This window comes from Schistocerca nitens, chromosome 2 (genome assembly GCF_023898315.1).
Source record: "Schistocerca nitens isolate TAMUIC-IGC-003100 chromosome 2, iqSchNite1.1, whole genome shotgun sequence".
NCBI lineage: Eukaryota > Metazoa > Arthropoda > Insecta > Orthoptera > Acrididae > Schistocerca > Schistocerca nitens.
The window spans coordinates 584,731,217-584,875,395 of record NC_064615.1 but is presented as its reverse complement, the minus strand read 5'-3'; positions in this window follow the sequence as shown (position 1 = coordinate 584,875,395).

The window sequence follows — 144,179 nt, the reverse complement described above, 5'->3', positions numbered from 1 at the left end:
CTGTGCAAGCTTCTTCATCTCCCAGTACCTACTGCAACCTACATCCTTCAGAATCTGCCTAGTGTATTCATCTCTTGGTCTCCCTCTACGATTTTTACCCTCCACGCTGCCCTCCAACGCAAAATTTGTGATACCCTGATGCCTCAGAACATGTCCTACCAACCGGTCCCTTCTTCTTGTCACGTTGTGCCACAAACTACTCTTCTCCCCAATTCTATTCAAAAACTCCTCATTAGTTATGTGATCTACCCACCTAATCTTCAGCATTATTCTGTAGCACCACATTTCGAAAGTTTCTATTCTCTTCTTGTCCAAACTATTTATCGTCCATTGTTTCACTTCCATACATGGCTACACTCCATACAAATACTTTCAGAAACGACTTCCTGACACTTAAATCTATACTCGATGTTAACAAATTTCTCTTCTTCAGAAACGCTTTCCTTGCCATTGCCAGTCTACATTTTATATCCTCTCTACTTCGGCCATCATCAGTTATTTTGCTCCCCAAATAGCAAAACTCCTTTACTACTTTAAGTGTCTCATTTCCTAATCTAATTCCCTCGACCATCATCAGTTATTTTGCTCCCCAAATAGCAAAACTCCTTTACTACTTTAAGTGTCTCATTTCCTAATCTAATTCCCTCAGCATCACCCGACTTAATTTGACTACATTCCATTATCCTCGTTTTGCTTTTGTTGACGTTCATCTTATATCCTCCTTTCAAGACACTGTCCATTCCGTTCAACTGCTCTTGCAAGTCCTTTGCTGTCTCTGACAGAATTACAATGTCATCGGCGAACCTCAACGTTTTTATTTCTTCTCCATGGACTTCAGTACCTACTCCAAATTTTTCTTTTGTTTCCTTTACTGCTTGCTCAATATACAGATTGAATAACATCGGGGACAGGCTACAACCTTGTCTCACTCCCTTCCCAACCGCTGCTTCCCTTTCATGCCCCTCGACTCTTATAACTGCCATCTGGTTTCTGTACAAATTGTAAATAGCCTATCGCTCCCTGTATTTTATCCCTGCCACCTTTAGAATTTGAAAGAGAGTATTCCAGTCAACATTGTCAAAAGCTTTCTCTAAGTCTAAAAACGCTAGAAATGTAGGTTTGCCTTTCCTTAATCTATTTTCTATGATAAGTCGTAGGGTCAGTATTGCCTCACGTGTTCCAACGCAATCCAAACTGATCTTCGCCGAGGTCGGCTTCTACCAGTTTTTCCATTCGTCTGTAAAGAATTCGCGTTAGTATTTTGCAGCTGTGACTTATTAAACTAATAGTTCGGTAATTTTCACATCTGTCAACACCTGCTTTCTTTGGGATTGGAATTATTATATTCTTCTTGAAGTCTAAGGGTTTTTTACCTGTCTCATACATCTTGCTCACCAGATGGTAGAGTTTTGTCTGGACTGGCTCTCCCAAGGCCGTCAGTAGTTCCAATGGAATGTTGTCTACTCTCGGGGCCTTGTTTCGACTTAGGTCTTTCAGCGCTCTGTCAAACTCTTCACGCAGTATCGCATCTCCCATTTCATCTTCATCTACATCTTCTTCCATTTCCATAATATTGTCCTCAAGAACATCTCCCTTGTATAGACCCTCTATATCCTTTTTCCACCTTTCTGCTTTACCTCCTTTCCTTAGAACTGGGTTTCCATCTGAGCTCTTGATATTCATACAAGTGGCTCTCTTTTCTCCAAAGGTGTCTTTAATTTTCCTGTAGGCAGTATCTATCTTAGCCCTAGTAAGATAAGCGTCTACATCCTTACATTTGTCCTATAGCCATCCCTGCTTAGCCATTTTGCACTTCCTGTCGATCTTCTCGCCTGCTTCATTTACTGCGTTTTTATATTTTCTCCGTTCATCAATTAAATTCAATATTTCTTCTGTTACCCAAGGATTTCTACTAGCCCTCATCTTTTTACCTACTTGATGTCCTGATGCCTTCACTATTTCATCCCTCAAAGCTAAACATTCTTCTTCTACTGTATTTCTTTCCCCCATTCCTGTCCATTGTTCCCTTATGCTCTCCCTGAAACTCTGTACAACCTCTGGTTTAGTAAGATTATCCCGGTCCCATCTCCTTAAATGACCACGTTTTTGCAGTTTCTTCAGTTTTAATCTACAGTTCATAACCAATAGATTGTGGTCAGAGTCCACATCTGGTCCTGGAAATGTCTTACAATTTAAAACCTGGTTCCTAAATCTCTGTCTTACCATTATATAATCTATCTGATTCCTTCTCGTATCTCCAGGATTCTTGCATGTATACAACCTTCTTTTTATGGTTCTTGAACCAATTGTTAGCTATGATAAAGTTATGCTCTGTGCAAAATTCTACCAGACGGCTTCCTCTTTCATTTCTCTCCCTCAATCCGTATTCACCCACTATGTTTCCTTCTCTCCTTTTTCCTACTCTTGAATTCCAGTCACCCATGACTATTAAATTTTCGTCTCCCTTCACTACCTGAATAATTTCTTTTATCTCATCATACATTTCATCAATTTTTTCGTCATCTGCAGAGCTAGTTGGCATATAAACTTGTACTACTGTAGTAGGCATGGGCTTCATGTCTATCTTGGCCACAATAATGCGTTCACTATGCTATTGGTAGTAGCTTACCCGCACTCCTATTTTTTATTCATTATTAAACCTACTCCTGCGTTACCTATATTTGATTTTGTATTTATAACCCTGTATTCACCTGACCAAAAGTCTTGTTCCTCCACCCACCGAACTTCACCAATTCCCACTATATCTAACTTTAACCTATCCATTTCCCTTTTTAAATTTTCTAACCTACCTGCTCGATTAAGGGATCTGACATTCCACGGTCCGATCCGTAGAACGCCAGTTTTCTTTATGCTGATAACAACGTCCTCTTGAGTAGTCCCCGCCCGGAGATCTGAATGTGGGACTATTTTACCTCCGGAATATTTTACCCATGAGGACGCCATCATCATGTAACCATACAGTAAAGCTGCATGCCCTCGGGAAAAATTACGGCTGTAGTTTCCCCTTGCTTTCAGCCGTTCCCAGTACCAGCACAGCAAGGCCGTTTTGGTTATTGTTGCAAGGCCAGATCAGTCAATCATACAGACTGTTGCCCCTGCAACTACTGAAAAGGCTGCTGCCCCTCTTCAGGAACCACGCGTTTGTCTGGCCTCTCAACAGATATCCCTCCGTTGTGGTTGCACCTACGGTACGGCCATCTGTATCGGTGAGGCACGCAAGCCTCCCCACCAACGGCAAGGTCCATGGTTCATGGGGGTAGGGTGAGATGGTAGTGAGGCAAATTGTTACCATTTGGGAATATTCTTATATACGACCTAATAGAGTTTCACATACGATCAACCGTTGCAATTCGGATCCCGTTCAGCGATACCACATTTTCTTTTAGCCGTACATCAGCATTAGGAAGATACTGGCCTTAGTAGATTTCAATTAACAGCTCACTGTTTTGGAATGAAAGTCTTTAAAGATATGAGTGTTTATTGCGACAGAAAAAAACTTCGAGTTGAAACACAAATCCGCTAGGAAAATTTACACTCCTCGTGCACAAGTAATGCTGACCTACGGAGAATGTTTTGCTATCTTGCGACTAACTCACAGCGTACAAAGAGGACCTGGATTATTGACTTAGAATGATGTCAAAGCACCAATATCCGCTCACATCTAACTGGGTTCAATTGGCTCTGAGCACTATGGGACTTAACATCTGAGGTCATCAGTCCCCTAGAACTTGGAACTACTTAAACCATGCCCGAGGCAGGATTCGAACCTGCGACCGAAGCGCCTAGAACCGCTCGGCCACACCGGCATCTAACTAGACTTTATTCAGCTGTTTTTTTCTGAGTATGCTGAAATAAGTTTTTATTTGCGGCACAACTGTACTTTTATTTGTGGTCTTTCCCAGAAACGGTCGTTGGAATAAGCTTCCTGTTTGGAGTTCATACGTACGGTAACTCTTGTATGTTTTACAACGCAGGGTGACATCCCTGTTCTGTTCACATCCTTGCATCCCAGTTAATATCCGTAACAATCTGTAAGAAACCTCATTTCAGCATAGGGATGCGAGCACCGAAGTGCCAAAACATTATAGGAAAATTAAATGCCACCTGGTCTTGCAGCGGCCACATGACGCCGTAATGAAGGTTTGTAAGCGAAGATTAGACAAAAGCGGAATGCTTCTAGCGACGATACGGGTCCTAAATAGAGCGTCCACTGACTAATGTGTTGTGTAATACTTCGCACACAATGGTAAGGAGAGGTGAGTGCAGTAGCTGTCGTCATAGGGAAGCTAGACACGACAAGAAATGACTAACGAACACGTAAATATAGTAAACAGAAGTTTTACTTAACTTGTAGCTTCCTCTACGCGTTTTGAAGAAACTTTACGTAACTGCAAATAGCAAATAAGTCCAGCTATTGCAAGAAGGAAATTAAAAAGCGTCATGCAGTGTGAGGCTCTCACTAGTAATGCATGAGGTAACTGTCGAAGGCTGACTAAGGCTGAAGACTGTGGGAGACTGTGACTGAGAGGGCCGAGCAGCTGCCGCCGGCCATCCTGTATCGCGGTGGCAGAGGGCGCTCATAGTCGAAGTCGTTGAACGCGTGGCTCGGCGGGCGCGTATCACTAGATCCATCGGGTTCCACGCGACCGCTATCGGGGTCTTTCGGAAACACGCTTTTCTGTTTCCACCAGTGAGACGCCTGTGGGAGTGGTGTCGATGTATGGTAACACAGAATGAAACTTTAACAAGGGGCTGGGAACGGACATCTTGGAAACGGTGAAACCAATCGACTGTTTACTTGCTGCTGTCGTGAGCCTCTACGGAAAGAGGTTGAAGGATGGTGAAACGACGAGTATACGATAACGCGTTGGACGTCCACGCCTCATGAGAGAACGTGGAATTCTGAGGGTTTTCCTGCTCTGTAAACCAGGACAGGCGGCCAACCGTGGCAGACGTGGAGACAGAGCAGAGTGCTGTCGCATGCAGATAACACTGCTCAGCGCAGTACATCGTGCTCCGCAGCAGATTCCCCTTGTATACTCGACGACATCGTCAGTTTCGATTGCCGATGCAGTGGGCACGGGATCATAGAGACTGGATCGTGCGTTAATGGAACCTGTCTCCTGGTCGGATGAACAACATCTCCTTTTACACGTGCATGGGGGCTTAATTAAAATGTAATGCAAATAATTTTAATTTCAGCTTTAGTAGCTGTCTGTTCGATTACGAAGTCTCGTAAACAGTTGGCCCTGACTAGTATTATTACGCAATCTGACTGCGTAGAACAATAACAAAGAATGAAATGGAAATTTTCATTAACACAATTAATTAATTAAGTCCCCAGCAACTATAAAAACCTACGAAACCAAAGCACATGTGTAACTGTTCTGTGTGTGGAAGTATGACTAAACGTACGCATCTGGCACGGTTCTTCTTCAATAACACAAGAAATTTTAACTATCATTTATACTGAATTAATTAAAGAAAATAAAAATACCATAATTACTCAAGAAAACCAGAATTACACTCTAATACAAGAACACAAGCCAGATGCTTTGTTGACTGAACCTGTAATGACGCATTATTTAAAACATGGAAATAATGAAAAATAAATCAAGTTTCGTTACCTTCATATATTGACCAAAATCAGTCTAATCATTACAATATATCTCCACACCGACTCGCTATTACCACATCTCAACAAGAACTTTTCAGTATCACATCTCAGCAAGCACTCCCTACTAGCACATCTGAACACGAACTGACTACTACGAGTCCTCGACAAGCACTGCCACTACGACATCTCAATAATCACTGCCAGTGGAGGCGGCGGAACAATGCTCTCTAGCGATCTCTGGCGCTGTGGCTCAGTGTAGCCACCTTTCATATGCCCTTCCTCCACGGGCTAGAATTTGATGGTATTTTTGCCAGCATTGGTGGTGAAAATACCACCAAATTCGTCAAAAAAATACAGACAAAAATAAAAGATAATATTAATACGTAAATATCATATAACTTGATAAAATTTTGGCTTTGCACTGACCTTTCAATAACCTATTATATAGAATACAGTAAGCAATACAAACTCTTTCATACATGTGACTTTACATAATAGTTTACACAAGTATTATGTCGTTAAACAATTCAATCAATAGCGTCAGCAATGACGAATATGTGCAGGTAAGAGTCTCATAACTTTTCACAACCAGTAATACACAAAAAATCAGTTTATACAAATATTCACATAAACGCTTTCCATAGCTCAAGAATAAGCAGTTGACAGTTCCAGCAGTAGCACCCAGCAATGGTCAACAGGTGCAAAAACCAACAAGTAACATTTTTTCAATAGAAACAGTCCATCAGTGGCACCCAGTAATGTTGAATAGGTGCAGACACCAACAAGTAACACCATTTCAGTATAAGCAGTTCCATTAGTGGCACCAGCAATGTTGAGCAGGTGCACACAGCAACAGGTGACATCTTTTCAGTAGAAGCAGTCCATCAGTGGCACCCAGCAATGTTGAGCAGGTGCAGACACCAACAAGTAACACCATTTCAGTATAAGCAGTTCCATTAGTGGCACCAGCAATGTTGAGCAGATGCACACAGCAACAGGTGACATCTTTTCAGTAGAAGCAGTCCATCAGTGGCACCCAGCAATGTTGAGCAGGTGCAGACACCAAAAAGTAACACCATTTCAGTATAAGCAGTTCCATTAGTGGCACCAGCAATGTTGAGCAGATGCACACAGCAACAGGTGACATCTTTTCAGTAGAAGCAGTCCATCAGTGGCACCCAGCAATGTTGAGCAGGTGCAGACACCAACAAGTAACACCATTTCAGTAGAAGCAGTCCATCAGTGGCATCCAGCAATGTTGAGCAGGTGCAGACACCAACAAGTAACACCATTTCAGTAGAAGCAGTCCATCAGTGGCACCCAGTAATGTTGACCAGGTGCAGACAGCAAGAAGCAACATCATTTCAGTAGAAGCAGTCCATCAGTGGTACCCAGCAATGTTGAGCAGGTACACACAGCAACAAGTCACATTTCTCAGCAGAAGCAGTTCCATAAAATTCAGTATCACTGATCACACTGTTCATCAGAGTTTATAAGCAGAAATTAAACATGTCCTAGTGGCACCAATCATGTAGAAAAGGTACAAGTAACAGTCCATAATTTTTACAATCACTGATCACACAGTTCATCAGCAGAAATTAAACATGACTAAATGTCACACATCATGTTGAAAAGTGCAGCACCATCACTAATCAGACAGTTCAGGCATGAACAATAGTTTGAATACACATACAATGCTTTTACACTAAACATACAAATCATAACAACACACAAATGATATCAGATAATTGTCCTATTAACTATTACAATACACAAATACCAGTAAACCTATAACATTTATGGGTGTCAGTGCAAGCCACTACCAACAAATAAAATAATATTTAGGAGATAGGTGGGTAGGATTAGGAAAGGAAAACACACAAAACACACTCACTCATCTTTCATCCACATTAAGTACTACTGTGTAATTGAATAGTGTTAACTGTGTAAATGTAACTCTGTCCAAGATTTGATGTTCATCATGTGTACCAAGTAGTAGTGGCAGCAATGTATAACAGTCAATAATAGTTAAGTCAACGTCATAGTCATCATGTCAAGACCAATGTTTGCCAAGCCAGATTAAAATGTACGGTTGCTGAACAACTGTCAGTGAGCCAAGATATGCACATGCTTCCTCTCTCAAAAAAAAGTATATACTGCTTTGTGATTTGACAAAGTGTGTGTGTAGACAATCTTCCTTCTACTTGAGTGTTCTAGTCTGCCATCTTCATCCTCCTTGTTCCATATGGACCAACAAAAAAAATATGCTCCTCACTTACTTTACCTCTTATCCACCAAAACTCCAATAATCATCAGCATAATCTCAATACTTCACTAATACCTCTTCAATACGTCAATACATATAAACCTTAGCACCAATATCATTTTACCTCCATAACAACTCTTTCCTCTAGTCAGTCTCCTCGAACAAGTACAGACAAAATTCTAGTGCAAACTTCAATTCATCATCTCATACAATCCGAAGACACAATGTCAACACACAACCTCTCGTGTAATCCATCTGATCCAAATCTGCTACTCATTATAAATTATAAGATACATTTTGGTTCCTTGTCCATAATTAAATAAAAGAAATGCATACATGAGCTCTAACAGACTTAGTTCGAATAACTCTCAGTAATTAAGTACGATTACGGAGTGTGAATGATCATAATATTACACAGTGTGTACACCACTTCAAGAATCATAGCAGAAGCAAACATGTGGAGTATTTTTTGTGTCAAGTGTGACTTGCTATTTCAATTGCTCACGAAAAATGCAGTGTAATACTGTCAATGGTCTAAACCTAGTTTTGGTATGTCATGTCGTTAGCTTCCTTCCTATTAGCATAAATTTATACAGCTTCCATAAAACCTCAGCTCATGTGACTTCTATGACTTTCTTGTACTAATGTCGTTCGTCGAATTATGGCAGTTCATTTTCTTATCTTAAAAATATAAGGCACTGAGCATAAGCAAAACATGCAATAGCGAGTAAATATACCAGCAGAGAAATGAATGTCAACAAGTGGATGCAGCACAATTCCTACAACGAGGCTCTGCCAAGCGAACAATCTATAATTAATACCACAGTGTAACCTAAACTCTATATTTGTACACAGTATATCAGCATTTCTATATACTAAATTGAAGAGTAGTTATGACAACAAAACAGAAATGTGTAAATATACAATCCATACGCACAGCAGCAAACATATATCTTACGTAATAAACAAGTCATTAGCATCATATCAGCATAAGCAAATAAATGTTTATATGTAATCTTAATAAGTAAACATGAAGGCGCAAGCAGAGAAATCACAAAGTGTAACCTACATACATAACCATATCAGCACAATTAATCAGGTGACAATTACAATTTAAATAAATAAGCACAGCAGGCACATAATTAAAAAGTATGACATCAGTGAAAAAGCAGTGCAGCCAAGCAATGCATAATATATACAAATAACAAGCCTGTTCATTAATCAATCATCGTCAAAATCAGTTAATGTGCGTAAGCACGTCGTTTCACAAGTAAATTCATAGAACATGAAATTTAGCACAAAGTATGAATCACGTAAACGCAAGCAGCAAATTACGTCTAAAGTACGTACCTAAATGGAAATATGTTACCTGAAAAATAAACTCAATTAATCGTTACCTTTTTAGTTTATTACTTTCTTCTTCAAAATTACATTCTTCCTGAAATTTTCTCCATAGCAAGTCGTCTTAACGTCGGACACGCACAGAATTTACCTGAAAGTCTTAAATATTTTACACAACCATATCGTGAAAAATACTGAACGTTAAAAACATAATTTATAAACTCACCATAGCTTTATACTGAATTTAATCCGAGAAATTAAACTGTGTATTTGTTTACGGCTGTCAGTGCATTCGCACTGAGCGCTCGATCAGCTGTAGGCGCGTGACGTAGGAAGTAATTGTTTGCGGTCAACGACTGCCTTGTGCGGCGCGCAGACTGACTGTTGCTTTGAGTGTGTGCCGCCGCCAAAACACAGCGCGGTATCCTTGTACTCTCCGTGTGTTTACATGTAGCTGTTAGTTTCTCTAAAGAATGTCATTCCACAAAAATTTTAACGTTTGATATATGATGTATTCCTTTAGAGCGCCGAGATTTAAGAGTTTCTACTTCGACAGTGTTATCATGTATAATTTTGCGAATCCTATATGGACCGTTATAAAGCAGAAAAAATTTGCGACACAAGCCTTTTCCTTTATGAGACAAACCATGAGACTTAATTAACACCTTTTGACCAACTGACAAAATTTTTAAACGACCAGGACGTTTAGCTGATTTTTCTCTTCTTGCAGCCGCAGACGCAATATTTCGTAGAGCCAGGTTGATAACTTCAGAATGCTGCAGTTTCCGTGAAGGCGAAAAAGGAACGATTTCAGAAATGCGATTTGTTGGTACTTTATTTTTTAATATCAATAGAGGCGGTAAAGAGGTTGAATCATTAGGGAGTTCATTCAGAATGTTTTGAAAAATATGAAGATACTGATCCCAAGTTCTGTGATTCTGATGACAATAAAGACGGCACAATTTATTGATTTCCTTCATCCATCTCTCTGAAGCGTTAGATTGAGGGTGAAAAAGTGAAATGAAGATTGGTTTAATTTTACGACGCCGTAGAGTACGAAGCCAAATTTTAGAGCGAAACTGTGATCCATTATCTGATATAACCTTATCAACATGACCAACTTCTTTAAGAAAATGTTTGATGAAAGCATTAGATACTGAACGGGCTGTTGCTTTGCGTAAAGGTGTAAAACACACATATTTTGATGTCAATTCCACTGCTACGAAAATGTACGCAAAACCATTAGTAGAACGAACCACTGGACCGAACAAATCAACTGCAGCCATCTCCTTTAATTTCGCTGGAATGATAGGAAACAACGGTGCTCTGTGAGAAATTGTTGGCGGCTTAGCCTTTTGACATAATTTGCATTTGGCAAGAACAGATCGAATACGTTTTTCCATATTACTGAAGTAGCAATTTTCTCGTAATTTATGAAAGCATTTTCTGGGACCAAAGTATGCATAACTGAAATGTGTGTACCAAATCAATTTATTGACCCACTCATCAGGAATACAAACTAACCAAACAGAGTTGTCGACCGATTTTCGTTTGAAAAGAATATCCAAATCAACTGCAGCCATCTCCTTTAATTTCGCTGGAATGATAGGAAACAACGGTGCTCTGTGAGAAATTGTTGGCGGCTTAGCCTTTTGACATAATTTGCATTTGGCAAGAACAGATCGAATACGTTTTTCCATATTACTGAAGTAGCAATTTTCTCGTAATTTATGAAAGCATTTTCTGGGACCAAAGTATGCATAACTGAAATGTGTGTACCAAATCAATTTATTGACCCACTCATCAGGAATACACACTAACCAAACAGAGTTGTCGACCGATTTTCCTTTGAAAAGAATATCATTGCGAACTAAATAATACTGTGTGATCGCTACGCTTTCCTTTCTCCTCCACTTCTCCTTAATGTCCTTCCAGATTGGATCCTTATTTAGCTCCTTAGCGATGTCCTGGAGCGAAGATGAAATAAAGTTCTCAAACGCAACACCTTGAATGTACATCAAACAATAATGGTTTTCTTTGCAGTCCTCTTCAGCACTTTGTTTCAAACCCATAGGTGCACGTGATAAAGCATCAGCAACAATATTTGAAGATCCCTGTATGTAAACAATACTAAAATCAAATTCCTGTAGATACAGCGCCCATCGTGACAATCTGCCATGAGTTAATTTTGTCGACATAAGAAATTCCAAAGCTCGATGATCAGTGTAAACCTTAGTATGTCTACCAAACAAAAATGTGCGAAATTTTGTGAAAGCCCAAACAACAGCCAAAGCTTCAAGTTCCGTAATCGAATAATTCTTTTCGGATTTAGAGAGAACACGACTTCCAAATGCAATAGTCTTCTGTACTACAACGCCGTTTTCTCCTATCTCTTGAAATAAATGTGCACCTAGGCCTTTGTATGATGAGTCCGTCGCCAAACAAAAATCTTTAGATAAATCCGGATGTGAAAGAAGTGGAGCAGCAACTAAAGCGTCACGAAGTTGTTCAAATTCTGATTGAGCTTCCTCATCCCAACACCAATTAGAATTCTTTCCAGATAGTTCACATAAACGAGGTGTGGCCAAATTGTCCAATCTAACAAAGCGTCTAAGAAAATTACAGACACCAAGGAAACTACGAACATCACGTTTTGTGGTAGGAACAGCATAATTACGAATAGCGTCTAGTTTTTCTGGATCAGGAAGAATACCTTCTGTAGAAATAATGTGACCGAGAAATTTCACCTGAGAACGACCAAATTCAGATTTTTTCAAGTTCACTGTAATGCCAACTCGTGCAAAAATACTTAATAATGAATCCAAAATTTTGTTATGCTCACTCCAAGAACGTTTAGCAAAAAGAATGTCGTCAACATATGAAGTAATATTGTCACGAAGATAAACAGGTAAAATTTCATTTAAGCTACGAATGAATGCTGCTGAAGATACAGTAAGTCCAAACGGTAATTTCCGAAGTCACTTTTGGGTAAAACAGTCAAATCCGGTTATTCTTTACCTACTGTCTAGATAGATTGATAGTAGAAGAATTGTTTTTTATAGATGCAAAGAATAGTGAAAGAGTAGGCAGCGGTGCAGAAAACTAAAAGGGAAATAGCACCACTACAGCTCGGGGCCCTGTGAGCGCTACGGCACATATTCACTTAGTGTAGTGAATCCCCTGAGGACTTTAATAGCTGCACATAAAATTCAGTTTGTGACTTAGTGGAAAATTTGGCGGAAGTGCGTACGTAAATTGATCTAACCATGAACATGGATGTATGTCATTCTTAGAATTGCGGAGGATCTTAAATTTCCGAACAGTCAAAAAGTGTTTATAGTCAAAGTTTTCGCCTCGTGGCGACAAAGACCTACCGCGTGTGTCCCAGTCCCAATGTCGATTATTGTAAAGTTCGCGCACCTGGCGCTCTCTTGTTGCATCCCGTAAATGAAACAAATTATTTCCATCGAACCCCTCTGGTATCTGTGATTCCAAATTTCTTTTGCTGTCTTTTCTTACAATTTCGCCTTCGATTTGTTTGACTTGCATTCGTAATGCCTCAAATTCCTTTTTAACGCGTTCATTAAATTTTGCCGGATTTTCAACATGCTTATTTATGTTCTGGTACTCTTCAGTTTCTGCAAATGGTAATGGAGCTGTATCATCCGAATCTCTGTCCCCATGTAAACTAAGATTTGTCAATTTATCTGAAATCTCCTCAACTCTTTCCGATAAGTCACCTATTTTTTCTTTCTGTTTATTTACGTCTTCCGTAAGTGTCGCGACTCGGGTTTCAGTGTTGACACATTTGGTAGTTAGCTGTTCATATTGTTGTGTTAGATTATTTATTCTGTCATTTGGTACGGATTCCTCGATTCTCTCAAATATTTCTTTCTTATCGTGTGCACGTTGTAAATTTAACTCTGAAAATTTTTGTACTATCACGCGATCTCTTTCTTCCTGTTCTCTATCCTGTTCCCTTTGTCTAATCTCTACTGCAATTAATCTATTATTGTGAGAATTCAAAATCGGTTGTACTTCTTCTCTGATTTCTTTCTTTAACTCATCTTTCATATTTTTGAAACATGTCCCTATTCGTGAGTCTAACCGTGTTTCCATTGTTTCCAACTCTGTTTCTAAACGTGTTGCCACTGTTTTTAATTCAGATCCTAACCGAGTTTCCATTGTTCCCATCCGTGTTTCTATTTGTGAGTTTAACCGTGTTGCCAAAGTTCCCATCTCTGTTTTTAATTCAGATCGTAACTGTGATCCCAAATTTAATATTGCACTCATCAACTGCTCCGTATGATCTGGTTCGAAATTCTTTTCGCCCCTAACATTTCTCGCAAAACCAGTTTCCTTCGTCATAGCTGTAAAGCTATCTATGTTCGATACTATTACATAATCTTCTGTCGTTAATCTCTTATTCTGTGAATTTTCTGATTGAGAAAAATTTTGAAATGGTTCCGGACTATTTTCCCGACTTATTACATTGTTTTCCACTTCATTATCCATCATACTGTTTTCCTCTGTTGGCGAGTTCGCCATGTTAACAATTTCGTCATTCTCACTATCCATCATTTTTGCCTTTTTCATTGATCGCGTGATCATTTACAAAATATACAAAACTCGTCACTATAAAAAAATTACACACAATGACACTTTATCATCAACAATATCATTCACACGAGATGTTTCCCTCAAACACGATCATCGAACAATTGAAATAATTGCACTAATTGTCAAACCCGTAGACAAGACAACAGAAATGAAATTTTGCAAAAAAAAAAAAAAATACCATTAGAAGAATGACAATTACCAAATCTACACATGCAATATAGACTACAATTACTAAACTACAAATTACTACAACAATCCTACTGTCTACTATTTCTACAATCAGAAGATTCCAAGGGACGATCCGAAGCAGCGGTCGCCACGTGCATGGGGGCGTAATTAAAATGTAATGGAAATAATTTTAATTTCTGCTTTACTAGCTGTCTGTTCGATTACGAAGTCTCGTAAACGGTTGGCCCTGACTAGTATTATTACGCAATCTGACTGCTTAGAACAATAACAAAGAATGAAATGGAAATTTTCATTAACACAATTAATTAAGTCCCCAGCAACTATAAAAACCTACGAAACCAAAGCACAAGTGTAACTGTTCTGTGTGTGGAAGTATGACTCAACGTACGCATCTGGCACGGTTCTTCTTCAATAACACAAGAAATTTTAACTATCATTTATACTGAATTAATTAAAGAAAATAAAAATACCATAATTACTCAAGAAAACCAGAATTACACTCTAATACAAGAACACAAGCCAGATGCTTTGTTGACTGAACCTGTAATGACGCATTATTTAAAACATGGAAATAATGAAAAATAAATCAAGTTTCGTTACCTTCATATATTGACCAAAATCAGTCTAATCATTACAATATATCTCCACACCGACTCGCTATTACCACATCTCAACAAGAACTTTTCAGTATCACATCTCAGCAAGCACTCCCTACTAGCACATCTGAACACGAACTGACTACTACGAGTCCTCGACAAGCACTGCCACTACGACATCTCAATAATCACTGCCAGTGGAGGCGGCGGAACAATGCTCTCTAGCGATCTCTGGCGCTGTGGCTCAGTGTAGCCACCTTTCACACGATGTAATTATCACGTCCAGATACACCGTCATCGAGGCGAACGGCTGCTCGTAACAAGCACCATGCCACTGTCACAGGTCGTTGGGGCAGCATTACGCCTAGGGGCTAAATTCACTTTCGCTTCCATGGCTCCATGACAGATATGGACTACATGATCACTATTGCGAAATCTTCCCTGGCTGCGATGACGGCTCCCAGCAGGACTATTGCATGTCACATGGACGGAATCATGATACAATACTTTGAGGAACATATTAAAGAAATATCGTTGATGTCTTGGCCACCATATTCACCTGATCTACAAGGTGTACAACTTGGCTTCCGACGTTTGCCGATAGGTAGAGACAACGGTAAGTAGTGGTCGAAAAAAAACTGATCGCAGACGTCATCCAGTTAGCTTGGACCTCATTCAAACATTAATCGATTTTTGTCTGCATCATAAAGTTGTTAGCCGGCCGGTGTGGTCGAGCGGTTCTAGGCGCTTCAGTCTGGAACCGTGCTGCTGCTACGGTCGCAGGTTCGAATCCTGCCTCGGGCATGGATGTGTGTTAGTTTTAAGTAGATCTAAGTCTAGGAGACTGATGACCTCAGATGTTAAGTCATATCGTGCTTAGAGCCATTTGAACCATACAGTTGTTCTTGATTGAAAATGTCAGTTTGCGAGCCTAATTCTCGTCATTTGCGAGAGATGTTACTGTTTTGTTTCAATACGTAGAAAACAACCGCTGAGTCTCATCGAATGCTCTCAGGTACGTATGGTAAGGACGCTATTAGTGAAAGAACGTGTCGAGAGTGGTTACAGCGCTTCAAGAACGATGATTTTAACGTCGTAGACCGGCATATTGATGGATCACAGAACGTTTTCGAAGATGCAGAGTTGCGTCAAACTCAAGAAGAATTGGCACGATTAGTTGGAGTGACACAGAAAACCGTTTAAAAACGTCTTAAGGCTAAGGGCATAATTCAGGAAGAAAGAAACTGGGTCCCGTGTGAGCTGAAACAAAGAGAAGTTGAACGGCGTTTGTGTGTTTGTGAACAGTTGCTTCAGAGGCAAAAACGGAAGGCATTTCTGCATCGCATTGTGACCGGGGACGAAAAATGGATTCATTACGATAACCCTAAACGGAAAAAATCATTGGGATATCCCGGCCATGCTTCCACGTTGACGGCCAAACCGAATATTCACGGCTCCAAGATCATGCTCTGAATTTGGTGGGATCAGCTCGGCGTCGTGTACTATGAGGTGTTAAAACCAAGTGAAACAATCACAGGTGCTCGTTATCGAACGCAATTAATGCGTTGAAGCAGAGCATTAAAAGACAAACGGCCGCAATACAGCGAGAGGCCCGATAAAGTGGTTTTTCAGCCCAACAACGCTCGACCCCACGTTGCAAAAGAGGTCAAAACGTACTTCGAAACATTAAAATGGGAAATCCTACCCCTCCCACCGCATTCTTCAGACATTGCTTCCTCTGAATATCACCTGTTTAGATCAATGGTGCATGGCCTGGCTGACAAACACTTCTGATATCATGAAGAAGTCACAAATTGGATCGATTCGTGGATAGCTTCAAAACATGAACAATTTTTTCGAAGCGGGATTCTTACACTGCCCGAAAGTTGGGATAAAGTAGTGGCCAGCGATGGAAAATACTTTGAATGACACATGTGTAACCAATTTGTTTGATTAAAGCCTCAAATGTTGGGCAAAAGCGGCGGAAGCAAAGTTGTACACGTTGTACAACCGATGGAAAACGTCTGACACGCTATCGGACGGCAGGTCCGCGTCCACAAACGGTCCGTAATTTACGAAAATTACATGAACTGTGAGTAGACATCTGATGCCAGAGACCTTCATAAATCTACTAAGGATTTGTTAGAATCCATGGCACGCAGAATCTCCTCTGTGTTGCGTCCCGAAGGAGGATCAACAGGCTATTAATAGGTGGTCATAATGTAATGGCTCACCGTGTACGTTTGCCGCACTACGCAAGGTAAAGGCTGCCAAGCGCTTCACTCAAGGATACTTAACTGTGATGGCTCTAACTGCTCGACCACAAACTAATAACGTTATGTGAAGTGTGAACCTAGCCGAAATGAGTACTGGACACAACTGATAAAACAAAAAAGTCTCTATCAGGGTCGTAACTTCTCATGGTTTGCACACGTCAGTTCACCAATTGCAGGAAGTCAAGGGTATGTCATTAGCAACAAGTCTATTGGAATACTGCAATATCCTAACAACTCTTCTTGTTGAAGATAGCTTTACATCACATTCCTTGACAGGTTGTGAAATTGATGTTGCTGAGCCTCGTAAAAGCTTTGTAGCGAAACGAGAATGCCTCCAATCGTTCGCAATAAGTTGATTACCTGTGGAAATGAATTAAATCCAAAAGAGTGTATTTATGTAACGTCAGACGTGACAATTTGCAGACACTAAGAAGAAAGTAGCGTCTAGGCATCAGGAGTGAACTAGATGCAATGAAGCATGTTCTCTTGACGCAAACTATGTACTGTTGCGCTCATTTCTCGTTACATTGAAGAAAATAGTGTACGATGCGCCACAGGGCTACTAAGCTAGCGTAGTGTATAATTGTGGCTTATTACCCACCAGCAATACTGAAAGTAACTCCTTGGACTACCCTGGTGCAACAGTTGCAAAGTGTGTCACTGACTTACTATGGTATCCCCCTCAGGGCTACGTCGAAAACATTTCTCCGTAACGTCTACTACCGCCTTTCCACGACACTAGGACACATCATATTCCTTCGTGGTGTTAGACGCCCCAGGCACATATGTGTCATGATCTTTCAGGTCATCTTGAGCTAATACACTATTCGGTCCAGTCAAAATTTAGTGGTCTCTCGATGACCGTGCTCAACCACCATCCAGGCTATTTTGTTACCCATCTAACGGCGTGTGGCGGAGGGTACTTTGATACCACTAATTGATCACACCCCCTCCTGTTCCATTGGCTTATGGAGCTTAGGAAATGACTACCGGTAAGCCTCTGCATTAGCTCTCAGTTTTTCAAATTTTCTCCTCGTGGTCATTTCGTGGGGTATATGTGGGGGAAAGTAATACGTTGTCCAACGTTTCCCGGAAAGTGCTCACTCGAAATTTCGACATTAAACTTCTCCCTGATCCACAACGCCTCTCTTGTAACGTCTGCCAATGGAGGTGCTTTTTCTTTTTTTAACATATCTGTAACGCTCGCTCGCTGGCTAAACGAGTCCATGACGAAATGTGCAGTTCTTCGTTAGATATTCTCCAACTCTTATAGCTATTCTATCTGGCAAGGGTCCTTATTGATGAACAATATTGAAAAATCGTTCAAACAAGCGGACTTCCTTCGTGAGTGAGTTACATTACCGTAAGTTTCTTCCTCTGAATCTCAGTCCGGCGTCTGCTTCCCTACAGTTTGTTTTATGTGATCTTTCCACTTAAGGTTGCTGTGGATAATTACTTCTAGATAATTTACGGTAGATACTTTTTCTAGCAATTTGTCGTCAATAGCGTAGGTGGGCAGTAGTGGATTTCTTTTACTATATATATGTGCAATATGTTACATTTATTTACTCTCGGGGTCAACTGCCATAGCTTGCACAATTCATCAACCCTCTGCAGGTCATTCTGCAAATCTATACTGTCTACTGGGGTAGCCGTGCGGTCTATGGCGCCTTGCCATGGTTCGCGCGGCTCTCCCCGTCGGCGGTTCGAGTCCTCCCTCGGGCATGGTTGTAAATGTTGTTCTCAACACAAATTAGTTTAAGCTAGATTAAGTAGTGTGCAAGATTAGGGACCGACGACCTCAGCAGTTTGGTCCCATAGAACTTACCATAAATTTCCAATTTCCTACTTTCTTAGACAACCACATCATCTGCGAACAGTCTCAAAGACATTTCGCCGCTTTCTACTAGGTCATTTACATACAATATAAACAGTAACAGACCTTTAACATTTCCTCGAAGCACTCCGGAAATTACAACTACATCTACATCTGTACTCTGCAAACCACTGTGAAGCGCATGGCAGAGAGTACATCCAATTCCACTGGTTGTTAGGGTTTCTTCCCGTTCCATTCACGTATGAACCGTGGGAGGAATGGTTGTTTAAATGTCTCTGTGGGTCCTGTAATTAATCTAATCTCGTCCTCAAGATCTCTATATGAGCACACCTGGTGTCACCATCTAAAGTCCGTTCTTGAAACATTGTAAGCAAGATCTTGGCATAGTTTACGTCAATCTTCAAGGGCCTGGCAGTTCAGTTTCTTCAGCACGAATGTGATACTCACTTACGGATCAACCAAACATGTGACCATTCATGCTGCCTCTCTAGGTACACGTTCAGTATCCGCTGTTGGTCTTATTTGGTGTGGGTCCCACACACTTGAGCAATATTCCACAATGGGTCATCATTCCATTACGTATCTGTACCAAGTGGTACGCCCGGGTAGCTGTATGAGTTGACCGATTCCAGTTGTGACTCAGCCATAATAGAGAATACTACTTTTTTCTTTCATTTTGAGAAGTGCACAATTTTACATTTCTGAAAATTTAAAGTACTTTGCCGATCTTTGTACTACGAGGGTCACTCCAAAAGAAATGCACACTATTTTTTTTTTTAAATTCATCTTTTATTCTACATGTTTGAAAGTTTTACAGTATGTAGATACATCCTTTAGGAACAGTATTTTAATTTCTTCACATAATTTCCATCCCTCTCAACTGTCTTACGCCATCTTGGAACCAGCGCCTGTATACCCGCACGGTAAAGTTCTGGACCAACCTGTTGAAACCACTGTTTGGCAGCGTGCACAACGGAGTCATCATCTTCAAACATTGTTCCACGAAGAGAGTCTTTCAGTTTCCCAAAGAGATGATAGTCACATGGAGCCAGGTCACGACTGTAAGGCGGGTGTTTCAGTGTTGTGCATCCGTGTTTTGTGATCGCTTCCATGGTTTTTTGACTGACATGTGGCCGTGCATTTTCGCGCAACAGCAAAACATCCTGCTTTTGCCGATGTGGTCGAACACGACTCAGTCGAGCTTGAAGTTTCTTCAGAGTTGTTACATATGCATCAGAATTTATGGTGGTTCCACTTGGCATGATGTCCACAAACAAGAGTCCTTCGGAATCGAAAAACACCGTAGCCATAACTTTTCCAGCAGAAGGTGTGGTTTTGAATTTTTTTTTGGTGAATTTGCGTGATGCCACTCCATTGATTGCCTCTTCGTCTCTGTTGAAAAATCATGGAGCCATGTTTCAGCACCTGTCAATTCTTCCAAGAAATTCATCTCCATCATTCTAGTACTGTTCCAATAGTTCGCTGCATTCCGTTTTTCTTGTTTCTTTGTGAGCCACTGTCAACATCCTGGGAACCCACCTGGCACAAACCTTTTCTAACGCCAACACTTTCAGTATTCTACAAACACTTCCTTCCCCCATCCCAACGTAGCGTGACAATTCGTTCACTGTGATGCGTCTGTCAGCAATCACAAGTTCTTTAACTCCCTGCACATTGCCTGGAGTGTGTGCAGTACAAGGCCTGCCACTGCGAGGACAATCCTCAATATTGCCGTGCCCGCTTTCATCACGTAACCTGCTTGCCCACCGACTAACTGTTCTGCGATCGACATCCATACACCTTTTCGAACCTCTTGTGGATGTTTCCCACTGTCTCGTTTTCTTAGTACAGGAATTCTATGACAGCACGTTGCTTCTGACGAACGTCAAGTGTAGCAGCCATGTTGAAGACATGCTGTGACGGCGCCACTCACGGGAACAGGTTGAACTATGTTTGAAAACAAGCGGGATGGATGGATCTACACACTGTAAAAATTCACACATGCAGAAAGAAAACTGTATTTTTACAAAAATAGTGTGCATTTCTTTTGGAGTGATCCTCGTACTTTGAAATCTTCTCAAGGCCAGACTGAATTTTTATGTAGCTTTTTTCGGACATACTTCATTATAGATAATTGCATGACCTTCAAAACGTCTGAGGTTACTGTTAACATTGTCCGCAATGTCATTATTATGCTAAGTGAACAACAAGGGTCCCACACTTCCCTAGGGCACCCCAGAAGTTACTCGGAAAGCCAAACGGCAGTGCGGGACGGTGTCAAATGCTTTCCTAAAATCAAGGAACACGGCATCAACCTGAGCGCCGTTGTCTACTGCACTGTGGATCTCATGGAGGAACTGAGCGAGCTGAGTTTCGCAAGATCTCTGTTTGCGGAATCCATGTTGATTTTTAGAGAGGGGATTTTCGTTGTCCAATTACGTCATAATTCTTGAGCATAAAACGTGTGCCATAATTCTGCAACAGATTGATGTCAACGGTCTAAGTCTAAAATTATTTGCATCTATCTGTCCTACGACCCTTCCTGGAAACGGCCATGACCTGCGCATTTTCGCAGTTGCTAGGTATCCGTCGTTGCTCCAGTGATCTACAAACAACTGCTGATAGAAGGCGGCTAATCTTTGTAAAATCTTACAGGAATCTCATCTGGTCCTGATGACTATCCACTGCTTTGCTATTGCAGCTGCTTTTTAGTTCCGCTGTCGGTTATTTCAGTGCACGCAATTTCAATGTTCCTACGATGATTGAAAAGAGGAACTGTGTTAGGATCTTGAACAATTTTGGGAACGATTTCGGAAGACCGTATTCAGTATTTCCGCCCTCTCTCTGTTATCTTCCGTTTCGGTGCCAGAATCGTCACAGATTGAATGGACAAACGATTTCGAACTGCCTATTGATTTTATGTATGACCAAAACCTCTTAGGATTTTTACTCAGATCGGTTGACAAAATTTCGCTTTCAACATCATTGAACTTTTCTCTCTTTACCCTTCCTACACTCGTTTTCGCTTCGTTCAGCTTTTGTTTGTCAGTTAGGTTTTGACTTCTCTTGAATCTGTACTGCAGCTTTCTGTGTTTACCTAGCAGTTTCGTAACACGGCTATTAGTCTAATCCAGGGTCGATCTTTCCCATCCCTTAAGACCTTGCTCGGAACATACTAAGGCATACTAAACGACGCTTTTGAATTTTTTGATTTGTGCTCTATGCTTTCGTCCTCAGCATTGAATATTTGATGCTGAACACTCAGAAATTCTCCTAAGCAAATATATTTTATTACTTGGCTTAATATTACTCTCAACATCCGTGATCATAGTTGCTATCACAGCCTAATGATCATTGATACCTTCCTCCACGTTAACTAATTCTGTACCTTCAGGTCTGTTTGTTGATAGGAGGTCTAAGAAGATACCTTCTCTGATTATCTGCTCGAAGTAATTTTCGGACAAGACATCCAGAACAACGTCACACGAATCCGTGTCTCTGCCATCAGTTCTGATAGCATGACGCTCCAAGTCTATACCTCGCAAATTGAAGTCATCCTCTTGAAAGTCTCTTCGGGTTTGCTGCCGGATCCTAAAATCAAATCGATTCGATATTTTGTAGATCGAACTGGATGCCGTCTTCAGGAGAATGCTGCTTCTGCTAATGAGTGCCGCTGAGAACTGACGTTAGGTTGCCAGTCATGCGACGCCCATCACAGTTTCTTCAACGATATATTGCACTCAGGGGCGATGTTCGAATACTCGGGCTGTCCACACCGAAGAACGTTCTGTTTTGATGCGGAATAATACAAGATTCCTGTTGAGAGGAAACCCATTGTTTCTGTTAATAAAAGTATCCGCCAACCTAATTTCAATTGCTTCTTTGTAGACACTGTTCCAAAAAGTTGCCAAGTGTTGGCAACTATCGCAGTTTCGTCAAATTTCATACCGTGTTCCTCATTTAAGCAGAGTTCTACTACTGCCGATTTTTCTGGCTGTTGTAGCCTTGTATGACGGTGATGTTCCACACACTTGTCATGAACTGTGCGAATCGAACGACCGATTTAAGCCTTCCCACACTGGCACGGATTTTTGTATACACGGGGTTTTCTAAGTCCCAAATCATCTTTCACAGAACCGAGTAGTGCCCTAATCTTAGAAGGTGGACGGAACCCACAGTTAATGTTAAACTTCCTCAAAATTAATCCTATCTTAAACGACATTCCCCCTGCATAAGGGATAAAGGCCACCGATCTACGTTCCTCTTCATGCACCTCCAGTGTTGGTCCAAACTCCACAGCCAGACGAATCTGCTTCTCAGAGTACCCATTTTCCTTAAAAACAGCCTTCAAATGCGCAAGTTCTTGTGTTAAGGAAAATGGTTACCCTGAGAAGCAGATTCGTCGGGCTATGGAGTTTGGACCATCACTGGAGGTGCAAGAAGAGGAACGTAGATCGGTGGCCTTTATTCCGTATGCTGGGGGCATATCGCTTAAGATAGGAAGAATCTTAAGGAATTTTAACATTAAGAGTGTGTCCCGTCCCCCTTCTAAAATTAGGGCACTACTCGGCTCTGTGAAAGATGATTTGGTGCTTAGGAAACCTGGTGAAGGCAAAATTCCGTGACAGTGTAGGAAGGCTTACATCAGCCGTTCGATTCGCACAGTTCATGGCATCGCCGTCATACAAGGCTACAACAGCCGGAAAAATCGGCAGTAGCAGAACACTGCTCAAATGAGGGACACGGTATGAAATCTCACGAAAGTGTGATAATTGCCAACACTTCCGATTTTTGGAACAGTGACAACAAAGAAGCGATTGAAATTAGGTTGGCGGATAATTTAAATAACAGAGACTATCGGTTTCCTCTTAGCAGGACGTGGAATCCTGTATTATCCCGCATCAAAACAGAACGTTCTTCGGTTTGGACAGACCGACTATTCCAATATCGTCCCTGAGTGTGATATATCGTTGACGCCAGCGTTCTACTAAATCGGCGCCACCTGCCCAATCTTGGAGGGCAGCAACTGTGATGGGAAGCTCATAGGTCGTGTACGGTTCGGTGGCCTATATAGGACGTCGATTGGCAGCCTGGTGTCAGTTCTCAGCGGGACTCATCAGCAAAAGCAGCAACCTCCTGAAGATGGCGACCAACAGAATCGCCGAAATATCGAATCGAGTTGATTTTAGGATCCGGTAGCAAATCCTAAGAGACTTTCAAGACCTATTACACCGGGAAAGCCTACGATGTCACGTGAAGTCATCCTTATTTACAATGTCATGATCAGGAATATTACTAACGATATTCTCCAAGTTCTGTCTGAGTCGCTCTGCCGCTCCATGTCCTGACCCAGGAGGTCTGTAAAAGCATTCGATGGCCTTTTTTGACCGACCTCGGCACCATAGGCGACTAACCTAGTCTTACGATAAATATTCCAGTCTGAACTTAGGATTTCGTTGCGATTCACTTCCGGTTTCAACCAGCTTTCTATTCCTAATAGTATCCGGGCACAATAAGTTTCAATAAGCGATACGAATTCTGAGCCCTTCATTGGACGCTCCTGGAGTTTAATAATATCATATCAAACTTCTTTATATCCAGTCTGCGAGGAAGAGCATTCACACAGAACATTGTGACTGATTTTGGAAGGCAATTAGTGTTAAATTCCAACAGTGTGGAGGGGTGGGGGGGGGGGGACAGGGTTTCTCTAACGTACGAGTCTCCCATATGCACGCCACACCTACTGTGCTACCCTAGTGGTCGCTTCCTGCGTCTAGTGCATTCCTGACCTACTCAGGGGAAACCTACAATTCTCTGTCGTCTAACGAGGTCGATAGTTTCAGATCCGATACCGTCACAGAGTCGTCCAAGACTCTGGTTTAGACCTTCCACTCTGATCCGAAACAGATTATCGCAATCGACTCTGAATACGGTACTACAAATGGTGAGTTGAGCTTTCGTCCAGCGTGTGATGCCAGTTGCCTTCACCAAATGAGCCGTTCGCCAAAAGTTACCAATGAGACCCTCCAAATGCACACTTAACAATGCCTTATCTGAAAAACGAATTTTGTCGCTAGCAAATGACTATTTTTTCAGATAAGGCACTGTTAAAGTTGAAAATCTGACTCGTAAAAGTAAAGTGTTCGTACGAGAGAAGTAGAATCGGAAGGATGCTGCATACTGTTACTTCTTGCATGTGCTCCTGGCGGTACATTATGTTTACGCTGTCACTTCAAGGGTGTTACACATTTTAGAGATTTACTTGCTGACATTGAGTACAAAGGTAATTGGAAAGTGCAATTTCTGGAGCTTGGGTATTTGTTACAAATTATTATGTTAAACAGTTATATGTAAATAAACATGTTTCCCTTTAATTTTAATTTTGTTGATAGAATGCAACAGAATAAGGACTTGTGCATGAGCAAGAGAAAAAGTTATAAATAATAAGATCATAATTAATTTAAATATTGAATTTTTGCTAAATTTAGACTTCTTGCTAAATATTAATGTATTACGGATTCCAAGAACACAAAAGGTAAAAAAATAATAATAATTTAATCCAGCAGCTGCCAGATTTTGATGGTTTACATTGCTGTAACAATGCATATACAACCTCTTCCATTCATATCCCAATAAATTCCACTCACAGTATGTATCTATATTCCGTTTCAATCTGTTTTCATCCAAATACATTATATACGTGTGATCTGCTTTAATCGATCCTTGTTAACAAAAGGAACAACTTACGAAATATAAAAAGTAATATTTGATGAAAATGTTGTTAACACAGTAATTTAAACAACAAAATCTTGTACCTGCCACATAAAACTGTTAGCGGTTTAGCTTTTGGGTTCTTTAAATCCAGAATACATTTGTACTTATGGAAAGGTCCAGATTCAGAGACAATTAACTAAATTAAATTGAACTTGCTCTTAGCATTGATAAGTTTCTTTTCTGGTTATCCTCAACTCCATATTCTATTGAAACCCATACAAAAAAATTTAAATTAAAAAAAAGACGCCTTTATGTATACATAACCATTTAATGTAATAATTTAAACAAATAGCCAAGCTCCAACAATTGCACCTATCAATTATCTTTCTAATAAATGCAAGCAAACGTAAGTATGATACGTACGACATGTCTGAAGTAAAAGCGTAGACATAACATACAGTCAACAGCACAGACACCAAGTATTAGTATGCAGCATCGTTTCACTCTACTTCCCTTGTAAGTACAAATATTTTTTGCATAGCCATTTTCTGACTTTAACAATTTCTTTTACGAAAAACAATTTCATCTCCAGCAAATAACGATCTCCATCTCATTTTACACAAGACGCAATCGCACATGCTGCTTCCCTGGGCTACCAAATTTCACCTCACCCGTCGTTTTCTACTCACATGGGACCCGGTGATTTCTTCCTATTTCCTCGGATGAAGAAAGAGTTGCGCAGGAGTTACTTCCAGAACTGACAAGTTTATTTTCAGGTGGGAAAGTTAGCCGAACAGCCAAATTGCAGACTTCTACAACGAGAGCCTCCACCAAGTCATCCATCGTTCTACCACATTGGACTGCGATTATGTAGAGAAAGACTAAATTTTTCTTAAGTTATTACTGCCCCTCGTAAAAATATAGTCAATACTCGTTGTCAGTTCACTTGGTGGCTATCAGAAATCTGATTCTCGTGGTGTTTGTTACGTGATAATGGACAGCGCTGTAGCGGCCGTAAGAGACGTTATTTAGATTGTGCAGGGAGGGGACCCACTAGCCCGGTTCCGCGTAGGTAAGACACATCGTGCTCATGTGGTCGTCTAACGTGTCAGTGTTAAAAGGAAATGAAATAGGAGAGGTCATTGCATTAATGGCACACGGTGCAATTTGTCTGTTTTACTTGCGTGGAAGATGGTTCAGATGGCTCTGAGCACTATCGGACTTAACATCTGAGGTCATCAGTCGCCTAGAACTACTTAAGAACTACTTAAACCTAAGTAACCTAAGGACATCACACACATCCATGCTCGAGGGAGGATTCGAACCTGCGACCGTAGCGGTCGCGCGGTTCCAGACTGAAGCGCCTAGAACCGCTCAGCCATACCGGCCGGCCAGTTGCGTGAAAGTTTATGATGATACATGAAAATGAATAACTTACTAGCTCTAATTTACCTGATGGTGACTGGAGCCTGTCCTCTAAGCTGACGACATGGTTCCTTTCCGACGTGGAATACATAATTCTTAAAAGTGCAAAAGCGAGGAACATACAGCGAGACAAATGTGGGGGCTAGCGACCTTGATAACGAGCAGGGTGCGATTTGTGCTTTTACCAGTGGGGGGGATGTCTTCGGGGGTTATTAGAATTATTTATGTTACTAGCTTGGACCGTGGCGTTACGCATGGTTAAACAGCTATTTATAAATAGATGTTAATGCCGAAACTCACTATTCACGCATATGCACTATCAGAAAAGCCATCCCTTGTTATATCTTTAAAAGTACATTGTAGGTAAAGCTTATTTACAAAATCCTGTACATACAGATATACGAGGGGAATTCAAAAAGTAGAGGCACGTTTTTGAAAAGCTGTACTTATTCTGATGATAGAAAACTGAAACATATTAATAGTATTAATAGTAAGACTTATTAAAAACTTTCAGTATTCGGCTCCACAAATTTAAATTAGATGTAAAGTTTTACTCCAGTGCTTAAGAAATAAACATCCCAGGTTGGGACGCATAAACTAAAACCAGAGGAGGGGTTGGTCTGATGCAGAGGGGGCGAAATCCCCCCCATCCGCCCCTGCAAATCGCACACTGATAACGAGGCTAGATGTCATCAAAGTCCAGCTGATTTCAGATGTATTGTTAGTGAACAAATTTTATGCCCATGGTGTAGTTTAATTCTTGTTTGGAGAACACATCTGATGATAGCACTGTCAGTCGAAAACTTTCTCAAAGTTTCCTTCAAACCTGTAAAATACCTTCAGTCTCAAAATGGGAAGCTAGAACCAGTGAGAAGTGTAAGATTAGTGGGCACAAAATGGGACAAATTTTCGGATGGATTTTGTCGGCGACTTCCTGCGATAACAGCGTATGAGCTGATAGACGGGTGAAGGAGCCCCGCCACGCTCATGTAACAGACTCCCGCACGCTGTTGGGAATCCATTTAGAGTTCGCTGGCCGAGCGTAACGCCTCTTCGGCGCCGACCGCTGCACAGTTAGGCGTAGCGCGGGCAACTGTTTAATTAACGGCAGAATGGGAGCGCCGCGGGCAAAAAAGGACGAAAATAATAGTGTCGCCCTGATTAACGCGCCAACACGATAACGCTAATGGATTCGAGCGGCTGGAGCGCGGATGTGGGGCAGGCAGGGTGGTGGCGCGGTGGCTCGCGGCTACCCGCAGCTGGTGCGTAGACCTGCCTCACGCGTGCTCCACGCACCGCGCACGACACACCCACGCCTACGCACAAGCGCGTGGGCGTGTCGAGGGCGGCCGCGGCGGGCGAGCCACCGCGCACTGTCAGCGACGGCACGAGCTCTGCCACCGCTCTCCAGCGAACTCCTGCAGGTGCAAATAACACTTTTATTCAAAGGTAATGTGATGACTGGGATTTATGATGGTTCCCTGGGCTTCACAAAACCGGGACGTGGGTCTTAAACATGGTGTTTGACTGTCGAGGACAATGCATGCTCTACAACGTGCTCCCATACTGGCCACAAGACTGGTAACAGTTCTTGGGCTAGGGAGTTCCACCCTCTACCAGCACGACTGACAGCTGCTCGATGGTCTTTCCGATATGAGGGAATGCTGCAGCGCGTTTCCCCAACGCATCCCATATGTGATCCATGGGATTTAAGTGGAGCGAACGAGCAGACCAGTCCATTCCCCGAAAATCCTCTCGTTCCAATAGCTCCTCCACCTGCGCAGTTCGATGTGGTAGTGCACCCCCATCCATAAAGTTGAAGTCAGGCCGAATGAACCACTGAGAAGATGCACGTGCAGAAGGAGTTCAGTCTCACAATAACGGTGAGATCACCGTGTTCAAGGATTTGGAGATCTGTACGCCCATCCAACATTGTGCCTTTCCGCACCATGACAACTGGACCACAAAAAAATTCTTTTCGGCAGTGTTCCTGGGTGCATTAAGTGTTCCCATCTGTCGCCTGATGAGTGAACGTAATGCACACACCAACGCTATACTCCTCTCCCATGTTGCAACTCTTCAGAGGTGCTTTTAGCTCTGACTTCAGGTTTTTCGGATCACAGTGCGTTACCGCTTCGAACTGCAACGGTGAAGTAGCTATTGGAACGACAGGATATTCGGCGAATGGACTGGCCTGCCCGTACCTCCGACTTAAATCCCATCGAGCACGTTTCGGATGTGCTCGGAGATCCACTACGGCAGGGCATTATGCACCAAGGAACATCGATCAGTTGTCAGCCGCTATGGCGGGGGACTGGAAGTCGCGCGGAGTGGCCGCGTGGTTTGAGGCGCCATGTCACGGATTGCGTGGCCCCTCTCGCCGGAGGCTCGAGTCCTCCCTTGGGCATGAGTGTGTGTGTTGTTCTTAACATAAGTCAGTTTAAGTAGTGGGAAAGTCTAGGGACCGATGACCTTAGCTCTTTGGTCCCATGGGAATTCACACACAGTTGAACATTTTGAGGACTGGAACGTCCTACCATAAGAGGTCCTTATCAACCTTATGGCCAGCATGGAAGCACGTTGCAGAGCATGCATTGTTATCCTTTGTGTTCGTATACCCTATTAACAATCGTGTCCCACCTTTTGTAATGTCTCGTGGACCATCATAAATCACGGTGACTAGAGTATAATTATTGTCTTCGAATAACACTGACATTTCTGTTGTCCGAGTGCATACTACTTGCAGTTACCTTCTGTACTGTACTGTGCTGTACTAAACAGTTCTTTAAATGTGTGGTCCAATTTTCATCGAGCTATGTTACATAGTTGGTTGGTTGTTTGGGGAAGGGGACCAGACAGCGTGGTCATCGGTCTCATCGGATTAGGGAAGGATGGGGAAGGAATTCGGCCGTGCCCTTTCAGAGGAACCATTCCGGCATTTGCCTAGAATGATTTAGGGAAATCACGGAAAACCTAAATCAGGATGGCGGGACGCGGGATTGAACCGTCGTCCTCCCGAATACGAGTCCAGTGTCTAACCACTGCGCCACCTCGCTCGGTGCTATGTTACATGGCAGTGACAAATCATGCGAAAGTTGCTTTCGTCCTTAAGTTTTACACTCCACTGTCTTTCCCGCTTTTTCAGTAATGGAGACGGCTTTGGCGAAATATGCAGCACGCCCACTTATCATCAGGACTGTCGCATGAAAAATCGAGAGACAGAAATGCACTGAAAGAAAATGAATGGACTGATGGGGATAAAACCAATTCAGATGCAATGACCTTTATATCAGTATAAACTGTTTAGATATGCTGAACCTGCAGTATACTGAATATGTAGCGACAGTTACGATTTATTGCAGACCATGAGTCGAACCCGAAACCCTAATTTGTGCCGCCCGACTCGGACGGAAGACTCCGACTGCAGCACTCGTTATTCCGCCTCGGGCAGCACAGTAACAGCGGCGCGGCACCCTCTGTATGGCCCAGTGGTGCCACTCGACACTGCCATCACATAATTTAGTTCCATGCCGACAACACAGAAATGATGCCCGGTGGGGACCACCACCTTCACCTAGCAGTCAACTTGGAGATGTCGGCAAATGTGGTACGACTCCACCATTACAGTCATTCCGTATCGGTTGTTGTCACCGTTTATAGTGTATCTACCAACAAAGCTCCTTTCGAGAAGTGTCTAAAGCAGGTAAGTCTTGTCAGCTGGTACAGTGATACAGTGATATATTATATTTGAACTGTGTGTGTATAACAATAGGATTTATTGTTCATGCTACATAGTAATAGCATTCAGCCACCCTTCAACACTCCTATTGTGATCTCCTAAAGCTAGATTTGTCAGGAAGTCGTTTCTGAAAGTATTTGGAGTGTAGCCATGTATGGAAGTGAAACATGGACGATAAATAGTTTGGACAAGAAGAGAATAGAAGCTTTTGTGGTGCTACAGATGAATGCTGAAGATTAGATGGGTAGATCACATAACTAATGAGGAGGTACTGAATAGACTTGGGGAGAGAGGAGTTTGTGGCACAACTTGACTAGAAGAAGGGACCGGTTGGTAGGACATGTTCTGAGGCATCACGGGATCACAAATTTAGCATTCGAGGGTAGCGTGGAGGGTAAAAATCGTAGAGGGAGACCAAGAAATGAATACACTAAGCAGATTCAGAAGGATGTAGGTTGCAGTAGTTACTGGGAGATGAAGAAGCTTGCACAGGATAGAGTAGCATGGAGAGCTGCATCAAACCAGTCTCAGTACTGAAGACCACAACAACAACAAACAAAGCTCTCCACACTTTGATTCCGGCAGTTGGGTAAATGTGGGCCTAGAGAGTAGCTGCAGTCTGTGACCTTACTGCAACTCGTCTACGAATACGTTAGCATCGAACTGACCGCTACGAGCAAAAGCAGCGAGACTCATCACTGGATACCACAGCATGTCCCATTTGACCCGGGTTTTACACGATGCAAAGGTAAAGTGTTAGCAAAAAAAAAAAAAAAAAAAAAAAAAAAAAAAAAAAAAAAAAAAGACTCGTGGTAACTCGAAATATCAAGCCAACTCCTAGTAATAATATATTTCCAACTGTCTATGCTAATACTCTGGTAATGTCATTTGGCTATTCCTCAGAGAGAGAGTAGAATAACCCTAAAACCTGCTCGTGGTGTAGTCCTTCTGGAAAGACCCGCCCCTACTCTGCTCTCCACATTCTTATCCTGAGTCCATCTCGTCGCTACTCTTTGTGCAGTCACCGCTCTAGTGTCAGCCGTCTGCTCGATCTGTCGGTATGATGCTCCCATGTCACTGATGGCAATGACTAAACGTTTCTCAGTGTCCAAAAGATGGTGATAACCTCCACTTGCACTTCCTCTGGGCGTCCTGCGTTGCAATCTCCATCCGAATGCTTGCAGCAACTTAAGCCACACCCGAGATCCATCATTTTTACTTACACTATTCTTCATTTGTAGAAATGGATTTTTGTGTACCGAAAATGCTGAAAATACGGTGATGTAAGTATGAAATCTTAATTAATATGTCCTGCAGGCATGGAAATACTGGTGTATGAGTTTGGTAGCGTTCGGTCAAGGTACTCATGGTGCAACACTTCCCATTTACGTCAGTGAATTTTGCGTGACCGAATTCCTTTATCCTTCCCACTATTCACAAATTGTGAGTCTTACCTCTCTAGTGAACTACCTGACCCTACGCCTGTACCTGTAATAGCCCATAAGGAAAGGATGTAGTGATGTTTGCGTTGAAATTTCGTACGTTAAAGTGCCAGAATCTTCGTATGAGTTTTCAAGTTTTTTTTCTGTCGAAAGGGAAAATTTTAGGTGTCAGGCAGTCGAAACAGAATAGACTAAGTGATCCAGCATCAACCGATACACTACAGAATGCTCTTTGTGTAATGTAATGTGATTGTTAATTATGAAATGAGTGCAGATATTCGTGAAAATATTTCAGACAAAGCATGCTAGCCCTTTCGTGCAGTGCAATTCAAATGTGGAATCGCGTCCTTTCTGTTTCAGTATCATTATGCTGGTTTTCACAAAAGAAGGACAGCTCCATTATCATTCGACGAAAATCTGGTGAGTTTGCGAGCAGATCCGTCTTGAACATTTTTGGTACGAAACAGAGCACTGGATGAATGTCCCCTTTGCCTAAAAAGTGGACAACAGCTAATCATGCTTACCCGATTACGAAGACACTGCCTTAACCGCAGCAAAATTACTTAGTCAAAGATTTAACACTGTAATATGAGCCACAGGTAGTCCAAACGGCTTTTTCACCGGCGTCCTAGTATTAACTGGGGGTGGCAGTCATAAGACTTTCATCCACACAGCGTATGTTACTGAAAATTTGGGGTGTCTGATGATTAACAGCAAAAACTGAAATGCGTGAAACTGTCCGATAATAGAAGCAAAAAAGTTCGGGTGACGAGTACGCAAACGAAGTTTCCGATGAAATGGGGGAGTAGTACACTGAATTCGAAAGTAAAATTTTACCAATCGATTCGACAAAATCCATAAGAATATTTGGTCTTAGGCCACTAACGGGTAGAAAACATCTGTTAACTCGCTCAGTGACTTTACTGACACCAAAACTACATGAAATGCTGAAGTCAGTCTGTCTAAAATGTTTAATAGCGTGTGGCCGTAATGCAGTTGCTTCTTTCAGTCACCGCACGAACGCCGAAATGGCAGATTCTGAGATAAGTGACCAACAAATATAAAATAAGCCAAAACTGCTCGACAGTGGAAAGATATCTCTCTGGATCTGATGATGAGGCATCTGTGAGGTATTACAGAGATTACTCGAGAGAACTTTCTCTCCTTTTGTCAGCAGTTTATCTTAGGTCGAGGAAGTAATGATTGCTAACAGGTTATCTGAGAAGTGAAGATCGTCGTTTTCAAATATGTTCGTGGGATAGTTGCACGTAACTATAGACATATTGTTACCGACAGTCAATTGCAGAATTACGAAACATGTTTTATGGTCCAGCACTATATCCTTTTGGAGAACAAAGATCTTCTCAATAACATGGCACCCTGGAACAAAGATTCTATGAAACGCGTCCTCATATGCAATATTTTAAGTAGACTGCTAACAAGGAAACCTCCCCATCGCACCCCCCTCAGATTTAGTTATAAGTTGGCACAGGGATAGGCCTTGAAAAACTGAACTCAGATCAATCGAGAAAACAGGAAGAAGTTGTGTGGAACTATGAAAAAAATAAGCAAAATATACAAACTGAGTAGTCCATGCGCAATGTAGGCAACATTAAGGAGCGTATGAGCGTACGAGCGCCGTGGTCCCGTGGTTAGCGTGAGCAACTACGGAATGAGAGGTCCTTGGTTCAAGTCTTCTCTTTAGTGAGAAGTTTAATTTTTTATTTTCAGACAATTATCAAAGTTCAGGCACTCACACATAATCAACTTCGCTCTCAAAAATTCCAGGACATGTTCAGATTTATTTGGACGTATGCAGGATTTGACGGTTTACACACGGAAACATTTGAAAACGTAAAAAACATATGTTTTGACAGAGCACAGGGAAAACTGTGCGACTGTGAAACTGTTGCATTCATTTGTTGCAGTTTATGTGACAAACTCTTATGTTTTCATCACTTTTTTGGGAGTGATTATCACATCCACAAGAAAACCTAAATCGGGCAAGGTAGAAGAATCTTTCTACCCATTCGCCAAGTGTGCAAGTTAGGTGGGTCGACAATATATTCCTGTCATGTGACGCACATGCTGTCACCAGTGTCGTATAGAATATACGAGACGTGTTTTCCTGTGGAGGAATCGGTTGACCTATGACCTTGCGATCAAATGTTTTCTGTTCCTATTGGAGAGGCACGTCCTTTCGTCTACTAATCGCACGGTTTTTGCGGTGCGGTCGCAAAACACAGATACTGAACTTATTACAGAGAACAGAGACGTCAATGAATGAACGGACAGATCGTAACTTTGCTAAAATAAAGAACGTAAAATTTTCACTCGAGGGAAGACTCGAACCAAGGACCTCTCGTTCCGCAGCTGCTCACTCTAACCACGGGACCACGGTGCTTCTCATCTGACTTTGTCCTTGATGTTGCCTACGTTATGCATGGACTACTCAGTTTGTATATTTTGCTTATTTTTTCATAGTTCCACACAACTTCTTCCTGTTTTCTCGATTGATGTGTGTTCAGTTTTTCAAGGCCTATCCAGTATGTCAATTTATAATTAAATCTGAGGGGGGTGCGATGGGGAGGTTCCCTTGTAAGATACTACGCAATTTGCTTCCTCTCATTCCTGCTAATTAAATGTTTTCCAACTTTTCTTCACATTCTCTGTAACAGCTGTACTAACTGGCGATACGGCACCCACATATTTCACTGACTTCCTCCACTACCTTAACTGATTCGAAACGTTCAGGTCTGCTATCTACCAGCAGGTCTAAGACTTCGTTCTGACGAGCCCGTTCACTAACCGTCCCAGGAATTTCATTCAGAATAATCCCACAGAAATCCCTATCTCTGACACTAGTTTTAACCGCATGACTCTCCCATTCTGCTGCTGCAAATTGACAAATCTATTACAATAGCATGGTCAGGAGAAATACTCTCGGTGTTCCCCGGTTTGTGTCTGAAGCGCTCTGTTACCAAGTTCCTGAGGCAGGTGGCCATAAAAGCATCCAATTAACCTGTCTGACCACACTATTGATGCTTACCTTCACCTTGATTGTTTTTAATAACGGCACTGGATACTATTCATTTCTTTGTGGCAGTAAATACGCAGCCACAACTGGCGTCTATTTTATCCTTTCGATATAAAATGATGAGCCGAAACTCTGTGATCAACCGCTTGATAGCATGTTTCTTCACCTTCGACACCAAATGTCTACAAACATTTCGCGCAATTCCCGTGAATTAGTGGTTTGTGAGCACCGAGGTAACGCACGATGTCGCACGGATGTTGCAGGGTAAGTTGCGCTGAGGAATAAATATCAAGAAAAAAAGTCTTTACGTTGTGCAGTTTCCGAGTTAATTAGCATTGAAGTTTATCGATCAGGGCGTTCCGCGCGCAAATTCAAACGGCCTGCAAGAGCCGTTGTGTTCGTTCGGTTTCCTAAAACCGAACAAAGAAGGGAAGGAAGCGATACAAAAATAGGACTTGAGACGGCAGTAATGACCGAGATTGAGCCAAAGGTTGAGCGTTCACTTGCGTTATCATCTACGCTATGAGAACAACTGACACTAAATGTATCTAACTGGCAGCTTGATTTTGCGCGCGCAACACCCTGATGGCTAATTAATTCTGAGATGGTGCAATGTATCGAATTTTTTTCTTAGCAGTTATTTCTCAACACAACCAATTCTGCAACACCCTCACAAGTTTCTCAGACTATTTGTGACCACCTCGTATAATGTTTCATTGATTTCAGGTCAGGAGGGGAGTTTGGTGAGTTCGTTGTCATGCTCCTGAAACTGCTGTAGCCTTGAGACACAACCAGTTATCTCGCTGAGGGATGCTATCTTCGTCAGCAAAGACATCAAACATGGAGTGATGCAGATAATACGCAATAATGTTCAGTTAGTCCACAACTGTCATGGTGCTTCTATTGCTGCCATCAGTCCCATGAAAGGCCAGGTGAATGTCGACCATAAGATATTACTTCCTCCATTGGCCTTTGTCCGTGGTGCGATGCATTTTCCGAGCAGCCTTCAGCCTGGGTGAGAGAGTAACTGGCAACGACCATCGATCCAGTGTAGTAAGAAACTTGATTCACCCGTCCAGGCGACGTGTTTCCGTTGATCCACAGTCCAATCTCAATTATCCTTTCCCCTTTACAGCCGTAAATAACAATGCTGTAAGAAAATGAAATATCTGCACCCGACCTTATGACTTTATTTATTGTGTAACTACCAGTTTCCGCGCTTCAATGCGCCGTTTTCAGGCCTTAGTTGAAGCTGAAGGAGTTACGGTTGGTGTGCTGACATCACAGTTACAGATAGTCTGCGTAAAGTAGTTATGTTGGCCACTGATGCACCGTGCATATTGATCGTGATAACCCATTCAGCATCAACTAAGTAGATGGCGCACTGGTAGTTACACGGTAAACAAGATCATAACGACGGCTATGGACGTTTCATTGTCTTACAATATTGAACGGCCGTGGTCCCCAAGACCTCCAGTCAAAAGGATGGACATACAAAAACTAAACAACAATGTGGTTCGGTCAACAGGGGAGCACATAGGGAGCGTGTGCTGCAAGGCCCCATGTTCAACAATGTACGCTGAATGCTGTGCCCCGAAACAATTGTGCCTGCACCAGCGTATCTCTGCTTTACGGAGTTATCAAGCCCTGACCTCCATGTTCTGTGACGAGACGTGGATACCCAACTTTGTAGTCTACTCGTGGTTTCACTGTCCTTCAACCACTTTTCATAGATGCTTACGACAATAAGAATAGCTGACAAGCTTAGATGTTTCCAAGATGTTCGTTTGGATGTGCCGGACTATAACAGCCTGGTCTTTGTCAAACTAGCTTACGTAAGTGGATATCCCTATTTGCGGTCCTATCTTCGCTAGAATGTTCCCCCACTCATCTCCGTTCCGTTTATATGCTTATGTGTACTTCTGTTGCAGCGTCACGTGCCCTGACGCCACCAGGCAGCATTCAATCTCGGAGCGGTCATAATGGTATGAGTCATCACTGTATGTTCCAAACTGCGTTTAGAATTTCATTGCTATTCCTTTTCGTTTTCAGTCGGCTTTTTGTTTATATTACTATGTTGGCATTGTTACCTTTAATAAGAAAGAGTAACTAAGAGAGCTTAACATGGGCTATCTTGTTGTTTACTATTAAAACATTGATACCATCTCTTTCTTACTTGCTAGGACGAAAGTAACGTGCTAGATCTTTCTAAGCACCAAATATGGTTCAAAGATAAATAAATGCAAAAAAGGTGTGATAAAGTGAGGCAGAAAGCAGAATTCCCGTCTGTTAAAAATCTGAACTGTTTACGGAAAAATTTAACATCGGAAATGATTTCCTCTCCAGGAACTGAGATTTCGTAACATCGCAAGATACCCTAAATAGTCTGCCGAGGGAAAGAGACGATCCTACAAGGAAAAAGATCCACTGATTAAAATAATAATGTACGACTGCATAAAAATTTTTGAAATATTTATATCAGTTTCAAATGGAACATGGGAAATTTGTATTAGAAACTTCGACATTCGTTACAGAAGGATGATAAAAATTAGACACGTAAAATACTAAATGAAAAAGTACCTGAAGGTGTAATGAGAAGAGAACCATAACAAAGAGAAGAGACAAATCGACACTTCGTGCGATATGCAGCAATTAATAGCTTGGGGCTGAAAGTACAGCAGGAAAGAAAACGTATTGGGCGGGAAAAGACTACACTTTGCAACAGAGAGTCTAAGGAATGCTTGGTGGGTTAATTATTTAATATGAAACAATGAAGAGGCCACTCATGACAGGAAGAGACGGAGGGTGGCCTTAACCTTTTCTCAATAAGAGTTATATGAATAAATAAATAAATAAATAAATAGAAAAAGATGAATGTTAACAACTGGTATACTGAAACTGTCATCGATTCGTTCTCAGATATGGGTAAAGAACACATTCTCCTATGTTTCTGTACTACTAGAAAAGCCACAAAAGCTTGTTTGACAGACTACTATAGTAAATTTCTTTCATTTTCGGTTTTTTTACGTTTTAAGCAATTGCAACATATTATTTTACTAAATACTGTAAAATATTTCCTAAAATGTACAACTCATTTCCGTAATTAGTTTCAACTCTTTATAATAAATTCACACATTAACGAAAATTGTTGAAACAAGATTGTGTAAACTCTTCAGTTTTTGATGAGAGATCCATCTCATTTTTACTGTACCCAAAAAACGCGAACTAGTCATGAGAAAAACCTGAATCTTACTGCTATATTCTTCGTTCGAAGAGGTCAACAAGGAAAGCTCAAACAGAAATGGGAAAAACGTAACGTAAACGTCTGTCAATGTCAAGACTTTAAGTTGCTATTGCTTCCATAGTTAAAAGTAAGGAAAACTGCCAAAAACATTCGTATACGTGTGTGATGTTGCCAAACGCCAAGTTTGTCTTAGTTACTAACATAACAGGAACTACAGTGGTGTGGAGAGCATCAAAAGTGATGGTAACAATCAAGCTGTAGTAAGCTGCAACTTTTCCTTTGCTCGTATGTAGGCTCCAGGCGTTTTTTCTACATTGTAACCTAAGGTGTTATTGTTGCTTGCATGTCAAAATTACCGAGTTGAATTATAGGTCCCTTATGAATGGAATAGGTTCTCACGGTGGAAGAAGAGAAAGATGAACCAAACTCATACGAGTATAGTATAAAGTACAGCGCTGTAGTCTTCATCCCAAATTCCAATTAGATGGAAAATTCTAGTTTACAGAGCAATTAGCTGAAGAGAAGAACCGATTGAAATTAGGGAGAAACAGGCGAAGAAATTACACGTGTGGATCTAGAAAGTACATTAAACGGAATCACGCAATGGAAAAAAATTCCGAAAAGTGGAATCTGTATAATATCTAACTACACACTGATGTTACAAGTAAGGGAAAATCGTCATTGTGTAAAGCAATATATCTCCTGATTTTTCACAAGGAAACATTCTTCTCTTTCGATTTTAATGTAGTAAACTCAATACAATCATTTGAGCCCTATATCAAAACTCTAGAAGCCTCTTTGGCGTCTTGTTACCCTTTCTCTTGACTGCTGTAGTGTTTCAATGATCTAACATTATCACATTTTCACGTATTTAATCAATTATCTAATATATTTTCTAAAATTACTCAAGGTCATTTGGTGAAAATGGTGATTAACCTGGCCTGGTCTTGTTTTCAACATTCAGAAGAATAATTTGATCACTATACTGCTCATAGTAACACACTATGCTACATCTCTTCCTAGTCATAAAGATTTCAGCACCTGTTGTTCCCTTATCTGGTGCTGTTATCATCTGACGATTAATGTCCTCCACATTCCAATGTCACCAATTTCCACTGCATTGAAGTACGGTATTTTCATCTCACTATCAGTTTCCATACATTCTTTCTTCTTAAAGGACACACTCCCATTTGTAGAATGATAAAGAAACTCAGTGATTTGCCTACAGTGCTGTGAATCTCTATGCACACTCCACAGTTTCTTTTTACAAGGCCTTCTGCTGGATACCTTCGGATACCTTAGATCGTGGTTTTTCTCCAAACCGGAGCTCCTTAGGCTAACAGTCGCGAAAGAATCGATCGAGGATACGTGTCGTGCAACAAGTGTAAGATGACTTTTAAGATTTTCGACTTAAGAGACTGTGTTTATCAGAGTGTATGCTACAAATAGTGCCCTTTTTATATTAGTTTGCACTTTTAAGCTCTATCTGTACACTGTCAAATCAGGAGACCACCCTTGAAAACTCCCTTTCTCCTAACTTACGTACGTCCAACATGTATTGCAAATATAGAGGGAAAACGCTTGAAGGTACGACTAAGGAGACAAGGTATATTGTTCATTACACTGACGTAGAAATCTTTGTTGTTCAATAGACGTTTACCCATATCTATAAAACAAAAGAACTCCTTGACAGCAGCACAGACTTGAGTTTTGCAGGTGCAAAGTTTAAAGCACGACCGCAAGAGAAAAGATAACAATTATGGTTCTACTGCTAATACTGACACTGCTTAATCTACAACTAAAAAACCTTATCATCAATTGCAGATTCCCGCTTAGAGTGAAACACCACTTTTGTATGTACACAGATGTTACGTTTATATTGTTAGATTTCCACACTTAAGTTGGTAACTGCAAAGTGTTACGTTAGTTTATTTGTATGTCTTGCCTTCGTTCCTTGAATTGCTTTGCTTTTCAGTAAACCAATTACAATTTTCACGAAGTTCTTGAGTAATTTTGTGCTACTGGTACGAAAGCACATTAATCGTGTGACGTGCCGGTACAAAGTTTATCCGGCCTCTGTCTTGAATGCTCGGCATTTAACAGCCGCTTTGGTGAGTCGTTAAACACCAGTTTATTTTCTTCCTGTTTTCTTTTTCATCTGTTCGACTAAGGGCGGCGGGTCATATGGCACAGACACCCAAGAAAAATGTAAATATACCATCTTGTTTCTGTTTTCTTCACAGTGCTACAAGAATGATGCTCAGTCACCTGGGGAATGAAGAGATTGAAAGTTCGTTCTTTCACAAAAATATTTATGGGAAATACACATCGAAGGTGTAAACATTTGAAACCCTGTGCGCAGAATCAATCTTAATTGGTCAGTATCGGAAGATGTTGTAGTAGACATTACTTAGCTTCAAGAATGAATTAAATATGACATAGAAACACTACGCAAGTCATCGTTAAAGGCAATTCTTCACACACGAATATCTTCAAGTCTACATAAAAAAAAGAACGTGGTAGCTCCTATGAAATGGAATATTGGACGATTTTACAGGTTGTTGTTTATGTTGTAGTCTTCATTCCGAAGACTAGTTTGATGCAGCTTTCATGCTAGTATACCTTGTGCAAGCCTCTGTATCACCTAATAACTACGTAATGCAACATACTCGTGTATCCATTTGAATCTACGAATTGTAAGCAGAAGGGCAATTTATGTTTTGTCGCATATCGCTGACTCAGCATCCCTCAGCACTTTCTTGCAGCGTCACATTAGAACTGATGAAATCGTGCATTTTATATTCAAGTCCTCACTGGGGAGTGGAGATAGGAAGGGGCTAATGCAGTGGGCGAAGAAGGGATCGGGATGGGAGCTCGGCCAATCGGATTACGATGCTCTAGGGCAAGAAGTGAAACGTCCCCTTTGAACAATTATACACGTGACTGTGCATAAACTGACACACAATATTTTTAGCGCAACGCAATCTGACTTTCAAGAATCCCTACAAAAGAATGGCCCTGACTAACATTAACCTATACGTTTCACAAATCACTTACCTCACAAAAATCTTGGTTATCGAACTACTGCAATACACCGAGCGCCACTACTGCCAGCTAAATAAAAGATTCAAACTACGGAAGGCACTAACTACTGATAGGCATAGTTAGCAAATGAAAGATTTTAATAGAGAACAAACAATGTATTTACCTTAATAGTGTTGAAAAATCATAATATACATAGCAGTTCATGACATCCAGTGTTACAAATTTCCCATCTCCGCCATTTCTCTCCCCACATCCACCACTGCTGGCGGCTCACCTCCAACTGCGCAATGCTACGCGCTGTTAACATCCAGCTGCCGCTACCCAACATTACAATGGCAGACAACAATGCAAACTAGCCACAGACTGCACACAGCACAGCCAGTGATTTTCATACAGAGCGCTACGTAACGTTGCCAATAAGAAAACATAAACAGCCTACTTACAGAAGGAATAATTTTACTACACTCCTGGAAATTGAAATAAGAACACCGTGAATTCATTGTCCCAGGAAGGGGAAACTTTATTGACACATTCCTGGGGTCAGATACATCACATGATCACACTGACAGAACCACAGGCACATAGACACAGGCAACAGAGCATGCACAATGTCGGCACTAGTACAGTGTATATCCACCTTTCGCAGCAATGCAGGCTGCTATTCTCCCATGGAGACGATCATAGAGATTCTGGATGTAGTCCTGTGCAACGGCTTGCCATGCCATTTCCACCTGGCGCCTCAGTAGGACCAGCGTTCGTGCTGGACGTGCAGACCGCGTGAGACGACGCTTCATCCAGTCCCAAACATGATCAATGGGGGACAGATCCGGAGATCTTGCTGGCCAGGGTAGTTGACTTACACCTTCTAGAGCACGTTGGGTGGCACGGGATACATGCGGACGTGCATTGTCCTGTTGGAACAGCAAGTTCCCTTGCCGGTCTAGGAATGGTAGAACGATGGGTGCGATGACGGTTTGGATGTACCGTGCACTATTCAGTGTCCCCTCGACGATCACCAGTGGTGTACGGCCAGTGTAGGAGATCGCTCCCCGCACCATGATGCCGGGTGTTGGCCCTGTGTGCCTCGGTCGTATGCAGTCCTGATTGTGGCGCTCACCTGCACGGCGCCAAACACGCATACGACCATCATTGGCACCAAGGCAGAAACGACTCTCATCGCTGAAGACGACACGTCTCCATTCGTCCCTCCATTCACGCCTGTCGCGACACCACTGGAGGCGGGCTACACAATGTTGGGGCGTGAGCGGAAGACGGCCTAACTGTGTGCGGGACCGTAGCCCAGCTTCATGGAGACGGTTGCGAATGGTCCTCGCCGATACCCCAGGAGCACCAGTGTCCCTAATTTGCTGGGAAGTGGCGGTGCGGTCCCCTACGGCACTGCGTAGGATCCTACGGTCTTGGCGTGCATCCGTGCGTCGCTGCGGTCCGGTCCCAGGTCGACGGGCACGTGCACCTTCCGCCGACCACTGGCGACAACATCGATGTACTGTGGAGACCTCACGCCCCACGTGTTGAGCAATTCGGCGGTACGTCCACCCGGCCTCCCGCATGCCCACTATACGCCCTCGCTCAAAGTCCGTCAACTGCACATACGGTTCACGTCCACGCTGTCGTGGCATGCTACCAGTGTTAAAGACTGCGATGGAGCTCCGTATGCCACGGCAAACTGGCTGACACTGACGGCGGCGGTGCACAAATGCTGCGCAGGTAGTGCCATTCGACGGCCAACACCGCGGTTCCTGGTGTGTCCGCTGTGCCGTGCGTGTGATCATTGCTTGTACAGCCCTCTCGCAGTGTCCGGAGCAAGTATGGTGGGTCTGACACACCGGTGTCAATGTGTTCTTTTTTCCATTTCCAGGAGTGTATGAAGATCCACGTGCTCCTCATTCGAAGTCCGTACATCTGTAATATTATTCTTCTTCGTGCCAGATTCCTGGACGTCACGAGCTCAATTGACAAGGCACTCGGGGTGAACAAAGAAGACTCCATCAGAGAAGGACATGATAATGGAAGAGTGTATGACAGCTTATTCGAATTAACCAGCAGCAACAGACGTATGAGAGATGCTCAATAAGTAATGCAACATTCTTTTTTATGAAAGCAGGTTGGCTTTATTTAGGATTCCAACACATCATATTATTCCCCACTCATTCGGCGTCAAAACCTTATTGTTCAACATGATCTCCGTTGAATGTGACAGCGTTACTGAATCAGTAACCTCCACAGTCAGCCTCATAACACGCAAGCAATTCCACACAGATGGTCCTTTGTTGCTCTTTATGGTGTTACGTTAGGCTCACATTTTAAGAATACTTTGCTTCACAGCATCAGTGTGCTGTTTTCTTTTTCTGTTTTTTTTTTCTTTTTTTTGGGTGGGGGGAGCGTCAGCTCACAGTACACAACTGTCTAGTGCCTAATGAAGGGATAAAATGGGTCACTCACAATTTCAGAGTGCTCCCTGCCAAAACACTTTGAAAACACTGAGGAAAGTAGAAGGATCTTGTTAGCCTGTGTTAACATTGTCAATGTGAGCCTGCAAGATCCTGTACTCGAAAGCACAGGCTACCACAAAGTAGTTCAGCGCAGTTGTGTGGTTTAACTGATGATCCATAACAGTCGGGGGAGAGAGGGTGTAGGGCTGCTACTGGAGCTGCGTTATCTTTGTGGATGGGCCCACTCATAGTATCGAGGGGCCTGTACAGGGTGTCAATGAATGCATTGTAGATGGGTATGATCTGGTGTTGTATACCCATCTCCAGGAAGTTGCAGTACTCGTGCAAACGAAGAAGCGAGATTGGTGTCACACACACACACACACACACACACACACACACACACACACACACGGCCACACACACACACACACACACACACACACACACACACACACACACACACACACACACACACACACACACACGTATGCACAAACACGCTGTAGACATATGCCTCTGTCAATAATAATGATACCTGGTCCTTACATTGTGGTTCATTAATGTTGGTTTGCCCAATAAGTGGTTTATTAACATCATTTCCTCATATAATTCTTCCAGCATCACCTGATTTAATTCGACAACATTCTGCTAACATTGCTATCCTTACGTTGATGTTCATCTTATATCCTCCTTTCAAGACATGTCCATTCCATGTTCTTTGCTGTCTCTGACAGAATTACAGTGTCATCGGCAAGCTTCAAAGTTTTTCTTTCTTCTCCTGAATGTTAATTCCATCTTCATTAATTCCATCTTCAAAATTTTCTTTGGCTTCCATTACTGCTTGTTCAGTGGAGAGACTGAATGACATCAGGCGTGGTGTCATCTGAAGAACGAGATGCCGAGGCAAAGTTGGTAACTCGCAACAGAACCACAAGTAAGCACAGTCGCTGCCAGATGCAACGACGAATGAGGGATGTCGGCCTAGAAACGGCATCAAGTGTTTCATGCGCTACTGCTGCTGCATAGTTAACTTCAGAGCGGAGGGCCCCTCAGCCCAGACTGGTCATCGAAGACGACAGCATCGTTCCGCTACAGTCAGCAGCATGAGAGTTATATCATATAGCCCTTTGTAGCAAAATTTATAGTCCGTTATACTTTGAGAGAAGTGACTATTAACTTGTACTCTTCCAAGTGATATGTTAGTGTTCAGTGACACGCATGACATGTCTGTAGACATGGATTGTTGCAAAATTAGGTATTTCATCTTGTTCAAGTTTATAATAAAGTGATCTAACATATTTTATGTGTTATAGTATCAGCTTGGCCTCCTCCAGAAGTAGTTTAAAAACCATCTCTGTGCGACAAGTGTTGTTTCGTTCGGCACAACAGCGGTGAAAGGCTACATCCCTGCCTCATTAGTTTCTCAGTCACTGCTTCCCTTTCATAGTCTTTAACACCTATAACTGCCATCAGGTTTCCGTATGAGTTATAACTAATCTTTCGCTGTCTGCAATTTATCCTGCGCCCTTCAGGTGTATATTCCAGTCAGCATTGTCAAAATATTTCTCTAAGTCTACAGGTGCTATGAACGTTGGTTTCCCTTTCTTTGGCGGGGTCAGGGATTTTCTCTGCCTCGTGATGACTGGGTGTTGTGTGCTGTCCTTAGGTTAGTTAGGTTTAAGTAGTTCTAAGTTCTAGGGGACTGATGACCAAAGCTGTTGAGTCCCATAGTGCTCAGAGCCATTTGAACCATTTTGGGTCGGCCGGAGTGGCCGTGCGGTTCTAGGCGCTACAGTCTGGAACCGCGTGACCGCTACGGTCGCAGGTTCGAATCCTGCCTCGGGCATGGATGTGTGTGATGTCCTTAGGTTAGTTAGGTTAAGTAGTTCTAAGTTCTAGGGGACTGATGACCACGGCAGTTAAGTCCCATAGTGCTCAGAGCCATTTGAACTATTTTTTTCCCCTTTCTTTAACTTGTCTTCCAAGACAGTGGTTTCCAACATTTCTGAGACCATTACCCCTGGGTGTAATCAAATGTTAGGTGGTATCTAACAAAAGCTTAGCGAAACAGAATTTTCTTCGAATACTTGTTTTTAAGATGTGGAAAGATAAACGATGTTTTGCTTTTGTAGGTGTTTTATCAACCCACGAACTAATGATTCAATAAAACAATTGGTACTGCTTATTTCTAACAATATTTTTTTATAGAATGATGAAGCAATTCTCAGTGCATCGCGAGTGCTACCTTAAGCTTAGTCTCAGGAAAGAAACCTAACTACCCAAGTTAAGGGTAGACACTTATTGTAAAATATGCTTCCTCTGCATCACCCCTCTGAGTAGCGGTGCTTGCTACAACCACACCTTGCACTTCCGTTTAACATCAACCAAGTTAAAATGTGTATACTATACTCAGTTTCTGTAAATCACTTGATTGCTGATTTCCTTACTTCTGTAACGGCAGAAGATGGAAGGTTTCAGACTGCCAATGCTTCGGTGTCTGACCACTGCCACTAATAACAATGGATGTAATAATAATAATAATAATAATACTGGGAGCAGTGCCAAAAGATGTTAGTGTGCATTTGAAAACCATTGGAACTGATAAAATATCAATCTGCCAAGTCTAAAAAGCAACTTGAATGTAATCTGCACGAATTATCCAAAAATGCACGCAGTCGTAAGCACTTGCGAAGTTTCTGACTGGTGATAAAACACGAAATACAACATAGTGAACTGATTTGCTGTGTTTACTGTTGCAAACAATACATATACATCAACGAATATAATGACTGTTTGAAAATGTAATATGACTACATAAAAAAATCTTCTCACCAAGTGGCGGCAGGAAAAAATCACATATAAAATATGTGAAAATGTGCGAGGTTTCGGAGCCAGAAGCTCCTTCTCATGGCAGAAGTGTTGATGAGATAACATGTATAATAATGATAATACTATGTAGGCCCTACAGCAGTGCAGTAGCGATTACATAGTTAGCGTTGTTTTGTGATGTCAGTTAGTTCATTTATTTTTACAAAATGAGTAATGAAGTAAAGCCAGATCCATTGCAGGAACTGCCTATACTGAGCTGACAAAAGTCATGGGCTGCCTCGTAATACCGCGTTGGACCTCGTTTTGCGCGGCGTAGTTCAGCAACACGACGTGCCATAGACTCAACAAGTCGTTGGAAGTCCCCTAGAGAAATATTTAGCCATGCTGTCTCTATAGCTCTCCATAACCGCGGAAGCGATGCCGGTGCAGGATTTTGTGTATGAAGTGACACCCTCGCTTATGTACCATAAATGTTCGATGGGATTCATTTCGGGCGATCTGGATGGCCAGATCATTCGCTCGAATTGTCCAAATGTTCTTCAAACCAATCGCCAACAATTGCGGCATTGTGGCCCGGTGACATGGTGCATTGTCAGCCATAAAAATTTCATCATTGCTTGGGAGCATGAAGTCAGTGAATAGCTGCATACAGTCTCCAAGTGGCTGACATAACCATTTCCAGTCAACGATCGGTTTTAGCTGGACCAGAGGACTCAGTTAATTTTATGCAAACACAGCCAACACATGAAACTACCACAAGCTTGCACAGTGCCTTGTGGACAGCTTGGGTCATGTCTTCGTGGAGTCTGGGCTGCACTCGAGCCCCGCGATCAGCTCTTACCGACTGAAATCGGAACTCATCTGACCAGCCCACTGTTTTGCAGTCGTCTAGTGTCCCACCGATGTGGTTACGGGCCTAGGAGAGGCGCTGCAGACGATGTCGTGGGGTTAGCAAGGGTACTCACGTCGGTCGTGTCTTGCTGTAGCCCACAAACGCCAAATTTCGCAGCACTATCTTAATGGATACATTAGTCGCACGACCCAAATTGACTTCTGCGGTTATTTCACTCAGTGTTGCTTGCATGTCCCCTCAGACAAGTCTACGCAAACGCCGCTGCTCTAGGTCGTCAAGAGAATGCCGTCGGCCATTGCCTTGGCCGTGGTGAAAGGTAATGCCAGAAATTTTGTGTTTTCGGCACACTCTTAACACTGTGGATCTCGGAATATTGAATTCTCTAACAATTTCCGAAATCGAATGTCCCACGCGTCTAGCTCCAACTACGTTTCCACGCTCAAAATCTTTAATTCCCGTCGTGCGACCATAATCACGTCGGAAACCTCTTCACATGAGTTAGGTGGATGCATATGATAGTTCCGCCAGTGCACTGCACTTTTATACTTTGTGTACGCGATGCTACCACAATCTGTACATGTGCATATCGCCATCCCATGACTTTTGTCACCTCAGTTTACATTTTCATCAGATACGAGTATTTAAGGGTATGTGACATATATATGTCTCACTGTCATAGATCCATGCGACAAAGTACAAAAGATGTGTAGCGGGTAGACAATGTGAGGGAGATGTTCTTACATCTGTTTAACACCCTGTAGCCTCCAGCACATTTCGTCATGCATTAGCGCTAGTATTTGAAGAACGGTGTTATTGGTAACTAATGTAATCGACATTACAGTTTTATGAAATAGTGATATAAGCTATAATTTTTTAAAAACAATCGAACCTTATGGTTTTGCCCCTAAAAAAATTTCATTTTATCCCTAGGGGGTACTTATCCTCAGGTTGGGAAGTACTGTTCTAAGATAAGGCGCAGCTTAGCCTGTTGTGGCCCTGCATTTGTCCAGAACCCAAATTGACCTCCCCGGAGATCGACTTCTACCATTTCTTCCATTCTTCTGTAAATAATACATTTCAGTTCGTTACAACCACTACTTTTTAAACAGATAATTAGGTTATATTCACAAGTGTCAATATCAGTTTTTTTAATCATTACATTCTTATTGAATCTGAGGATATTTCGCCTGGCTCTACTTCTTGCACACCAATTGTAATAGTTTTGTAATGGATGAATTTCCCAGGGATGTCTAAAAGTCTGAGGGAATGTCTGCTCCAGTTGCCTTTTATCGACTTAGATCCTTCAGTGCTCTGTCAGATTCTTCCCACACTATCATACCCCCCTGTCATCTTTGCCTACTTCCTCTTCTCTTTGCACTGAAACGTCCCCTTTTGAACAATTTTACACATGACTGTGCTTAAACTGACACACGATATTTATTTAGCGCAACGCAATCTGACTTTCAATAATCCCTACAAAAGAATGGGCCCTGACTAACATTAAACTATACCTTTCACAAATCACTTACCTCACAAAAATCTTCGCTACTCAAGCTACTGCAATACAGGGAGCGCCACTACTGCCAGCTAAATAAAAGATTCAAACTATGGAAGGCACTAACTACTGATAGGGATAGTTAGCAAATGAAAGATATTAATAGAGAACAAACAATGTATTTACCTTGATATCATCATATATATAGCAGTTCATGACAAATTACAAAACTCCGCCATCTCTCTCCCCACATCCACCACTGCTGGCGGCTCACCTCCAATTGCGCAACGCTACGCGCTGTTCACTGCCAGCTGCCTAACACTACAATGGCGAGTATTACAACAATGCAAAGCAGCCACAGACTGCACACAGCACAGCCAGTGATTTTCATACAGAGGTGGCGTTACCAATAAAAAAACCTAAACAGCCTACTTACATAGCCCCCATGCTACCCACAAAAAATTTTACAAATTGGTTTGGGCAGTGGCCAATACAGATTTGAAAAATTTTTTCATAATTACAATAACAAAGAAATCAAATTCACACACTTACTGATACAATGTTGGTCAAAAGCTAAAATTTTCTCACAGTCCATAAAGACAGTCCTGATCATTCATCACATTGCAGTGTTTTTCTCAAAGTCTGAGCAGTAAAAGAAAATGCACACGGAAGTAGTGGATTTTCATGCAGTCTTGAAGAAGTAGTGTTGTCCTTCCAACGGAAAGACAGTACTGACTCTCGACATGCAGACAGGTTATGGGCCACAACAGAGCAAACCCACAGCGGAGTCAGTCGACGTTTTGAAGAGTATTGGTGGGTAGGTCATCACAGAGCAGACCCACTGTAGTCCTGGTAGAGATTACGGTATTGGTGGGCCACCAGAGGCGCAGACCCACTGCAGTCCTTGTAGAAATAATGGTATTGATGCATCATCAAAGATGTAGACCCACTGTAGTCCTTGTAGAGATGGCCAGCAGCCATCTGTTGTGACTGTGCAGGTGCACAATCACCATTGAAGAGTCTTTCGGATAATATAGCAAGTCCATAACCACCACTTGTGCACTCACAAAGCTTTTGGAATTGTCCTTAGAACCAGCAATGCTGTTATCCAGTCCCTTGCTGAATTATTAACACACGTGCAAACACTAACAGTCCCTACTTCTCACATATTGTCCATATACTATGACCAACAGACACGTGTGCAGTGAAATGATACTTACAAGTTACTTAATTTGATGACCTGGTGTCAATTACAATTTTATAACATAAGAATACAATTACAAAGGTACAAATTACATCATTAAAGAACATAACAATACAGAGAACATTTGTAATGCAGGCTTTACAAAAGAATCGAAATAACATATACGTCAGTGTTACAGGAATTATGACATGAGTACATACATAAAAGTTCAGAATAACTTTCGAAACATCAACTTCACACATGAGCATTAAAACAAAACAGAATAAATAATGTCTAAACATCTTTGCAAAGAAAATAACATATTATTAATGCAAATTATATTTGAGGATAACAGTATTCCCCATCATAGTGAATAGTATTAGAAAAAAAATTCTATGAAACTACACAGAGACAGGAAGAAAACAAATACACAAGGGTACACAAACACATAGGGGGATAACACAATGGAAAGGACAGGGTTCGTTTTCAGTGTAACTTTTGGTACTGCAGTATTTTGCGAACAAAACCTGTTTTGTTCTTGGAGATCTCCCTTCGTTCATCATTATTCCCAAAAAGTCCTATCTATACCTGCTTTCTGTATTCGATTCATATTTCTTTCAAAATAATTATTTCTCAGTGCACAATACTCATTTTTGCCAAATCTGTTTCATATAACCTCCAAAGCATTCTTTCCCTATTCTCCATAGTTAGGTTCTTATATAGTCTACCCCCTCTTAAGCTAACTTAAATCTACTGAGCTCAGATATTAAACTAAGGGACGAGGCAATGCAGCAGCATAAAACAATTAACACAAACAACAATGATAAAAAATAGAAAAGGCAAAGCAAGCAGCATAAATTAGCAAAGCAAATGCAATATTACAACTAATATAAGGCAATGAGCAGCAAACAAGAAAAATAAATCTGGCTTAGCAGAGTAACACAAATTAAAATTCAGTAGCACTATGCCAGGCAAACAGCATAACTTATACCTAAACATGACAAAGTTCAAGCAGAAAAAGTATTACACTAAAAATGGCCATGTCTAATACCTATGTCACATCTTAACACTAGAGTGATGCATCACAATTTATTCTACAAAAGAAATTAAGAAGTACTTGAAAAGAAAACTATGATTGCAGTTCCTGTGAAGGTAAATGTCTTTTTGTGCTCCCTTATTTTTTTTTTTTGAAAAAATTATTATTTACTCGATCTGTAGACAGAAAATATTTATATTAGTACATCTATAAAATTTTATTTTAACCAATGCTGCAGTGCAGCTACAAACTAGATATTAAACAAAATGAGTAAATATGTACAAAGGAAGGCATGAAGCATCATTCATTAGCCATAGGGCATTTCATAAGGTAGTACAGAAAATCTCTCAACTCTCGTAGAAAGACGCTTGTCATAATCAGGTGTGCAGATGTAAAAATATTTCTCGTCATTTCATTAGGCATTTCTGTAAATATCATAAATTAAGAGCTCCACAGTGTCAACATATGTTTTCAAGTTCGACTGTGTCGTTTTTGCGATGCTCTCTACAAAGGAACGTCAATAGCGAGGATAATGGCCTCCCTTTCTTTTTTTTTTCTACCTGTGCTGCTGAAAAGGGCTCACAAGAATGGCTTTTTCTCCAGGCGTCTGACACACCTGGCCGCTCACAACGAATTACTTCACGGTCACTTACCTTTCTTAACGAAATATTTACAACAGCAGTTTTCACTACAGCGACAGTCTCATATAAAAATTTCATAGGTCAAGAATTTGCGTTACAAATCTGTAGAAACAAAATCGTATGAATATAACAGTGTCCAAAAAGTTTTCGTCGGCATTGTGATACATTCACGCATTTACACACATTTCATAACTCTTAAAGTACGATTCTTGGTTTCCAACATCCTTTTCCACAAATCAGAGTCCCTAAACACTACTCATTATTCCTTACCTTATTACACATATACATATTCGTCGACACTTCTTCAATATATAGCATCAGCTTCTTAGCCATAAACATACCTCAGCAGCATAATACACATCGTTGTCGTAAAAATAACATCATAACACCTCAGTCAACTCTCAAAATCGTCGTAGCTTCCTCCAATAGTTTCATAACCTAAAAAAATTCTCTGCTCATTTCAATAGTGTCATCAACCTCAAACATACTTTAAAAATCATGATCCCATACCAAATACATCATTCAAAGCTCTCATAGTACCACAATGGCTCCGAAAAAATATGAACAGTTCACAAAGTACTGACAAAATACAATTTCATAAGTGTGAAATTATTCAACTGTGTAATTACGTAAACATCTGTCACTAATATAGTAAAAAAATGTTTGTTTCTCTCAGGTAAATAATCAGATAGCTGTGTAATTTGTGTGTTAGAGAAATATGGTACCGATATGTAAAGTTGTATAAGCAAATACCATATTAGCTAGGGTTCCTTGTGCTTGCCAAACACATGGTACACAAAGTAAGCGTGTACCCCCCTGAGGATTAATGTAATTATACCCTCAGGTGTTACACATTACAGCAATGGAATGAAATGTATCATGGAAAACTTTCTTTGTAATTCAAAAATCTTGAAAAATAAATGGCATAAGTACAAAATTAATCTCTCAAATGCGTGTCCTGTAGCGCTAAATGTGCGTCTTGCTGTAAGATAATTCTGTGGAAGTGTCGTAGTTATCGTCCTCCGAAAGCTAAGTTCTGCAGAAGTCAATGTGCTTACCTCATGATAAACAAAAGTGAAATGCTTTGTGTATAGATATCGTAGTTATTACGCTTATTGGCATGATGAAGAAAGTACTGTACAGTAACGTATTGTTGTGCCACGAAAAAGGGTGTCTCATTGTTGCTATACCACAAAAGTTACTACTAAAACATGTTTTACTTTCCAGAACAATACAGAAAAACTGTGCAGATATAAAACAGAAACACTGCAACAGCAACATTGTAAACTGTCACTCATTAGTAGCGTCGTGATAAAAATCGTGTAGCTGTCACACAAACTAACCACTGTGTCATCTGGTATCTCACAGAAAGTACTTTAAATCCAAAATGTATTTTCAAGTAAACCAAAATGTTGCATTAAAATTTCATTAGCAGTACTGGTAAATGTTCTAAGAATGTGAGCCTTATAGTCGGTACGTAATCCTGCAACTAACAGGCAAGAATGTACACACACAATAACACTGTGTCGTCTGTTCACAATAACAATGCATTCGTAATTTCTGTTTAAATAAGTTCTCTTGGTTCTTGACAGGATATTTAACTTCAAACATTGTTGCATATTAACAGATTCTAAGTCTGAATAAGCATACTAGTAACGTGAAGTGAAAAATTTTATGGCAAAGACTAAGTTATAAAGCAGATTATCTTTCAATAAACGGTATTACATGTGAAATGTGGTGTAACCTTTGCTCTTCACAGTACTCAGAGTTTCAACTTGAACGTAATTATCATGCGGTATATGTCGGTAAAGAATGCTAAAATTTTTCTCAAGGCTAGCGTCTTATGTTATTTTTCTCGGAGCCAGCGGGCGCACGCGGCTGCCTGCTGTGCGAGTCATTGTCTGTCTCTTTGTTGGCGCGCGCCGTTATTGGGATTAGGAGACCTAACTTCTACAAATTCACTCTGACGAGAAGGCCCTGCCCTGTTTGAATCCCGCCAGTTCTGATGCAATTCAGGTCTGTCGTTACGAATATATCGTCTGTCGTCATGTCGGTAGATTCCGTAGTTTCTTCCTTGTCCGTCACGTGGTGGAGAATTTCTCCCGGAATCGTAACTGCGCGCTGGACCGTTGCGTCTAAAGTTATTCTGTCTCCCTTGATAATAATTATTTTGGTTCCCAAATTGTCTGTTTCTCTGATTGTCTCTGTGATAGTCATTACCGCGGAGAGGTGATCTTTCCCTGTAATTATTACTACTCTGCCAACGGTTGTCATACGGGTGGTGTCTGTTTTGGTCGCGATTTACGTTATAAGAATAGCCTTGTCGTGTATTATTTCTGTCATCGCGGAATTGTGACAGATGTGACCTGTAATTGTTGTGTTCCTGTTCCCCCGTTCCCCGATTGTCAGTGTCAATTTCCAGTTCTTGTAACAGTCCCTGAAAAGCCTCAATGTCTTCTTTGCAACGTCCTGCTAAAATAATATGTCGTAAATGTACAGGTAATTTGATTAAGCAAATGCGGATGAGTTCTGAGGGGCTGTATGGGTTTGACAGGTACTGATTCTTGTGCAACATGTCTTCAAAATATTTCACAAGACTGGAGAATTCAGATTGTTCGAAATGTTTCATCATTATGATGCCATGTTTTACTCGGTCTTGTGTGGCTTGAGACCAATATGCTGAGAGGAAGGCATGGTAAAATTCTCCTTCACTGTGGCAATCGTGAATGACCGATCGCATTCTTACAGCTGGTTCATTCTCTAAAGTAGCGACACATAAATTCTAATCTGTGTTCTAATGACCAGTTGGGAGGAAAACAGTGAGAGAATTGATGGAGCCATGCTTGTGGATGAATGTCGTTGCCAGAATTCTTAAATGTTTTGAATTTACGTGTAGTAATGAACAGCTTATAGTCAAAATCATCATGTCGGCGAGTCGCATATCGGTCATTGTTAGGTCGTGTCGGCCGTTCCATCTCAAAATTCGGCGCACATTGCCAATCTCTTTCATAAGTTCCGAAATGCCCTGTGTTATTATTTTGCGGCTTTTCCGTATTTTTAAGTCCCTCATCCCGTATTGGGGCGCGAGTGTCCTCTGAAATACGTAATTCTTGTATTACCTGTGTCAGCTGATCTTGTACTTCCCGGATTTCTCTTTGGTGTTGATTCAGATTTTGTTTCAGTTTCCTAATTTGTTCGCTCTCTTCTGTGTCATTAAAGACTACCGGTTTTGTGTCATTCAGATTATCATCTACCTTCGTAGATAAGTTAGTGAACTGATCCGAAAGTTCGGCTACTTTCTCCGATAGTGTACTTATTTCCTCAGTGTGTTTTTCTGAACCAAGTTTCAGGGTATCTACTGTGTCCTTTAAGTTTTCCTGAGATTTTGCAAGTTGCGTAACCGAGTCGGTAGATGCAACTGAGTCAAATTTAGCTTGCAAGGTCTCATGATTTTCATGAACAATTGTTTGCAGTTCTTTTATGGCTGCTTCGTGCTTCTGTAATGCATTTTCATGCCGCGAAAAAATAGGTTGAAAATGCTCACAAATTTGTGTTTTTACGTCGTTACAGACTTTTTGACATTTCGATTCGATTTTATGTAACTCAGTAGTTAAATCTTCACGTGTTTGTTCAAGTGTGGTGTGAAGACTTTGTTCCATTGCGTCTAACTGTTGCCGTGTTTGTCTCTGGTGTTGTTCCATTGTGTCTAACTTTTGAAGATTTTGTTCCACTGTGTCTAACTTTTGAAGATTTTGTTCCATTGTGTCTAACTTTTGTAGCTTTTGCTGTGTTTGACTCTGATTTTGTTCCATTTGTTTCTGATTTTGTTCAAGCGTTGTGTCTAACTTTTGTAGCCTTTGACCCATTTGTTGCATTAACTGTAATAACAATGCACTGGTGTCTGAAACACGTTCCTCAGTGCTTTTCGGCAGTGAAGTTGCACTGGCAACATTCAAATTTTGACAAGCAGAAAATGTGTCTTGACTTATTTGAGAAAACGGTGAGGACCCAAAACCTGAATCTACAGTATTTGCAAAATTGTGTCCTGTCATTTCGGATTCCTGAGGCGAGCTGTTGCCGACCGATCGATCGATAATGCTTCCCTCTTCACTAATTGTTTCACTGTCCACGCCATTGTTTGCCGCCCGCTCCATTTCCCTATGCACAGTTACCAAATTACTACTTTGAATATTAGTTAATTCATTACACGGTGGCGCTAACACACTGCTTTCGTCTTCGCTGTCATTTCTCAATTTACTTTGGAGCCTAGTGTTACGTTTTTCACACGCCATTATTGTCACAATATTTCACACGACAACACAGAAAAACACAATTTGAAGAGCAAAAATAGGGGAACACATTAACATAGCACTGAAAATAATATCTAGTTAATTGCAGCTGCGAAATACTTGGTGCAAATCTACATGCATGCCACACCTGTTTTACTGTACAACAACGAAAGACTGCAACTACAAAGGAGATTCTCTCTACAATTAAGGCGCTAGCAATAAACAAAATCTACACTAATTACACAAACTACAAGAAAAAAAATCAGAAGATTCCAGTGAGGTATCCTAGGCTAAGGGTCGACATATGAAACGTGCCCTTTAAAAAATTTATACAAGACTGTGCTTATACTGGCACACGATATTTATTTAGCGCAACGCAATTTGACTTTCAATAATCCCTACAAAAGAATGGGCCCTGACTAACATTAAACTATAACTTTCACAAATCACTTACCTCACAAAAATCTTCGCTACTCAAGCTACTGCAATACAGGGAGCGCCACTACTGCCAGCTAAATAAAAGATTCAAACTATGGAAGGCACTAACTACTGATAGGGATAGTTAGCAAATGAAAGACATTAATAGAGAACAAACAATGTATTTACCTTGATATCATCATATATATAGCAGTTCATGACAAATTACAAAACTCCGCCATCTCTCTCCCCACATCCACCACTGCTGGCGGCTCACCTCCAATTGCGCAACGCTACGCGCTGTTCACAGCCAGCTGCCTAACACTACAATGGCGAGTATTACAACAATGCAAAGCAGCCACAGACTGCACACAGCACAGCCAGTGATTTTCATACAGAGGTGGCGTTACCAATAAAAAAACCTAAACAGCCTACTTACAGCACAATATTCAGTTACATTGCCGTTGTATACACCTTCTACATATTCCTTTCACCTTTCAACTTTCCCTTTCCATCTGAACTCTTGATATCCATGCCGTCACTTCTCTTTTCTCCAAAGGTCTCTTTAATTTACTATAGGCGGTATCTATGGTTATATAAGTTTCTGTAGCCTTGAATTTATCTCTAGATGTTCTTGTTTAGTCATCTTGAACTTTCTATCAGTCTCATTTTTAGATGTCTGTATTCCCTTTCGCCTAATTCATTTGCTGCATTTTATATCTTCTTTGATATCGAGGAATTTGTACTAAGCCTTGTCTTTTCATCTATTGATTTTCTGCTGTCTTAACTATTTCATCTATCAGAGCTACATATTCGTCCTCTACTGTATTCCTTTCTCTATTTCAGTCAGTCGTTGCCTAATGCTTTCTCCAAAACTCTCTACAGCCTCTGCTCCTTTAAACTAATACGGGTCAAATTAACAAACTTTTTGCTATTTTCTTCAGTCTTAATCTGCAGTACACAACCAATAAAGTGGATCAGGGTTCACACTTGCCCCCGTAAATAGCTTATAGTTCAAACTCTGGTTCCAAAATCTCTATCTTACGATTATGCAACCAATCTGAAACCTTCAAAGGCTTCCAAGTCTCTTCCACAAGTACAACCTTCTTTCATGGTTCTTAAACCAAGTGTCAGCGATGGTTAAATTATTCTCTGTGCGCAAAGCTACCAGGCAGGCTTCTCCTCCATGATTTTTTCCAGTCTATAGTAGCCTACTATTTTCCCTTCTCTTCCTTTTTCTACATCAGAATTAAATTTTACCATTCCTAAAGCACCTAAATAATTTCTTTCGTGTCGTTGAAGATTCTTTCAATCTTTTTTGTCATCTGCAGAGCTATTTCCCTCATAAACTGATACTAATGTGGTGAGTGGTGTCTCCGTGACTATCTTGGCTACAATAATGCGTTCACTATGCTGTTCCCTGCCACCGAACTTCACTAGTTCCCACTATGTCTAACTTCATCCTAACCATTTCCCTTTTTCAAATTCTCTAACCTACCTACTTGATTAACCGGACCTAACATTCTATGCTCCAAAATGGTTCAAAGGGCTCTGAGTACTATGGGACTTAACATCTGAGGTCATCAGTCCCATAGACTTAGAACTAGTTAAACCTAACTAACCTAAGGACATCACACACATCCATGCCCGAGGCAGGATTCGAACTTGCGACCGTAGCAGCAGCGCGGTTCCGGACCGAAGCGCCTAGAACCGCTCCGTCACAGCGGCCGGCGTTCTATGCTCCGTCCCAGATTTGTGTTCCCTGGTGACGACATCCTACTAAGTAACTGCCGCCCAGATTTTTAAGTTGGAGACTGTACCATATTTGGAATATTTAACCATACAGTAGAGCTGTATGCCTTCGGAAGAACTAACAGCTGCAATTTTCCCTTATTTTCAATCATCATGACTCTTGTCCCAGCAACTGCTGAAAAGGCTTCTGTCCCCCTTCAGAAACTACACGTTTGTCGGATCTCTCCACAGAGATACTCCCGACATAGTTGCACCTACGGTATGATTATCTGCATCGTCGAAGCACGCAAGCCACCCCATCTTGGAGCTCAGTAAAGAGGATAGGACAGAGGCGCAAAATTATAAAGATCCATTATCTCGCCCTATAGAAGAAAATTAAATTTTAATTGATAGGCTCTTTATGCATGAGTTGCTGGAAACTATAACCGCATCAAAATGGAACTCAACATTACTCATTCAATTAAATACAAAACGAAGTACTTACAACACACTAGATACGATTTACAGGATTTAGAGACCAGAGAATTAAGGGTCGTCTACCCTTTGAAACAGTAGTAACAAAAGACAGAAGTAAGCACTTCATGACTACTCATTAAACTTCTGTATTTTAGTGTCACTAATAGGTGTTCAGTATTAACGTATGGTATCAGAAGCAGCGTGTGTGAACGTGTTTCTTTCTTCCGCATGGCTTTAAACCCACATCGACAACGAAAGTTTACTTCGACCAAATGTAATGGAAAGAGTTAAGCCAATCTTTCGCCACATAACCGATAAACTGAATGGTCGACAGCCACTTAAACATTTTGGAACTGTCGCCAAGCTTTAAGACAATAACTTTCCTTGTAGTAAACTGACTGATGACCAACAGTCGATCAGCTCTGGCTGATCCGGGAATTCCCAGAAGTCATGAAATGAATGTTTAAAAAAAGATTTATTACAAATATCTCTACAAATAGTTAATAGGCTTCGTACTTCCCACGAGCATTTATACTTTTTTCCTCAGATTCTCCCATGCCCCGTAAACCCTCTCGAAGGCCTCATTGCAAGCCTCCTTAACACAGTGGACACTGCCACTTGGAGGGCACCAACGCTATCAGAACGGCGTCGTTTAACTATGTTCTTAACCTGGAAAGACAAAATGAAATCGGCCCGAGTGAAGTCCGGACTGTAGAATGGAATTTACGGATGCTGGGACGTGTGGCTGATTTGGTGGTAGTATCTTTTCTGCAATTTTCCCAGAATCCCACGTAACAGGCACCGTTAAAGGTCTGTCTTAGAGACACAGACGGTTTGTGAACCACGCATCGAAAAAGACAGTCGAAGGTCTCTGCAATCTGGATTTGCCCATCTTCGCATTCATGTGTGTGGGGAACGCAGGCGTGTGCCATTCAGCACACTGGTGCTTTGTTCCTCTGTCGTACTAAAATGTCCACATTTCATCACCAGTAATAACGTTGTTCAAATAATGTAGTACAGTTTCCTCACATTCCTTCAGTTCACTCGCGATCAACACTCGATTGGCCTTTTGCTAGTCAGTTAACTGTTTGGGGACTAGCTTTGCATGTTCAGTTCTTAGGTAACGATGGCATACGCAACGATTTTCATAATGTTCAGACTGTCAGGTAACAGGTAACAGTCAAACGCTCATTCGACGGTCAGACGTCAACAACCCACGTACACTAGTTCCATTTTAATCAATTTTGTTTGTTTATGGTTGTCCAGAGTGGGGATCAACGTCTATCCCTTCGTCGCCCATCTTAAACTTCTTCATTCATTTCGTAACTTGCACAAACGAAAGACTAGATTCCCTGTAGGCTTATTTAAGCAGTTCCTGAGTTTCTGCGTCTTTTTTTGTCGTGTTTTGTGCAGAGCTTGATTATACAACGTTGTTTGAAACTGTCCGCCATTACGTGATCTAAAAACAGGGGTGTACTAAATCAGCGTTCCTGGCGCCACCGAAGCTCGGAGCAGGTAGACGTATCGTGCCTAGCAAAGGCAAGGGACCCCGCTACGTATCTCGAATGTCCTAAGCGTGCTGCGACCTGTCGAAGCGCAGCAAAAATATGTAGTTCATTACCTTCGGATCACATCTTGTGTAAACATATATTTTTATTTTTTTTTTATATATTTTGAGCTTTTCCTAATCACAGAGGCTTATCTCCAACATAATAATTTACTTGGAGATTACAATACAAACAATAAACGTTCTTAAACTATATTTTCAAAATATTCCTCCAGGTGTTTCGATCTTGTGTGTCCTCTTCCTCTGCGCCCATTCTCCTCATTCTGTGCTGTACATTTTGGAGCCAGGTGGTCATAGGCAGTCCTTTTCTTCTTCTTCCCTCCGGTTCCCACTCCACTATCAATTTTGGTATTCTGGTTTTCTCCATTCGTCGTACATGCCGATAACACTGTAATTTCGTCCTATCCATTATGTCATATATTCTTTCTTTTATTTCCATTCTCCTTATTATTTCGGTGTTCCTTACCTTTTCTTTCCTGGAGATTCTTGCCCATCTTCTCCAGAAGCCATCTCTAGAGCTTGTAATTTTTTAATGTGCTTCATGTTAATTGTCCAGGTCTCCGTTCCATACAGAACCACACTCACTAATATGGATTTGTATATTAATTTTTTAGTTCTGCTCATCACATTCCTGCTCCATAAGACTGAGTTAAGCATCCCAATGACCCTCCGTCCGCTACTAATTCTTTTATTGATTTCTGACTCTGATTTTCCCTCGATTTCTAAAATAGATCCCGAATAGCAGAAAGTGTTTATCTTTTTGATTTTCTTTCCTTCAATGTATAGCTCATCTGAATCATTAGTCAAGTATTCTGTTTTTTGGTAATTAATCTTCAAACCCCAAGTTTTGTATGCTACTGCTAGTTGATTGCACATACAGTTAGCATCGTCCCCATCTTGTGCTACGACTACTTGATCATCAGCAAACAATAAATGATGTAGGTAAACTCCATCTCTTATTTCTAATCCCATACTATTACATTTACGAGACCATGTTCTAAGGCTAATATCTATATAGATTTTAAATAATGATGGTGACATGGGACAGTCCTGTAAAAGGCCTTTGCTTGTTCTAAATTTCTGTGAAAGTTTATTACCAACTTTCACTTGGCAAATGTTATGTTTATTCATCTGTTGTATAATTTTAATCAAGGAAGAGTTTATGTTTGCCATATGTACTGCTCTCCAGAGTAATTTTCTTGGAACAGTATCATACGCTTTTTCTATATCTATGAAAATTAATCCTATATGTTTTGATTTTTCCCTATGTTTCTCCAAAATCTGTCGTAATGTGAAAATATGGTCTACACTCTACACATGATATCCCAGCCGTGAATCCACATTGTATACATATATAACGCTTATTTTAACATAATCATTCTATTTAGCAGTAATAGAGCGATAACTAGTCTAATGACACTCCCTCTTGGCCACTAGAAAAATTATTAAGTATTCCTGATGAGAGCAAAAGGAACAAACAGGTAGCCTCGAAACTTCCCGCTGCAAAATTTATTGTAACTACTGTTCCCTACTCTTAACAGGTCCTCCTTCCTTCCTAGTATTAAATGATTTAAATAAATCTGTCCTTCGGTGTTACTTTTTAATCTGAAAACTGAGACTTTTCATCAAAAATAAACAATTTAGTACTTTGGATCTCAATTACTGTCTTCTTGGCTGAAAAAGTATGAATTATTAATTTTTCAGTAATGTGTGGCGTCTCTGAAGTGCAATCGAGCGCTTTCAAGCTTAAAGTTCATCTTAGCAGCCAGCGTAGAGACAGTTTTTCAAAACCTGCGTCGTAACGTAGCTATGAAAATTCTAGACGCTGTTATTGAAGAGCAAGTCAGACGGATACGATTCTGAACAATTGTGATATCCTGTGTCGGTAGAGCAAGTTCCACAAAATTTCGGTTTTCAGAAAAAAGAATCTGTTCATTCGAAAAGACAGTGTTATTAAACAGGGATCGCACAGTACTACCTAGCATTCAAAATCCCAAGTCTTCTGCTTGCTTGCACTTTGTATAGTAATTACTAGGAGAGGAAAGATAATATTCACTTCAGAAACGAGAAAAATTTTATCTTTTAAGAAAACAGTTATTACTTCATAAAAACGTTCTTCTCAGTGCTCAACTATTACTGTATATATTCAGCTTCTTAGAAGAGCGTATAGTGACAAAAATTAATATTTTCTTATATCTAGCAGCAATGGCAGCTGAGATTTCTTTTTTAACAACAGAAGTACACCTCCTCTGAAAATACGTCCTTCCGTAGTCAAGTCTACAGTAAAAAAAATCATTAGTAAAGTCACGGAATACACAAGTGTGTTAAAAATCACGGAGCACTAACAAGCCAATGATGTTATTCACAATTCTGCGCTCTCGCAGTCGAAAGCGATAACGGAGGTTATGAAGTGACACTATAGTACATTCGATAATTAGGAGTTTCATTCTGAAATGGTATTTCGTCCTTTGGTTGACGTACTAATTTTTGTTGTTGCTTATGTACATATGCTGGGAACTTGGTATATCGAATCATTGTGGCTAAAATAACTACTTCCAGAAAATGGATTTACTGATCACGGTAGTGATGGATCATTTATATTGTGTTAAGGAGCTACTGTTTAGTACAAGCCTTTCCTAAAATTCTTAAATAATTAGTACACATTAACTACACATAAACAAATCCGTAGAAAAGGATAGCTATACTGGAATGTATCATTTTTCCCCTTTAATATCGTAACCTGTTCGACGTACACGTGGCTATAATGGTTAAATTTAGGTCTTTTTAGGTAAGAGGAAACAACATACTCCCCCTCACAAATATTGTATCCCGTCATTCACACTTTTAGCGTGCAACAGAAGCCTTAGATCTTAATAATGACAATAAAATATATATAATGTTTTAGTATTACAATGATGATAATTCATTTACATGAGTGCATCGCTACGTGGCTTTAGCACAACATCTAAGAAGTTGAAGTTCAAAGGTATATAGCATTTGGAACGCATTCGCCTGACATTTTGACAAAAACATGTTTCACGCATGTTAAGATGGATGGATGGAGAGGGTTGTATGGGCGCACGACGGCAAGGTATTCAGCGCCCGCTCAGTAACAGATTGAGACGGGTGTCAAGAAAAGACTCAGAACAGTAAGATAAAACAGAACGTAAAACACAGCTAACAAACTTGGAAAAATATGTGCCTACCCACAACGAAGCGTGGGACGAAGCATGCCGCCAGCAGTAAAACATGGACAACACAGGAAGAAAGTGGCAGAAGAAGCTAAAACAATATAGCAGATGGAAGTGGATGGCTGACCGCAAGGAAAAAAGGGAGGAGCTAGCCACTTTGCAATACACTAAAACCTCCAGCCTAAAAATTTAGGCCAGAGTCCAGACACATCATAAAACATTAAAACCCTAGACACACACGTCTCATCATTAACTAAAACACAGGGCAAATCCCCATCAACTTGTGCTTCTGCCCTTGCATCACGGTGTAAAATGCAGTCTGTTAAAATGTGGCGGACAGAGGTGTGCACACCACAAGCATCACAAAACGGGGGCTCCTCCCGCCGTAATAGAAAGCTATGTGTGAGAGGTCAGTGACCAATCCGAAGACGCGTGAGGGTCACTTCTTCCCGCCTGAGCAACCGGCAAGAGGAACGCCACGGCCGAGTTGTTGACATCACCACCCGCAGTTTATTGGCCGTCACCGCCAGCCATTCTTCCTCCCACAACTCCATGCACTTCTTGTGGAGTACAAAAATGACAGACTGCAAGGGAATAGGACACTCGACCACATCCTGCTCTCTGCAGGCCTCCTTGGCAGCCCGATCGGCCTGTTCATTGCCCCATACTCCGACATGACCAGGTTCAAAAATGGTGGTGGTGGTTAGTGTTTAAAGTCCCGTCGACAACGAGGTCATTAGAGACGGAGCGCAAGCTCGGGTTAGGGAAGGATTGGGAAGAAAATCGGCCGTGCCCTTTCAAAGGAACCATCCCGGCATGTTCAAAAATGGTTCAAATGGCTCTGAGGACTATGGGACTTAACTGCTGAGGTCATGAGTCCCCTAGAACTTAGAACTACTTAAATCTAACTAACCTAAGGACATCACACACATCCATGCCCGAGGCAGGATTCGAACCTGCGACCGTAGCGGTCGCGCGGTTCCAGACTGTAGCGCCTAGAACCGCTCGGTCACTCCGGCCGGCTACATGATCAGGCACCCAGCAGAAGGACACCTCCTTATCCCGCCGTTGGAGCAAGTACAGTTGGTCATGTATCAGCTGGACCGTCTCCTCAGTTGGGTACAGATTCTGAAATGATTGTAAGGCACTAAGAGAATCGGAGCAGAGGAGAAATCGATTGCCCCGAACACGATTCATCTGCTCCAGTGCCTTCAGGTTCGCGTGGAGCTCCGCTGCGAAAACAGTATATTCATCGGGGAAGCAAATCCAGGTAACATGATCAGGGAACACTACGGAATAGCGAATGAAATTCTCCTGTTTGGAGCCATCACTGTAAAACCGTGATGCACATCTAAAATGTTAAAAAACAGAGATTTGAATGTAAAATCTGGTGTACTATCTTTCTTAAAATTAGTCAAATCTGAAATAAGACTGGGTTTCCAGAGGAGCCAAGCTGGAAATCTGCTCCAACCGCGACGGGAAACACGAAGACCAGCCATATCCATAGCAGAGAGGCAGTCCTTTGCGCAAATCCCATAGGGCCGCGTCGCTCGTTGCCGGTTATGAAATAGTCGTGCTAGAGGAAGCTGAGCAACCGTATGGTATGCAGGTGTGTATGGTGTGGACGAAGTTTCATACGCCTGGCGCACCGTAAGTAGCCGCCGCCGCATATGAAGTGGCGGTTCACCAGCCTCTGCACAGAGGCTTGGTATGGGGCTAGTTCTGAATGCCCCAGTGGCCAACCGAAGCCCTTCATGGTGGACAACGTCCAACATCTTTAAGTACGAATGCCTCGCAGACCCATACACCGTGCACCCGTAATCGAGCCGAGGTCGCACAAACGCCCTGTAGAACTGGAGCACACTAGTCCTGTCGGCTCCCCATGTACTGTGGCTAAGACATGTTAAAATACTTAAAGCCTTAAGTGACCGTCGTTTCAGGTCTTTAAGATGAGGTAACCACGTAAGCTTCGAGTCAAAAATGAGCCCCAGAAATCTCACTGTGTCTTTAAAAGTAAGGACATTGTCATACTTTTGAGTGAAGTTTTGTTGTGGTACATGAATAATTTTTTTCAGTGAGATTTGTACGAAAGCACGCTATAAATAAATGCGACTAGATAGTATTAGTAAGTATTCACTATTCAGCTGAACAAATACTATTATAGTCGCCAATGTAAATGCTCACTGCTAATATACACTCCTGGAAATGGAAAAAAGAACACATTGACACCGGTGTGTCAGACCCACCATACTTGCTCCGGACACTGCGAGAGGGCTGTACAAGCAATGATCACACGCACGGCACAGCGGACACACCAGGAACCGCGGTGTTGGCCGTCGAATGGCGCTAGCTGCGCAGCATTTGTGCACCGCCGCCGTCAGTGTCAGCCAGTTTGCCGTGGCATACGGAGCTCCATCGCAGTCTTTAACACTGGTAGCATGCCGCGACAGCGTGGACGTGAACCGTATGTGCAGTTGACGGACTTTGAGCGAGGACGTATAGTGGGCATGCGGGAGGCCGGGTGGACATACCGCCGAATTGCTCAACACGTGGGGCGTGAGGTCTCCACAGTACATCGATGTTGTCGCCAGTGGTCGGCGGAAGGTGCACGTGCCCGTCGACCTGGGACCGGACCGCAGCGACGCACGGATGCACGCCAAGACCGTAGGATCCTACGCAGTGCCGTAGGGGACCGCACCGCCACTTCCCAGCAAATTAGGGACACTGTAGCTCCTGGGGTATCGGCGAGGACCATTCGCAACCGTCTCCATGAAGCTGGGCTACGGTCCCGCACACCGTTAGGCCGTCTTCCGCTCACGCACCAACATCGTGCAGCCCGCCTCCAGTGGTGTCGCGACAGGCGTGAATGGAGGGACGAATGGAGACGTGTCGTCTTCAGCGATGAGAGTCGCTTCTGCCTTGGTGCCAATGATGGTCGTATGCGTGTTTGGCGCCGTGCAGGTGAGCGCCACAATCAGGACTGCATACGACCGAGGCACACAGGGCCAACACCCGGCATCATGGTGTGGGGAGCGATCTCCTACACTGGCCGTACACCACTGGTGATCGTCGAGGGGACACTGAATAGTGCACGGTACATCCAAACCGTCATCGAACCCATCGTTCTACCATTCCTAGACCGGCAAGGGAACTTGCTGTTCCAACAGGACAATGCACGTCCGCATGTATCCCGTGCCACCCAAAGTGCTCTAGAAGGTGTAAGACAACTACCCTGGCCAGCAAGATCTCCGGATCTGTCCCCCATTGAGCATGTTTGGGACTGGATGAAGCGTCGTCTCACGCGGTCTGCACGTCCAGCACGAACGCTGGTCCAACTGAGGCGCCAGGTGGAAATGGCATGGCAATCCGTTCCACAGGACTACATCCAGCATCTCTACGATCGTCTCCATGGGAGAATAGCAGCCTGCATTGCGGCGAAAGGTGGATATACACTGTACTAGTGCCGACATTGTGCATGCTCTGTTGCCTGTGTCTATGTGCCTGTGGTTCTGTCGGTGTGATCATGTGATGTATCTGACCCCAGGAATGTGTCAATAAAGTTTCCCCTTCCTGGGACAATGAATTCACGGTGTTCTTATTTCAATTTCCAGGAGTATATTAAGCAGTTCCGGTAGTAGCTACAGTATTAACGATATTTTTTACGACAAAAGAAATATTTCTTTGATTGTTTATTTTTCTCTGATTTTTTTCCAGCATGCCACGGGATTCCTGTTGCTACATGCATCACACTGTTGGTATTGTCCACCCTTTAACGAAAAACAATGTTTAGATCAAAAGCCTCAAATTGTTGGAAGAAAATGACATGAAACGGAATGAAAATATATCCAACTGACTTTACAAAAATTGAAAATAAATTCTAAACTCATCATGATACTTTTACGCAGAAACGACCTAATAGAAGGAAAGTGAGAAACATAGACGATAAGAACCGACTCCGGAATACACTCACATAAACTGTTAAAAGATTATAAGTCTCAAAACTTATGTAAATGCAGACTTAACTTCATTCAAGTATAATTAATATAATGCATTAGAAGATGACGTGAATATGTTATACATTCACATCATCATCCCAAAAACTTAGCAAATAGTGTTCTGAAAGAAATATCTTTTAGTACACAGGTAATAGGATGATTCCTAATCGCAAATAAAACGTACATGATGTATTTGCACACATTTGTGTACATGCTGATAGTCAGCTCTCCTTCAACGATTACACGAATAGCACAGCAGAAGAAGTAGATTTATGATACTGACGGTAACGCAGAAGTCGTCGCGGAAGACACATTTTCATGACATTGTCTATATCAGAGGTTCCCAAACTGGGGGGCGCGCCCCCTGGTGGGGTGTGATGATGTTGCAAGGGGGGCGCGGGTGGAGTTAGTGGTATAAACCTAATATTTCTTTTTAATATCGATATTTTAATGAAAATGAATGTGCAGGTATCTATATATATAAAACAAAGTCGGGTTTGTTACAACATAACTCGAGATCTGCTGGACCAATTTTCATGGTTTTTGATTTGTTGGATTTGCCTCCGGCCAGAATAGCAGAATACATCTTAAAAATAATGAAAAATTGACTAATAAAAATGTTCATGGTTTTTGATTTGTTTGATTTGTCTCCGCCCCGAATAGCCGAATACATCTTAAAAATAATGAAAAATTGACGAATACTTGAAAAATGCGTTATTTTCCCTAAAAGTTCTTTAGTTTCGGAGCTGTCAAATTTTTTTGTCAAAATCTGTAAGTAATGATTGACATTTATGCATGCGTTCATAAACTATTTAAAATGGATGAATAAACTATTATGTGTATTTTTTTGAAAAAAGATTGAAAAATATTACGCGTGCGTTCAGAAATGTGTAATGAATACTTAATCATTTCAATAAATGCTCATTTGTTTATTACATGTCAACACATTTGTTGTCCAATACTGTCAAATACTGTAACAACTATTTATGTGTGCGTTCAGAAATTTATTTTGTGTAAAATGTCTCGAAAGTTCAGGTAGGTATTGTTATATTTGTTTGTTTTAGACATTAATTTATGTAAATTATTTATTAAATTAATTAAAGATTTATTCTACAGGTTAACAAAAGTGTAAATGTCTTTTCATAGGTTGTCTATGATTTTTCTTGATAAGCTATTGTCTATGTCTCGATTGTTTTATGTGGTTTTGTGGGAGTGCATATTCAGTATTACTATTAATAAAAATGCCGCGTCCTAGAAGATCTAATCTTTCCCAGCGGAGCCGTAATGCAATTAGGCAACGGAATATCGCGAGTCAATTATCCGACGAAGAACGAGAAATTGCCCGAGAAGAGCGCCGCGTTAGGATGGAGCAAAGAAGGGCCTTAATTCGTGCTTCTCAAACACAAGAGCAAAGAGAGGCAGCCCGTGAAACGGCTAGATTAGAAACGAGAAATCGTCGAGCTTATCGTACAGATGCACAGAGGAATAATCTTCGAAGTGCAAGAAGAAATGGTTCAAGTATTGATTTGAATCGAGCAGCGTTTCGATATGATTGCACCATCGACTACAGCTTGCATCGTTTAGTTTGCATTGGTCCAATGGACGTTGTTTGCCAGCATTGTGGCGCATTGAAGTTTGCTGGTGAAACGCCTGGTTTGTGCTGCCTTAGTGGTAAAGTGACATTGCCATTAGTCGTCCCGCCACCAGAGCCATTGCGTTCACTGCTTTATGGCGAAACACTAGAATCACGACATTTTCTAGCGAACACTCAAAAATACAATGTCTGTTTCCAAATGACTTCATTTGGGGCGGAAATTATCGAATAACACGGATATAATCCGACATTTAAGGTAATTTACGTTAAAAACTTTATTTTCTATGATTGTAAAAAAAATTTGGAATGTAGTTCGTTAGATTTCTGTATTTGTCTCTAAAATAAAAATGGTATGTTATTATTTGAAAAAAAAAGTGTTTGTAAATCTAACTATAACTATGGCTTTGAATTTACAGATTCAAGGCCAGATTTGCCATCGCATTGGATCATTGCAACCTATTGAAGGTGCACAGCACAAATTCTTGCAAATATACTTCATGGGCAATATGGAAGAACAACTTGACCGGCGTCAAGGGATCAACACAGCTACGAAAAGAGCAATTCTCCAAGATTTGCAGCAAATGCTTCATGAACATCATGCATTGGTCAGGCTGTTCAAGACTGCTTTAGAGCGCATGCCAAGTGATGACTATAAAGTTGTAATCAGAGCAGATAAAAGACCAGCTGGAACACATGAACGCACATGTAATGCTCCAACAATCGATGAAGTGGCAATCCTGATTGTTGGTGAAAACTTGGAAACACGTGAAATTGTGCTTACACGACGCAATACTGGGCAACTACAAAGAATATATGAAACACACCGTTCATATGACGCGTTACAATACCCGCTGATGTTTTGGCAAGGAGACGATGGATATCACTTTAATATCAAAATGATTAATCCGTTGAATGGTAAGATCAATATCATTGTTTTCATTTTAACTTGATATACATTTTATTCTGTTTGCTTTTGGTACACAAAAAAAGTTGTCACTCCTAATTTAGTAGAGAGTAGCTGTAAGAGTCGTTAACCTATTAGGGGTTCTAAAATACAATTTTTACAGTATTTGTTTCAGGTGAGGAAACTACCAAGAAGGTTAGTTCGATGAATTATTACGCATATCGTTTGATGATTCGTGAAAATTCTGACAATTATTTGTTGCGATTTCGTCGACTGCTTCAACAATACTGCGTTGACATGTACGTTAAAATCGAAACGGAGCGCCTGACTTTCATCCGGTTGAATCAAGCTAAATTGCGTTCGGAAGAGTATATTCATTTACGCGATGCAATAAGCACAGAAGGAGATTCAGAAAATGTTGGTCGATTGACTATTTTACCAGCGACATACACAGGTAGCCCGCGTCATATGCATGAATATGCGCAAGATGCAATGACATGTGTTCGTCATTATGGTCGGCCAGATCTATTCATTACATTTACATGTAATCCGAAATGGATGGAAATTATTCAATTGCTGCTTCCCGGACAAATATCAAGTTATCGACACGACATCACCGCACGGGTTTTCAAGCAAAAAATTCGGTCACTAATAAATTACATTGTTAAGCAACACGTCTTTGGGATTACTCGATGCTGGATGTATTCAGTCGAATGGCAAAAACGAGGCCTACCGCATGCTCACATTCTAATTTGGTTAGTAGACAGAATTCGGCCAGATCAAATAGATGACATCATATGTGCGGAGATTCCTGCTCCTGAAACCGATCCAGACCTACATGATGTTGTAATCACGAATATGATTCATGGACCATGTGGCACTATCAACCGCCAATCACCGTGCATGGTCGACGGCAAGTGTTCCAAACGGTATCCGCGAAAATTCACGGCAGAGACTATTACAGGCAACGATGGTTATCCATTGTATCGGCGTCGATCGCCCGATGATAATGGTAGAACTATCACAACTAAAGTGAAAGGAAACGATTTCATAGTTGACAACAGTTGGATTGTTCCATATTCGCCACTTCTTTCCAAAACATTCAAGGCACGTTGTAATGTTGAGTATTGCAATTCGGTCAAATCTATTAAATACATTTGCAAATATGTCACGAAAGGGAGCGACATGGCGGTTTTTGGTATCCAAGCATCCAATATCAACGATGAAATCACACGCTATCAAGTTGGTAGATATGTGAACTGCAATGAAGCAATTTGGCGTATATTCTCATTCCCTATTCACGAACGTTATCCCACTGTTGTACATTTGGGGGTGCATCTAGAGAACGGTCAGAGAGTATATTTCACAGCGTCGAATGCTGCTCAACGTGCCGAAACACCTCCAGCGACAACACTGACCAGTTTCTTTGCGATTTGTCAAAACGATCCGTTCGCACGAACGTTGCTTTACTCGGAAATGCCACGTTATTACACTTGGAACGCTACATCGAAGAAATTTCAACGTCGGAAGCAAGGCGATGCAGTTCCTGGTCATCCAGATATGCGTTCTGCTGATGCTCTTGGTCGTATTTACACAGTTCATCCGAAGAATGATGAATGTTTCTATTTGCGGTTGTTGCTGGTACATGTTCGAGGGCCAACATCATTTGAATCACTACGAACTGTTAATGGTATAGCGTGCCCCACATTTCGTGCAGCATGTCAAGAGCTGAATTTGCTTCAAAACGATACTCATTGGGACACTACAATCGCTGAAGCAATTATTTCTGCATCTCCAAGTCAGATACGCACATTATTTGCTATCATCATTTCGACATGCTTCCCATCGAACCCACGTGACCTGTGGAACAAATACAAAGATAAAATGTCAGAAGACATTTTATATCGAATTCGTGTCAGCTCAAGAAATCCCGATCTTGAGGCGAATGAGGAGATGCATAACCAGGCTTTGCTCTTGATCGAAGATATGTGTTACCTCATGTGCGGCAGTTTGTTAGTTAGGTTAGGAATGCCAGCGCCAGATCGCGGAATGAATGACGCATTTAATAGAGAGTTGGAACGTGAACGTGAATATGATCCACATGAACTAATCCAATCAGTTCAAACGAATGTACCACTGTTGAATCCTAAGCAGAAGGAAGTCTATGATACACTGATTAATGCAATTGATGATGGAAATGGTGGATTATTTTTTTTTTTTTTTTTTGGATGCCCCCGGTGGAACTGGGAAGACATTCCTCATGTCATTGATTTTGGCCACTGTACGTGCGAGATCCGAAATTGCGGTAGCAATTGCTTCTTCTGGAATAGCGGCCACATTGTTAGACGGATGCCGTACGGCTCACTCAGCGTTAAAATTGCCATTAAACCTTCAAACTACTGAACAACCGACATGTAACATTTCGAAACACTCCGCAATGGCCAAAGTTTTAGTAGCATCAAAAATCATCATATGGGACGAATGCACAATGGCGCACAAACGCGCATTGGAACACTAGACCGAACATTAAAAGATCTGCGCAATGACTCGAGATGTTTTGGTGGTTCAATGATTTTATTATCTGGCGATTTCCGACAAACACTACCAGTAATTCCAAGATCTACTGCTGCCGACGAAATAAACGCTTGCCTCAAAGCATCAAATCTGTGGCGATATGTAAACAAACTTCAACTGTCTGTAAATATGAGAGTTGCATTGTTGAACGATCTATCTGCTGATGATTTCTCGAAGCAATTGCTGACTATCGGTAATGGCCGTGTTCCTGTTGACGAATCGAGCGGTTTGATTTCATTTCCTCCAAATTTTTGCAATTTCGTCTCATCAAAAGACGAGCTTATCAACAAAGTATTTCCGGATATCATTGCTAACCACAAAAATACTAAATGGTTAAGTGAGCGAGCAATTTTGGCGGCTAAAAATAAAGATGTAGATGACCTCAATTTTATAATTCAAAATCAAATCGTAGGTACTCTGTATTCATTCAAATCTATCGACTGTGTAACAAACGAAGAAGAAGCCACTAATCATCCAACTGAATTTTTGAACTCCTTGGATGTGCCTGGTTTACCACCGCACAATTTACAACTGAAGGTTGGCTCGGTAGTCATCATGCTTAGAAATTTAAACCAACCAAAACTGTGCAATGGAACGCGTTTGGTGATAAGAAAACTGATGAGCAATGTGATTCACGCGTCGATACTTAAAGGAAAATTTAAAGATGAGGAAGTTCTTATTCCAAGGATTCCGATGATCCCAACAGATATGCCCTTTGAGTTTAAACGAATTCAATTCCCGATTCGTCTTGCCTTCGCCATGACGATCAACAAATCACAGGGCCAATCCTTGACTATTTGTGGCCTCCATCTAGAAAATGCGTGTTTTTCTCATGGTCAATTGTACGTGGCATGCTCACGTGTCGGCAAACCATCCGCATTATTTGTTCTTGGGCCTGACCAAAAAACAAAGAATGTCGTTTACCACAAGGTGCTTGAATGAAAATCCGATTAATGAATTAATCAGAGTGTATCCCAACCTGTGCAACATAGTTTTCAATGATTTTTTCCTGACATGTGTTTGAAATACTTAATTATTATTATTTTTTTAATTTTTATTCTCATTCTGTATGTATTCATCATCATTCATCAAAATAAAATAATTTTATATTTCTATCTATATTAATATTATTTTGTATCATTGTATTACGTTCATCAAAGCCTAAATTAGTTCAGCTAAAAGGTAACACGACATTCATTGACTGTTAGGCGGTACGAAGTTCGCCGGGTCAGCTAGTTAATGATAAATTATGGTGCTAAATGCAATCGTTTGGCGTTCCACTTCCCGCAATCCTATCTCAATAACCTATCCTAGAACATACAGCTTTTGAAGATCACGTTTATAATGACACGTTTAGAATGTCATGCACAGAAACTCTCAAAATTACGAAGGCGATATGCGTTAATTCTAATATATCAGATTTGTAAACAACTTACTTCTGACAACTGGAAAACAGAAAAGTCAGGTATTAACTATTCCGTACATTTGTACCCATGAACTGAACGTAATCATGTTATAACTTTTAGCCGTAGTAGGCTATGTTCATCAGAGTAATAATCACTTATACTGCGTAACTGCAAAAATGCGTTTTTATTACCCTGTCAACCCTCGGATCCCCATGTGATGCTATTACAATGACTTGAATAGACTGTATACGCTTCAAATGAACTGGCGGGTTCGTAATTTGGACGCCAGGGTTATGGCTTTTGTCACCAGAAATATGCGCACGACGTGAATGCGAAACTAGTACAAGTGTTCGTTCTGAGCAGAGTACTTCATACAGAAGTATGCTAGCTCTCAAAAGGAAATATGCTAGGAAGATTATTTGAACTTCGAGACGAAGTGATGCAGTTATGGAAAAAAAACTGAATTGTATGTGGAATTTAGAAAGCCCGGTGTTCATGTTGCATTGGTTTATCTGTCAGAATTTTCGAATCTTTAAACACATTGAATTTGAAATTACAAGGTGGGGAGTCAAACAATTTTTCATCGGGATAAGTTTCAACTATAGAAACGTAAAATTTTAGCCTGCAATTATTCCTGCTTTCCCAGATTGTTTGGAATCCTGGAAGAAGCCCGATTTCAAAACGATTTTAAGGATACTGATACTAAGAGTAAAATATCAAACCATTTGCAGCACCTCACCGATGAATTCGAACGATACTTCCCTAACAGTTGTGATGATACAATTTATTATAGGTTAGCGACGGATTCATTTCATGTTGACGTGGATGTGTTGCCAGACAGACTACAAGAGGAAGTCTTAGAAATTAAAAATGATTCTGCAGCGAAGTATGACTTTGAGAAGATGGATAAGCCTTTATTTTGGGTGAAACATCTCACGGTGTATCCCAGCACAGCAGAACAAGCACTGAAACTGTATTTACCATTTTCAAGCACTTATTTATGCGAAAGAGCATTTTCAGCGGTAGTGGCGATAAAAATAAGCTCAGAAGCAAACTCAGTATTGCCAATGATTTACGTTGCACAGTTTCTACTATTCAGCCAAGAATTCAAAATCTTGTAAAAAATATGCAAGCTCATCCTTCACATTGATTTATTTGTTTGTTTCTTGCCACATGTGTGTGTAAATAATATTTTTATAATAAATACGTCACATAAGAGAACTTGTTATTTTTCTCCGAACTATCCTTACATGTAGGTGATACTGTAAAATTATAAAAAACTATTTCGAAGAAACAATATAAAATAAACATAGTGAATCTGATTTAAATATAGATACTGTGTGTGATCCTTATGGATTCTGATGTTACGTGTGGTATGTTATTTCAACTAATAATAGTATTTCTTCTAGATGAAGACACAGCGAAAGTTTATCCTAGATGAGGCAAGCGAAGGGTAGTCCTAAAATCGTATACTGGTGAAGAAATGGTGTGCAGCAAGGGAATGTAATCAAGGTAAGGAAGTTGTTTTGTTCATATTTTTTGAAGTTCTGTGTAGTCTGCAAAATTATTTCGTAAAACTTATTTTATATTTTTTGTCTGGCTCTGAGAACTGGGCGTTTGTCACCGTTCGGTAACTGTCGCCGTTGACATAAATGCCAAACTATACAATGACAATGGGGAGCGCTATAGGCGTACAAATCAGTGATGTTCGTTAACACCGTGACTGAGTGACTATTTTTGGTAATGGGTGAAAGTAATAAGCTACACTCAACTTAAAATAATAGCCCGCACCCACTAATCTGCAAAAGGTCGCAAATATTTTTCCTTGTTTACCAAGGACTTTCTTTACTTTCGGAGTGGCTTATAATCACTAGACTAGACTGATGACGTAATAACTGCTACTCGATACGTTGACAGCCCACCATGTTACATGACGACACCATCACAAATTTTTCAATAGTTTCTTGATAATTAATAAAAATCTCTATATTTTTTAGGGGGGGGGGGGGCACGTAAGTTTTCTTTTCGGCAGAAGGGGGGCGTGACAAACAAAAGTTTGGGAACCTCTGGTCTATATCCTGAATGTACCTACTTTTATGGCCATACTACTTCGGCAGTAAGCACCATGGAGCACAATCCTTCTTTTCTACATTTCACATTACTTGATAACATATGAGTTAGTTCTATGGATAACTCAGTTTGGGGAGATAGAAAATTTCTACAACAGTAGTTAACAAATGTGACGTTAATACCCGCTCTTCATGAATTCTATTACCTGACGGCAATCTCAGTACTGCAGTACAAAACTCGGTCACCAGCTTTGAGGCTGAGAATTCCTTAAAAGGAGCGGTAGTAGCCCCGCAGTGAACTCAAGTCAGAAGAACAATGTTTGAGGTAAATAATCAAATGCCATTCAAGAAAGTCTGGAGGACTTTACAAGATACATTTCCAAAACAATCGAAGAATGTTATTAAAGACGTCCAAATTTTGAACCAAATATACGAGTTTCTTATTGCATAACGATTTCTGTTTCCTGCAAGAATGCTTTCGGTTCGTTTATTGAGTAGTGATAATTGTAATGAAGTAAAAGATACAGAAAATTATGATCTTATATAGACGTTTCAGGATTCCTTATCTCATCCAGCTACATAGAAAGGGACTCTTCATTGCTTTTACGAATCACATGTAGCGAATTTCGAGATGATTCGTAGATGTTGGCATGGCTGACAGTTTTTCCATTCGTCCACTACTGTGACAGTCTGTAAAACGACATAAGTTCTTAAAGTGTTTATTACTGTTATTACCGATAATTATTCTGAAGCTGACAATTCGTAGTCTAATCATTATATATTTCAATTTTTTTTCAAAAACTTCGTAATATGTAATGACCTATTCCGTGACCTTGTGCCCTTGACACAGAGATCTAATGAAATGTAAATAATAACAAAGGAAGAAAAATTTTCTTAATGTTCTGCTACAATTTTATTCACAAACTGTTTTCAGCTTCTATCTGTCGCCAATGCAGAAAAAATAAGGACTGAGCAAAGATACTAAATGACACAGGAGTTACAAAGTTTATAATTCACTAGGTTAACATTCGTTTCTCATAGAACGGTTTCAAAATACCGTTTTTGATACTTCATGTAAAGACTCTAACGTAGATTCTAGACGTACGGTTCTAAATCCCGTATTTCTTCTTACACAACCGATAATCACTTCCATCTAAACGCTCATCGCTTTTGAGACTTAATTCTTCTTTCAGACAACTACAGCTTTTCAAAAATATCGGCTAATGCGGACAGAGTTACATTTTGTGTCGCAGAGAAGAAGAAGAAATATTAGACTGAGTGAGGAGTTATCTACCATTTGTATTTCAATAAAGAAAAACAATTATCGCGCTACGTAAACAGGAATCCAGAACAGCTGATTTCCAGATACCGTTCCGTTTCAACAAATGACGGTTGGATACTCCGTGTGTGACGGGGTTAACTAAATCGTTGCAAGCCTTAACGTGTAAAATCGACAGCAAAAATCGTTCTAGACTTTTGGTTTCGTCTTTCGGAAGTAGGATTGCACGTAAGCGTACAAACTGGAAATTTAATTGCGAATCATACAAAAATAAACTGTTAAATTTCGAAACTAATGTTACTGTTCTAAGCTATGTATTCACAAACGAAATCAAAAATAACAACAGAAAAAAACTGTGTTTGTCAGTTAAAAATTAAGCTTGTATTCTATGCCATATGGTTTACTGACTTGTAGTACTGTCGGTGGTGTCGTCTTCTCTACTTTTCTTAGCTTCTTAAGAACGTCACAATAAATATTTAACGGACAATATTTCTTTATGAAATGCTTGGCAAAACGTTAGATCCGTCGCTTGCAATCTTATTTTCCCTTATGTTCAGTCTAACTGCCACAGGTATGCACGATTGTCTTATACATACAGTTTTCCACGGTGTTTGTAGATGATCTTGTGTAAGCCATTTCCAACCCAATGTTCAATAATAATGTTCTAGCCATTTTACTGTCATTATAAAATGTAGGTTTCTAAAAGCGGGATTTTAACATTTTAGCAAGAGTTTCTGAAATGTTGTCGACAAACGGGATAGTACACTAGCTTTTGTCGCCATTGACGTTTTGTGTTGGCCAGCAGTATGGAAGGAGTACAATTCGTCAACTCTAGACTGTAGTGTAAAATGTTGACAGTCATGTCGTACCTAAAGCCTTTAGTGTGAGCGATGTCTTTTACCGTCCGTAAACCTTAAATAAAATTCGCTATCTGTCAGATTTGAAGGCGGTTGATTTACATCATGGCGGGTTGCGGGCATATGCTCGTTTTGAGGTGACCACATATTCAGTTCATGTTTCCACATTCAAGGTCGGCGTTCACTGTTTTAACCTAAACAGCAAATTACATGATGTGGACCAGCCGGCCAGGGTGGCCGAGCGGTTTTAGGCGCTACAGTCTGGAACCGCGCGACAGCTACGGTCGCAGGTTCGAATTCTGCCTCGGGCATGGATGTATGTGATGTCCCTAGATTAGTCAGGTTTAAGTAGTTCTAAGTTCTAGGGGACTGATGACCTCCGAAGTTAAGTCCCATAGTGCTCAGAGCCATTTGAACCATTTGATGTGGACTAGGGAGATATAAGTTAAAGCATTGGAAGTGGCTAGGTGACTACAGTTGCGTGTACGTACAAACAGATAGAGAATCGGAATCGTAGTTCCAGATTTGTTACCAAAGTAATCATCTAAGCCACTATATACCTGTGTTCAAACACTAATGCCACTTGCCACGTTGTATATGAGTGGTTGAATTCGAATACAGAAATTATGGTAATTTCCAAGAATGACTGCCTATCGAAGTCGCTGGGTCCAAACGATACATATCGAAAGAGCAATCGGAAATCGATCATGCGACTCTGGCGGGCGTTATGAGTGTGTTTACGTTGGTCACTACAGCAACGACAAGAGAAGAACGATACAAAATTACTTGTAATTGCGAAGGAGACGACTTACCTTACTCGTTGTCGGAGTTGTCATCATGTGAAAGTCCATTACGATGGTCTGGATGGATAATTTAGAAGAGTCGAACCATTTATTCTTCCTGATACTCGTTATTTTCTCGCACTGTTCGCAATGAAATTGAGGCGGTATTTCAGCATCGAAACTGTTGTTACGCAGTTTTACACACTTCGCACCACCACAGTCTACACAGTCCCTTCTATCCTCGTCCGGCAGTGCTCCATATTTGCTAAAAAAAAGTCGAACAATTTCCTACGCTGCTTAAACATGGAATTAGATTCTTCCATATGAAAGAATCCGCAGAGGAAACGTCAATAACACCAGACATCCCACTCACTAATGACATAAATCGTCTGTGTTTCCCTAGCAACTCACACATATAATTCGCGGAGTTATGTAATTTAGAGCAAGGAAGAGAACGACGGAAAACAGATAAAAATGACGATCAGAAATAATTGATCACAACGCCCGCCACCGGGGTCGCATGAACGATTACCAATCGCACGTTCATTATGGTCAAAGAGATAAAAGCTGAGAGGTACAGAGATGTTACATATATGGAAGCACAGAAGATTTTACAATTTCCGCAAATTTTCGTATGAATGTGGAATCACACAGTCATATTATAATACATATGTATGTGAGTAGTTGATGCTGGTAGCTCACAGTAGCTTTTGTTTTCCTTTAAACGCTGAATGTATGTTTTTGTGCGCTAACTTCTTTAATAACAAGAGCTACCCAGCTCAATAACGCATAAAATTTTATTGTAATATATTTTTGTCGAGGTGTAGCAGCCAACAAACATAGCACAATTATTATAGTACCTAAATTTGCATCTGGGGGAAGGGGTATTTATTAAAATTGAGTGTTCAAAATTTTGGATGGAGAATGGAACAGGAATCAATGAGTAGAAGACTTCACTACCTGCAAAGTAGGTACCGGATCTGTAAAAAATTCATTTTTTACAAATATTCGAGTAGCAGTGGTCATATCGTTTATTTCTATATGCATTAATTCAGACACGTGCAAAACAAAACACTATTTGCTTGTTCACTCAACAGCAGGTAAACTAGTGGCATCGTACGATATGAGTTACGATCGTGTAGCTGTAACGTTATCAAAAAATGGTTCAAATGGCTCTGAGCACTATGGGACTCAACTGCTGTGGTCATTAGTCCCCTGGAACTTAGAACTACTTAAACCTAACTAACCTAAGGACATCACACACATCCATGCCCGAGGCAGGATTCGAACCTGCGACCGTAGCAGTCGCACGGTTCCGGACTGCGCGCCTAGAACCGCGAGACCACCGCGGCCGGCTGTAACGTTATCCATCAGAGGTATGGGGTAACTAATTGCTTCGAAGTAGCTGATCTTTATATACTGAAAAATACTGTTTAGGTATCTGAAATTCTTATGTAGATTACACAGGTTGTGAAACTGTATATGAGCCGGAGGAGTTTAGTAATTACTGTCTCCTGTTGTCTCCCTTTGGGAGTCCTGCGCCAGGTGAGGCTCATGAGTTTTGCTACCTCGTAAAGATAAGTTATTTAAATTGTAATAGTTACCTTAGTAATAATTACTCAATAGGCAAAGCCTGCAGGTTGCACTGCTGTATTTGACCACGGGCGGCACCAGTGCAATGTTCGCAGTACATTGCAAGTGTCAGACGTGGTCAGAAGAAGTGCGTGACGTCGGAGCTCAATGACTTCAAACGTGGGCAAATTGTTGGTGCTTATATGGTCGGTGCTTTTGCACCCAAGACAGCCGAAGTGTTCGGTGTTTCAAGAGGCACCACATGGAAGATTTATACTGCGTACAGGGAAATCGGAGAAACATTCGCCGCTAAATGATATCGCGGACGCAAGTGTGTGTTGAGTGATCGTGACGTATAGCCATTGAAGAGAAGTTTGAAGAAACATAAGTGGAATACAGCTGCAAAAATCATTGCAGAAGTTCAGATCGCACTTGCGAACTCTGTCAGCTCCAAAATTACCTTAGGCAACTCTTGAAAGACACTTAACTGTGTGATGCATCATGGCATGAACGGAAACTTTGTTAATAAGAGTTCTTACTTTTATTTCAGGGCTGTTTTCCTCCAAAAGAAGCCCACATTAGACCACAGTCTTCGTAGAAGTTATGGATTACTCAAAGAGTAAAGATATCTTGTAAGACAAAAAGGAAACTCTATCTGTGTGTCAGAAACAGTTCTGATGTTGATACTATAGATACCGAAAAATATTGAAGACAGTCTAACAACCCTACCACAATAAAGGTCAAAAATTAATTATGATTTTAGTGTTGCTGACGCTGCTAAATATTGCATTTTCGGGCAGCAACGAAGTTATATTATGTGGCAGGTGTTTTTTTGTAAATGCACGGGTAAACAAATAATTAGAATTTGAGAAAAACTGGATGATTTATTCACCAGAAAGAGCTTCACAAATTGGGCAAGTCAACAACAGGTTGGTCCACCTTTGACACTCATACAGCCAGTTATTCGGCTTGGCATTGCTTGACGGAGATATTAGACGTCCCCCTAAGGGACATCGTCCTTAAGTTTTTTTTCAGATTCGCGTGTTAAATCGTCAAAATCCCGAGCTGGTTGGAGGGCTCCTCCCCTTAACACTCCAAGTGCTCTCAATTCGGGAGACATTCGACGGCCATGCTGGTCAAGGTGGAGTTCAGGAAGCACGAAGACAAGCTAAAGAAATTTTCGTCGTGTGCAAGCGGGCATTACCTTGGTTCAAAATGGCTCTGAGCACTATAGGACTTAACATCTGAGGTCATCAGTCCCCTAGACTTAGAACTGCTTAAACCTAACTAACCTAAGGACATCACACACATCCATGCCCGAGGAAGGATTCGAACCTGCAATCGTAGCAGTCGCGCGGTTACAGACTGAAGCGCCTAGAACCGCTCGGCCACCGCGGCCGGCCATTATCTTGCTGAAATGTAATCCCAAGATGCCTTGCCATCTAAAGCAACAAATTAGGGCGTAGAATATCGTCGACGTAACGCTGTGCTGTAAGGGTGTTGCGGATGACGACCAAACTGAGCCTACTACGAAGAGAAATGACACCCAATACCATAACTCCTGGTTGTCGGGCCACATGGCAAGCGGCAGTCAGGCTGGTACTTCACCGCTGTCCGAAGCGTCTGGAGACCCGTCTTCGCTGGTCATCAAGGCTCATTTCGAACGGAGACTCATCACTGAAGACAATTCTCCACCAGTCAATAAGATTTTAGGCCGAAAACGTGTCTGAGGACGCCCCCGATAGCCGTGGGATACCAATCCGACTGTCGCTCCCACACGGCCTGATAATCAAGGGCGCCATTTCTTTTTCATAGTTTGGTAGCCATCCGCTGCACCTTTACAGTACAGTGGTACGTCGACTATATTCTACCCCCCGTTTTGTTGTCCTTCATGACAAGCCACGCTGGGCTTACATTTCAGCAAGATAATGCCCGTCCTCACACGGCGAGAGTTGCAACTGCTCGTCTTTGTGCTTCCCAAACCCTACCTTGGTCAGCAAGCTTGCCGGATCTCTCCGCAGTTGAGAACGTTTGGGGCGTTGTGGGCAGGGCCTTCCAACTAGCTCGGAACTGTGACAATCTAACGCGCCTATTGGAGAGAATTTGGCACGATATCCCTCAGTAGGTCGAGAGGTGGACGAACGCATTATTGGCTTCCTCAATTTATGAAGCTCTTTCTCCTGAATAAATCATCCAAAATTTCTGAAATTGTAGTCATTCTTTGATTGTACTTTCACATGACATCTACTGATTTCCGTCCTGTTCTAATAATTCCTTCGTGGTGCGAGATATTTTCCTCTGTCATATAATGTATTAACATGACTCATAACACCAGTAGAAGTAATTTACATACCATTATACCTCTAAAAGCAAAAAAAAAAAAAATTATTGTGGCTAACTTAAAATAGCAAGTAAGTTAATTAAGGAGTTTTCTTACGAGTTTAGTAACATATCCAGTTATTAGCTATTTCTCAGTGAAATGTTTCAATTACTGAAGTTAAGCCTTTGTATAAGAAGGGCGCTAAAGGAATTTTCTCCATTCCACTTTTGCCAGCATTGTCTAAGCTTTTTGGAAAGGTGTACAGTCAGTTTCTTATCCATCTGACAATTTACTGTCAAAGTCACAAATCGGATTTCTAAAGCGATCCGATATGGAGAGGGCTATTTACTCATATAGCAAGGATTACTTAAATAATTAAATATTAAATTACATTTTCCTGAATATTTTGTGATATTTCAAATGAAACTGACTGTGTAAATCACTGTATCCTTTTTAATTAATTAGATTATTACGGCGTATCATAAAATACTGTGAAACGGCTCATGTCGAATCTCTCTGACTGGAAACAAAGGGTGTCAAAAGGCAAGAGCCTCGTATTAATCTATCAGGTATAATTCAATTGGAAAGATTCCATCTTACGGCCTTCTCTTTTTATAATACACTCCTGGAAATGGAAAAAAGAACACATTGACACAGGTGTGTCAGACCCACCATACTTGCTCCGGCCACTGCGAGAGGGCTGTACAAGCAATGATCACACGCACGGCACAGCGGACACACCAGGAACCGCGGTGTTGGCCGTCGAATAGCGCTAGCTGCGCAGCATTTGTGCACCGCCGCCGTCAGTGTCAGCCAGTTTGCCGTGGCATACGGAGCTCCATTGCAGTCTTTAACACTGGTAGCATGCCGCGACAGCGTGGACGTGAACCGTATGTGCAGTTGACGGACTTTGAGCGAGGGCGTATAGTGGGCATGCGGGAGGCCGGGTGGACGTACCGCCGAATTGCTCAACACGTGGGGCGTGAGGTCTCCACAGTACATCGATGTTGTCGCCAGTGGTCGGCGGAAGGTGCACGTGCCCGTCGACCTGGGACCGGACCGCAGCGACGCACGGATGCACGCCAAGACCGTAGGATCCTACGCAGTGCCGTAGGGGACCGCACCGCCACTTCCCAGCAAATTAGGGACACTGTTGCTCCTGGGGTATCGGCGAGGACCATTCGCAACCGTCTCCATGAAGCTGGGCTACGGTCCCGCACACCGTTAGGCCGTCTTCCGCTCACGCCCCAACATCGTGCAGCCCGCCTCCAGTGGTGTCGCGACAGGCGTGAATGGAGCGACGAATGGAGACGTGTCGTCTTCAGCGATGAGAGTCGCTTCTGCCTTGGTGCCAATGATGGTCGTATGCGTGTTTGGCGCCGTGCAGGTGAGCGCCACAATCAGGACTGCATACGACCGAGGCACACAGGGCCAACACCCGGCATCGTGGTGTGGGGAGCGATCTCCTACACTGGCCGTACACCACTGGTGATCGTCGAGGGGACACTGAATAGTGCACGGTACATCCAAACCGTCATCGAACCCATCGTTCTACCATTCCTAGACCGGCAAGGGAACTTGCTGTTCCAACAGGACAATGCACGTCCGCATGTATCCCGTGCCACCCAACGTGCTCTAGAAGGTGTAAGTCAACTACCCTGGCCAGCAAGATCTCCGGATCTGTCCCCCATTGAGCATGTTTGGGACTGGATGAAGCGTCGTCTCACGCGGTCTGCACGTCCAGCACGAACGCTGGTCCAACTGAGGCGCCAGGTGGAAATGGCATGGCAAGCCGTTCCACAGGACTACATCCAGCATCTCTACGATCGTCTCCATGGGAGAATAGCAGCCTGCATTGCTGCGAAAGGTGGATATACACTGTACTAGTGCCGACATTGTGCATGCTCTGTTGCCTGTGTCTATGTGCCTGTGGTTCTGTCAGTGTGATCATGTGATGTATCTGACCCCAGGAATGTGTCAATAAAGTTTCCCCTTCCTGGGACAATGAATTCACGGTGTTCTTATTTCAATTTCCAGGAGTGTACATATCACTGACCTTTCATCAGTAACGTTATCAGGTGCCTAGCTTGTTTTGTTTGCATATGACAGAAATATCGCAATAAATAGCAAATCAGGTATAGTTTTAGAAAGATCAGTTCGCAAAATGTTCATGGACATCAGTAATTGGCTCCTAGCGTATTCTTTGTCACGAAATTTAAAAAGAAAATAACTTACTGTATGTAGTTGAGAACTTCGAAGAGGTCACCCGCCAGTATATGTCTAATTATGACGACAAACATCTGAAAGAAAACCACAGAGTCAAAATCTAGGAATTACAGCTTGATAGTAAATTCAACTTGGAGAAATATTCCACAGAACTGTTAAAGTGTCTAAACAAATATTTATTTGCAAGGCGCATGCTGTCAGATGTAGGTGATTTTAAGTTAAAAGAGATAGCAAAATGCGCTTACATTCTTTCCATAATCACACACAGACCTTTTTTGGCAACTCAACGAGCCACACTGAAGTTTTCTGATACAAAAGCGTGTAAAACGAATGACTTGTCCTGTGAACTCAAGAACATCCTGCAGAGGCCTGTTTGAAGGAACTGAGGACACTAACTACTACTTCGCAATATTGTTATTCCTTAGTGAAATTTGTCATAACTAATCTACATCTACATCATATTCCGAAAGCCAGCTTCTTAATGGTATGTGTTGTAGGGTACATATGTACCACTAACGAGCCTTCCAACCCTCGCGAATAGCTCGTGGGAGGAATGATCGTATTGGCTCTAATTCTCGAACTTTGTCCTCATGATCATTACGCAAGACGTATGTGGGTGGAAATATGTTGTCCGACTCTTCCCGAAAAGTGCTCTATCGAAATTTGAGCAAATCTCTTCGTGATACACAGCGGCTCTCTTTTAACGTCTGCGAGTGGAATTTGTTGAGCATCTCCGTAACGCTCTGTTAAGCGGAACGTAAGAAATTTGTTGGTGACGAATCTCTTACACTCCACTGACGAAACAAATGCTGTAGACTTACTTTTCTCCTCCATGATGCGTGGCTTGAATAGCCTAAGAATTATCATATGCTGCTCAGTGTATTGTACATTTATATGTTTCGACACAAGTTTGTTACTGCACTGCACTTGGGATCCGTAGAAGGTCCACAGACGTATCCTTCTTTCACTGTAAACATGTATTGTGTAATATTATGTTCCGATATGTTCTACATCCTTGAGTATCTTCTCATTGAAGATCTGAGGAACGAAAAGCACATGTTAATCTAATGTAACCTCATCTCAAAACGATGAGAGATCGTCGTATACAGTCACATGTAGTTGTTGGTAAATTCCTAAAGACATCTGCCACTCCCTTAAAGCATCAAACCTCACTCTAGAACCGTCATGGGAGAGGCCTATGTGAAACATGTCTTAACAGGAACATTACGCCATTTGAGCGATATCACAGTCATATGTGTGCATTACTGATAACTATGTTCAACTACTCAACCTCATTTCTGCGGAGACGAGCGAGCATAAGAGAAAAAGACTCTCCAAGACGTCAACATATGACCGAAAGAACGAGAGCAGCATTTTGTCTCTATGTCTTAGAATCGCCGAAGACTATGTGAGAAGTTCGTAGCTCCTACAGTGTTCACAAAATCTGTCCGCCAGAAAATATTTGGATGACGATGCAGACTACTCAATATCGTATTTGAAAAAGCTTTGTTATTTGGCAGAATGAGTAGGTGTTGCCTGTATTTGAGAACAGGGAGAGATTTGGATGTACTGATGCCAAGATCTCTGTGATTCCTAAGAAGTAGCGGTGCCGCAACCACGACACGTAGTTGACGTTGGCAGTGCACCAGCTGCAGACAGGGTGCAGACGTGACGTCTCGTGAAACAAATGATGAGCGGTTGCTAGGAAAGGATGGCGAGCGCGGAATGCGAACCGCAGAACCCTTACTGCCGACCCAAGGACGATTGTTTCGTAAGCCGAACCGCAATGCTTCCTGAAGGAACAGCGCATTAACACAATTTCACAGTCATGAACTCCTCTCTCTCGTAATTATGTAAAATATAATGCTTCTTTAAAAATACAAAGCTCGCTAAATTAAGAGGTAAAAAAAGAATTTTGCTCAGGCTACGAGACAAAATACATTGTGACAAGTGCAGTACAAATTACTTGGTGACTTAAATCGTTAACAGTCACTAAATACACCATACTATCAAAAGTATCCACACATCAGTAGACATTAATATGGGGTGTGTCAATCATTAGCTTTTATGAGAGCCTGAACACTGCTGCGGACACTCTAAGTGAAGTGTATGAATGTCTGAGGAGGAATGGCAGCCCATTCTTTCTCAAGATCCGAAATCAGGGAAAGAAGTGATGCTGTTTCCTTTTTTTTCTATAAATGGCATAAAACCATTGTATGAGTCCGCCATCATCATTGCTAGTCTTCATCGATGGAAATAATCGCAACACCAAGAAGGAGTTGTGGGACATAAACGAATGTTGGTAGGCGTGATTCTACATCTGGGAGACGATGACTATTGAAATGTCGCACCAGACACATAAGACTGCAACGGTCGTGAGGGTTATATGCGTTTGAGTTTGGACGTGGTGAGTTGGTTGGGCAAGAATGCCTTTAAGGTAGGGTGACCAAACGTCCCGGAAAACCGTGATTGTCCCGGTTTTCATCCCTGTGTTCCGGTGTCCTGAAAATTTGTTTCGGGACGCTCAAAAGTCCCGGAATTCAGTTTTTAAATACATTTCGTGAATCTTTCTCAAATTTTTGGGATTTCGCTATATTAAAGGAAATACAACACAAGAAATTAATATATTTTAGCTTATTTGTCTAAAGCCTCCATTGTCCCATACTAGTAATCAGAGTATCAGTATTGATACACTCAGGCAATAATTTACTTTGAGCGGTACTTTGGCCGACAAGTAGTAAGTTGTATTATTGTAACAGAGCTATAAAACCGTCCGATTGTCGCGCCACTTACTCACACACTCATTGTCAGAACAGTGTAGTAGTTGATGTTTTGTCAGACAAACTGCAATAGTTTTTCTCATATTAGTGGTATTACTGCTGCAGTACTGTGAAACGCAATGCCGAAACGTGCCTGCAAGTTCAGTGACTGTTATTCCAAGGAATGGAATTTCATTAAGAACGGTCGTTTTGATTACGAAGCAGAGTGTTCCGTATGTAACTGTTTTATTAGTATAAGTCATGGTGGACGTTCCGACATAGTTGATCATTTCAGGTCAAAGAAACACATTAACAGATACAGTGCACCGAGCTGCAGTAAAACTCTACAAAATTATTATGTGAAACATCAGTCAAGTGAAGAGACGAAAGTTCGAGCAGCCGAGCTTACACTAGCCTACCACACGGTAAAACATCACCGAACATATAGATCTAGTTATTGTACTAATAAGCTTAACAGCGTTATGTTTGATGATTCTTCCATTGCAAAAAAGATTAGTTCAGTAAGAACTAAAGTGCCAGCCTTAGTGAAAGGAGTTATTGCTCCCCAGAGTGTAAAGGAAAGCCTTGAATACATCAAAAAGTCTTCTTTCTACGGGATATCCACTGATGTCAGCAATCATAAGGCCACTAAAATATTTCCGTTTGTTGTTCAGTTTTTCGATATTAATCAGGGAATTCAGACCAAACTTTTGAAGATGAGTTCCCTACCTAATGAAACATCTGAAGAAATTTCAAGAGTTTGTATGAATACTATCGAAATGTTTGATCTTGAGAAAAAAAAAAATGTGTGGCATTTTGTGGAGACAACACCAACACAAACTTTGGCGGTTTAAAAAGACAAGGCAAATGCAACGTATTTACCAAATTAAAGCCAACATTGCATGAAAACATTGAAGGCATAGGGTGCCCTGCACATGTTTTACACAATAGCGTGCAGACATCTGCTGACAGTTTAAGCTGTGATGTTGAAACTATTGTCATGAAGGTATACTCACACTTTTACATTTATAGTGTTAGAACAGAGAGGCTTAAGGAGTTCTGTGATTATGTGGGAACTGAATATATGAATGTAATCTGTCACTCGAAAACTCGCTGGTTATCACTGTTTCCAGCAGCTGAAAGAGTAATCCGCCTGTTTGAACCGTTAAAAGATTTTTTCCTACACGAAGACAAAGCCCCCAAAATATTGGTTCAGTTTTTCAGTAACTCTTTAAGTGAAGCCTACTTATGTTTCATTCACAGTCAGCTTAGCACTTTGCAGCAAGGGATAAAGGTTCAAAAATGGTTCAAATGGCTCTGAGCACTATGGGACTTAACATCTGTGGCCATCAGTCCCCTAGAACTTATAACTACTTAAACCTAACTAACCCTAAGGACATCACACACATCCATGCCCGAGGCAGGATTCGAACCTGCGACCGTAGCGGTCATGCGGTTCCAGACTGAAGCGCCTAGAACCGCATGACCACACCGGCCGGCAGGGATATAGGAAATTGAGGGAAGCACGAAAAGTGTAATAGAGGTAAATGATGTTTTGAAAAATACTCTGGAAACTATTACTAAGAGGAGAGAACAGCAGTTCATTTCTTTTAATGTTAAATCTGTCCTTATAAGAGCAGAAGTATCAGAAGCAGCGGGAAGGAGTTTTAGAGAAGAAGTTAAGAAGTTTTATGACACTTGTGTAGAATATCTCAGCAAGTGGAGCGCCTCATATTTACCCTCATCGACGATGTTTGATTGGATGTTACTGAAGAGAGTGCCAAAATGGGAAAGTGTTGAAGAGACAGTTTCTTATTTGAAGAGTAAAGAGATTGAAATCGATGATTCCATTCTCTTTGATCAGTTCGGCATACTGACAAATTTTGTTGAAGAAAGTCTTCACAAGTGGAATGATGAAAAAAAAAACACCATTGGAATGTCATGAGAAGTGGGTGAGTTTTTTTAAAAGCTGTTACTGTCTTCAGCATTACTCTGAGTTGGTAATAATTGCAAGGTATTTATTTGCAATCCCAGCCCATAATACCAATGTGGACAAAATATTTTCGTCCATGAATATCCAGTGGGCTGATGAAAGAAACAGAATGGAGGTGGACTCTCTTGAAGGAATCCTGCAGATCCTGTACAACTACAAAATGGATTGTGCCGAGTTTTATCACTGTGTCTCAAAGAACAAAGACATGATCAAGAAGGCTGGAGGCAGTGAAAAATACCCTTTTCTCCAAGGACAGTCAATTCCATCTACAAGTACTCAGTAATATTAAAGCTCATGTTAATATTAATTGATTGAAAGTTGAATGGCCGTAAAATTGTGTAAAATCATAATACATTTCTTTATTACTGTATACGTTTATTATATGTCATTAATTATACAGATAATCTAGATTATATCAATCTTTTGTATCCTCTTATTAGTTATAATAATCGGGTTAGCAAAATGTATCAACAAAACATTAATATTTAAAATTAAGAAACCTGGGTACACGTGGAATGAGGTGTCCATTGGCACCCGGGTGAATGGGCCCCGGTTTCCACCGAAAATAATTTGGTCACCCTACTTTAAGGCGACAGAGAGGCCATTATCAGTACCTCACTGAGTTTGAATGGAGTCGTGTAAAAGGGCTACGAGAAGTTTGATGTTCCTTCTGTGATGCTGCAGAAAGACTTGGCACAAATTTAGGCACTCTACATGATTGCTAGCAGCGGTGCTTGCATTCAACATTCTGGTGGATTAGATCAGTTACTATTGTAATTTCACATTTGCGATGACTTATCTCGTCCTTACATTAACCTCTGATCTTGCAATGCTCCCTAAAAAATATATTCACGAAATTTCATGACTCTACGTTAATTATTTAATCATACAGTAAAGATGATTAAATAATTAATGTAGAGTTGAAATTTCGTGAATATTTTTTTAGGGAGCTTTTTTTTAGGGAGCATTGCAGCTGTATGATTAAATGATGATGCCGTCCTCTTGGGTAAAATATTCCGGAGGTAAAATAGTCCCCCATTCGGATCTCCGGGCGGGGACTACTCAAGTGGACGTTGTTATCAGGAAAAAGAAAATTGGCGTTCTACGGATCGGAGCGTGGAATGTCAGATCCCTTAATCGGGCAGGTAGGTTAGAAAATTTAGAAAGGGAAATGGATAGGTTAAAGATAGATATAGTGGGAATTAGTGAAGTTCGGTGGCAGGAGGAACAAGACTTTTGGTCACGTGAATACAGGGTTATAAATACAAAATCAAATAGGGGTAATGCAGAAGTTCGTTTAATAATGAATAAAAAAATAGGAGTGCGGGTAAGCTACTACAAACAGCATAGTGAACGCATTATTGTGGCCAAGATAGACACGAAGCCCACGCCTCCTACAGTAGTACAAGTTTATATGCCAACTAGCTCTGCAGATGACGAAGAAATTGATGAAATGTATGATGAGATAAAATAAATTATTCAGGTAGTGAAGGGAGACGAAAATGTAATAGTCATGGGTGACTGGAATTCAAGAGTAGGAAAAGGGAGAGAAGGAAACATAGTAGGGAATATGGATTGGGGCTAAGAAATGAAAGAGGAAGCCGCCTGGTAGAATTTTGCGCAGAGCATAACTTAATAATAGCTAACATTTGGTTCAAGAATCATAAAAGAAGGTTGTATACATGGAAGAACCCTGGAGATACTAAAAGGTATCAGATAGATTATACAATGGTAAGACACAGATTTAGGAACCAGGTTTTAAATTGTAAGACATTTCCAGGGGCAGATGTGGACTCCGACCTCAATCTATTGATTATGAACTGTAGATTAAAACTGAAGAATCTGCAAAAACATGGGAATTTAAGGAGATGGGACCTCGATAAACTGAAAGACCCAGAGGTAGCGCAGAGTTTCAGGGAGAGCATAAGGGAACAATTGACAGGAATCGGGGAAAGAAATACAGTAGAAGAAGAATGGATATCTTTGAGGGATAAAATAGTGAGGGCAGCAGAGGATCAAATAGGTAAAAAGATGAGGGCTAGTAGAAACCCTTGGGTAACAGAAGAAATATTGAATTTAATTGATGAAAGGCGAAAATATAAAAATGCAGTAAATGAAGTAGGCAAAAAGGAATACAAACGTCTCAAAAATGATATCAGCAGGAAGTGCAAAATGGCTAAGCAGGGATGGTTAGAGGACAAATGTAAGGATGTAGAGGCTTCTGTCACTAGCGGTAAGATAGATACTGCCTACAGGAAAATTAAAGAGACCTTTGGAGAAAGGAGAACCACTTGCATGAATATCAAGAGCTCACATGGAAACCCAGTTCTAAGCAAAGAAGGGAAAGTAGAAAGGTGGAAGAAGTATATAGAGGGTCTATACAAGGGCGATGTACTTGAGGACAATATTATGGAAATGGAAGAGGATGTAGATGAAGATGAAATGCGAGATATGATACTGCGTGAAGAGTTTGACAGAGCACTGAAAGACCTGAGTCGAAACAACGCCCCTGGAGTAGACAACATTCCATTAGAACTACTGACAGCCTTGGGAGAGACAGTCCTGACAAAGCTCTACCATCTGGTGAGCAAGATGTATGAAACAGGCGAAATACCCCTCAGACTTCAAGAAGAATATAATAATTCCAATCCCAAAGAAAGCAGGTGTTGACTGATGTGAAAATTACCGAACTATCAGTTTAATAAGTCACAGCTGCAAAATAATAACGCGAATTCTTTACAGACGAATGGAAAAACTGATAGAAGCTGACCTCGGGGAAGATCAGTTTGGATTCCGTAGAAATGTTGGAACACGTGAGGCAATACTGACCCTACGACGTATCTTAGAAGAAAGATCAACGAAGGGCAAACCTACATTTCTAGCATTTGTAGACTTAGAGAAAGCTTTTGACAATGTTGATTGGAATACTCTTTTTCAAATTCTGAAGGTGTCAGTGGTAAAGTACAGGGAGCGAAAGGCTATTTACAATTTGTTCAGAAACCAGATGGCAGTTATAAGAGTCTAGGGGCACGAAAGGGAAGCAGCGGTTGCAAAGGGAGTGAGACAGGGTTGTAGCCTCTCCCCGATGTTATTCAATCTGTATATTGAGCAAGCAGTGAAGGAAACAAAAGAAAAGTTCGGAGTAGCTATTAAAATCCATGGAGAAGAAATAAAAACTTCGAGGTTCGCCGATGACATTGTAATTCTCTCAGAGACAGCAAAGAACTTGGAAGAGCAGTTGAACGGAATGGACAGTGTCTTGAAAGGAGGATATAAGATGAACATCAACAAAAGCAAAACGAGGATAATGGAATGTAGTCAAATTAAGTCGGGTGATGCTGAGGGAATTAGATTAGGAAATGAGACACTTAAAGTAGTAAAGGAGTTGTGCTATTTGGGGAGCAAAATAACTGATGATGGTCGAAGTAGAGAGGATATAAAATGTAGACTGACAATGGCAAGGAAAGCGTTTCTGAAGAAGAAAAATTTGTTAAAATCGAGCATAGATTTTAGTGTCAGGAAGTCGTTTCTGGAAGTATTTGTATGGAGTGTAGCCATGTATGGAAGTGAAACGTGGACGATAAATAGTTTAGACAAGAAGAGAAGAGAAGCTTTCGAAATGTGGTGCTACAGAAGAATGCTGAAGATTAGATGGGTAGATCACATAACTAATGAGGAGGTATTGAATAGAATTGGGGAGAAGAGTAGCTTGTGGTACAACTTGACTAGAAGAAGGGATCGGTTGGTAGGACATGTTCTGTGATATCGAGGGATCACCAATTTAGCATTGGAGGGCAGCGTGGAGGGTAAAAATCGTAGAGGGAGACCGAGAAATGAATACACTAAGCAGATTCAGAAGGATGTAGGTTGCAGTAAGTACTGGGAGATGAAGAAGCTTGCACAGGATAGAGTAGCATGGAGAGCTGCATCAAACCAATCTCAGGACTGAAGACCACAACAACAACAACAACAACATATTAATTATTTTTGGTATTGCGATTTTTTTCCGCCAGTATGTACATACAACACAAAGCACTTCTTCTACGAGAAGTGCAATTATATATTATATAGAAGAAAATGAAGACATTCCGCTTTTAAAATGTCGATATACTGCAGTTACCGTGACTAGCGCTGTACCGCGAAGCAGTCTGCCCTAAATAACAATATGTGGCCGATAGGTGGCGTAAATGGAAACGGACTCGTCAACTAAAATCCAAAGTAATGTCTAAAAATTAAACGTACAGTAATTTCAAAAAGTAATCAAAAACAATGGATAGGAAATATCACGCTAATATTCAAAGTAACATCTAGAATTTGAAGACTCAATCAATTCATAAAAACAGCGTACAGTTATTTCATAAAAATAATTTACAAAAATTAAAAATAAAATTGGGAATTGTGCTGTTAAAAACAATTTAAAGTATGACTTTAAAATTATACGAGTCAGACCTTTATGGAAGTTCTTCTCTACTGAAAGGTATGTAAAGCTGTATTGCAACGTCTTCTTCTTTTCGTAATTTGAAGCTATAAAACTTAACGAATTTACTAAAATATGTAGCAATGGCATTAATATGTTGACAAAGGAGGAGTTGTCGAATTTCGTACCGTCGTCGTCTCGCGGCTGTTGTGTTTGCTTGACGTGTTGGCATGGCTTCCGTGTCCGCCCACGGTAGCTGAGTGGTCAGCGCGAGAGAATGTCAGTCCTAAGGGCCGGGGTTCGATTCCCGGCTGAGTCGGAGATTTTCTCCGCTCAGGAACTGAGTATTGTGTTGTCCTAATCATCATCATTTCATCCCCATCGACACTCAAGTCGCCGAAGTGGCGTCAAATCGAAAGACTTGCACCCGGCGAACGGTCTACCCGACAGGAGGCCCTGGTCACACGACACGATGGCTGCCGTAGTGCGCGAGGAATACACACGGGGTGCACTGCAGGCAAACACCATCCCCTGCCCAGTCCGCTCCAATCGCCGCACTGCTACACTAGAAAGTCTTGGAAGGTGGCAAGGTACCATTTGAAGTCGTTTTGTTTGTTAAGCAGGCGCTGTGGTTCTCTTTTGCCGTGAATAAAGACTTTCATTTCTATACGTTCAGGGTGTAACTTTTAGATGCCTTGTGTAAAACTTCTAAATTATCTTGCATGTGGCCTGTCTTATGTTTATCGATTTCAGATGATTACCTATGGCGCCCTTGTCCTGATCATAAGTATGCTTGCTAAATCTACCTACAAGGTTCGTGATCGTTTGGCCAACATTAACTTAGCTATTCTTCGTAATATAGTGATCTTAGGCTTTACTTAGCGAAAATAAGGCACATTATTGACCGCTTATTCTACGAGGTCGTTCTCATATTATAATTTAGCAATCCTTATTAAAATTTTGTGATGAAGTCAGAGGAAGCTCATAGGATTTCTTGATATCAAATAACAAAACTAGTCACTACAGTTACAAAAATGGTTCAAATGGCTCTGAGCACTATGGGACTCAACATCTTAGGTCGTAAGTCCCCTAGAACTTGGAACTACTTAAACCTAACTAACCTAAGGACATCACACACACCCATGCCCGAGGCAGGATTCGAACCTGCGACCGTAGCAGTCCCGCGGTTCCGGACTGCAGCGCCAGAACCGCTAGACCACCGCGGCCGGCACACTACAGTTACGGTGACTGGTCAAAACATTTTGACCACATCGGGGGCCCATATACCGGCTTTACGCACGATACTCTCTCACCCAGGCTCACATGCGGTGACGTCACTGGGGGAGAACGATGCCAAACCGTCCATGGTCAGTAGTTGCGTTCTACAAGTAGTATTTGTTTCGTGTACAGGCAGTACTGCGATTTGTATTGTGATAACTACCTTCCTACACAATACTGAAAGCCAGTGCAATAAATAAGCAGGCGTAATTGTGGCGTTCGCTGATTGCAACAACACTGATGATAACACATAGTTGCCGGCCGTGGTGGCCAAGCGGTTAAAGGCGCTACAGTCTGGAACCGCGCGGCCGCTACGGTCGCAGGTTCGAATCCTGCCTCGGGCGTGGATGTGTGTGCTGTCCTTAGGTTAGTTAGGTTTAATTAGTTCTAAGTTCTAGGCGACTCATGACCGCAGAAGTTAAGTCGCATAGTGCTCAGAGCCATTTGAACCATTTTTTAACACATAGTTTCCCGAAAAACGTTGTTGCTGAGCGCACTTGGTATCTCGGTGTCAATGAAAGTCTAAAACATAAATGTTCGTAATGCGATTATATGCACAGAACATAGTGTGTCTGGGGATTACACTTGGGACTAGAAAAATGAGGTGTTCAGTGCTGCTTCACATTAGACACAGAGACATGGGAGACAATACTCAGAATGCTGTAAGTAAATTGTAGCAGTATAGGAGACAAGAGGACGATTTAATTTCCTCCTCATGGTAAGGGGCATTACCAAGCACATTCCAAATTTACAATTTCTCTTTTTTGTCATTACGTGTGTGTTTCATGAAATATACGTCGTTTTTACACATGTTTTGATGGTACATCACTGAGAATCCGAAAGTACATTCTTGAGATTTACCTTTACTTGTTGGTCATCATAGAAAAAGCGTAACTTGTGTTTGAGATCTGTGCTGGGAAAAGTGTCTCGACGACTTAATATTCGTTAGACACGGTAATGGCCGCTTATGGTTGTCTAAAATTGCTATTTTCTGCAAGGTCAGTGTCTCATGTTGCAGCAAATGTCAGAATCGTAAATAATATACAGGGTTATTCAAAAACCTCTGGGAGTTCAGAGCATGATTGCGCGGAAACTACAAGACGTACAGAAAATAGACACATATCAGCGGACATAGATTCTCTCGAAGTTTTTAATTTACATTATATGCTCAATATGCACACCGTTAGCAATTCGATAAATGTCAATAAACGTATACAATTCAATGAAGTCGCTGCTTGGCCGCCACGGAAGGTGCAATTTCAGCATCAGACTTTAGAAATCCGCTGACTGGGTTGACACTATGCAGGCGTGAACTAATTCGACGTTACAATACGGCCGGGATGATTTGTCTGTACGTTCTCACACACCTGCCCTCTAGTGGTGCACTCTGGACCTACACCACGACACGTTTTGCGATTGGAAAACTGGAGAGACGTTCTATCCACTGGTAAGTGTTATTTTCCTGTATGTCCTGTAGAGTTTGCACAATCATCTTCTGAAACTCCAGAGCTAATTATGAATAACACTGTATACTCGAAATCCCAAACGCACATGAAACATGCTCTTGTTATAGTCATAGTCAAACATCCAGAAAACTTCTTGAAATTTTCTCCCGGCTTGTAGATAAGAATTATATCCACTTTTCAGGAAAGCCTTCTCATATTTAGAATATCTTTAGTTCAATACATTTCGTTTAGCAGTTCAATTAAAATAACATCGTTTTCTTTAGCACATATTTAATCTGTTCTGACTTTTTTGTCACTGTCATGACATATGGAAAATCGAGTCCATCGTATAGCAAACTGTTTCTTAGCACCTCAAGAATGAGTACATTACAAAATAGCCATAGTTTCCTGTCACAATACGCAGAGTTTCGGAAATACGTTTTGCTTGTGGATAGGCGATGCTGTTTTTTCTTATACTACCGAATTTTTGGCTCCCACGTTGCAAGCAAAATCATAGCATCCAGTCGAGCTCCTTCAGGGGCTCTTTATTCTTCTCCCTGAGACCGCACTATTCAGTGTGATATCGACCTCGTGGTGTACAAGCCGTTTCCCTGCCCCTTATAAGCTGAAACCCACCACGGAAAGTATTACGTCAGTGGAAGTAACTTTCTAAGTAACCGGTTTATCGAGGATTTGAACAGATATATTATCGAAAGCTATAACACATTTTGTTCTAATGATTGTCTCCAATGAGTTAGTGTGCTGTCTAGCTGTCGCAGTGTCCGCATGTAGCGCTTGCTGCTATTGTTATTCTGCATTCGTCTCCGCACGCAGACCAACTGTAGTACACCGTGTTACCAGACGTCTGTGATAGTGTAGTGTTGAAGGAACTGTGACCATGGTGTATTCGAACTCTGAAAAGGCGGAGATGATACTCATCTATGGTGAGACCAAACCACAACAGTGCACTACAGCCGCACTCGTAAACACGATCGTCATCGTAAACATGTCCCTGCAGATGCTGCTCGCCGACCGTGGCCCGTGTTTGTTACAACACGCAACTGAACGTCGGAGGTTTCAAGCGTCAACTTTAGGTTACAATATCTCCGTATGTAATTAACATTTTACAATGCAACAAACGGCACTGATTACGTATTTGTTTATATGTTCAAATGTGCTAATAAACTAACGTGGTTCCATTTTTAAAAAAAGGTAGGTTTGTGTTAAAAAACATACTTCCGTGCATTTTTGTATGGTTTGTATTAAACAATTACACTAGCCCCTCTCCTCACGTTCGATCTGTGGAATCGGTACGTCAGTATTTGACGTGGTTTACGAAATATATCCAGCGGTAACGTTAGGTGACTCACCCTATATAATGACTTTTGAACACCATTAAGGTAAATACATTTTTGTTTTCCATCAAAATCTTTCATTCGCTAACTATGCCTATCAGTAGTTAGTGCCTTCAGTAGTTAGAATCTTTTATTATAGCTGGCAGTATTGACGCTCGCTGTATTGCAGTAGTTTGCGTAACGAAGATTTTTGTGAGGTAAGTGATTCATGAAAGGTATAGGTTATTGTTAGTAAGGGCCATTCTTTTTTAGGGATTATTGAAAGTCAGATTGCGTTGCGCTAAAAATATTGTGTGTCAGTTTAGTGTTGATCAGAATAAGTAAAGAGAGAAATGTCTGAGTACGTTCAGTTTTGCTTAGCTGTTTGAAAATCAAGAAACGTAGAGATTTACCAGCACAGTCATTCTTAACTTTTCTAAGGGGATGTGTCAATGCCAACTGAGCAGCTACTTGACAGGGAAGTAGCGGCTACGCGGTCTGGGAAGTCTGCAAAAACGGCCGGGCGAGCGGTGTGCTGACCGCACGCCCCTCCATACCTCATCCGCATGACGCCTGCAAGTCAGAGGATGACATTGTGGTCGGTAGACAGCACTCGACCCCTCACGGCGTAGCTAGAAGTTCGTTTGATGCCACTGAACTAGCCCAGAGTGGCCTGCCTTCTAAATTCCAGCCCATCTTGAAGAACTCCTGATTCATACTGTGTTGGTCCACACTTGCAGCGTAATATAGCAACAGTTCTACGTTTCATCGATTCGACAAGCCCTTGGTGGGATTTCAGACATAAGTGGCACCAGATATCCATGAACAGGTAACGCAATCGCCATCAATTACGTACTAGTCGTTTGTGGGTGCGAAACAGGCGACCTGTTGCGTCCCGATATGTTCCACTGCGTCCACATCAGGCGAATTTGATGACCAAGACATTAACTTTAGTTCCCTATCATACTCCTAAGACCACTGTATCACGATTCTTTCCTTATGACACTGACAGCTATCCAAACACGACCATCGATCTGGAATAAAACTCAGTGATTTATCCATGGTCCCATCCCGCTGATTGTCGTGTCAACATGGGAACACGTGTGGACCATATGCTACGGAGTCCCTCATTCAACAATGTGTATTGGGCGTTGCGTTCAAAAACACTTGTGGCTGCACTGGCACTGTGCTCTGTCGTCAGGCCTGCCACAAATGGCTCTGAGCACTATGGGACTTAACTTCTGAGGTAATCAGTCCCCTAGAACTTAGAACTACTTAAATCTAACTAACCTAAACACATGACACACATCCATGCCTGAGGCAGGATTCGAACCTGCGAACGTAGCGGTCGCGCGGTTCCGGACTGTAGCGCCTAGAACCGCCCGGCCACATCGGCCTGCGCCTGCCACAGATCGCCACCTTAATGTGCTTTACAGAACGAGCGAGCCTCTGACGTTCAAACCCATGCCACCTACTCGTGGTTCCACGATCCTTCAATCACTTTCCACCTATGCTCACTGCAGTAGCACGACCATCTTCGCCGTTTACGAGATACTTGTTTCGCCGGCCGGGGTGGCCGAGCGGTTCTAGGCGCTACAGTCTGGAACCGCGCGACCACTACGGTCGCAGGTTCGAACCCTGTCTCGGTCACGGATGTGTGTGATGTCCTTAGGTTAGTTAGGTTTAACTAGTTCTAAGTTCTAGGGGACTCATGACCTCAGAAGTTAGATCCTATAGTGCTCAGAGCCATTTGAACCATTTTTGGAGATACTCGTTTCCAAACACCGGGCCATAACAATCTACTCTTTGTCGAAGTCGGTTGTCACTGTGGATTTCTCCATTTTGTGCCCGTGTTGTCTCTGGAACGATTCCCCATTCGTCTTTGGCCCGCTTGTATCTTTTTCTCCTTGCGTCATGAGTCCGCAGTTGCACCAATCAGTCTCGTGGTGGACAATGGTCACAATTTTCTGGCTTATCAGTATATCATGCTGCATATGAATGTGATTATTCATCTCAGTTCAAACGTATATCATATTTTGAGGAAAAATGGATGTGTTTAAGCTGCTGCTAGTAAAAAAAAGTAAAAAAAAGAGAGAACAAGATTTGCTCGATTTGTGCTGCGAACGCTTATTTACGAACAAAAAGAAAAAAGTGTATTACAAATTTTTATATTTACAGTCATGAGTAAAATACACTAACAGTGCTCCTGAATCTTGTTCATCTGTTGTTCGGTGCAATAATTTCACTTGTAAGTTGTAAGGTATTTAAAAGACTTTAAAACAAAGAAAAATAGTAATTAATGCCTGAATAACTCTTAAGAGTGTGGCTTCTGACATCACTCATTTCACTGGCGTGAAATCCGAAACAATCGTTAGTACGAAGACTGTTAACACGGTGTTTCCATAGTACAGTACAAATTAAGACTAGATTTTGTGTCAAAAGATTGAAAGATCTAAATTAGAACTTGGAACACGTACCCGTTACTCTCATGCAACAATCGCTACGAGGTAAGAACCACATATTGAACATATTTCAGGACGTATGACGTCATGAAGAATTAGTGCGTGAAGAACTCCAGCATAACACATGAGGTTTAAATGTGTTACTTCCGTGCTATTTACTGTACTCGCATTAAATTTCGCAGGTCGTAGTATATCATGGTACCACACACAGTTCAGGAGATATGATGTCATAAACACTGAGAAGCGCGAAAAACTGCCGCGTTGTGCACGACGTTTAAATTTATTACTTATTTTCTACTAACTCTATTCGCAATACATTTTTCAGCAAGTATCCACAAGTGTCGCTGAAAGTATCTACCGAACAATATCATTGCACGACACAAATCAGGAAATATGGCCTTATAAATACTGAGATGCGTGAAAATTTGAGCATCGTGAATGACGTTTAAAGTTATTACCTCTTTTCTACTGACTCTATTCGCAACATGTTTCGCTGCCAGTATCCACATATACCGGTGAATATCTATACGCAAATACATCGTCGTACGATAGGTAGTTTAAGAAACTGGACGTCAGAGACAGCGAGAGACATGAAAAAATGCCACATCATGCATGAAGTTTTAATACATATGTTATTCTTTAATGATTAGCAACTTAAGGAACTCCCTGACACGTGGCAGCGGTTTTGACAGTTTTCAACTGCGAAGCTCAAATGGCAGTAGGCAAAAACGATGGCCGTCTACAGAGCTGTGAAGAGGCGTTGCGATACAGGCGCATAAAAAGACGTTGTAGACACGAAAAGCAGATGTGTCCAACGTGCACGAACTTCCCGGGCTCATGTTTCTTAATCTACATACTATACTTACACATCTGTACATTAAGCATATTTCTTTGAAGAACTGTTCCATAATTTCAAAGGCCTTTTCACGAATATATGGTGTAACATCCCTTTAGAAAAAGTTAATGAATTACTGTGCTGGTAAGCCCCTTACGTTATTTGATTTTCAAACAGCTGGGCAAAACTGAACGTACTCAAGACATTTCTGTCTTTACATATTCTGATCATCACTAAACTGACACACAATATTTTTAGCGCAACGCAATTTGGTTTTCAATAATCCCTACACAAGAATGACCCTGACTATAACAAAACCTATACCTTTCATGAATCACTTACCTCACAAAAATCTTCCTTACTCAAACTACTGCAATACAGCGAGCGCCAATACTGCCAACTAAATAAAAGATTCTAACTACTGAAGGCACTAACTACTGATAGGCATGCTTAGCAAATGAAAGATTGTGATAGACAACAAACAATGCATTTACCTTAATAGTGTTCAAAAGTCATTATATATGACATCCAGTCTTACAAATTTACTCTCTCTGATGGACACACGTCCAGATCATCCGCTCTCAAAACTCCGCCATCTCTCTCCCCACATCCACTACTACCGGCGGCTCACCTCCAAATGCGCAACGCTACGTGCTGTTCACATCCAACTGCCCAACACTACAATAGCGAATATTCCAACAATGCCAACCAGCCACAGACTGCACACAGCACAGTCAGTGATTTTCATACAGAGCGATGCGTGGCGTTACCAATATAAAAACCTAAACAGCCTACTTACAATCGAAATGAATTTTTTTCGATACTTCGCTACAAACACAGTTCATTTTTTGTTTCCGTCTCTTATAGGAAACTGGCAAAATGAATACCCAAACAACACCAGGTTTGCCTGCTAGTATTCGATAACAGAGTTTTAAAATACGTGACATGGAAAAATGTGATGCGGCAGCCACCTGTAAAGCTTTCATCTTATTTTTGAACTCTGTCCTGTGCCAACGGAAACATGATTTCAAAAACTAATCACTCAGAATTATGACTTCTAAAAGGAGCTACCTGGAACTTTTTTTCGAAACTGAAAACATTTCTACACAATCACCGACATTTTTTCAATATCTCTAAGCCTCGAATATGGTTATGAAATACAACTGATGCACAGAAATAATAGACCGAAGAGGAGCAAAGGTTCACCATTCCGAAGTAGGTTTTTTTCTTTATTTAGAAGTTTCTGTTCGAAATTTAAAAACCTAACATGTGAACCTCTGTAGAAAACGAGCAATTAATGATGAACATATGGCATTCCGTATGAGAATATGCCCTAAAAGTTACAAAATAGCTCTGTTGAGTTTAAACACTTGCATGTCACATGCGTCCAAAGGAGTAATGAAGTAGGTAGGCCTGCCAAAAACAAGTCAGCAGCAGGAGAATTACAAAACAATGACCTATTGAGATGCGGCATCGGATGTAGCGGGGATTGTCGGCGCTGCTGTGAAGCGAAGTCGGACACAGTCTCGGAATGGCAATGGCCGGGATCGTCCATGCGTCTCGAGATTCCTGCAACTGAGACAATAGGCCGCATGCAGATGCGGCGGCCGTCTGGCAAGGCAGAGACCAGCCGACGCGCCAGTCAGAAACGTACTGGCGCAGTGTCTTGACCAAACTGTTGCTAAGACGCAACGTATCTCTCCTAAACACAGAGTGGACTGTATGTGATGTTAGTCATCACACGGAAGGATGAGAATGTTCTATGACCTACACCCACTGTCGATGTTTTGTGGCTGTAGTGTTCTCCAGTCCTAAGACACGTTTGATGTTCCTCGCCAGTGGAAACCATTTCTGCATAGCTACAGTAACCTACACCCATTTGATCTTACTGCAGTCAGGCTTTGGTCCCCCTCTGTAATCCCCCCTCTTCCTTCCTCCTCGCTTCCAACCAGTACCAAACTGGTATCCCTTTTTCCAGCTCTTTTCCGATTGCAGACTTCACTGAAAGTATTGCTCCAAACTTGGGCTCGAGTACGTGCTTTTGTTTTAATCGCAATAAGTGTACGGTACTAATCTACGCTTCCTCCAATTTTTTACAGGCATGTTATTCACAAATCTGGAGAAGAGCGTTAGTACACCCACATCTACATGGTTACTCTGAAGTTCACAATTAAGTTCGTTCCAGAGGGTTCATCGAACTACCTCCAAGCTATTTTCCTACTGTTCCACGCTTGAATGGCGCGCAGGATAAACGAACACACAAATAATTCTGTGTGAGCTCTGATTTCTCTTATTCTTTTATGATGATCATTCCTCCGTAGGTGGGCGCTAACAAGATATTTTCACACTCTGAGGAGAAAGTTAGCGAACGAAATCTTATGGGAAGGCAACGTCGCAACGAAAAACGCCTTTGTTTTAATGACTGCATCCCCATTTCGCAAATCATGTCCATGACATTCTCTCCCCTATTCCGCGATAGTGCAAAACAAGCTGCCCTTCTTTGAACCCTTTCGATGTGCTCCGTCGATCTTATCTAACGCGGATCATACTCCACACAGCAATACAAAAAAGAGGGCGGATAAGCGTAGTGTAAGCAGTCTCTTAAGTAGCCCTGTTGCATTTTCTATGTCTTCTGCCAAAAATGCTGTTTTTGTTTGACTTACCAGTGTCATTATAATCGCTCTCTATGGTTTGCTTTACCACAGAATTATCTATGTGATAGATCCAATTCAAGTTACTCGTAATTGCAATCCCTACGTATTGAACTGAATTTACAGCCTTTAGATTTGTGTGATTTATCGTGTAACCGAAATTTAGCAGATTTCTTTTAATACTCCTGTGGATGACTTCATTCTTTTCGTTGTTTAGGGTCAACTGTAACTTAACGCACCATAAAGATATATTCTCTAATTTGTTTTGCAATTTGTTCTGATCATGTGACGACTTTGTAAGACGGTAAATGACAGCATCATCAGCAAACAATTTAATAGATCTGTTCAGATTCTCCTGACTCGTCTACACAGATCAGGAACAGCATAGGGCCTGTAACACTTTCTTGGGGAACGCCGCATATTACTTCTCTTTTACTCGATGACTTTCCGTCAGTTACTACGCATTGAGACCTTTGTGACAGGAAATCACGAATCCAGCCCCACAACTGAAACGATACTCCGCCGGCGCGCAGTTTGATTAGGAGTCGCTTATGCAGGACGGTGTCAAAAGCCTTATGGAAATCTAGAAATATGAAATCAGTTTGAGATGCCTTCTCAATAGCGCTCATTTCCTCGTGAAAATAAAGAGCTGGTTGTGTTTCACAACAAAGATACACTCCTGGAAATTGAAATAAGAACACCGTGAATTCATTGTCCCAGGAAGGGGAAACTTTATTGACACATTCCTGGGGTCAGATACATCACATGATCACACTGACAGAACCACAGGCACATAGACACAGGCAACAGAGCATGCACAATGTCGGCACTAGTACAGTGTATATCCACCTTTCGCAGCAATGCAGGCTGCTATTCTCCCATGGAGACGATCGTAGAGATGCTGGATGTAGTCCTGTGGAACGGCTTGCCATGCCATTTCCACCTGGCGCCTCAGTTGGACCAGCGTTCGTGCTGGACGTGCAGACCGCGTGAGACGACGCTTCATCCAGTCCCAAACATGCTCAATGGGGGACAGATCCGGAGATCTTGCTGGCCAGGGTAGTTGACTTACACCTTCTAGAGCACGTTGGGTGGCACGGGATACATGCGGACGTGCATTGTCCTGTTGGAACAGCAAGTTCCCTTGCCGGTCTAGGAATGGTAGAACGATGGGTTCGATGACGGTTTGGATGTACCGTGCACTATTCAGTGTCCCCTCGACGATCACCAGTGGTGTACGGCCAGTGTAGGAGATCGCTCCCCACACCATGATGCCGGGTGTTGGCCCTGTGTGCCTCGGTCGTATGCAGTCCTGATTGTGGCGCTCACCTGCACGGCGCCAAACACGCATACGACCATCATTGGCACCAAGGCAGAAGCGACTCTCATCGCTGAAGACGACACGTCTCCATTCGTCCCTCCATTCACGCCTGTCGCGACACCACTGGAGGCGGGCTGCACGATGTTGGGGCGTGAGCGGGAGACGGCCTAACGGTGTGCGGGACCGTAGCCCAGCTTCATGGAGACGGTTGCGATTGGTCCTCGCCGATACCCCAGGAGCAACAGTGTCCCTAATTTGCTGGGAAGTGGCGGTGCGGTCCCCTACGGCACTGCGTAGGATCCTACGGTCTTGGCGTGCATCCGTGCGTCGCTGCGGTCCGGTCCCAGGTCGACGGGCACGTGCACCTTCCGCCGACCACTGGCGACGACATCGATGTACTGTGGAGACCTCACGCCCCACGTGTTGAGCAATTCGGCGGTACGTCCACCCGGCCTCCCGCATGCCCACTATACGCCCTCGCTCAAAGTCCGTCAACTGCACATACGGTTCACGTCCACGCTGTCGCGGCATGCTACCAGTGTTAAAGACTGCGATGGAGCTCCGTATGCCACGGCAAACTGGCTGACACTGACGGCGGCGGTGCACAAATGCTGCGCAGCTAGCGCCATTCGACGGCCAACACCGCGGTTACTGGTGTGTCCGCTGTGCCGTGCGTGTGATCATTGCTTGTACAGCCCTCTCGCAGTGTCCGGAGCAAGTATGGTGGGTCTGACACACCGGTGTCAATGTGTTCTTTTTTCCATTTCCAGGAGTGTATTTTCTGAGTCCCTGTTGGCTGTTTGTCAATAAATTGTTTCCATGGAGATGATGTTCGAACACTCTAAATGTTCCAAATCCTACGGCAAATCGACATTAGTGATATCGGTATGTAATTCAGCGTATTATTATTATTTACTTTCTTAGGTATTGGTGCGACTTGTGCACGTTTCCAGTCTTTGGGTGCGGATTTTCAGACGAGCGAGTGGTTGTATACTATTGCTGAATATTGAGCTATTGTATCAGCAAATTTTTAAAGGAATAGGACTTGAATACAATGTGTACTGCAGGCCTTACCTTTATTGATTTAAGTTGATTTGCTCCACTGAAGACACACACTTCTAAGTTACTCATCTTGGATGTTGTTCTTGATTCGAATTCTGGAATATTTACTTCGTCTTCTTAGGTGAAGGAGTTTCGGAAAACCATAATTAGTAAGCCAGCTTTAGAGGCACTGTAGTCAGTAACATCACCATTATTACGGCGCAGTGAAGGTATTGACTGTGTCCTGCCGCTACTGTACTTTACATACTACTAGAACCTCTTTGGATTTTCTGACAGATTTCGCGACAGTGTCGTTGTTGAAACTGTGAAAAGCATGTTTTACTGAAGCTCCCACCAAATGTCGAGCTTTTGTAAAACTTCGTCAATCTTGGAGATTTTGCGTTCTTTTAAATTTTTGTGGCTCTTGCAGCAGTGTTCTGACCTGTTTTGTATACCATGGAGAATCAGTACCATGTCTTATTAATTTATTTTGTAGATATCTCTCAAATGCCGTCGATACTGTTTCTTTGAATTTAAATCACTTCTGGGCTACGCTTACATAGTCAGATTGGAATGAGTGGAAACTGTCTCGTAGGTGGGCGTTAAGCAAATTTTTATCTGCTTTTTAAATAGATGTACTTCGAGTTTGTTTTTGGTGGCTTTGGATGTTACAGTATTCATTCTCGTTACAACAACCTTTTGCTCACTCATCCACAACTGTTGTAAATGGTCACTGATATCATGGATACTTACACTGGGACAGAGTTGACAACGGAACTACCTCACACATGTTCTATCGAGGAGAAATCTTGTTGGCCGCGAGGGTACCGCGACATCTCGCAGGCGGTTCACAGAGACACGTGTATTGTGTGAACAATCATTGTCGTGCTGAAAAATTTCACCATTATACTGTCGTATGAGAGACAACATATGAGAATGCAGGCCGTCCGTAACGTACCGTCAGAGATTCCTCAGTCAATACCAGCCGTGACCACAATTACTTCATTATAAAGCTCATATGTCAAGTTCTGTGTCATTTTGTGACTGGAGAACATTCTGAAGACTGTGACCGATATGTTAAAGGCACTATGAGATGAAACCTTTCAGCGCTGCTACCAATACTGGGAACAGCGACTCCACCGGTGTGTTGCTGCTGAAAGGAATTACTTTGAAGAGGACGATATTGTTGTTTGAAATAAATAAATAAACAAATAAAAACTTTGGTAGATAAAAAGTGAGTCTCATTACTTTTCTCACACAACTCTTACAAGTGCATCCTTTGACATCAAAAACGTATGTAAGACAATTCTGTTAGCAGACAAAACTACAAACAAAAAACAACTACTTATTTCCAGTTACTTAAATTTTACTGTCCTTAAGGAATCACAGTGATTAAAATGCAGTGCCAGTTGATAGTAATTTGTATTAGCAACAGATTTAGAGCTCTGTTATTAATCGTGTGACTGCTAGTGACTTTGCATTACATTATTCCAGATTTGCTTATTATGTATCACTACTTTGGTTATATGGGCACTGCACATTAAGGAAACCCTGTCATGTTATAAAAGTCAGCTTGGAGTACACATATTATTTTTGTTCGATAAGGGTCGCATAACTACAACAGGAGTTGTAGGAAATAGGATTCACAAATAGAAGTCGATTTCAAAACTACGAAACTTTTACAATTTTTTTTAAACCGACATGAAATCTTACTGCGATGTTACTCTTAAAAATAAAAACTCATAAAACTAACACAAAAAACAGAAGATAATTATGTGCGCTTTAAAATCATTAGGAAGACTGAAGGAAGAAAACATGAGAGTTCCTCATCTTGCCATACTAAATTTTCAAATTAACTAGAGAAGTGGTGCAATGAACTTCGCATTTTAGACGCACGATTGGACGAGTTAAGGGCGAGCTAACCAGAACACGGATTTTGAAATATAACTAACATTTGATGTGTTGCTGAAAGTGACACTTACGTCTTGAAACTCCACAGTCCAAGCCAAGAGGTGAATGCCTGAAGATTCTCTGTACTCCCTTCTTTGGTGAACAGACAGCCCTAAGCTCCGTTGAAGAAGTGACGGTATACTTTTTGCCAATGTATTTACGTGAATGTGCCTTGAACGTTAAACTGAGAGGAGCATTGCTAAAAATTCTCTGTTACGACATAAAAATAGGTATATAACAAATTATGAGGTTGATACTTTGTCTGAACGGTTCTTTTCTGTTTCTGGGCATAGCACACACAGTGTGCAGTAGGATGGACAGTACACTAGATTGGACAGGCAGAAATTTTGTGATGGTGCTAAGAATTTTCTCACGTTGCGTAGGAAAGGAAAAGGCTGTGTTCTCGTTGACGTCCTCGCTGTGTAGGTACTTGTCATAGCTCAGGTGAGCACTTCAGATCTTAGACACTCCTACATGCATATGGATTTGTGCCACGAAATAGCTGTGTCAGAATTCAGCAAGCTGACCGCTCTGACTTGCCCCTTGGGAGCTTCCCGAATGCCTGCTACGCTTGTGTTGAGGAAAACTTTTTCTGCTGTAACTAGACAGTAAACACGGATTGTATCGGAATTCACTACCTTAGGACAGACTCTTCAATCTTTTCCCAAAAATTTCTAATGCTTACTTTCATTTAAGAAATAAATGTAATTGAAGTACTACAGAGTCATTAAGTGATCTTTACCAATCATGTTGTGAAATAAGAAGGCGAGTGCTTGATTCATTGTATGCTGATAGAGACGGAGAATATTCGGAAAACTATCGTTGTCCCTTCTTAACGTACTAATTGTTATATCTGTTTTATGTCACCCGTAATGAGCACTACACTGGTTGAGTACCTTCGGCATAGCTAAAAGAACTATGCGTACGCCGAAGCACGTGCTGAATACAGAGAGCAATGCTCCTGGCTGTAGCCCCACGTTGTATACCGACCCCTGTTACGAGGCACCGCCCCACCACCCACCTTGTTATGCACATACTTATTTAGTCAATGAAGCCGTGTACATTGTATGGGCGGAGACGGCGGTCTTAATGCGACTTATGAAATTAAAAAAATATTTACAGAAGTGTTACTTCGTAGACCGAAATTATTTGCTGTGTACAGTTACAGCACAGTGACCAATTTCGGCAGCCTTCCCCAACCAAGATCTGTAAACAAATAGAGGAAAAGTAGCCTAAGGAAATTTTGTGGAGTAGAGTAGGGTGTAAAGCAACATATAACAGCTAAAAATGTTTATAAGGAGGGCCAACTTCAATAGAGAAAATGAACAAGTAACAAATCCACTTAGCAGTACTGAATGAGTAATGTATTTCTGTTTTTAAGATGCCTTGCCGTCAGAAGCGTAAAAAATCGGTGAATATGCGTTACAAACTATCATTAGCTGTAGCCATGCAATTATACGCATTCGGGTTGTTGGCCGACATGACTATGAAATTATGTAGTTGCGAACTTCGTCGTAGCGAGTCAGATTGTAAACCTGCTGAAACAATTTAAGACAAAAAACTTTAAAAAAACAAATACCTAAGTACAAGTAAATCTTAAATTTCAAAAATAACAAGTGGATGACTAAAATTACCAGGCAAAGAAACTGTGTAAGATAGTTTACTGGTAACATGCCGTATGTAAGAGACAGATCGCAGGTAACTGTCAACAACTCAAGTAAAACATCCAGAAAGGTGTTGCCTGGATCAAATTAATTTTAAGAAACCACGATAAATAACAAAGGAATTAAGTTGAAATTACAAAGGAGGGAAGCTGACTTATATGGTTAACTGGCAAATCCTACGTGACACTCAAATGATAAAAAAATATCAAAATACAGGGCAGCGCTAAAATTATGAATACCATATCATAATCTCGCAAGATGACGGCTATAAAGAAGGCGAGTGGGGAGTTGAATTTGTAAAAATTGGACCAAAATCCCATTATTTTCATTTGTACAGTAGATTTTGTAGTGAGGACTGTATATGCAATGGTTGAATTGTCATGACTGTAAACATACAGATTCGACAGAACGTAATAATGGTATAAATACAGCTATATGATCAGCGCTCATAAACAGAGAGAGAAATACCACACCCTCGCTTACAAAGGAGTGACCCAGCCTAACGCATAAAATAGTCACATTTACAAAATTTGATCAAGTTGAGGAATAAAAGTGAAATGCCAGAAGCCCATCCAGATTGACACGAGACGTCAAAACTAACTGAATTTGCAAAGGCTCTATTGACCGACCGAAATAGCCAATAAGACCAACAGACGGCACGGGAGCGCTTGCATTTACCAATACTGACACAATAAATGTTAAATTGTGTCCTGTGTATACTGTTTATGCATAAGAACATAGTAAGAAGAATAAAAATTACGATGTGTTTAACAGCTACCTAATGCAATACCACAAGGAAATAATTGTAAAAACCAACCAGAAATCGAAACATAATTATTTATATATAATCTCCAAATATCCAAATTATTGTTTCCAAGATCAGCTGATGTCAGTTCTCTGGATGTTCCTGTCCAAGGTCACATCAAATGTCAAGAAAACAGCAATCATTTTGATCACAGAGAAGAGCATAGTATTGCAGCCAAAAGTGAAGACAACACCTGGACAACCTTCATAAGCAGATATGAGTGGATAGCAAACTGCAACGTGCAACGTGCTGAAGCAGTATTGCACTTCTTGTTATGGTCTATAATGGGTAAAATTTGAACCAATATTAGATTGGAACTTAAGTCAGTGGTGGCCAATAACCACACACTAGCAGTTATCTCGCAAACAGCTCATTTGATGACCCGTTAATATTCTTTTTGCTTTTACTATCGTGTATCTTCATCGGTGTCTGTTTTAGTTATGAATTGTGACATACCATGTATTCAACTGCGCATGTATTTATTCAATGTTAACTGAATCCTACGTCGGTTCTTGACAGAACAACATCATAATTAATGAAATGCACTAGTTTTCTCTTGTTCTACAGTATTAATTTATTATGTTAATGAAATGCACTAGTTTTCTCTTGTTCTACAGTATGTAATATCTCTTTATATTCGATGAATTATTCAGATACAATTCTACCCTTTAATGACGTTTACTAATTTTCTATCTTCATACTCGCAGAATCCATAGCTATGCCATGAGCGCATAAGTATTCTTTGTAGTACTCTCTCTGGTGGTTGTTAAAAAAAAAAAAAAAGGAGCTTCCGAGACTGTCTTCGTGCCGATTAGCCTGAGCTTGGTTTGGAAGAATTGTAAGCTGATTATTGAGATTTATGACAGAAGATAACTGAGACGAAATTGTACGATTAAAAAGGAAATATATATAGATTTCTCCTTCAAATAAAAGGTGTGTATTTGACATTTGAGAATTAATGATATTTATCGATATATTGCGTAGTTGTTAATCAGAAGGGAACTTCCGAAAGACTGGATACGAACCTGCATTTAATAATCCAAGAGCTCCATTACTTCTTCGGAAGGTTAAACTTCATCAAAGCCAAATATCCGCTTGATGTGAGGTTTCCCGACTGATTATACAACGCTCCCAAAATTACGAGGCATTTTATTTGTACAGATTAGCAGACTGCCGCAAAACACGAGCCTGCAGAGAAGAAGAATCATCGCCTGATTTCATTCTAACAAGTAAAATTTCAGAATCATTTTGAGTGACAGCTATGACTGTGTTTCCTATCATGAATGACTGATTGCTCGAACGAATTGAGAACTACATAATTATATAGAAAGGAGGAATAATTACAAGTATTAATTTATTATGTTAATGGGTTTGTCGGCTTACGAGAGCACCATCAGACATTTACTGACTATTGTCGCCAAAGTAGTTACAATGTTTGTAAACGACATTGAAAAAGAAGTTACACATTTAGATTGAAGCACAAATACACAGTAAATGACATCTTTGACAGTGTGATGGTAGTCTTATGTAAAAGTAAAAAGTTGAACAATAAACAAATAAAAAGGGAGTAAATAGGAAAAAACATTAATGTAAAACTGGAAAAGCATGTCTACATAGAAGTTTATATTGACAACCAACCGTAGGATCCTACGCAGTGCCGTAGGGGACCGCACCGCCACTTCCCAGCAAATTAGGGACACTGTTGCTCCTGGGGTATCGGCGAGGACCATTCGCAACCGTCTCCATGAAGCTGGGCTACGGTCCCGCACACCGTTAGGCCGTCTCCCGCTCACGCCCCAACATCGTGCAGCCCGCCTCCAGTGGTGTCGCGACAGGCGTGAATGGAGGGACGAATGGAGACGTGTCGTCTTCAGCGATGAGAGTCGCTTCTGCCTTGGTGCAATGATGGTCGTATGCGTGTTTGGCGCCGTGCAGGTGAGCGCCACAATCAGGAATACATACGACCGAGGCACACAGGGCCAACACCCGGCATCATGGTGTGGGGAGCGATCTCCTACACTGGCCGTACACCACTGGTGATCGTCGAGGGGACACTGAATAGTGCACGGTACATCCAAACCGTCATCGAACCCATCGTTCTACCATTCCTAGACCGGCAAGGGAACTTGCTGTTCCAACAGGACAATGCACGTCCGCATGTATCCCGTGCCACCCAACGTGCTCTAGAAGGTGTAAGTCAACTACCCTGGTCAGCAAGATCTCCGGATCTGTCCCCCATTGAGCATGTTTGGGACTGGATGAAGCGTCGTCTCACGCGGTCTGCACGTCCAGCACGAACGCTGGTCCAACTGAGGCGCCAGGTGGAAATGGCATGGCAAGCCGTTCCAAAGGACTACATCCAGCATCTCTACGATCGTCTCCATGGGAGAATAGCAGCCTGCATTGCTGCGAAAGGTGGATATACACTGTACTAGTGCCGACATTGTGCATGCTCTGTTGCCTGTGTCTATGTGCCTGTGGTTCTGTCAGTGTGATCATGTGATGTATCTGACCCCAGGAATGTGTCAATAAAGTTTCCCCTTCCTGGGACAATGAATTCACGGTGTTCTTATTTCAATTTCCAGGAGTGTATTTAAGAAATTAATGTGAAAGGAATCCAACAGATGCCTTTCAGTATCATAAGTAATGACTATCCACAATTAAAGAGAGATATCATTAAATGTCTTGCCGATAGAGCCGAAAGGATTTGTACGCCGGAATACCTGGACGTCGAATTAACAGCAGGCTTTCGAGAAAAATGGCTGCTCGGGAAAAGAATTAAACAGAATTCTACGATCAAATAACGAAAGGTCGATAGACGAGCATGGAAAACAACTATGGAAGTATACAATTTCTCTCCCTTTTATTAGGATCCGAAAGATTTTACAGAGACGAAACATTAGACCGCTTTTTTGACCAACAAAGAAAATAGGTCAAGCACTCCGATCTATAAAGGATAAACGCCCTCTTCTGTCGGCATGTGGCGTATATAAAATTCCGTGCACGTGTGGTGAAGTTTATAATGGAACATCCAAGAGAGTCGTGAATACATGACTATAGGAACACCAAAGTACTTGCCGACTAGGATAAATAGATAAATGGGCTGTAGCAGAGCATGCTCTTTAGCCAGGAACTCACGAAGTGAAGCTACAAAAATTTTGTCTACGACTACAAACTATTGCCCACGACTATGTAGAGAAGCCATTGAAATATATTAATTTCGGGATAATTTTAAGAGGGAAGAAAGGACCATGAAACTTAGCGACTTACGGAAACTAGCTCTGCAGAATCGCTAAACAGTTTTTTATCTTTGACAAGACGACACACGTAGTTAAGTTCTATTCTTGACAATGATCATCTCTGCTTATCACATGTAACTCCTGCCAAGCCCCCTTTTTCTACTGTATAAATTTCGTTATCAGACGTCTTATCTGTAAGTCGGCAAGACTCAACGGAGGAGCAAAACTTCTGAAGATGTCCAGCGCGGTTATGGATGAAACGTTAGGAGGAGACGAGTTTCGTGCATCACGATCATATGCCCCGAAAAGGTTTACCAGCAACAAGAAGAAGCGTTGCAGATTATAGAGTGCTCAGGAGAGGCTGACAACGCCTGCGTGTATCGAACGAAGTCCAGGGTGACAGCACGGCTAGAATTAGCATAATGACCGTAGACGATTACACCGTTCTCCTCTTCTTCATTTCTAAACAAGAAACCGGCTCTGTCAAGGATATCTTGCACTGTGACTCAGAAATAGGTATCAGCTGTGCAGTGTGCTGTAGAACATATACAACCAGAAACCACGGAAAAACGACAGAAATTGCTGCATACTTTCCTTATGGGACCCTTAGCATCAGAGCGTGGCAAAACGACTTTTTTGTTTTCACATCGAACGACTGGCGGTGTTTTCGGAAATGTTCAAAATGGTTCAAATGGTTCTGAGCACTATGGGACTCAACATCTGCGGTCATAAGTCCCCTAGAACTTAGAACTACTTAAACCTAACTAACCTAAGGACATCACACACATCCATGCCCGAGGCAGGATTCGAACCTGCGACCCTAGCAGTCGCGCGGTTCCTGACTGAGCGCCTAGAACCGCTAGACCACCGCGGCCGGCTCGGAAATGTTACTAGTGTACTAGATATGTAGAACTCGTTCTGATGTTGTCGATGTCTGTACGGTAGAGTGTTGGACGAAAAATGAGAAATGATCACCTAGGATGGTTGTAAATGAGGGAACAATACGGAAAATTAGTGATCTTAATTATCATAGTAAGAAATTTCATGTGCGCACATAATACTGAATGAGTTGGATTCTACAACCAAATTTCCACCCTTAATGTTTTCTCAAACCTCAGCCGTTTACTGAATGTGTAGTGGTCTTTAACACTGACAAACTGCACGATTTGGAAGTCATCATCTGTAGTAACCACACCTCATAGGCGTGCTGGTCTCTGGCCATTTTTTCGGAGACCTTCTGTCATGAAGAAGTGTCTCTCTTTGTTCCAGCTCTTGCATGACTAATGAATGGAGGTGACCCTCCGTTTTGCAAGAAAACCCTGTGTCTTATTGTTTCTATCCCAAACGTGTTTCTGCACAGTTGTGACATTTCAGTTGATGTCTGACAGAATCCATCTCTTCAGAATAGATGACGTCATAACAAAAGTGACTTACGACATTTTCAAACTGTGGGCCAGACTTTCTCCCAAACTACGTTTATTCTCCGACTCGCCGTCGACTGTCCGTGTAATTAGAATTCCGTACTCTACAAAGAGGCTGTCCTGCGAACTGAGCACGTCTGACACCTGTAGCATTTCTATGATAAAGGATACGGCGCAAAGCAGCTCACCTCTCCGCAGCTTGTATTATAGGTCTGCAGCTTTGGAACTTTCCGCTGAGCATTTACAGGATTCCAAGAAAGATTCTCATGTTCAAGTCCCTAACTGCCACAAAATATTAATCTAACAAGAGTACTCAAGGCAAATAACACTTCACTGAAAATATGACAGTTACATCCGTTGTTGAAATGCGTTTCTGTAATCCACATAACGTCGATAATTGTAATATTTCTTCATAGCACGACACACATATCAAGATTTCTGTCAAATGATAGCGTCGTGAGCAGAGTGTGTATGGTGAGCTAATATTCATTGTTTGTAACAACAACACACGACACCGATAGAAAAAGGAACAAAGGAGGACGATTAAGATGATTATCGTGCTGTGACAATACACAAGATTCCCTCGTACGATTCCAAGAAGTCTCCACTGTATGTAAATAAGTTTTTACACAAATTATTAAACGCAAAGGCGAGAGTGCTTTGCCCTATAGCTAATACTCATACAATTTTAGACTCAACGAGATAATTTCGTAGAAGAATTAAAAATATTTTTGAAATGTGGAAACTTGATCTTACATCGAATGCAAATATTTTACGTATAATTTCCCATAACAATGCCAGAAATGCGAAGCCAATACCGCTGTCTATCTTCGTTGGTCTTCTTTTCCTGACAATTTCTGCGGTAAGTACCGCCGCAGTCACTAACAAACCGTTAACGCACTGTATTTCTCTTTTCAAACTCTTTTGCATACCTTTAAAGAAAGGAAATTTTGCTACGTTAAATGAGTTTCGACCTTATAAACACGAATTACTTATCGAAAACCCTCATCGGTATCATGGATAGTGTATAAAATTTTATAGATGTTGAATACACGTGTCTACTAAAAAGATTAGTATTCATCGCTCCGTCGATGACGAGGTCACTGGAAATGAAGTGCGTGGTCCGATGGAACATCACAGCATTTGCTTAAAGTGACTTGGGGAAACGTTTGAAACATATACGTTGATCATCAAATGGAAATTGATCAGGTGACAAACAGGGCGACTGACGTTACTTAAAACTTTTATTGATTTATGAGCAGGTATTCTACTTACTGGCTTCGTGTGTAAGCTTGAACTTATTAGTTACACTATGTGACTGTAATAAGCTCGTTCACTGTCTTACTGTCATGTTTTTACTTTTCACTTAGTAAATTGTATTTGTGCTTCGTTTTTGTAGACAAATAGCATTGTTACTAAGGCACTCCTGATATCTACATGTTCTCTTCACTTGTTTGTTCTCTTCAGTGTTTTTACTGATGATTGTGTAAATTTCTACTCTTTGTTAATTTGATATGCTATTAATATGTCACTTCCGAAGAATTATCATCCGTATTATGCCATGGGGTTACCTCCTAAGGGGTCATACCTGCTATTATCGGTTTATATGATTGTGAATATGATAATTTCTGATTAAATTTCCTAAAGATGTTTCAGATATTGGGTTTAATAGGTGTTGTGGGTGGTACTTTTTTCCTAAAAAAAATCTGTCAACTGAGTTAATATATTTTAGCTATGAATGTTGGCATGAAATAGATATTTGCAGTATGGTATTTACCCTATTTCGATAACTTTGTTATTGTTAAGATGTTGCTCCTTAGTTTTTATGACGACAAAGGATGTTGTTGTCATAAAGTAATTAAGAATGTAAAAAGTCCTGTAATTTTCAGTTTTTGTTAGTTTGTCTTTTTCAAAATGTTTGGTTGGAATAGAATTTTGTTACGAGATGTATGGTTCATCCTGGCTACGAATGTAATATTTTCGTATATTTATCTTAGAACTCTTTATTATGAGTTCTGGCGCTGTAATGCCAACGTACGGCTCGTGTTTTCTTTTCAGTTAGCTGGTCTTTGCACCGATATACTTGTACGAAATGAACGATACTTTTGACTTTGATGTACAATGTTCTCTCATATTAATTTTTTGATGTAATTTTTCTGTTCGAAATAATTTTGTGACCTTTTAAGTAATTTCTTTTCCGCATTTTGATCTTTTTATTTTTTATTGCTCAGAGGAACGTGCTCAAGCTTTATGACTGAGACCTATTGCAATAAAATGTTAATGAAGTCAGCATTTGTGTGTCACGAATTTTATAAAATATCAAAAAACACAGTGTCATATAACATCCACATTCAGTGGTATACTTAAGTTTTCTAACACACTCTTTAATTATTAGCATTCATTGAAATTCCACAGAGAGACTACTTTCTTTCCCCAGTAGACAGTTAGGTAACATCTTGCCGAATATATACGAAACATAACTGTACGATTAAAGACCCTCTTCCTGTCACAACTATGTGTTGCATTTTATTCGGTAGCAGCTTTATTACATTCTTCTTTGTGGCGCGTGCTGAGCCCCGGGTTGCCTGGCGACTGCTTTACGCTACCTGCTTTCTCCCTGAAGTAGTGTGCCACGGCCCGCTCCGCTTATCAGTGCTGACAGGAGGCACAGCTGATAGCTCTGGCGCCGACTCACCTGCGCCGCGTCACCTCCCGGCGATTTCTCCTTCTGTGTAAAGGCTGACCAGACAGGCAACCTTGCGGAACCCCGCGGCGCCGCTAGCGGAAACCGCTGCTGGAGTTCAGCTCATCGCGACAACGACGCACCACAGGTGACTCCACCGCCAGTTCCGTCACTTCCGGCGCTGTTTCCTAGTGACAAGCTGCAGTTTCACCCTGTTAGTGACGCGCCTACCGAGTAATGAGAACGTACGCTTTCTCCATCACGTACCTAGCCACTGGTACTCGTAGCCAGTAGCTGCACTAGTTAATGACTAGTAACCAGTATGTATACCGCTTCCCTACTAGCTTGAAGCTAGAATCAGTATTAACTCTAATTTTATATTCGATAAAATTTTTCTGGGTTGGTGATCGCTTTGTCAATTTACACAACTACCTACTTTACAATCCCTGTTGTTTTTCAGGGTGTTTTTGTTTACTGAAACAAACAGTAAACAAAAACTCCCCGAAGAAGGTCATTTGCAACAGGGACCGAAACGTCGGTAGTTTTATGTATTCACAATGCGGTCACAAAACCAGAAAAATTTTGCTGAATGCGACAATGACCACGGAAATTTTATACATTTTCTATAAAATATGTAGGTGAAACTGGCATTCGACTGCTACGGCAAGGCAAATAAATTAGAATAGAATCTCAGTCACTGACCTTTCTAATTCGCCATAATCATCGATTCAAAAGAAAATTGTTCACGAATTATAATGCCATAGTTTTATTTTTAATTTTCCACGCTTCCTCCGATCTTCCCCACACACAAAAACAGTCACTATGTCGCTACTGCTAGTGCAAAACAGAGGATCTTTATCTAAAGTCATAAATAAATTGGTTTTCTTCACTGGACTGTGTGGAGGTTGAATCCAAGGCGTCGGATTGTTGCAGATGTCCCAACGCTCGTGCGTGGTTTGGCATTATCACGTTGAGGGAGAGGGTGCCCTATGAGCGGACGAACTCTTCGAATTCGAAACTCGGCTACAGCTCGTTGTTTTGAGACACATCGACATAGTTACGTTACACGCCGCCGTGATACACGCTGCAGCTCGGAGCCCTCTAGTGTCAGAGGACTGCAATTATGTAGACGTAGAAAGCGAAGATGTAGAAAGTTAATAACATCCGTTTTATTTAAAAAGCGTGAAGAGTTTTTCCATAAAACATTCGGGGGCATTACTTTTCAGCTCGCCCTTGTGTATACGTGTCACGCTATAATGTTTTTCAGGTGAAGGCACTATTAGAAAGATATTTTCAAAATCAATATATAATATTTTTTATATTAGACCCCCACTCTCATTCTTATTGTCTTAATAGGAAGCATATGACGAGTTTACTGCTCGTGGCAGTTTCAAAGAGCAGAAAATACATAAAAAACAACATATACATTCATGCAATTAGTGAAATGATGGTGAGAAGTATGGAGAACAGATCTTAACGATATTCGATCACTACATTAAATATAAAAATAATTACATACTGAACACTTTACATTAATTTCTTAGAGACGATGTGTGAATTATAACATGTTTTATGACCGTAGCGACAGCAATAGTAACCCAAGATACAACTGCATAGTAATAACTATCGACGGCTATGCGAAACGTAATGGAGTTATACAAAGTTTGAAAGTTGGCTAGCGGAATTCCGGATAGCAGATAAGCATTCCAGTTGGCCCGCATCGAGGCCAGCAGAGACAGACCACGTGCTCAACTGCAATAAAAGCTCTTGGCCTTGAAGGAAATTCTCTGGCATTCATGTGAAGTAATATGAGGGGAAACAAAGCAGTCGACAATCAATACGTCCTTACGGGATACTGAACTTGATATTTCGCGAATATGGCTTCCGTAGTACTTTTCCTTAAGGACTATGCTGTGTTACTGCCAAATGATTAAAACCGACTGTATTGGCAGTTTGATGAAACTGTGTGCCGGACAGAAACTCGATCCCAGAACCACGCCTTTCTAGGACGATAGTCTTACAGATTGACTCACATGTCACGCCCATATCTTCGTTTCTGCCAGTATCTCAACTTCTACTTTCACAAATTCACAGAAGTTCTTCAGCGTATCATGCAGGACTAGCATGTGCGTGGAAACGCCTTAGTTACAGCATAGGGACCAACTTCAGAATGAATCTTTCGCTCCGCAATGCTGTATTCGTTATTTAGAAACTTCCTGGAAGAATCAAATTTAATCTGTACAGGAAGTATGAAGACAGTAAATTTATTATTTTAAGATAAATTGATGTAATTACGAGTAAAACGTGTTATACCACGAAGCAACAGCCCAATATTTATCAAACTTTGTGGAGATGTTCGTTAAACAATAAGTATTACAAAACTAACTTTCGTTTCTTTCAGAATCAGTGTGTGTGACCCCCCATGGGCGCGAATACACACTTGTGTTCGTTGTGACATGGAAGCAAACAACCTATACAACTCACCTTGAGCAATTTCTGAACGAAATACGTGCAGGTATGAAGGTATTACATCTTACTATCGTACTCCGAAATGCTCTGCGGGTGGAAAATCGGGGAGCCGTCAGGATCCATAAATTCAAATTCCTTAAGGCGTTTATGATGTGAACTGCACTGCGGAGTAATGCATTATGTTAACCGAGCGGGGTGGCGCAGTGGTTAGCACACTGGACTCGCATTCGGAAGGACGACGGTTCAAACCCGTCTCCGGCCATCCTGATTTAGGTTTTCTATGATTTCCCTAAATCGTTTCAGGCAAATGCCGGGATGGTTCCTTTGAAAAGGCGCTGCCGATTTCCTTCCCAATGCTTCCCTAATCGGAGCTTGTGCTCCGTCTCTAATGACCTCGCTGTCGACGGGACTTTAAAGAATAATCTCCTCCTCTATTATGTTGCTTGTCATGAAGGGTATGACAGCAAAGTTTACCATTCTTCTCACATACGGACGAGCACTGAGCCTTCCTTCAAAAATTACTAAGTCAGTTCTGTTGTCATTTCCAATAGCTCCTTACACCATGAGCCTAGGAGGTGGAGAGGTACGTGTCTCTGTGACCTTCCACCATGTCGTCTGCAGGCAGTTTGATGTCGATCTGACCGCCACAGATATGAGCGAAACTCCAAGTTGAACACGACAGAATACCATCTAATGGCACAGTTGACTCTTGCTCTACATGACGCAAGTTCCTGTTGTCTATGGTATGCTATCAGCGGTAAACGACTCATGGCAACTCGAGAGTTCAAACCAGCTTCCAGTGATGTGTTCTCGACGGTTCGTGGCTGTAACCTCTCCCTGAATTTCAGTTGACGCTATGAGTACACTCATCAGACCCAGTTACACAATCCTATTATCATCACGTGGGGTAAACCTTCCGGAAACACTTACGTCTATTCCTTTAGCAAGACCGTTGCCCTGAGTCCACGTCGTCACTGGTCGTTCTGCAGTCACTGCACTACACCCAACTGTGCGCGTTTTCTGTCAGCATGATGATGCTGGCCGCGGTGGTCTAGCGGCTCTAGGCGCTCAGTCCGGAACCGCGCGACTGCTACGGTCGCAGGTTCGAATCCTGCCTCGGGCATGGATGTGTGTGATGTCCTTAGGTTAGTTAGGTTTATGTAGTTCTAAGTTCTAGGGGACTGATGACCACAGATGTTAAGTCCCATTGTGCTCAGAGCCATTTGAACCATTTTGTCAGCATGATGGCAGCATGTTCCTCATGTGACTGGTACGACCTTGCTCACAATCCGAAAGATGGCGATAAGCTATGCCTGTACGTCGTCTAGGCATGCTGTCTTCCGATCCGCATCTGAAAAGTTCCAGTTATGGTAGACACAACCAAGAGCCAAAAAGTGGCTCTGAGCACTATGGGACTTAACATCTGTGGTCATCAGTCCCCTAGAACTTAGAACTACTTAAACCTAACTAACCTAAGGACATCACACACATCCATGCCCGAGGCAGGATTCGAACCTGCGACCGTAGCGTTCGCGCGGCTCCGGACTGAGCGCCTAGAACCGCTCGGCCACCGCAGCCGGCCAAGAGCCACTCACACCACTCGTCATCCGTTGGAGTGAAGTTTTCATCTGCCGAAAATAAGATCGCAGTATTTTTTAACAACAAATACAACAGGCACTAAAATACTGGCGGTGTTCTCATTAATTTATTTAAAATTTTCTGTATCTAAATCTACATACACATCATACTCCACAAGCCACCTGACGGTGTGTGGCTGGGTACTTCTGGTGCTACTGACTGATCCCCTCTTCCCTGTTCTACTCACGAATGGCGAATGGAAACAATGGTTGTCGGTAAGCCCGTGTATTTTCTCGAATTTCTTCATCGTGATCATTTCGCGAGATGTATGTGGCATGGAGTAATATGTTGTCCGACTCTTTCCCAAAAGTATTCTCGCGAAATTTTAATAGTAAACCTCTCCGTGGTTCCCAACACCTTTCTTCTAGTCTCTGTCACTGGAGTTTGTTGTGAATTTCCGTAACCCTGTCGCGCCAACTAAAAGATCCCGTGACGAAATGAGCCGCTCTTCGTTGGATCTTATATAATTCTTTTGTCAGTCCTACCTGTTAATGATTCCAGATCGATGAACAGCACCCAAGAAACGAGCAAACAAGCGCCTTAAAAACCACTTCATTCGTGGATGAGTTATACTTCCTTAAGATTCTTCCTAAGAATCTCACTCTGGTATCTGCTTTCGTACTGTTTGTTTTACAGGGTCATTCCACAAGATCGTTCTGGATATTTACTCACTGATGTTTTGCGGTAGATATTGTTTCCAGCGATTTGTCATTAGTAGTGCAATTGTGCAATAGTGGTTTTCTTTTCCAATGTATTCCAAATGTTACATTGCATGGGGGCTTAATTAAAAATAAAATGCAAATAATTTTAATTTTTTGATTTGGTAGCTGTCTGTTCGATTACGAAGTCTCGTAAACGGTTGGCCCTGACTGGTATTATTACGCAATCTGACTGCATGGAACAACAACAAAGAATGAAATGGAAATTTTCATTAACACAATTAATTAATTAAGTCCCCAGCAACTATAAAACCTACGAAACCAAAGCACAAGTGTAACTGTTCTGTGTGTGGGAGTATGACTCAACGTACGCATCTGGCACGGTTCTTCTTCAAGAACACAAGAAATTTTAAATATCATTTATACTGAATAATTAAAGAAAATAAAAATACCATAATTACTCAAGAAAACCAGAATTACACTCTAATACAAGAACACAAGCCAGATGCTTTGTTGACTGAACCTGTAATGACGCATTATTTAAAACATGGAAATAATGAAAAATAAATCAAGTTTCGTTACCTTCATATATTGACCAAAATCACTCTAATCATTACAATATATCTCCACACCGACTCGCTATTACCACATCTCAACAAGAACTTTTCAGTATCACATCTCAGCTAGCACTCCCTACTAGCACATCTCAACAAACACTCTCTGCTACGAGTTCTTAACAAGCACTGACTACCACGAGCTCTCCCCAAGCACTGCCAGTGGAGGCGGCGGAACAATATTCTCTAGCGCGATCTCTGGCGCTGTGGCTCAGTGTAGCCACCTTTCAACATTCATTTACGTTTGGGTCAACTGTCAGACCCTGTACCATTCGTCAATCCTCTGCAGGTCATTCTGCAAATCGATATTGTCTTCTGGCGTTTTTATTTTGTTATAGGCAACCGTATCATCTGCCAACAGTCATAAAGAGCTTCCGAGCATCCCACTAGATCATTTATACACATGGTAAACAGTAACCCTCCTATCACACTTCCTTGGGACGCTCCTGAAATTACCTTTACACCTGTCGATTTTGTTCCGTGAAGAGAGAAGTGTTGAGTTCTGTCTGCAAAGAATTGAATACAGTCGGAAACCTGGCTGGTTGGTTAGTTGATTTGTGGGAGGGGACGAAACAGCGAGGTCATCGGTCCCATCGGATCTGGGAAGGATGGGGAAGAAAGTCGGCCGGCCCTTTCAAAGGAACGAACCCGGCATTTGGCTGAAGCGATTTAGAGAAATCACGGAAAACCTAAATCAGGATGGCCGGACGCGGGTTTGGTCGGTCGTCCTTCCGAATGCGAGTCCAATGTGGCACCTCGCTCGGTCCAAACCTGGTCCGATACTCGATAAGCACGTCCTTCTTTGTTTTACTAAACAACAGTGCAGCACGGTATCAAATGTCTTCCTAAAGTCATGGATCACGGGATCAACCTAAGCGCGTATTGTCTACAGCGCTATGGACTTCATGAAGCGACAAGCGGGCTGAGTTTCGAAAGATCCCACTTTGAGGAACTCATGTTGATTTTTATACAGGAGATTTTCGGCCTCCAATAACATCATAATTCTTGACCGCAGAACACATTTCATAATTCTATAGCAGATTAATGTCAACGCTATAGCCCTATGGTCATGTACATTTGTCCCACGGTCCTTATTGGAAAGTGGAATTAAAATATTGCGCTGAATTGCCCTAAGAATGCAATTAACTGCGTCTTTCCTATCAATGTCATAAAGGGAAGATATAACAATGATATACAGTTCAGTGGAGGCAACTAAACACAACGAAAATGTTAGGTAATGCAAAACTTTGCAAGAATAACGACCTGTACTGAGGTTGTCGCGACAATGGACGAAGTTTACGCTGGGACCAGAAGGGGTTTCTGCCGCCCTCGCATCTCAGAGTAAATGGGAACGGACACGGCGTGTGTCAGCCTGGCCGTCAGTCGCCGCCAAAGTCGCAGCTATCGCGGCTGCAGTTTGCAGAAAGAGCTGTGAATCACTCTCGGTCACGGTGTCCGGACGGCCTTCGGACGCGATCGCTGACGTCGCTTCCGCGTCCGCAGCCCGTCTCAAGCTGCGGAACGTTCTGGATGACTGGGCCTGCCATCTGCTCAACAAAGAACGCGCTGGCGACCCCGGCCTACCTTGAAGTGTACGGTTACGAGGCGGACGCGCGGGCGCAGGTGCTCTGCAGGCCGACCGCTCCTTCCAGACGCATTCAGTATCTCGGACTTCTGTCCTGTCTCTGTCTCTCTCTCTCTCTCTAACATACACACCCACACATACACACACACACAAACACACTTTCTAGTGTTCCATGCTTCAATCTGTAAAAACGGAACCTTTGTAGGATCGCTCTCCGTCTGACACTTAAGAACCGTTTTTCTCGGTAACGGGTGGACGTCACAGATTAAGGTCTACTTCCTTTGGAAATATAAGAATTTTAAGCTTCTGGGTCAATGAAATAAACACTAACGGCCATTTACTGACATATTTTGATACTCGAAAACTCACTCATCAGAACTTCCCGTTGACCTAAAATCATGAAAGTTGGTAGAAAGCAAGGTTTCCCAGTCCAAATAAAAAGAAAAATCTGAAAATTCTTAATTTGTACTTACACCACAGGAAAAAATATGTTTTGTCATTTTTATCCGTCTCTCTGTCCGTATTTTAAGACCCTTTTCCTCTGGAACAGGTTGGCGTATCAGGTTCAGATTTGTCACATACTAAAGTTTATGGTCCCTCGGCGGTGCAAAAAATTTAAGCTACCAAGTCAATGCAATCAAGAGATTCGGTCATTTACGTCACTGATTTTGATACCCGCAAACTCACTCATAAAAAAATATATGGTATTCTATTCTGTATTTAAACTGGGGACCTAGAAACGATAGGGAGGCTTCGTTCCGCCATAGCCCTCAGTGGTTCACAACCTCACAACAGGCCACAGCAGTCCACTTACCCCACCGCCGCCCCGCACTGAACCCAGGGTTATTGTGCGGTTCGGCCTCCAGTGGATCTCCCCCCCCCCCCCCCCCAAGGAATGTCTCACACCATACGAGTCTAACCCCAAATGTTTGCATGGTAGAGTAATTATGATGGTGTACACATATGTGGAGACAGTGTTTGCGTAGCAATCGCCGACATAGTGTAACTGAGGCGAAATAAGGGGAACCAGCCCGCATTCGCCGAGGTAGATGGAAAACTGCCTTAAAAACCATCCACAGGTTGGCCAGCACTTCGGAGCTCGACACCAATCCCCTGAGTGGATTGGTGCCAGGAACCGGCGCGCCTTCCTCCTCGGGAAGCAGCGCGTTAGACCGCGCGGCTAGCCGGGCAGCAAAATGTAGGGTACCTCCAGTTGACTTAGAATCATTAAATCCGCCAAGAAGCAAGGTTACACAGTACATGTAAAGTAAAAAACTCTGAAACTTGTTAAACTGTTGTTTTTCACATAAAAAATATCTTCTGCCTTTTGAACATAAATTGCATTCATCATCCGCCAGAAGGATAACGGGCAAATATCACTGCATGCATACATAAAATGTGAGTTGCAGTCATGTTTCAGTAAGTAAAGAAAAACGTGTTTTACTAAATCATTTCTCTTATCTCTAGTGAAGTTCCCTTCTCGCTTCTTTTTGTATTTAATGGCTGATCTGAGGAATTACTGCACAAAGTTTGACACAGCCTTGATATTCCCGCCGGTATCGATATCGATAACAGACAAAAATCGTTGAGATTCTCAGTTCCAAGGATGGATGAACTATACGTATAAAATAATTAAGTTTGTACGGAACCCTCAGTACGCGAGTCCTGTTCGCCCTTATCCAATTCTTCATATTCCTTTTGGAGGCCTGGCTGTAGCTTTTACAGTACGGCTGGCTTATTCATCTGCACTTGCGTGCAAATTACTTTCTTTAAATCTTGTTATTTATAAAGCCAAAACTGTATGAGACATAAAACAACGTAACTTAACGTAACGGACATACGCAGAGGAAGCAAAATGATACGCACTGGCTTACTAGCATGCTGGTCCACCATTGCAACGTAATACAGGAGCGATTCTCCGCGGCATGGACTAGCAGGTCCTTGACAAATTACCGGAAGTATGTGGGATCAGACGCCTATGCCATAAATTACAGGTCTGTTATTTTCGGATGAAGAACTAGCACCCGACAGTATTCAAGAAGTGAACCATCGTGTTGTGATCGGACGAATTTGATAGTCAAGACATTTACGTGATTTCACAGTCATATGTAGCAAAGTGTGTCCGTCCGCAGCTCGTGGTCGTGCGGTAGCGTTCTCGCTTCCCACGCCCGGGTTCCCGGGTTCGATTGCCGGCGGGGTCAGGGATTTTCTCTGCCTCGTGATGACTGGGTGTTGTGTGATGTCCTTAGGTTAGTTAGGTTTAAGTAGTTCTAAGTTCTAGGGGACTGATGAACATAGATGTTAAGTCCCATAGTGCTCAGAGCCATTTGAACCATTTGAAAGTGTGTCCTCGTAACACGGACAATTATCCTGATGGAAGATGCCATCTGCCAACGGAGAAGACATCAGGCATGAAGGGATACAGGTGGTCTGCAATAATGTTCAAATAGACCACAGCTGCCATAGTGCAGGTCCTATGGAAGCTAAGGTGAATGTCCCCTGTAGCGTAATACTGATCTAATCGGCCTGTGTCCGTAGCATGGCTCATGTTTCGAGCAGTCACTCGCCTGAGTGGTGGCGTATCTGGACACTACAAATAATCTTTTTAGAAGAAATTTGTTCCATTGGACCCAGTGAAACGTTTTCACTGATCCACCGAACAATCTCTATGAATCCATGCCCTCTGCAATAGTAATAGACGATGTCGTTGGGTCAACATGGAAATATGTAGGGTCGTCTGCCGTGCAGCCCCATGTTCAACAAGTATGCTGAACAGTGTGCTCCAAAATACCTGTGCCTACACAAATAGTGTACCCTGTCGTCATGTCTGCCACAGATGTCCGTCCGTCCTGCTTTAGAGCGGTCAAACCTCTGTCACACATATTTTGTCCTTCGTTACCGACCAACGCCTTATCATCTAGTCATTGCTACACTGTCCTCCAGCCACTTTCAGTACATATTCACAACAGTAGCACACCAACAGCCGATCAAATCCGTCATTTCCGAGATTCTCATTCCCAGGCGCCGGGCCACGACATCTGCCCTTTCAAAATCGCTCATATTAGTGAATTACCCAACTGTCACTTAACAGTCCATTGTCACTAAAATGATTCTTGATTCGTGTATGCTCCGATTATACAGGGTGTTAGCGGAGTAAGAATTTGTATCAGTGACTGAGGACTGTGTATTGAACATCGTTACAGCAGTGTTTACCTCATTTGCAGACTAATAATATTTCCGCTATTAGGAGTAGTACGTTTTTAGGTTGGTTAGTATCTCCTAGTACATATGGCAAGAGCACGTCATTAATGCTTTTTTTCTCTGGGTTGTAGGTCAGGTGATAATGTGTGGGCAAGTCAGTGCCGAACGGTTAGTCTATACAGACAGGCGTAGTCCGCTTAGTGGTGCAGTTACAACTGTGCAGAAAACATTAGACAGTAAATTATGCGATGTGTTTGCATGAAGACTGTCACACAAAGAGAAAAAACAACTGAGGCTTTGAAGTGGGATCAAACCAAAGTATCACCGATCTGAGTATCTGCACATATGCCCCTAACAGTCTGAATAGTTTCCTTACCTCGTCATGTGCCGGCAATGACAACAGTCAGTATTCAGTCTCTAGATTGTCAGAGGTCTTATTGTTTTACAGTGTATAAGCAGACCGCAACTGTGCTAGAATTGAAAAAAAAAGAGTCCTCTCTGGTAGCAACAACGTGCGGGATTCGACCATAGAATATGTCTAAATTCTGCGACATCTGAGCTTTTTTTTTGTTACTCAGCAAGTGTTGGCACTTGCACACAATTTTCATGTATCTCGCTTTCAGGTTTCATATTTAGGGCACCAGTCTTTCATTTATATGTTTGTTGTACCCAATCTTTCCATAACTTGCACTAATTTGTTCATCGCTGTGAGACCACTACAGTCAACATTCTCTACAATCTATTTTGCCCCTACCATTTTTTGGCTCTTACTGCTCCCTCCAGCAACAAGTTAACACTTCTTGGACGGTGTAATATATGTTTTTCTACCACTTATTCTCGTAAGGGCGTCATTCGACAACCTTCTTTACTTACTTGTACTTGTCAGTACTTCATCATTTCATGCTTCATCTGCCAATTACCAGGCGAGGTGGCGCAGGGATCAGCACACTGGACTCACATTCTGGAGGAAGACGGTTTAGATCTGCGTCCGACAATCCAGATCTACGTTACCCGTGATTTCCCTAAAACATCCCAGGCAAATTCCTGGATGGTTTCCTTGGAAAGGGCGAGGCCGACATTTCCCCCCATCTCTGAAACATTCCGAACGGTAACCAAACATTTCAAATGTTTCCAGTGTCTTCTTCTTCAGATTATATATAATCCACGTCACACTTCCATACAATGGTGTGTTCCAGACATGCGCTTTCATGAACTTGTTACACATTTCATATCAGTACCTCAGTAGAGCTGTTTTAGTGAAGAAGGCTTTCTACGCCTTTGTCAGTCTGCTTACCTGACTTGCCTCGGCCATCCTGTGCAATATCGCTCTCTAGACAGGAGAACACTTCCACTCCTGGGCCGCTTCTAGTTTTGATGTTAAAGGAGGCGGAATTCTCCTTTCTACTGCTGTTCTTCACTTCGGTTTTGCTTTGCCAGTCGCCTTCTCTTCGTCATTTTTTGTATCTGTCCTGGGTGTGGTTTCCATTTATCTCACGAGCTCTAAGCCTTTCTAAAATATTGTCAAAATAACTACGTTGACTGTGAACGTGACTACTGTCATTCCCACTGGCTCCTCCGCAATAAACTTTCAACTCCTTCACTGTTGCTTCGGAGTACTTGGTAAACAACAATAGGGATAATCTACAGCCCTGCCTTATACCCCTGTTTAACACGATCATGCATTTCTTGAACTTTTATAACCCCTTTTGGGTTTTCTAGTCGTTGTGAATTACTTCACCCTTATAGTCCAAGGATTATGAACATCGTACTCCACCTTACATTCTCGAAAACTTTTCCTAAGTCCACATACGTCAGAAAGCTAAGGTAATTATTCTTCAGTCTTGTTTCCATGACCGAACACAATATGGGAATTATTTTTTTGGTCCCTTTCCCTGTCCTGAAACCAAACTGATCGTTGTTCACTGCAGCATCATTCGTCTGTCTTTTTTTAACAAGCGTAACTTGTCAGATTATCATTCAACAGCTTTCACTTTTACCTGCTCGTGTCTTCATTGGTAATGTAATGAGATTGCTTCTCTGGAAATCTGATAAGTGACCTATTTCATAGATTTTCAACACCACCTCAACTAATCCTCCTAGCTCCTAAAGCCCCACTGATGTCAGGTGCTCCCTCCTCACTTGTTTTAAGCTCAGATCGTTTTGTGCTCTGCCAAACTTTGGCCACATTTCTGGATTGTCTATTTCTGTCACAACAACTCCTTCCTCTTCTTTTATTACACTTCGGCACAAGTAATCTCCATTTTGTAGCCTTCGTACTCTATGTAAAAATAAGCTGCAATGCTTAATTGGTTCAAATATCAATATTTTGCGCCTCAATTATAACATTAGTATCCATCTTACAATACTTCATATGAGACTTACAATTAAATCACAAAATGAGTGCTTGCCGACTGCGAAATGGAGTTAAAACGATTGGTTTCTGTCCTCGAAAAAGCATTACATTTTTGGGACAGTAATGAAGATGCTATGTTTTCCTTTTGCCGCCTTATTATGATAGCTAAGTGCTTTATGGAACACTTTCTTCACTGGACCTTCAGCCTCTTATGTCTTCGTTTGTTTAGGCGAGATAATACAGTTTTAAAAAATTACATGATATGGCTTTTACCCACTATGGCGATTTTTGAATACTCGACCTGAAATCAAGTAATAATTCTGCATTTAAAATAATAGTTCACGTGTAAAGTTCTACTATTGCACCACCGTCTATCCATTGCACAAACTTAAAAGTATGAGGTACTGAAGTTCCACTATTATGCCACCGTCTGTCCACTGCACAAACTTAAAAGTATGAGGTACTGAAATGAGCTAAAAGTATTGAAGACCGTCAAGACTAGTCGGCTTAACAGGACAGCGGTCCGTGATAGAATTCCTGTTTGATTTCATACTGAACACACTGCTAATTAGTCCCACGCAGCGCACAGCTACCCGTGACTAGAAAAGATCACAGATTATTACTTTTTAAAGAAGGGCGAGGGAAAGGATGCACAGAATTATGGAACAGCAGGCCTAACGTTCGTCAATCGAGAGCTTGTCCTAACCTTGAACATGATTAAGTTCTTGGAAGTAACTGTGGTAGCTATACTGGGTCTTCATGCTCTGATGACCTAAAATATTACGACCACTACAGAACACGTGATTCAGTGCCACATTGTGGCATTTCGGGCACGTGACGGTGTGAGGAAAGTATCTGAGCGAAGCAGAGACGGACGAGCAATCATTCTACCTACGACACGGACTACAAATGGGGAAATCCATTGACGTAAGGGAGTTCGACAAAGGGGAGAATGTTGTGGCCCTGCGCTTCTTAATGAGCGTTTCGTAAATATCGAAGCTGGTCACCTGTTTACGTGCTGTTGAAGTGGCCATCTTTGGGAAATGGTTGAAGGGTGGTGAAACCACCAGTGTGCGACAAGGTGTTGGACGTCCATGCTCATTACAAGACGTAGGTTCGCATATTTGTCCTGTCTGTAAAGCAGGTAGATCTGATGAGAGTACAATGCTTATGTTGGCAAAAGTGCTTCTGAGAACACCGTTCAGTGCATATTGTTGAAGAAGAGACTGTAGCAGACGAAACCTACGTGCTCCCATGTTGACTCAACGACATTTTCATTAAGCCTTCAGTGAGCACAGGGTTATTGAGACTGGACCGTGATTCAGTGAAACTGTGCCGTGTGGTTGAATTAATCCTGTTCATTGTGACACTGAGTCGATGGTCGTCTCCGCTTACGCCGACATCCACTCCAGCGGCTACTCGAAAAACGCAATACACCACAGACGCAGGGCGCCTGAGCTAGACATTTGCCTGAGTTTCCATAGTTTCTTGTGGTAAACGTCGAAGGCACAACGGCAACTGTGGAGTACGTGAGAATTATCGCAGACAGCCTGTGTAGCTTCATGCCCGATGTCTCCCCCTACGGCGATGGTATCTTCCAGCAGGACAACTATCTATGAAACTAGCTCTGACTCACGCCACAGTAAACTGAAGAGCGTGATAGTTAAATAACGTAGATGTCTTGATGACCGAATTCGTCCGATCACAGCCCGATGGAGTACATTTGGGATTCTATCGAGCGCCCGCTCCACGTCCACAAATTACCGAAATGTAATGTACGGCAATTACGTGACCTGTGCTTAGGCGTTTGCGCCACATCCGTCCTGTAATCTACCAAGGACTTGCTTAGTCTGTGCCACACAGAATCGATGCTGTGCTCCGTTGCGAAGGTGAACCAACACATTGCTATGCATGGGTCGTAATATTTTGGCTTATCATTATATACTGAAGTAGATGCAGTGGAGTAGTAAGATGCTAAGACGTTCCTGTCATGAGGCAACTGGAGAAATAGGGACGAAAAAGGACATCTACGATTACGACTCCAACTTGTCATCATGATGGAGGCGGCCTGAAACAGTGGTTGATTTGGTGGCAGGTCAGTTTATACCAAGACGCGGTCACAGACTTGAAAGCAGTTTATTGAAAAGCACCTCAGAAACGTTCAGTCACGTAATACACTACAAATAAATAAATAAAGTATTAAAAAACAGTGCACCCGAAGTAATTATCCGAATGGGATAGAAATCGGTAGATGTGATATATACGTACAGACACACAAATGATAATTTCAGAAAAAATGGATGATTCATTACAGACTAAGAGCTTAACAAATTGAGCAAAGTCAGTGACGCGTTGGTCCATCTCTGGCCCTTATGCAAACAGCTATTGAGCTTACCATTGATTAATAGAGTTGTTGGATGTCGACCTGAAGGATATCATGCCAGATGCGGTCCAATTGGCGTGTTAAATCGTCGAAAGCCAGATCTGATTAGGGATCTTGCCCTCAACTGGGTAGAGATTCAGTGACCTTGCTGGCCAAGGAAGGGTTTGGCAAACACGAAGACAATCAGAAGAACCTTACGCCATGTTGTTGAAAAGTACTTGTCATGAAGAGCAACAAAACTGGGCGTAGAATATCGCTGACGTACCGCTGTGCTGAAAGGGTACCGCGGGTGACAACCAAAGAGTTCCTGCTATGAAAGGAATTGGCACCCTAAACCATCACTCCTGGTTCGATGACGGGCGACATTCAGGCTGGTATCCGATAGCTGTCTAGGGTCTCTCCAGACACATCTTCTTCCTGGAATCTCATTGATTGGAGTAGAATTGTCTTCAGTGATGAGTCCCGATTCGAACTGAGCCCCAATGACCACTGAAGACGTGTCTGGAGACCCCCAAACACCGTTGGGATATCAGCCTCCCTGTTGCAAACCATACGGTGCGACAACAAGGAGCGATGGTCTGGTGTACCGTTTCAGTTCACAGCAGGGCTCCTATGGTTGTCATGCAAGGTCCCTTGCAGCACAGCGGAACATCAACGATGTTCTATGCTCCGCTTTGTTCCCCTTCATGGCAAATGGCTCTGAGCACTATGCGACTAAACTTCTAAGGTCATCAGTCGCCTAGAACTTAGAACTAATTAAACCTAACTAACCTAAGGACATCACACACATCCATGCCCGAGGCAGGATTCGAACCTGAGACCGTAGCGGTCGCTCGGCTCCAGACTGTAGCGCCTAGAACCGCACGGCCACTCTCATGGCAAATCACGCTGGGCTTACAATTCAGCAAGATAATGGCCTCCCGGACAAATTACAAGTGTCTGCTGCTCTTCTTCGTGCTTGCCAGGTCCTATCTTTGGCAGCAAGGTCACCAGATCTCTCCCCAGTTAAGAACGTTTGTAGTATTATGGGCAGGGCCGTCCAACCACCTCGGGATTCTAACGATCTGAGGTGATAGTGCTACAGAATTTGGTATGTTTCGCTGAGGACGTCATCCAATAATTCTATCAATTAATGCCGAGTAACTGCTTGCATAGGGGTCAGAGGTGGTCAATACCTTACTGACTTACTCAATTAGTGAGGTTCTTTCTCTTGAGTAAATCACCAAATTTTTCTGAAACTTTAATCACTTTTTTGTCCGTACGTGACATCGCATCTACCGACTTCCGTCCCATTCGGATAATTCCTTCATGGTGCGTCGTATTTTTTGCTTGTTTTAGAGTGTAATGTGCCTACAGTTCATATTAGTATTAATTATGAACATATTCCCTTGTGACTGACGTTGTGTGTGTGTGTGTGTGTGTGTGTAGAAACGATAGAAGAAGACGGGCTTTAAACGTCCCGACACTGTCGATATCGTTAGAGATTAGTCTGTGTTGTAGAAAATCAGCCGAGACGATTTAAGCGATCCGTCCGGGCATTCCTGTTAAGAAATGACTGAATGAGGACGCAGAAAATGAAATGTGAGTGTCTGAACTGCAATTTCTGATCCTTTCATTACGTATGCAAGTCTAGTGGCTTAGCCTTTGCTCCATGTTGTTTTGTTTATGTATTTTCTGTTGAAAAGCTTTAAATTGGCAGTTTTTACTGCAATCTTTTGACGCGGCAAAGCCCAACGAGTGGCCAGCGATAGTCGTCCCCCTGGACGTGGTCTCGTTATCTGCAGCTCTCTTAAACCGCCTGCCGCAGCCGGCCCTGACCGTCTGGCCTTGCAGCGATTACACACTGCGGAGCGCCTTCTGCGAAGGCGGGACACGCAATGCGCTGACCGTCGTGGCCCGAGGCGCGGCCATTAGCCACGCTTCCAGGAACGCATCACGAGCAGCTGATTATGCTATTCCCGTCCCTAACACTCAGACTCGTGATGTTCGCAACGGGTGAGGTAGAGCACTTTTTGCATATTATTTCAGTGTTTCCTCAAATGTTGATGTCTAATTCAGTCATGCGCAGTTGTGAATCACTACAAATATTTTCGTAACACTGTTGTTATGTCAGTGGTACGCATTCGTTCGTCAATAAACCTGTGCAGCCTTGCTAACAAACAAACATTACAAGAAGCGGAATGTAGTGTGAGGAGGGCTACGCGAGAGGCGTTCAATGAATTCGAAAGTAAAGTTCTGTGTACTGACCTGGCTGAAAATCCTAAGAAATTTTGGTCTTATGTCAAAGCGGTAGGTGGATCAAAACAAAATGTCCAGAAATTTTGTGACCAAAATGGTACTGAAACAGAGGATGACAGACTAAAGGCCGAAATACTAAATGTCTTTTTCCAAAGCTGTTCCACAGAGGAAGACTGCACTGTTGTTCCTTCTCTAGATTGTCGCACAGATGACAAAATGGTAGATATAGAAATAGATGACAGAGGGATAGAAAAACAATTAAAATCGCTCAAAAGAGGAAAGGCCTTTTCTGGAGACTAGAAATCTACTCTGTAGGAATCAGCATGGGTTTCGAAAAAGACGATCGTCTGATACCCAGCTCGCGCTATTCGTCCACCAGACTCAAGAGGGCCATAGACACGGATTCACAGGTAGATGCCGTGTTTCTTGACTTCCGCAAGGCGTTTGATACAGTTACCCACAGTCGTTTAATGAACAAAGTAAGAGCACATGGACTATCAGACCAATTCCGTGATTGGATTGAAGAGCTCCTAGATAACAGAACGCAGCATGTCATTCTCAATGGAGAGAAGTCTTCAGAAGTGAGAGTGATTTCAGGTGTGATGCAGGGGAGTCTCGTAGGACCGTTGCTATTCCCAATATATATAAATGACCTTGTGGATAACATCGGAAGTTCACTGAGGCATCGAGAGGTTGTAACAATGGAAAATTGTACTGAAATATAGGAGGATCTCCTAAGAATTGACACATGGTGCAGGGAGTGGCAAGTGAATCTCAATGTAGACAAGTGTAATGTGCTGCGAATACATAGAAAGATAGATCCTTTATCATTTAGCTAAAATATAGTAGGTCAGCAACTGGAAGCAGTTAATTCCATAAATTATCTGGGAGAAGGCATTAGGAGTGATTTATAATGGAATGACCATACAAAATTAATCATCGGTAAAGCAGATGCCAGACTGAGATTCGTTGGAAGAATACTAAGAAAATGCAGTCCGAAAACAAAGGAAGTAGTTTACAGTACACTTGTTCGCCCACTGCTTGAATACTGCTCAGCGGTGTGGGATCCGTACCAGATAGGGTTGATAGAAGAGATAGAGAAGATCCAACTGAGAGCAGCGTGCTTCGTTACTGGATCATTTAGTAATCGCGAAAGCGTTACGGAGATGATAGATAAACTCTAGTGGAAGACTCTGCAAGGGAGACGCTCAGTAGCTCGGTACGGGCTTTTGTTGAAGTTTCGAGAACATACCTTCACGGAGGAGTCAAGCAGTATATTGCTCCCTCCTATGTATATCTCGCGAAGAGACCATGAGGATAAAATCAGAGAGATTAGAGCCCACGCAGAGGCATACCGACAATCTTTCTTTCCACGAACAATACGAGACTGGAACAGAAGGGAGAACCGATAGAGGTACTCAAAGTATCCTCCGCCACACACCGACAAGTGGCTTGCGGAGTATGGATGTAAATGTAGATGAAGACGTATATCGGTTAACGATCATCAGCTCATGCTCTGAGGAGACATGTGACTCACATTAAATTTCATAATGAGATCTTTTACAGTGTGGTTGACGAAGGCGCCTTCGTATCTGATCCGAAAGTCCACTAGGGTAGCGATCACTGGAAAACATCTATTTCCTCCTAAGCCATAGCGAAAACAAAGTGTGTCATTTCCAATATTAATGGTACTACCGTGCTGCATATTGGATATTTAGTATTATATATGATCCCTTGACAGAGACATTTTTATATTTTGGATGTTTTTAGGGTTCAGTATCTCAATCACTAAAAGCCGAACACTTATAGATCACTTTGCTATCCGTCCGTCAATTCGACTGTTCAGAATTCTTCTTCTCAGGAAAGGATACACGTATCAACTTGAAATTTACCTCATGTTTGAAGGTCACGGTCTCTTGGCTATGTTAAAGCGTGAAGCTTATATGTCAAAGCAATCAAAAGAAACAGCCATTTATGTCACGTATTTCGATACTCGCAGTCATCAGAAACTACAGGGTACTTCCTGCGGTCTTAGAATCATGAAATTTTATCAAGAAGCGAGTTTCCATACTGTAACCAAAGAAAAAAAGACATAAAATTGTTTATTCGTAATTATACCACGCGAAACAAAATTTTGTCATTTGTTATCAGATTATCTGTCTGTCCCTCAGTCTGTTAAGTCCCCTTTTTCTCAGGGACGAATACATGTATCAAGCTGAAATTTATGCCACATGTCTATAGTCTACAGTGTCTTGGTGATAAAACAAGTGCAAACTTCTAAGTCGTAGCACTCGAAAAACACGGCCCTCTATGTCACATATTTTGATCTTCCTATTGGGGTAGAATCATGAAATTTGGGAAGAAGAAAGGTTTAACGGTGCAAGTAGAGGGACAAATACGGAACTGATAACTTTTAATCATGTCACACAAAACTTTCTTTCTTTGTCGTTAGATACCCGACTGTCCGCCTGTCCCTCCGCCTGTTAAGACCCCTTTTCGTCAGGAATGTGCAGACGTACCAAGTGGAAATTTGTCACATACTGTGGTGTATAGTGTTTCAGTGGGTCAAAATGTTAACCTTCTAAGTCTGAAAGGGTACAGTACCGCCCGACGTTGAAAATAGGTACAACATTCTTCGTTATTCTTGTCAGAACAACATATTTTTTCTAATAATAACTCAATTTCAATTAATACAGTGAAGCCGGATACCAGTGTGGGAAAGAATGACAAGTTATTTATTTAATTGATCACATGTGCACTCCCACAAAATAAATCCCTACATCCAGTTTGGTGATATCTGTCAAGGAAATGAATGTATGGTCGTCTGCTAACCGCAGATAGTGAATGTGAATATATGATCATCTTTGAGACGGTACTAGGGTCACCTTTGGTGGGACCAAAGAGATGAAATTTACCTGAGCTTTGAGCGCCTGAAATGTGGCTGTCCAGTACGGTAGCAAGGTGCTCCCCCACTTCGGCAGAGGTGCGAGAGGACCTGAAGAACGGCCATGTTTCGGCACTCTGCCGCTGGATCTAGTGTTGGTAAGACCTGTCTTAGGCGTGCTCCATAAAGACAAAAGAGTGGAGACATGGTATGCATGTGAAATACTTAAGAGTAGTTTAGAATAATAATTTCTCTATTTCAGGAACTTTTGTGGGGAGAATTAAATGTCAGGCAGGTAATATTAATGGGATCGTAGTAATCTTCGGAAGTGACCAACGGTCACAATGAAACCATGTGTAGCAATAAGTTGAAGTACTTCCGAGTGCTTATGTTAAGCTGAATTACTAGCGTGTGTACTATAATTTGGAAATATTTAAGGCATGCCGTGTGCAGGACTTGAAATTAGAGACGAGTACTTCTATGTGGTGAGTACTGTGTGACTCTCAATCTGTGTATGAGACAAAGGATAAAGAGAAGTACTCGTCCATGGTATCAGTTGAGGACTCGCGTGTTTGATGATTATGTTCTTAATATTACTTCGCGTGTTATGTTTCCGTGTGATGCTTGATTCAAACTATAGTACTCTGAGAGAGAAGTAAGGTGAGTCAGCCGTCTATCCAGCAACGCCACTTGGCTTGCATGGCACAGGAAGACGTGCATATAACGTCCAGAGTTCGCAGTAGGAAAGAAAAGTTTCGAAGTGGGGCAGTGTCGTGTGGAACTGGGATGAATACTAATTGAAGTGGGAAAACTGAAAGTGATGTGATTATAATGTTGTGACTATTCCTTATGTTGTATTCCCTGTTGCAGTGTGGTGTATGTCATGTAATTTAAGTATGTATGGTTTGCATGGGAGAGTAGCAAGGTAGTTTCAGAGGTAGTGGGTTATGCATGTTCCTTTTGTACCGCTCGGTCTGGAGGGAAGTTTCGTGATGATGGTTGTTAGAGACGAAGTGTGAGATATAGCAAAAGATCCACCATCCTATCCAGAAAGTGCACTGTAGCGTTAAAGAATTACGAGACCATAAGATAAAGAATCACCAATATAAAGCCATGCCCTCTGGGCGAAATTTCTCATGTGTTATTGTTGTAGGCTATAGAATTTGTGTGTTTAGGTTATAGAATTTATCGGAATAAATAAGATAGTGAAAAGAAAAAGATTGGTGGCCTTTTCCTTCGAATTGTATGTTGCCATGATATCCAGAATTTATAATGTGTGCGCCATTCATATTCAGTGCGATGGCCATGTGTTGATCGAAGCCGTTAAATAAAAAAGAAAATGTGGTATTGCCAGTGCATAGTGAACAGTCAGAGTTGTGTAAATTACTTATAGTCAGATGTGCGTTTCCGTTGCGTAATATTCATACAGAAGAATAATTTGTAACTTAATTGTGAGTACTAGAGTTCATGTTACTCGATAAATAAGAATGAATCCACTCGCGTGGCAGACCACTCATCTTGCAGGCCTGACTGCTTGATGCCACAGTATGAGTAAGGCATGTGGGTGCCTCTCATAATTTCGACCGTGCCAAGATATATTGCTGTTAGGGTTTGCTGTTAAGATTTTTTTTTTTTAATGGAATGTATTGTGATAACGCTAAGAAGTAAAATTTTGTTTGTTTGCAATTTCTTTCTGGATTGGTGAGGATCTTTTATTTTTTTTTATGTAATCGCTTGCTATGTCGTCCCAGGCTGGAAGATCGTTGTATAATTTTTTTTGCGTAATGTCCGTAGTAACTAGGTCGCAGTCAAAAAGTGTAGTCACCTTGGAGAATAGTGATTCTGGGGTGAACGTAGCAGTGCAGCAGGAAGTAGGTGTCGACCTTGGGCTAATGAGCGAGAACGGCAAACACTCGGAAGGGGCTGAATTGGTCAGCGGACCGCGGCTAGGTGATCCTTTAAGCGGCGAGCTTTGTCCACAATCGGGGGCTTTTCCCGACGATGCGGACGAGCCGGGACTAGGTCAGGTATGCAGTGAAGGTGTAGCTACCCTTAGCGAAGCTACAGTTTCTCAGGCAAACGAGGTGAGCGCACCGAAAGTAGCAAATGACAATGTGCTACTGCAGTTTTTACAGAGGATTGATAGAGATAATAAGGAAAGATTGGAAGCGATGGATAGAGATAATAAGGAGAGAGATAGGGAGACTAAGGAAAGATTGGAAGTAAATAAGGAAAGATTGGAGGCAATGGATAAGGGAAATAAAGAGGCAATGAGGAAGCTACACACAATTATCGATGAGCGTCTGTCCGCAGTTAATAATCGGTTAGATGAGGGGGAAAAGAATCTGGACGGCCGGCCGAAGTGGCCGTGCGGTTAAAGGCGCTGCAGTCTGGAACCGCAAGACCGCTACGGTCGCAGGTTCGAATCCTGCCTCGGGCATGGATGTTTGTGATGTCCTTAGGTTAGTTAGGTTTAACTAGTTCTAAGTTCTAGGGGACTAATGACCTCAGCAGTTGAGTCCCATAGTGCTCAGAGCCATTTGAACCATTTTTTTTGAGAATCTGGATGCGTTGAAGCAAGTATGTGATGCCGTGAAAGAAAAAGGCAATAATTTGGAGGTATGAATAAGTGCAATAGAGAGTGATATTACAGAACGTAGGGACGTGTTGCCGGATGAGCGAATCAAAGAGATAGTGGAGGACTTACTTGCAGATAAACAAGGGGCATTAGACAGCGTGTAAGCTCAAGTCACCCGGCAGGAAGTGGCGCTAAATAAACACAGGGATGAAGTTGCGGAGGTAGTGGTCAGAATGAATACGATTAGCGCAGATGTAGAAAAGATCGGTATAAGAGGCGAAACAGGCTCTGACAGTACGCAGCGTGAGGTTTATGCCGACCAGGAGGAGATACCATCACTATTACAGTTTAAAGAGGCACAATTAGAAACAAATAGGAAACATAGGGAAGAACTAGCACAGTTGCAGTTAGCGTGCAGAAGCGAAGGTGAAAAACCACCAGGTAGACTGCAGAGGGAGAGGGAGATAAATTCAAAAAACGAAAATAGGCAGAAAGCGGAAGACGAACTCAGAGAGTTAGAAGAACGGTTGTGTCGGATATAACAGGTAGCAAACCCAACTGGGTATAGTCCAAGGACGGAAAACATAAATGTGGAAGAAGAATGTAGGAGGCACTTCGTGTCGGTACAAACGTACACTTCTTTTTCAGATCCTGATAATTACCAACATCCATGCCTGTGGCTGTCTCAATTTCAAGATTCATTACCTTCATCATGGGGACCGCTCCTCAAAATGAAGTTTGTGTGTAACCATTTGAGGGACGAGGCTAGAGCGAAAATGCAGGAAGTTATTAAAGACTGTAGTAGTTATTTAAATGAATTCTGGTCGAAAAGTAAGCAGGACCAGGTTACGCAAAGCATATTGATGATGCCAAATTGTAACGAAGGTGGTATAGGAGATCCAGTGGCGTGCTATCAGGAAATGCTGAGACAAAATAGATATTTGGATGTGCCATACGAACCTTGGGAGCTCATTAGGATCTGTATAACGAAGTTGCCAGTGAAATTGCGCAGAGATATAGCGATAGCAGGCAGAGGCGTAGACGATTCTGCGTCATTTCAGCACCTGTTACAAGAATTGGGTAATGAGAGCAATATCGTGAACGGAGACACGACTCATAGGTCAGATAGTGTCGAGGATAGGAACGGCAGAAACTATCAGAATGACAGGAGAGCATGGAATCCTGGCATTTCATTCTTGTCATAATTGATTGAAGGATAGGAGAAACTAATCCAACATATCAGCCCTTAACATCTTGCTTTAAAAGACATGCTGCTGGCACTGAAAATTGTCTATGTAGCAGACATACTCTACTGATATGTAGGAATGCAAATACCATACTTCTGATCACAGAATAAAACACCAGTAATGGCATCTGTTAGGCTGGTCTCTCAGAGAAAAACGACATTGAGGCTTACAAAAATTAGCAAATTTTTATTTCAAACACTAAAGTAAAAGGACTGTTTCCTCAAAAACCAGTTGCTAGAAATGTTATGTAATAATGCCAATAAGTTCAGTTTAATTAGTGCGATTTGACTATTGCAGGTACTTAACACGTAATGTAAAAAGTCAACATTGTGATCGAAGTTTTTAAATTAGATGCCATCTGATCTATAGTATGTCATTGTCGTGGTGACAGTTATAATGAGATGCTGCGTATGATTGTTCGGAATCTGGTGTTAGGGAAAGAGGCCACTTGCACCAAAGTTTCTAACACTTGGGCAGTCCCATCTCTCCCAGCTTGTATACTCTCTGCACACATTTGATTTTCATGTAAGCACAGATTCCTAACTAGCAAATTCATTACTGTGTATAGTGAACAATTTAGAATGAGGCGGATTGTCCATGAAAATGCTGTACTGATTGAGACGATCAAGGGAAAACAATCGCGTGGGATTCATCACTTTTCTAACATCAAATTATGGAAAAGTGAAGGATAGATCGAAAGTAGGCAAGTTATGGTAGATAGTCAGTGTATTTATTTGTGGTGTGTAACGTTGTGCAGGGTCAAATCGAACATAACAATTTTCAGGTGGGATGTCAGGAAGTATGACGGAATAGACTGGTCGAATGAGTCATGAACAGGAGTCGACAGAATGGTGTATGTACGTATTTTTTGTCATATGAATAAGGATCAAGCAGAAACGACGTGATGATTAATGAGTGGATAAAGATGGTAGATAGAGAAGCGACGTGATAAATAGTAGTGGATAAAGGTGACATTTAAGGAGAGAAGCGACGTGAAGCAGTGTGATTAATAAAGAGAGATTCGACGTGATGAAACAGTAGTAAATAAAGGTGAGTAGAATTAATAATGTGGAGGTGTCTTAGATGTATGTTAGAGAGAGGCCTGTGTATGTTGCAATCGAGATTGATGCGAATGGCGAAGGAAGACCAGGAAATGATGGAGTAATGGACGGACGGAGAGCCGAAATACGAATGAAGAGATGAGGACAACTGCACAATGTGAAGGGACATAAAGGGAGTATGAGATCCAGATGGTGAACGTTGTGGAATACTGACATGAGATGTCATATAAGTGTAAATCTAATTCTTACAATAACATTTGCAATATGAAAAAAAATAACTTTTGTTATTGTTGTTGTTGAAGTCTGGTACCAGTATAACTAATCAAAACGGTATCAAGAATGTGTACAGTTATTTTGCAGGATGAATAATTTGTGTATTTTTTGTTCTTAGATGAAATGTCGCAATTCTAAGTTGATATTTAGCAGGAGGAATAATCGGTAAAGTGAATGCAGAGGTAAGCCGATGGAGAGAGGTGCCAGAGTGAAAGGGCGAATTCGGAGACTGGAATGCTATCTCCGAAACAGCTTCATGTGTTATGTGGTTGAGTATAAGGGAGCAAAGGTATGGTATGTTGTCGTGAGTGTGGTGGTGTTAAGGTTAGCTGACTTCTGGACCTATTCTGTTACTGTATTAATGGATTGAATGCGAAGGAAAATGTGATGTCTGGTGAGTGAGAGTCATAGAGTAGTGTGATCAATGCGCACACTCCTGTAAAGGGGATGTTACTGATCCATAACTAAAACATTGTTGTGCTTTATTGTTTGATTTGGATGAACCCCAATGGCAGGTCAGGATCTGACATCATGTGGATGGTACAT